This window comes from Urocitellus parryii, chromosome 14 (assembly GCF_045843805.1).
Source record: "Urocitellus parryii isolate mUroPar1 chromosome 14, mUroPar1.hap1, whole genome shotgun sequence".
Lineage (NCBI taxonomy): Eukaryota > Metazoa > Chordata > Mammalia > Rodentia > Sciuridae > Urocitellus > Urocitellus parryii.
Window position 1 is genome coordinate 29022159 of NC_135544.1, and position 144179 is coordinate 29166337.

Genomic DNA, 144179 nt, shown 5'->3' on the forward strand with positions numbered 1-144179 from the left:
GGCTTTGATCTTTTTTTCTGTTTTTTATTTTAATTTTTAAGTAACGGATTATTTTCTCCCAAATGACATCTCACTCAGAAGTTCACTATTTAAAAGAGAAAAAAGTGGATCCTCTTTGTTTGGAAAGGAGCAAAGCCTGAAGCCAAGATCCACAGTTTGAAGTTGAAAAAGTGCGAGACAGGCTATTTAAACTAATATTTACTTTCAAATTACAAAACATTTAGGCAAATCGCGAAATTTTACTTTTACTTATTGGCCAACAAAAAGTCAGTTTTAGAGAACTATCACATAAGGAGTTTCTTCCAGTTAAAAATAATCTGAAATTTTAGAAGCAAAAAAGTGACGGTGCTGGGGTTTTGGCTCAGTGTGCAAGGCCCTGGGTTTGACCCTCAGCACCACATAAAAAAATAAATAAATAAAATAAAGGTATAAAAAAACTTAAAAAAATAAAAAGTGAAATGTATTTGAAATTATAATTTTGGAACAAATGTTGGTTTTGTGGTTATACAATCTCTGAAAATCATCACTGTTCACCCAAAACAGTGTGAAGAAAATAGTGTGTGTCTGAAATTCACAGCTGAATATATCTTCTTTCTTTTAAAGGGAAAGTGTCTTTTCTTTTAAAGGGATATAAAAAGACATTAATTAAATCGATTAACTTGATTTATTTGTAGAGACAGAAATCAGAGATAAAGGAGAAAGAATATTTTGACTTAAGAATTCAAAAATAGAATAAAAAAGACTGAATATAAAAACTGCTCTGTTTCTTGGCAAATTCGTCATATAATGAATGGAGAGAAAGTGAATAAACGTTACAAATTCCTCTAAAAAAGTCAACAAACTATGGAATACTTGCATTTCATTGATGTTGAGGAGACAGCTGGGGAAATTTATAGTGTGATCATTTAAAACCACAGGTGTGTCCTGTTAGAACCCTTCACAATCTTCCCACTCCTTGTAGAACAAAATTCAAACTCTTTGCTCTAACCCCTGCCCACCTGTCCCCCACATTCCATGTCCTCCTTACCCTCACACTCAATTCTGAAGTCACACTTGCTTTCTGTCAGTTCCCAGATTATGCCCATACACTTTTGCTTTTTAGGGAATCCATCCCCACTCTCTTCTCTTGGATATTGCATTGCATACTGGGTACTGGTTATGGGTTAAACTGTATTCCCCTCCCCAAAATTCATATGTTGAAGCCCTAACCTCCAAGACCTTATTGGGGAAACAAAAGGTCAGTGTAGATGTGCTGAGTTAAGATCAGGTCATACGGGAATTGTGTGAGCTCCTAATTCAAGGTGACCATTATAGTACCTGTCCTTAAAAATGGGAGGGGATATTTGGACATGCACAACATATAGGGAGAACACTCTGTGGACATCAAGGCAAGATAGAAAGTGATGGATTTGGAAGCCAGAGAACACCCAAGCAAATCAGCAGAAGCCAGGAGGCACAAAACAGATTCTCCCCTTCAGCTTGCTGGACAACTTGGGCCTCTACTTCTACCCTCTGATAAAGACAGTACATTTCTGCTAATTTAAGCCACTCAGTTTGTGGAACTTTGTGATAGCAGCCTAGGAAACTAATTCCAAACTTCTCTTCCTCAAGTTGTGGCTTAAAACACTTCTTTAGAGGAACCCTCGATTGCCCAGTATCAGAACTCAAATACAAATCTGTAATTATTTTATTGGCTTGCTTGTTATCACCCCCACTAGATAAAAGCTGCAGGAGAATCAGAGGTTCTGTCTTGTTCTTGCCTCTGGTCTCATAGCCGCTCTCAAGGTATCTGCATGCATCATGGTGGGAAAGGATGTGCAAAGAGACATCAAAGATGAATGGCAGCTCTGAGCACAGTGTGTAGATTGTCATGCACATTTGGGATTTAGTTGGAGACACTTTGAGGATGCAAGAGAACTTAAAAATATTCTCAGTCCTTTGTTTTATGCCACATCTGCCTTGCTGATTGGCAAATTTTTAAATATTTGCAAAGAGAATAAAGGTGTACCATTCAAAATGCTACAAAGTTTGGGGAAGAAGAAAACAGCAAAAGCCTCAAGCTTCCTAAGCTGTGGCTGGAAAGCTGACAAATTCTTCAAATATATGGCGACCAGTGGATCCAGTGGGTTTGTTTGAATTTAGGTTTATATATTTGAAATTTGTATCTCTAATAGTTGAAAGTATTTTCTCAAGTCCTATAAGTCCTTACTCAAGAACTTCAAGAGAAAGTGATAGACACTTTCTCCATTTATCTTTAAAGGTAAAAGCAGTACTTTATAGTTTGTTACTACAGAGAAAAGGACTGTTTCATAGCCATTTGGGAAATTACGCCAAAAAACAATTCATGAAGCTTTCCAAGTAGAAAGTCTTCCCTTTGGACCGGAAAAACGATCATATCCCCCCTTCCCTCTGCCCACCACCACAACCACATGCAGACATACCACAGATAAATAATGAAATCTTGGCAATTTTAGAGTGTGTGTTTTTCTTTCCTGGAGGAGAACAGGACAAAATGAATATTTATTACTAAGGATTGGGTAATATATTACTCAATTTTAAAGTCATGATTTTCAGAGAATAATTGCATCAAAATAATCCTCATTTCAAGTTCCTAGTAAAATGGAAGGAACCATTAAATGAAGTAATGGTCAAACATGCTCAAGAATTTCTGCAACTTGATGCCAGTGATGCTTGAACGTTGACTGAAGGCTTTTTCAACTTCACCATTCTACTGCCTCAATTAGAATTTCACTTGGCTCTATTTTTTATTCAAATTTGGATTTCACAATAATGTTCCTTGCAATGCAGGACCATTACCTGTGATTCTCTATTGGTCAACTGCTCTGATACAGTGTGAAAAACACATTTTCCATGATCTTATGGTCCTGAGAAATATAGCACCATGGAGTAGAGCCCAGTGGCCAGGACAGAAGTGGTACCAGTGGTATCACAGGGAAAACTGGAGCAGCAGCTGACTAATGTGGGTCCCTGATTTAATCACAGCTGTAAATACTGGCACTTCAGTATTGTGCCATCATATTACACCTTCTTGACTTTAACGTACAGTTCCAAAGGCTATGATTTTAAGTGGCGGTGATGTCTGGGCCACTCCTGGGATGATGCAATGGAGGTTAACATGTCAATTGACTAGACGGTAAAAAGAACCTCTTGGAAGGCAGCAATTTTTCATGGGCACTCAGCAAATGTTTGCTACTTGAATGATTCTTTTATTCAACTATTATTATTAGAAAAATAACTATTTTAAAGCCCATTTTTAAAGTTCACTGAGTTTATCTTTACATTTCTTCATTTTAAGATCTACTCATGAGAGAGATATCACTACCCTGTTCAAGTGATCATAGTTCTTACCCAACTTCCCTGAAAAGAAATTAGTCTTAACATATCTGGGTAGGTCTCTTAGAATGTTCCATTTCACGGGTGAGATATAACATGCTGTACTCATGAGAGCATTCTAATTTCACTATATAAGACTGCTCAAATGACAGTGTTTATATTATAAAGACTAAGGTCCTTGTTCATACATTTTTGAGGGACAAATGTGCTTCCCCCCCCTACACTTCAGAAGTTTATATTTTGATCTTTTTACCATAGACATTTAGGACTCTGTGCATCTCATCAAAGAGCTAAGAAATAGTTCTTTACTATATATATCAATACCAGTGGATGTTTGGGGTCATATTTACACCTTTGGTTTGCGGAGACATGTCATCAAGGGTATAAGAACAGAATGAAATTCATTCTATTTTTAAGAGTTTAGGGGCCTAGGAAATTGCAAGCAATACCCATACTTCAGGGAGCTCCAGGGGCTTGGGAAGCAAGGAGTCTGTGAAATCTCCCAGTTTCCTGGCTAGTTAGCGAAGTGACAAAAATAAGGTTATGGGGAAAGATGTTAGGAATTTAGTTTTAGACATGTATAATTTTTTGCACCTGAGAAATGTCTAGGCAGTACTGTGTGTCCAGAATTCAGAACTCAGAACTAGATTTTAGCCAGGCAAAGTGGTACATGGCTTGTAATCCCAGGTAGTTGGGAGGCTGAGGCAGGAGGATTTTCAGCTCAAGGCCAGCCTGGACAATTTAGCGAGAACCTCTCTCAAAATAAAAAACGAGAAAAGGACTGGGGATAAAACTTGGTGATACAACACTGCTGGGTTCAATCACTAGTATCGCAAAACAAAAAATCCACCAGATTTTGGAGTCATCTCCAAATACTCCATACTCCATACTCTCCATATTCCTTGACTTATGATGCGGTTATGTCCTGATAAAATTATGGGTTAAAAATACTGTATATTGAAAATGCTTTTGATACACCTAACCTGTGGAAACTTAGTAGCTTAACAATCAGTACACTAAAGGGAATTGATTCTTTCCCTTTGTGATCTTGTGGTTGATTGGGATTTCGGGCTGGCTGAGAGAAGCATATCACATATTGCTAGTCTGGGAAAAGATCAACATTCAGCATTTGAAGCTAGGTTTTCCTGAATATTTATCATTTTCTTGCCATCATATGGTTGAAAAATCATAAGTAGAATGATTTTAAGTTGGGGACAGTTGGTAGTCACATTTGAAGCTTTGGGCGTGTATGAGAGTGCCCAAAGAGAAAGCATGTGGAATGAGAAAATAAGAGGGTTGGGGATAGAATGCTTGGAAACACCATAATTTAGGGGGCTGGCAGCAAAAGAGGAGCCAGCCAAGAAACAGGACAGAAGGATGTCACATAAGCATTGCGGGGAATGGGAAGCACAATCAGCATTATTAAATGATGCTGAGAGACTGAGCAGATGAGAATAGGAAATGGCCCTTTAGAAAAATTACTAGTAGGAAATGTGTACAAATATCAATAGATTTATTCCCAATTGGCGAGATCTTAGATGGCTTATTTTCTTCTTACAACTTCTCTACAATTTTCTGAATTCTGTACAATAAATACCAGTTCCATTTCCATTAAAAAGTTATTAAAATATAAAACAAATTCTCAGATAAAGCCTAAAATATTTAATGAAAACTTGAAGAAAAGAGCAAATAATTATGTACTCTCTAGAAGTTGAGTACCTATGTGCCAGGTCCCAAGCTAAAGACAAAACAAAGAATGGAGAATGGCTCTGCTCTTTCACAAACAGGAAAGCAGCTGGTTTGGCAAGTGAGGGGTTTGCGCAGGGTGCAATGGCAGGGGATGAGACTGTAGAAGTCGTCTGCCACCAGATTACAATGGACTTTATGTGTCTTGTCAAATAATACAGCTTTATTCTGAGAGCTGCTGAGAGGTTTTTTAAGGGGCAAAGAGAGAGCTGGAATTGGGCTTTACCTAAGTTTATCTTCCTTTCTTTCTCCTTCTCTTCCTTCCTTCCTCCTCATTTTTTTTTTTCAACAGTCAAAGAGGTAGGCTTTATTCAAGTGTGAAGAACAGAAACAGAACTCTTGCAGGGGCAAGAGGGTACCCCGATAAGGGTTGCCTACTGAAGTTGACTTTCTACTTAACTTGGGAAACAGAATGGCTGCAGGCCAGGAGGAGTCCAAGGAGAAAGACAGGAGGCATGGTTCCCAGGAACTGCAACAACTCATGGCAGTTCCTCAGGGGCAGGCTGGGCGCAGAAAAGTGGGCATAGCATCAACAGGTCAATAGGATATGACTGATTGGGTGTATATTACGAATACAGCTGATTGGATGTATATTATGGGAAGGAAAACATCAAGAACATCTGGTGTGTGTTGGGGGAGTCTGTGAGCAACTTCTTTATGCTTATCAAAGACCATAAGTAGGGGAGTGCCCTTTATTGAAACAAGGAAAAGATTGTGTTTACAACAGGCACATCTTCCCTTCTTCTCCGCTGCCCTTTTCCTCTGGGGAAAATAGGCAATAATTTTGGTACAGAAGAAAAGAAAGAAAAAGAATGACTAATGACTACTAGTGTTAAGTGTCCTACAGATTACACATAGTTATGGTGATTGATGCATGAACTATGAGAGCAAGTGTTATTATAGAAGGAATAAAGAATAAGTGCCTATGTGAGATCTATTTTTGAGACCATGGCCATAAGATAGACTTTGAAACCTTCAGCTATTTCCTTGCCACACATGCATATTTGGAAACTTTCCTTTTTCCAGTTAGTAGAATTCAGTATTTCTGTGACAAAGAGTGGTGGTGGAGTTATTTTTTTTTAGGAAATGTTTACATAGATGGCTGTGACCTCCCAGGAAAGGGCTTTTATAACTAAATGTAAATCCTTTAAAGTAAGTCACCAAAAAGGGTTCGGTCCCAAGTGAACTGTACTAGTTTCAGCTAACAGGTGACAGCTGCTGCACCTGTCACAGGCAAGTATCTGTATTCTTGCTTTCTCTCTTTTATCTCCAATTGTACAGTATGGAAAGCAGGCCGAAGATGCCCAACTAGTTACGTTTGGGAAGCCAAATCCGAACTTGGATGGAAGTGCTACAGTAGAAAACTTCCCTCCAGACCAAAACCAATAGATCAAGGCATTGATCAAGTAAAAGTAACTCACCCCCCCCCCCCCCCCCCCCGGCCGGACTCATCCAGCACTAATAGAACTTCTGTGGCATAGGGGACCACTCGCCTGCACAGATGTCACTTACTAGTGCAAGGCCTTCAGGATCGTCCTACCTCCCAAACAGAGGTGGTGGCAGAGAGGGCTGGTCCTTAAACCACTTACTCTCTCAATCACTGAAAAAGTTTCCTAAAAGGTAAAGAAAGACACAAGAAACACTCTTTTCAGGGAGGTTCTTCCTTTCATTCCTTTGGGGAGAACAGTGTTTCAAGAAGAGTTTTCATTCACTCCAGAACAGCGGTTCTAAGCAGCAGTTAAGTACTAACAGGATGGTTAGAGACCCTTGGCTTCCCCAGGTGCCCTCCTCCCCTACCTTCAGGTGACTCTTTAGATGGAGAGCCTGGCACCTCCCTTCCTTCTCTAGTGCCACTGGCTTCTGGCCCGAGCCCAAGCCTGCGCCCGCCACCCGGAGCCCTCACTCGCGGGGTAGTGCGCCCCAGTGCGCGAGCCACAGACTCCCGCGCCGCCGCTTGTTGCTCGGGCTGCCGCGCCGTGGGGAAGTGAAAATGAAATTGACTTTTCTGAGAAATGATGAAAGCGGCTCTGCCTGCCAATGAACAGAGGCGGCGAACTTCCGCACCTCGCGGCCAGGCCGCTCGCGCCCTCCCTCTGCCTCCACCTCCCGGTTGCACAAGCTTGAAACAAACACTGGGGAGGAAGGGCGGAGGGAGGAGGGCGGAGGGGGAGGCGAGGCGAGGGAGGGAGCGAGGCAGGGAGGAGGGCGGGGGGTGGGGGGATTTCCAGCCTCAGCTCTTCGCAGTTTCCTCTCCTTGTTTTGCTTTCGATCTGGACTGTTCTCAGGCAAGCCGGGGAGTAACTTTTAGTTTTGCTCCTGCGATTATTCAACTGACGGGCTTTCATTTCCATTTCACACACCCTAGCAACACTTATACCTTGCGGAATTGTATTGGTAGCGTGAAAAAGCACACTGAGAGGTAACATTTTTCAAATAATAGTTGTGACTGTGCGTGTGTTTCTCTCGAGGGCATGTTTATGGGGACTGGAAAGAGCTGTGTGTGTATGCGTGACCTGATGCTTTGACACGATGTTTTGCAGACGGAAAATGCCGAGGTTCATAAATATTAATACCGATTTTTGGAGGAACAGTCGGCGCAATTATGGATCATCTGATTTTAGGGGAAGCAGGTTCTGCTGCTGTTGCTGCTGCTACTGGGGCTGCTGAGGCTGCAAGGAGAAGGAGGAGGAGGAGGAGGTAGAGAGGGAGGAGGAGGAGGAGGAGGAGGTTGGTGGAGGTTTAATTTCACTTTTGGATTTGCAGATGCGGAGAGGTGGCTCCATGGACACAGACCTGCTCTGTGTGATTCTGCGCCCCAGGTGTCATGTGTGTGGGTACATGTCCGCAGGAGTCGGGCCTCATTTAAAACAAAATTGTGTGTGTTTGTGTGTGTTTACAGCCACCGCCGCCACCAGATCCCAAGAAGGAGAGCGGGTCCCTCCCGGTGCCCAGCCGCGGCGCCTCTCTCCAGGCAGTCCCCAGCGTCAATAAGCAGGCACCCGCCGCCGCCTGCTGCCCGCGCCGGGGCCGGGAGGGGCGCCTCCCGCCGCGGCCAAAGGAAACTTAATGGGTCGCCTCGAGGCGGTCCCAGGGCTCCCACGCTCGTGGGGCTCAGGGTAGGGTCGCTGGCGTCCGGTGGCAGCTGCTGGAGCCGGCGGGCGGGCTCCGCGCGGGGCTGGGCGCCGGGCCTGGCCGACGCGCCCGGCTTCCTGGGGGCTGGGCCGCCGCCACTCGGGAGGGACGTCGCGTTCTCCTTCCCGCCGGCCGGCGTCCGGCCTGGCTCTAGGGCTTTGTCATTGCACTTGTCCCGGGGCGCGAGGGGTTCGGGCGGCGCGTCCCGGGAGCGCGCTGCGCCGAGGGGTCATCTGCCCCGGCCGCGGCCTAGCGCCCGGCGCCTGCGGGTCCCCGCAGGCGCCCCCGGGCCGGCCTCGCGCGCTGGGCCTGACCCGCCTCGGCTACGGAGCGGGTGAGGTGGGGGCGGGGAGCCTCCGGGGACCAAGTGGCGCCCTGCGGGCAGGCACGGGGCCAGCGTCCCCTCGGGGTCCTGGGGCGCGGGCGGCTGCGGCGGGGTGGGGACGTGAGTGCCCGCCCCGTGCCCTCCGACCCCCTCTGGGCGCCGGGTGACATTCGCCCGCCGGCCGAACATGGTTGGTCCAAAGCCGCGGCCGCCACTTCCTTTCCGCCTCGCCGGCCGGGCTCGCCCACCGAGCGATGCCGGCCGCGGCCAATCGCGGCGCCTGCCCGCTCCCAGCTGCACGGCCTGGGGGCCGGCACCCGAGAGCCGCTCCGAGAGCCTTTCCAAGTGCGAAGGGTTTGGGTGTAACTCATCCCCTCCCCGGGACGCGGCCGCGTCTCCCGTTGGCCCCAGGTCTTGGTGCGTTTGCCACCCTCACCCTCTCGCCCCTTAGAAGGAGGAAAGGGAAGGAAGGAGGGCTGGCAGCCCGAGCCGGGAGCGAGGACTGTGTGCCGGCACCAGGTGAGACGCCCGGGTCAGCCGGTGGAGGCTGGACCCTTGGTGATCGGCTGTAAATGTGACTCCTGGGACTGGCAGTCGAGGTTGCTATATATTAGCGGGGTGGATTTCACTCCTTTCAAACCCGGTAGTGTTTGAAACTTGGGGACATAGTACCCGCTCCCTCCGCCTTTACCGTCGTTCCAGTGTGGGCACTGGGTAGTGCTCCTTGTCTTTGGTTATGGACTAAGAAAATGCAGCCTCTGTCTAGATGAGGAAAAGTGCTGCTGGCCCTTGGCTTCTGCCAGTGGCCTCCCTGTGGCTGTGACTTGGTCTGCTTTTGATGAATGGCTCGCGAGGGTGGAGGATAGTTACATTTCCTGTTGTGAATTTTCAGGAATCACCAAGGTTGCTGTCAAGCCTGCAGTCATTTATTAGTTTCCAAATCGACTGCAAGTAACATTTGAACGAAGCTGCGGGCGCTTTCTGGTGGTTCAGGACAGGTGCAGACAGGGGTCTGGTAACAGATTGCCTGTGAAAGGTGGATGGTCTTCGTGTTACACAGACGCACATTCCCCTGCCTGGGATTCAAGGGTGACCCTGTTTATTTTTTGGGGAAGGGGGTGTGGGTGTGGGGAGAAAGGGAAAAAAATAAAAACCTAAAATATCCTGGAAAAACTTGTTTTTTTCTAAGACAACTTTTGCAGATGGAATATTTAGGACTTAAACAGGCATCTCTAGGTGTAACCTTGGAACATCTATTGATTGATGTAGCAAAGTCCAGAATTTCACTGTAATCAGTGAATGATTATAATTTATAACTTTGCCTGTTGTGTAAGAAGTTAGATTTTGGCTTCTTACATCCAAGAGTTCCTATCTGTTATGATTTGTAACTGCTTCTTAAAATTAAACATCTACATATTTCATTCTCAATGAGTTTTTTTTGTTAACCTTCAAAAGTTAGAAATTCACATATTTCAGACTTACTTACCTGTAAAAATGTCATCATAATAAAAGTAAGGTTTTGTAGTCAAATCTGAAGCAAACTATGGTCAACTAAGAGTTGTTGTAAAGTCCTGACAGTTCTATGAACTATAGCCCTATTTTTCTCTTGCCTGCCTTCTGAAATACTCTATTAGGCAAATATTTAATATCCCAGAGCTAGTTAAAGTGATTTGAACTTAGTAGTGGAAAATTTGAAACTTTGGATGTTCGACATTTGATATGTATTGATTTTCTTGTGCTATGAAGGACATTGCATTTTTATTCTCAGCATTATCTAGTATAAGTTGTGATGTTTTTAGAGCATTTTCACATAATTGCCTTTTGATAGTGAACAGACCACTAAACTATAAATGTGATATCTGGGTCATGTTCCCTTATCTGCCTTCTACCAAAAAGAGCTTAAAGTAGTCAAGGGATTATTTATACATTTAATAAATATTCATAGAATATTCACTGTGTGCCAGACACAGTACTAGGCTATGCGGATTCAACGGAAAACAAGAAAGCCAGCCACTACGCTCTATAGAGATTTCATTCTAGTTGATGAGCTATCAATCATCAACAGCAACAAAAATAAATACAGTAATTACCTTTTGGAGTTAGTTTTATGAAAGGTAATAATAATACTTAACTATGTATTTATAGGGTGGATTTTATAAGCAGTTGAGCTACTGTGTATAAAACAACAGTGCCTAAAGTTATAGCAATCTACAAGTGTGAAGGCATTAACTTTGAGAATTCTGTCCGATTATTATTAAGGAAAAAAAAAAAAAAGCCAGGAAATTGTGACTAGATCAGATGTTAACTTTCTCATATAGCATTTCCTACAAAAAGGCATTTTACTTCTTCTGAGAGTATGTAAGTAATGGTAAAGAATTAAACACAAGATAAATATTATATGTAAAGTACCAGGAAATTATTATAGTGACAAAATATCAGTGAATTTTTTTCCTGGTAGAAGAAAAGTTAGGCTTTATCCCTGGAGACCAAGTGATACATAAATAACAGTGGTTGGATCCATACATTTTCCCTCTTTATATCAGGTAAAACATCTTCTCAAGCATCATTGTGCTTTAGTTTGAATTTTCTTGACCATGTTTCTGACTCTTGAATTCATTGTCTGTTAACTACAGTTTCTCACTTAGCTGATTTCAGTAGTTTGCTATACCATACTTAAGGTGACTTGATTAACTTGCATTTATTGACTTTTTACTTCTGTGCCCAGTACCATAATATGTGAAAATAACGTGATAACATGTGAAAATAAATATAATAGTGCATTCTTAAAACATGTAATATAAAAACACAAAATAATTATAAAAGTAAAGAGCTGTGAAATATCAATTATTATTAATAATAAAATCCAACTCTTTTCATGTATATTGGACACCCTGTTCCTTCCCACACGGGAGTAGGAGGTCAGGACTTTCCATCTCTCTCTGCCCCATCTCCGCCCTTCTTTTGGCCTGGGTGGATCAATCTTTGGTATAGAATGTCAGCTTAATGCACAGTGACAGTGTTGAGGATTGGCTCTCACATTGGGAGTGGCTGGTGGAAAAGAGGTAAGGAAGTTTGGTTAAACTTTGATTTTTTTTCACAAAGGATGGTGAATTATTGACAGGGTTCAGAGTTAATCTGAAGCCAATATTTTTTATAAAATGCTAAGGGAAATACATAACCCTGACATCCATCCCTTGGACTGCTAATGCTGGGTGGTAGCCTTGTCCAGAGGATTCCTGGCCCTCTCTGGATTCAGGGCAAGCAGCTTTTTACCTTCTCAGGTCCCTTTACATTGATTAACCCCTTATGAATTCCGTCTTTTGACAGACCATCCCTGAAAGAAGTTGTGTTTATGTAGGAAGCCTTCATGTGCCCATTTTTGTGACTCAAGAGACACAAATGACTTCTGGTCAGGACTCCTGTTTTGACTTGAGAAAACTAGTATCACAAGTCTCCTTTATCCCATTCCAGCCAAATGAAAAGAGTTGGCATGTCAGAGAGTCTGGGCAGATCTGTATTGGGTAAATTCTATCCTGTTAGCCTTCCTGAGGTCCTGAAACCAGTGGAGGACCTACCTTCAGAATTTTTGAGTTCTGCTGTGGATCCAGGGACACCAAGGATTATTTTAAATGAATAATTAACTTGCTAAATGTAGTAATTCGAGCAATCATTTTGTTAAATGAACACATCCATCATGCTGTTATTTCATTTATTTATTAAATATTTGTTGACAAACAGCTGAGTACAAGGCTCTGTACTGGAAGATGCATGAACTTAGAAGCCTGGAGTTGACTTTTTAGCTCTTTTATTAACTACCTAGCCACTTCCTCCTTTGGGACCTTCATTTTTACATTTGCAAAATGTGGCCAGAGTCCTGTCATCCTTACAGGATAGTGTCTAATCAAAGTGATTTAGGGGAGGGAGCTTTTAGAAACCACACAGAACCATAGGGATGTGAGACTGAGTAGAGCCCCGTCCACTCCTTAGGGGCCTTACTTGCTCCCACTATGGACCTTTTCTTCCCCAGTTTATGCCAGATCCCTAAGCACAGTCTCCCTCAGGTTTGTGAGCCAGAGCAAGGCTGGAGAACCATGGGATCTCTTCCCAGGGCCAAATCTTTGATCTCTGCATTGATTCAGAGGCCATGCCATGCAGAAAGCATGTTTTCATATTTGAGTTAATGCTTTGAACAGGGGACCTGTGGTCACTTTGTATAGGCTCTGCCTATGTTGACCTTGCTTGTCCTACAAAAAAAAAAACCAGTATTTGTGTTATGGTTGTGATACTTCATATTTTCCATTTTGAAAAGGCAAGGACTTTGTTTTACGGGTTTGTCTCTTTGTCCAGAAGGCCATAGAGAATTATGTTTGTTTTCTGGTTTGTTTTGATTCTGTTCTGGCTTATAGCCCCTTTTAACAGCTTAGTATTCAGCTCCATTAGCAAGAAAGAACTAGAGTTGAGCAAAGAATGTCTTCATAGGAGAAACAGGACTTCTGATGATATGTTCTAAACATTTTTATCTCAAGGACAAGAGCAAATTAGTTCAATGAAAATCTTAATTTAGGATTTTGTGTGATAAAAGCCGGTCCAGTAGTTTTCATTAAACAAACATTTTTGAGAGTTAACTACTTGCTATGTAATTTTCATAAATAATTTCTTTCAAGCATACTTAGCAATCTGTTGCTCTGTGTAACAGCATTTGATACTTGCACACTTAATGTGATCAAAGGAAAATGAGCTTATATTTTAATTTGTCCTTATTGAGCTTATGATTATCAGGTTTTTTTGGAGGATCCAAAGAAGTGCTTTGTAGATAGAAAATGCTGTCCTGGCCCCATCAGCTCAGAAGCCTACTGACTTTTCCATTTCATGAGGTTGACATTTTGAGTGAGACAAAACTGCATACAAATTGCTTTATTTCAAGCGATATCTAACATATTATTTTTGAAAAGAGTATTTTTCTTCTCTTTACCCTAGATTTATTGAAGAAGATGAGAAAAATTACAGCAGGGAAAAGTGAGTGTCTTAACACCCGGAAATGGTGTTAGTGGGGTGATGGAATAGGATGGGGAGGGTATGAGAGTTGGGGGATGGGCAATGAAAAAGAAAAGCAGGTGGAGAGCAGATTAAGTAGTAGCTCTGGCTCCTTGAGTGGAAGAGAAGAGGCCACCAGGCAGGTAGATCAGGTAGACTGGCTGTCTCTTCAGGAATGTCATTGAAAGTTTTGGAGGTGAGGAAAGCCAAATTAGTAGTTAATTAATAATAATTCAGGGACTGGTGGAAATACTGGTGGACCCTCTGCTTTTGATTTTGGGGTTGGATCTTTTTTATCCCAAGGATGGGAAAAAGATGGGAAAACTGGGAGCTGACTTTATACAAGTAAACACACAGTTGTGAGTGGTTGTCACTGGGGCATGATTTAAGTCACCTTAGAGGTACTAGGGGGTGAAGTATTGTTTGGAGATGGAAGAATTGCTACCCATGATGTGAGGCTCCAAACTCCATCTAAAATTGCCCTTGAAGGCAACAATAGGCCCCCAGGGGAAGATCCATGTGAATAAAATTAATCAGAAATATCGTAATAACTCTCTTAGGCCCTCTGCCCTTCCCCTTGTTGCTCTTCCTTAGTGCTGTTTTACTTTTGTCAATGGCAGGAGCTATGTAGGAAATTAGGAAAATAGAATGGACTGATGCTGTGCTTTCCTAATAGATGGCACAGGTTAAGGTTGAACTATGGGTACTGTAATAGGGTACTGCGGGTCACTGTCTGGAAACATGGTATTCTATACTTGAGATTATACATTGAATTTAACTTAGTGTTATGCATTTAAAGTTTTAAAAACATTAAACTCAGTTTCAGTACTTCTGCTTTTAGGACCTTACGTAGTAATTGGAGGTGGGAATAAAAAAATTATACATGAGGATATTTATTGAATGAGGTTTTGTTATATGAAAACTTGGAAACAACCTGAATATCCCAACAGTAGGGACTCATGTAATATGGCCCATCCAGAATATAGGGAGTTTATAAAATTTAAAAAAAAATTCTAAATGTTTTCCAACAGCATTTAAAAGATGAGGAAATATATCTGATCTGTGTTGGTGGATGAGGGAAAAAGGATATTAAATTGTGCCTCTAATTCTGTTTTAAAATCCTATGTGTGTATTGGTGTATACAACATTTTTTAAAATCCTGAAAGAAAACATATCATTTTGATGGTGGGATTGTGGGTGTTTGCCTTTTTTGCGCCTTGTATTTTCCAAATTTAAAACAAACACAGTTAATCTTGTAACCAGAAAAATGTTCTCAAGACAATGCTGAAATATTCTCTCTGACCCCACCTCTGTAAATGTGAAGAGTAGGAAAAGCAGCTTGGGTGTTGCCTTGCCTTGGACTTAGCCCCTTTCCAGTTCTGTCAGCCTGTGTTCAGATCCAGGCTCTAGGATTCCGACTAGCCAGTGCAGAAGGTACTGCTGTCCTGATGCAGCTCTTGCTACTTGAAGGGTTGGGACAAGCCAAGAACTGTGAAGGTTCCGACTTGTTGCCCCATTTCACAGTAATTATGAATGCTTCAGAAATCCAGAACACCTGGGGGCGGGGAGAAATGAATTCCTTACTGATATTTACAACAAGGTCAGCAATCACAGTGACACTGCAGTGTTGATGCCCCACACCTAGATTCTCAGTGCTGTGAGAACTGATAGATCTTTGGTGTCATTTTCACTGCAGAGACTGGGACAAAGCAACTGTCCTTCTCAAGAGGAGAAAGAGATCCTATACTTTAGCTCTTGAGACAGGGTGGAAAGGATCCAGAGTTCTTTCCCTAACCTTTCAGGATGTATGCTTTTAAAACTCTGGAGATGTCTCCTAGCTCTAGCCTTCCTCTCTTTTGAAGTATAAATACCTAGGGAGATTGGGGTATTCCTACACCCTGGGACCTTAACCAAGGGACCTAGTCTAGGTTTTAAGTATTTGATCCTTTTGAGGACATAAGAAATTGTATTATCCTTTTGGATGAAAGCAATTAATTTAGACAAAGGACTACAGATCTAATTCTCCTGGTATGTGAACAGCAAAATATTCCTAGCCAGAGTTCACGGTTTCTGCATCCTCTACCTTCCCTGTTTTATATTGTGTCTGTTCCCATGTTGCAGGAGGCTAGGGCATTCCCCCCGCCCAACACCCACCTTTACAGGTCCTCTTAGGAAGACTTAATCAGATTGTGAACTCTGACTTCCCACAACTGAAGAAGAGTCAAATGCCTCATTGTGATCTGAAAAAAAAAATTAGAACACTTTCACTCCCTTTATGAATATGAGATATTTTTGGATTGTTGTGAAACTAAGGTTGGGTGGAACCGTTATGAGTTCAGAGACTGAACGCAGAAAGCACAGCCAAAAGAAAAGAATTGATCAGGGTAACACTGGCCAATAAGGGTACAACGCAAGCCACACAAATATCTAGAAGAGTGAGAAGGCAGGCAAAATTAATTTTAATAGTAATCCCATTGTATCCAAACATTGTCATTTCAATGTCATTAATGTAAAAATGCAAATGAGATATTTTACATTCTTTTTTCCATAATATGAATCTTTAATATCCAATGTGTCTTTCACCTGCTGCATGTCTTAATTCAGCTTAGCTTCTCTTCAAGTGTTCAGTAGACACATGTGGCCAGTGGCTACCCTAGTGAATGGTGTAGGATTAGCAAATGAAGTAAGATGTGGTGAGAAATCTAGGGGATTCAGTTAGTGGTTGTTCTAGTTATAACTGCATGGGTCTCCTTTGCCCCTCCCTACAAAATCTTACCTGATGTTTTTAGCCTAAAACAATAAAATGCTTGGAATTCCTATAGAAGCAGCACGTTGTATAATCTATTCATGTTTCCTAGCCTCTTGGTCTGTTGTGGAAACCTTTGATTTCTTAGAGATTTCCATTTCTGCCACCTACATGGCCAGTGATTTGAGAGCCTGGAGCTGAGTCATCTTTCTTTGCATCCCACACCAGCGCTTGATACCCAGTAAGAGCTGGATAAATATTTGTTGCTTCGATTTTCAGTTGTAAAGCAAAGGTTCGTTTGGAAGGCAGAATTCCAGCTCAGGAGGGGTGACACAGATCTGCTTTGTGTTAGAAACCTAATGGAATATGTATTAAGCGCATGAACATTGAGATTTGTTGCTTTGCATTAGGATTTGTCATTTTATAAGGGTTCAGCACCCAGAAGGAGAAAAATTGTTTGACTTTTCTCCTGTGTACCCAGGTCTTTAAAATAATTTTACTAGTCCATTCCTCTGACTTTTTAGTCCCAATGGTGATACTGATGCCTCAGGTACAAATAAATATTTGGTGACAGACTGGAAATACATATTTGAGAGCTGCTAATTTCTTCATGGCTTCTTTATTAACAGTGATTTAGTTATTGTTATTAGCAAACACTTTGAGCCCATAATCTATATGCAGTGCAATTCCTTTGAAATCAAACGCCATATTTTACAGTTCCTTTCATTTGTTCTCCTTGACTATAATGGTTGGGTTGAAGCAACAGATTTATCCATAGAGCCAAGGCAATTTATTTTTACTGAAGCCTACCTAAGAACTGCTTAGGTAGCTTTCCTCTGCAAGATTAAATGCGACCTTCACGGAATCATGTTAGCAGGGCCAGCAGCTAGAAAAATAAAGACTAAACCAAACCTGCAGCAACGAAATTCCCAGCTGCTCAGTGGGTCAGAGCTTTCCTGATTGCTTTCTTCCAATAAAAACACAGTAGATTAGTTTTAAGTGAATTTTAGTAGGTTTAGGGATTTGCAACTGACAGAAGAACAGAAAAGTATAATCTCACTTTAAAATAATAATCCTAAAGGCAAGTCCTTGTTGATTCTTTCTTAGGATGCTGGGATTTTGTTCATATGGGAAAATTTTAACTCTCATGGAGTGTTTAGTTTACCTTTAAAGGTAAGGAACTTAATAGGAAGGAGGAACAGGGGTAGAGGAGTCATATGTGAGACTCAGAGGATGTGCTTGGGATGTGGTAGGTTCTGGGACTCCCAGGGACTCGCAATAGTGCTAATGAAGGTGGGAACTTGGCCTGCAAGGGAGGCCCCCCGGAGTGAACGAAGATGAACCTCTCCCTCTGTTTTTGGGCATGGGATCTTACTGCTAATGTGTGAATTCAGGGTAAATTGACAATATCATAGGAGAGGATTTGCTTCTCTTACAGGTGCTTTGAATGCATCATGGCTTTGTCATTCTTGAAGGTCAGGTGACAATTTGGGAGGTGGGTAGAAGAGGGTGCTCCACTGAAAAAGCTATTCTGATCATGCAGCACTTTTTCAGTGGGTCTTTCTTCATTGCTAACTGTATGGAGAGGAAGGTAGACAAGAAGAAAAGTAATCAGTGTGGAGTTGAGTTAGCCCGTGGACGATCTCCATCCCTCACAGTTAAGGACCTACATTATTCAGATAGAGAAAACAGAATCAAGCCACTAGGCAACTAAGAGAGAGCTCAAGCAGGGACCGTTAATATTCTGTGAATCCCCTTCAGAGTCCCTCTCCATGGGCTGCAGCAAGTTGTCTCAGACTGTGGGGGAAGAAGCCACAGTGCAAATGTGACAGGTTTTTGACCTAGGATAATAATATATTTTTGAAAACACAGATTCTTGGTACATTGTAAAATAGGCATAAAACAACATATTTCATTGGTGTTTTCCCACAGTTCTTCCACATTCAGTTTGGTACACAGAACTGCAGAACTGATGTGTCTTTTGTCATTGAGGAAAACTGGTGTGGCTAAGTCTGGATAATTATCTTCATCACCAAGTTCCCTCTCCCATCAGGTAGACACTGTCACTAGCCCTGCTGCTTAATAAATACTTCTGCCCTAAATTCCTCCCTGGAGGAGGGAGCTGGGAAGTCCTGTTTTTTTTGCATGATCAGTGGAGGCTGAGAAGACACCACCATGAAGGGCAAACTGGCCCTTAGTTAGTTTTAAAAACGCATCCTCACTGTGGCAGGTACCTGTGTCTCTGTAGCTATATACTTCAAGTCACCTGAATTAAACAATAGTTATCGTCCATAGAGGACTGAAAGAAGCAGTGACAGCAAGCAGTGAATTCATAAATGCATGTGGGGTCCTTCTTTTTTTTTTATTGTGGTAACATTTACATAACATAAAACTTACATAATAATCATCTTTAAGTGTACAATTCAGTGTGTTAAGTACATTTGCAGTGTTCTGAAACTGTCACCACCATCTGTTTCCAGACCTTTGTCATCATCTTAACCAAAACCTCTCTTCACATTGTATAGTAGCTCAGCTTCATTCAGCCCTTGGCAACCCCCTTTCTATTTCTGGCTGAGTGAATTTGACTATTGTAGGTACCTCACAGAAGTGGATCATACAGCATGTGTCCCTTTGTGTCTGACTTATTTCACTTAGCAGAATGTTTTCCAGGTTCGTCTGTGTCCTAGCATGTGTCACAACTTCATTCCTTTTTAAGACTGAATAATGTCCCTGTATTTGTTCATCTATTCATCCAGGGTTGCTATTACCTTCTGGCTGTTGTGAATAATTTTACTATGAACATTGGTGTGGAATGTTGGAGTCCCTGCTTGCAATTCTTTCAACTCAGTGGAATTGCTGGGTCCTGTGGTAATTCTATGTTTAACATTTTGAAAAACCACCACAAGTGTTTTCCCTAGTGGCTGTACCATTTTACATCCCCACCAGCAATAACATAGATTTCAGTTTCTTCATCTTTACCAAACATTTGTTATTTTCTTTCTTTCTTTTTTTAATTTTTTTTTTTTATAAGAGCAATCCTAATGGCTCTGAAGGGTTTCTCATTATGGTTTGATTGGCATTTCCCTAGTAACTAATGACGTACAGCATCTTTTCATGAGGAGAAATATCTATTTGAGTCCTTCAGCTATTTTTGAATTGTTTGTTTTTCTGGTTGTTGAACTATTGGATCGAGTCATTCTTTTTGTGGTTTCCAAAAGAACATTTTAGCATGGCCTGAAAAACTAACCAAGATTCTCCCTCGTTATAGTATGTGTAGAATGTGTCACAGTTTCATCATTTTCAAAATTTGAATTTTGACATTGTGAGGCTGATAAAACACAGGTTGAGGAATTAAGTTATGCTGGAATGAGGTGAATCAGAGTGCACTGGTAAATGGAAAATCAGATAAGAGCACCCAGCCTTCTCATAGAATGCTAAAATTGAAGTTCCCTTAGCGATTACAGTTTGCCCTGCTGAAATCAAGTAAACTGCCTGGGGTTTTGTGGCCAGATTAAGTTCTTAGTACTGTTGAACTAACTTATTTACTAAGCGTCGTAAATAATTTTTATTTTGAATCCTGATATTTCTGGTAAGAGGAAGAACAGCAGAGCTTTGTATATGGAAGAGAATTAATTATAGCAGCTACTTGTAGGGGAAGCTCTGTGTCTAGGGACTCCTGAGAGAGACCCTCAGGGGCTCCTTGCTTCTGTGGTATCTCAGGGTAAAGGTGAGCAGGGCAGCCTCAGAATAACAATCAGGGGCTTAGGAAGTTCAACACAATCCTCTCAGTCATGGTTCAGTACTACTTGAATGGATGGGAGCCATTTATTACTGTAATAACAGATATGTTAAGTAAAATTATTAAAAGCATTTGTGTATTTATTGTGAATTATCAGCAGAACGGAAACTCTTTATCCTGACAAGAAATACAGTAGATGAAGAAATTGAGGGCAACATAACTTGTATGGTAGGAAATTTATTGTTGGCTTACTTTGATGTGCTGCTCAAAAGTTTTCGTTTCATGCAGTCGTTCTGAAAAGTTGGTCTTTATTGAACAACACAGCCTGGCAAGGTAATATCTGGAATTCGACAATGAGTTGTTAATATTTGGGAAAAAGATACATAATATCTCTATGACATAAGGCAGTGTAGTAAGAGGAGTTGCAAAATTTTTATTCCCTTAACATTTGGGACAGAGGTTTTAAAAAGTCCTTAAAATTGGCTGTAAGTACTGTGAAAACAAATGATATCAAGGAAATTAAATTGAAGACTCTTCTGCAAACAAATACTTTAAATACTCAGATGAATTAATTCCTTCAACAGACGTTTTTGAACAGCTGTGTGTGAAGCACTGGTCTGTGAAGACGTGAAGTTGAAAATTTCCAATCCTCCTTCTCAAAGAGCTCGAAGTTTATTTAGTGAGGCAAGCAGGTAAACAACCAGCTGCAGTAACAAAAATAAGGAAATCCAGGCTTCAGAGAAACACAGCCAGCAAAAGGCTGAGGGAGGGAGGGCAGAGGAGGGCCCATCTCATGGACCAGGGGAAATTGGGGTGCGCTTCACCACTGGCTTCTGGATGGAGGGAGGCAGAGGCAGCTGGTGTGGTATGGGAGAGCAGGCCATTTTTGGTTGAAAGAACAGCAAAAAGCAAAAAGGTCCAAAATTCCTTAAGCTGCTGGTTCCTGGAGCACTCCCTGGTGTAGCTGGAACAAATAGATCAGCGGGGAGTGTCAGGGCCCACCTCGGGTGGCTTCCTGTACCTGATTGAGGGCTTGTGTTCCTGTTTCCCAGGAAGGAAAGGTTTTGTTCTGGGGATAAAGCAAGGTGTATTTGGGGAAGGTTACTGAGCATTTGGAACATTTTCCCCCTTTACATTTCAGAAAATGATAGATAATGACTGTTAGCAGCTGTGTTTGTCACAGCTGTGCACCTGCAGTGTGTAAGAGGATGTGTAAGGGGGTGTGCATTTGGAGTCCATTGACAGGATGGGCATTGCTGAAAGGATCGGATTGTGCTTTTGATAATAACCAGGCCTGGCCTGGCTTGGCTCAGCTTGGCCCCCACCCTGTCCTCCCCTCCCCTCCCTCCCTCCCACTGGGATGGAGCCCAGAGCCTCACACTGCTAGGTAAGCTCTCTACCACTGAGTTCCACCTGGGAAAGTTTCAAACAGTAAGTCATTCCCTGGTACAAAAGCACTTTTTTTGGATTTTCTTTGTTTTGATTTGATTTATAAAGGGGACGAAGTGATTATGGATAGGTTTATAGTAAGTGAAGAGGGGAAAGATCAGTAATTTGGATAAGAAACCCAGGTTAGAGAACCAAGAGAATGTAGCAGGGTGGAGGATTTTAGGATTCTCCAGCAAAGGTGCTCTTTTCGACTTTCAGCCCTATGGAAGGCTGTGGAAGGGCCTGGTGAATATTTTCTTCTCCTCTACTTTTTTAAAGATAACCGCTGGGAAACCCTGTGTCTTTTATTTATTTTGAGGTGCTGACAATCCACCCAGGGCCTGAGGCAGGTGAGATCTACCAATGAGCCATAACCCTGCCCCACCCCCAGCCCACACAGTTTAATTCCAAGCCTAAACCAGAGGGACCTGGAAGACTGGAGGAAGTCCAGGTGTTGGCTGGGCCACGTTGAGGCTTCTTGAGGTCTGCTTCCCCAAGTAAGACCGAGATGGAGGTGGTGCCGCCATGGGTGTGGAGCCCTCCTCACAACCAGGGGTTGACTGGCTGCAATGAGAACCATGTATTAGATGTTTTCTGGACTCTTCACATTCCTTTAGGAATCAGGTGTGAAGGTCTTATTCAAAAGTCCCAGAGAGTTCTGGGGTTTGTTTCAATGTACCACACTCTACACTCCATTGTAAGTAACTGCCTTTTTGAACCAATGATGAGTTTGAGAGTGCAGGGTAGCATTTGGCCCCACAGAGTGACCTCTGTGTGTGCAGTGCTCCATAAATGTTGGTGGCATTCAATTGCAATGGTTGCTTTAGTTCTCCATGTGTTATTTTCCATCCAGAGGCAGACCTGGCTATTAGCATCACAAACATCCTGAGCTGTTTTCTAATGAGGGCTGAGGACCAGACATGCTGTGGGAGGTGGGAGGCATATCAGTCTTGTTTGGATCCACTTGGATGTATTGGGTATCTACCCAGTCAAACAACAGGGACCTTTCCCAAGGTGCAAGGACAGTTGACTCTCTGTTAATTAGCCAGACTCACTCAAGCCTTCCATCTGTTTCTCTACCACATCCCTCCATTTTCCCTGTAGCACAGTTTCTCATTATTAATAATGGTTCAAAGTCTCCTTTAAATCTCCCCCTTTTATTCTTGTTGTTTCTCTTCCTTTTGTTCAGAATGTTGCTCCTGAGGATCCCTCATCCCTCAATTCAGATGCCCCTTCTTCTTTGAAGCCTTCCAGAGACTTTCCTTTCTCTAGGTCTTTTACATAATAGAATAAAACTTCAACAGCCTTCCAAACAGTTCACCTCTCTAAAATGCAGGGTCACATGACTGCGAGGTGAACCAAATGAGGTGAACCAAATGATGGAGGTGAGTCAGATATAGAGATTGAACCAAAGACCAGCTGTGTTAAATGCCCACGTCTTGTCTTTGTGTTGCCGTGCCTGCCTCCATCATTGCAGCGTAAGCTCTTTGAGAGCAGAGATCATGTCTTCATTCTCTGTGTTCTCCACAGAGCTCTTCTTAATGCTTGGCACATGATGCTTTTTATGGTGCTTGGCTCGGCAAGGTTTTTTGAATGAAATATTGAATAAATCTAAGTCAAAAGTTTGTTAACATACTTAGCTTGATTTCCCTGGAAAATGTCTCCAATATAGTAAAATGATTCTCTTTCAGCTTGCATGCTTTTTTCAGTAATTTTGTTTCCCTTATTTATCTCTTGTTCTTAATAAGTTTATCCATTTCAACTTGTAGTTAATGTCCTCTGTCTTTTCCCCCTGTGCCCTGTCCCAAGTGAGATCTCCAAGGAGGGATTCACCCAGTTTGTTATCAATAAATAATGACTACATATTATTATGTGTAAGGTGTTGTGCTTGACAGTCTGGAAGGTTCAAAGATGTGCAAGATGGGATTCTTGCTTTAAGAACTTTATACAGAGGGCTGGGGGTATAGATCAGTTGGTAGAGTGCTTGTCTTACAAGCACAAGGCCCTGGGTTCAATCTGCAGCACCAAAAACAAAAAACAAAAAAACTTTGTATAAGCTAGTTTTCAAGTATGTGAGGTTATGAACTTTGATTGCGTCAGAAGGTGGCAGGAATCAGTGGGAGAAGGGGTTGGAAAGGTGGGATGAAGGTGCATTATGGTGGCCAGGACTCAGATTGTATTTAATGGGCCTTGTGGAGTCATTGAAGGATTTTTGACCAAGTTAATAAGATGTTTGGGAAAATTTATCTGGATACTATTTTGCAGGCTCGGGAATATACTTCTACTCCAGAAAATGGACCATGGATACCCTGTTGCTCTTTGTGGAATATTCTGGCTTTGTCTTCTCTGCTATTAGGCAGAGCCTGGGCCCTACCATATGAAGTTTCTTAGGGGAGACCAATGCAATCTCATCCTGTTCTTGTCCTACTAATATAAACTACCTTCTATTTATTTTTTCTCATAGTAGCTCTGCCAAGTTGCTATTAAGGTCTTTGTTTATAGACCAGGAGACTATGGTTTAGAGAAATTATGGATTGTAAGGGGTAAGATTACCACACCTGAGTTTGAAAATGCCCACCACATATACTTGAACAAGGAGAGGAAAGCAAACCCTTGTGGTTCTGAAAGGGATGGCAGAGAGAAGGAAACAGAGGACAATGGATGCCACATGCGACTTCTGACAACCTTTTGGAAGTTGTTGTGAGGCAGTAGATATCTTTGAAAAATAATTAATGACAATCCTGTATCTTACAGAGGAGAAATGTATCCCTGCTTCAGAGGTAATCCTGTACTTAGAACAAGTTGTAATTTTTTAAAAATATTTTTTAGTTTTGATGGACCTTTATTTTATTTATTTGTATGTGGTGCTAAGAATCGAACCCAGTGCCTCATGTTCATGAGGTTCATGAGAATCGAACCCTTGCATGCTAGGCAAGCACATTACCACTGAGCCACAACCCCAATCCCCCAAGTTGTAATTTTGGCTCTCTTTTCCAGTTGGATTCAGTGGTAATCAAGGTGGTTTATCCCAAGAACAGATAGAACTGTTGGTGAAAACTATAGTGCATCAGCTTGTAGTTTGTATATTGGATCCTAACTTGATTGGAACATTACAAGTTGCATTGTATGGAATAATAATAATAATAATAATAATGTAACTTTTATTGCAAGTTTACTGGAAGAAGGACAACTCAAAGGAAATCCTCATAGTAAAACTGGCAGCAAGAAGGAGATGGTCAGGGACAGACTGTGGATGTGGAGTGAGGGAGGCAATTGTTATCCTTTTTCAGAGCAAGTTGTTTTTTGTTTTTTTTCTCACAGCCAACTCTTTGGGGGAAGGCACTGGTTTTTAAAGTAGTGAGCCAGTGACAGGCTTGAATCAGATGACAGAAAACAATTTTGTCATTTCATGCAAATAGTTTCCTTTGTTAATCTGCTGGCTCACTGAAGAATCCCTGCTATTTGGCTTTTCAAGCTTAAATCCTGAAAGTATTTCCATCTTCCTTCTCCTTGTGTTCCCTCATCTTTTCTGTACTCTTAGTGAGGTAAAACGTCTCTTATAGTCTGTCATACGGGAAGTGGAACATAGCTGGGTACATGTACCACTGGCATGATTCAGGTCCTGCCCATTTCCCAACACGCCCCTCCTCTGGCTCTATCTAAATTATCCACTTTGTGTCTACCCTTTTCCCCACTTGCTCCATCTTATTAAACTTTTCCCACATACAGACTGTTCCTGACTTAGAATGGTTTGACAAGACGATTTTTCAACTTTCTGATGATCTTTTTTGGGGGTTTGAGATCTGCTGCAGGATACTCTGGTGATGCTGAGCAGTGTCAGGAGACACAACTCCTAGTCAGCCATGGACCAGTGTGCTATGTTGCTAGGTCATGAGATGCAGTAGATTAGCTGTATTAAATGCATTTTCTTTCTTTTCCTTTTTTTTTTTTTTCTACCAGAGATTGAACCCAAGGGCGAGCCACATCCCCAGCCCTTTTTTATATTTTATTTAGAGACAGGGTCTCACTCGGTTGCTTAGGGCCTTGCTAAGTTGCTGAGGCAGGCTTTGAACTTGCAATCCTCCTGCCTCAGTCTCTCAAGCCACTGGGATTACAGTCATGGGCCACCGTGCCTGGCCTTAAATACATTTTAAACTTAACATCTTTTCAACTTATTATGGTTTAATCAGGATGTAACTTTGTCACAAATTTAGGAGTACTTTATTGCTATTAACCCAGTGTACATGAGGACAAGGAAGTATCTTGTGGGCTTGTGAAGTTTCTGACTTAGAAGGATGTCTCCCGGACACCAACCTTTCATAAAGAAAAAGGAGGACAATCTTAAACGAACTCTTTCCTTAACCCCCAAAAGGAGAAGCTGTGCCCAGAGGACATGCTGATTAGCGGGGAAATTGGGTTGCTTCTTTTCCTATTTTCCATATGGAAAGAAGGTCTGAAAATTCAGAATGAACTTGAGTTTGGAAATCCTTCTGTGATTCTTGCTTTGCTGAATTGCAGAAGATGGTGCCATCTAGATTGAGGGCCAAACACACCTGATGGCCCTGATGTAATTTTAAATTTTAAATTCCTAAAGGTACCCACCCACCCTTTTAGGTAATGTTTTATATGAATTTTTCTAGAAAATACTCTAAAAAGATGATGGATTAAGAAATACTCCTAGATTTTCATAATTTAGATGTATCTGGAGAATAATCTGTCTGCAACTTTACATAGCTTTCTTATCATTTTTTTTTGCAAAAACAGATTATGTTTGTATCTGTCACAGATCATGGTAGATTTATTTATTCATATTTTAAAGAAAGCATGTTTCACACATGACTAAATGACTTGGGAAACATTTCTGGAAGCACGGCTGAACGCAAGGGTGCCATGTAAAAGTTTTCATACCTATGGCCAAGCTGCTGTCATCCTTCTCTGAGCCCCAGGCATGGATTTGACTTCTTTAACTCTTGTTCTCCATTCATCAGGTAGGATAGGTGTGCCTGGGACAAAATCTGTGCTATTTTCATTCTTTACAAAACTATAATTTGGATTTTTTTTTTTTAAAGGAGAAAACAGTGGACACTTGGAGAGTGAGCCCCTCTGTTCTGTTCTCACCTGCTCCCCCCGCTTTCTTATGCCCCTCGCTTCTGCTGGCTGTACAGAAAGGCAGGAGACAGTGCGAAATATTTTACCCTTAGGACCCGTCTTCCTGTCTCATTCTCCATCACCCAGATGTTGGTGGGACTTGGCTGTGTGCAAGGATGTATGTTGGGGGTCTCGTGGATTCCCTGTGTCACTAAAGAAGGAAAGGCAAATAGAGGTGCCAAGGTTTTCCAGAATGTGCTTAGGTTTAAACCCTGATTGTCTGCTGCTGGATTTGTTGAGATGGACTGCAAAACCAAAAAAGTTTTTAAAAAAATGTGTTTGTTTTTATCAGCATAGCCCTGGGGTCATATAGAGTCAGAAGACTTCCTCTTTTAGGAAAAGTCCCAGGCAGCTCACTTATCTTCTTGTTCCATCTTTCTTTGTGGGTGATTTGTATTTTTAATTGTCCTTCACTCGGAACAAAGATTGAATCAAGCAGAAAGTGTTGGGAAATGGCACAATGAACATTCCGGTTTTGTGTTTTCTTTCTGATGTGTGGGCCCCCGAGGGGGGGGTGAGGGGGGGTGAGGGGGGACTTTAATGTTTCATGTTTCTGATGTGAGGAAACAACTGCCAAAAAAGTGAGGTGTCCAAGCACACCAGTTTTTTAGCCTTTATGTTTGAGGACCCAAAGGGCACATGTAGAAAAAGACTTATCTCCCAGGGGTTTTCTATTACCAAGAAAACCCCTAAAAATTGAAGCTCCATTTTAAATCCTTAGTTCTCATGATAATGGAGCTCAGTGTCCAAGAATCAGCTTTGGCATGTGGACATGTGGACATGTGACATTTGGCAGTGTCCTATTAAAGTGAGGGTAGTAATGATACCCATCTCATAGGTACCAATACAAGACCTTCATAGTGGTTACTGTGAAGTCAAATGAGAAAATGTATATAGTTCAATGCCAAGTGCAACTAGATGCTCAGCAGTCATTGTAGTCATGATCACCACTACCACCATCATCCCATGAGGAATCAGGACTGTTTATTTTGTTCTGTTTTTTTTCTTGGAGGCAAGTTTTGACTTTTGCATGTATATGTTTATAAACAATTCTATTAAGTATCTGTAAATGTAAGAACCGGTTGAGTATTTTGGCCTTTATAGTTAGAAGTTCTCTGGGAACTCCTTCACCTTGACCCTCTTTAGCCTTCGTAATTTTTTTCGTTATATTGTCAGGAGAAAGTGTGTGTTGAGATCTCTCAACTGAATTTCTATCCAAGTGTCATAGAACCTAAGCGGTTCAGTGCATATCATTCTTCTCATGTTGCAATGATGTATTTGTTCTTTCATTCAAAATTCAATGATAAAAGAAATGGAGGAGGTAAACTTTTCAACTTTTTTGTGTAAATTTGCACTTGTACCACTCGACATATTTAGTCTTATTTCCTGCCATGGCTTTCACAGAAGAGTAGAGACATGGCAATGATCAGTAGCTTGTGTCCAAAACTCAACAAATGATGTGGATCTCATTCATAGTATGTATGTAAACAAAAAATAAACCTGATTTAATACTTATAATGGTATTCTTTATAATAAATTTAATTTTTGAAATCAAATATTTAAAATGTCAAAGGAGAAAGAGCAATGACATTAAAAATGTCATTGTAAAGGAAACTTAGGGGAAGGTATGTTAAAAACATGTTAAATCTTATTTAAATCTTTTCTTGTTTTATTAATATGTATTTTATGTATTAGGTTGGTATAGTAGAACACTTAACTCATATTGCTAGGTAGACCTGATTTAAAGGAAATAATAATTTTAAATGGCTACTTAGGATTTCAAATTTTATTAAAAAAAACATTCAAGAAACATATTTTCCCACATTGCATTCAACTTTTCCATTTCAGAACTAAAAAGTGGTATTATTCATTAAATTAAGTGTAGTGTGTGCCAGATTAATTTGTAATGTCACTGCAGTTTAAGGAACAAGATGTTGATTTTCCTGTATGGCATGATAACAATAATATATTCCAAAGATAGAAATAACTTGAAGTCTACAGTGGGACCAAAAGCCTTTATATGCAATCCAAAAAACTCTGAAAACTGAAAGTAATTATCATGACTCATTTGGCCGTATAGTCTGCCCTGAATTGACATGAAGCTGTTCATAGCTTTTATTTATCCCAATCAGTATGCTGTGGAATTATACTGTGTTAGATTAAGAGGTTCTGCCCTAGATACTGCTGGGGCTGTTATATATCATATCTTCTCTCTAAAATCCAAACACTTTTAAATGTTGAAAAATCCTCTGGTCTAAAGATTTCGAATAAAAGATGGTGGGCCTATTACCGGAGTGGTATCTCCTACAACCACAGGTCTCTCACCTCTTGGAGGACAGTTTCTCTTTATATCTGTTTCCAAGATAACTATTATAACAAGGCCCCATTCACACTCATAAGTGTTCCATTTTGGTCAATAAATTATATGGTAGCCATACTAACCAACCTGTGAGTTCTTGATAATAGGCAACAAGGTACTAGTGAGCACTGGTAAGTTTCTCATGAATTCCTAAATATGAAACTTTGGATTAAGTAAGATTCCATATTATATTTTGCAAACCTAAAATAATTTAAAGCATTTTTTATAAGAAATAGTTGAAAAATATATACACCTCTGTCATTCTAGGCAGAATTATCCACAGCAATATTTATTTTATAGCAGTACATCATTTTTTCTCAATACCATTGCATATGTGTGAACCTTTTCTTACTAGGCTGCAAGCTTTCTTTCTGTTCTCCCTTTGCTTCTGATGACGCCTGTTGTGTATACAGTAGTCTCCACTTATCCACAGAGGATACTTTCCAAGACTCCCAGTGGATATTTGAAACTGTGGGTAATTGAATATATGTGGATAGCATACATATATATTTTTATTTTTATTTACTTTTTTCTTATACATACATACCTAAGGTCTAATTAGGCACAATAAGAGATTAACAACAACTATAATAAAATGGGATAATTATAATAATATACTATAGTGAGTTATTTAAACCTTATAAATTGTTTATTTCTGGAACTTCTCATATAATATTTTCAAAACACAGTTGATCTTGGGTAACTGAAACCATGGAAAGCAAAACTATGGCTAGGGAGATTGCTGTAATGTTGTTATTTAAAATATTTATTGAGCACTGGACTCGGCTATACTCTAAGCCCTGGGCTCAAAGTGATGAACAAAGCAGAATTGACTTTGGTCCACATGAAGAGTCTCATGCAGTGTTGCGATCAGATTTGTGGATCTGCCTGGCCAGGCCAGGGGAGACTATGAAGGCTTGATGAGGAAGTAATTTTGAAGCTAGATCTGGAAAAGGAGGGGAGAATCTCCAGTGAAAGGGGACTCACTTGAGGTTGAGGGACAACAGGTGCAGGGCCTTGGGCAGACCTCTGGTGGAGGTTTGGGGAGCAAGGACAGCAGAGCTATAAGAATGGTATCCTGTACATGCGACATCAGTGGGCTTTCAGCCGTCCACTGATCCACTGTTGAGGTCTTATTTGTATTTTTGAAAGAACACGCTGCAGCAGGACCAGTGCTTGATTCAGGCCTGGGGGTGGTGAGGAGCCTTCAGAATGGCTTCTTGGTACAGCCTTTGTAGGAGGAAGCAGTTGTTCTTGGTCCCCTGGTTTCACTTTCCATTTATACAGTGTCTTAGCTGTTCTCTTGGACAATAGTTCTATGTGCTCAGCTTGGTCCTCTGAGGCCAGAGGAGTGACTGCAATGTGCAGCCAGGCTGCAGCAAGTAGAACTGAAGGTTTGTTCAGGCTCCCTCCCATCTTCTGCAAATGGGAAAAGTTGTAAATGAGAAACAAAGAGCAAAACCCTTACTCATGGTGGGCCCTTTTTGAGCCAAGTGCTGAAAGGCCATGGGACTGGGAACTATTGTCATGCTAGAAAGTGAAACTATGCTGAGAATGCCAGTTTTGGGGACTCTGGTGAAAACTTGGAACTGTTCAGAAATGTCCTGCTGGGTATTCAGTGGGGTGGGGGCCTCTGAAGGGCAAATATCTAAAATATGCAGCCAGTGTGTGTGGGGGGCGTGTTTTTCCTCTGTTGCCACTTTAACCTGTGAGGTGGAGCAGTGCTTCTGGGAAACCAGCTTTGTGTTTTAAAATCTAAATAACCTCACTTAAATATTAGTGCAGGGCTGGGACTGTGGCTCAGCCGTAGTGCACTTGCCTGGCACGTGTGAGGCAGTGGGTTCGATTTTCAGCACCACATATAGATAAATAAAATAAAAGATCTATTAACGACTAAGAAAAAAAATTTAAAAAATATTAATTCAGAAGTTTGACTAAAGGTAAATCTTTGATGCCTAAATTTGAGAAACTTCTCAAAAGTATGCAGGCAAGCTGTTTGGTCATCTTATTTTTAGTTTTTTATGTAACCAAACAATTTTAATGAATCATGGACCATCTCTGCCCCTCTTCCCCAGGAAATGAAACTCAGAGGCTCCTTGTTCAGATAATTGTTCCTTGAAGGAGCTGCCCCTTATGGATGGGTGGATAAGTGATTGATGTATGTGTTTAATGGAGTCCCGGTGCTGGGATTAAGAATAAACTGCCAGCAGTTTAACTTAAGCACCACAGAGGGACTTTTCTGGAGTTTGTTGTATTTGCAGAAATGCTATCATTTTCATCCCTGTACTGTAAATCACTTACATACTTTGCTATTGTATTTCTTGCCAAGTCTTTTTCTTTTGAACTAATTTCAGACTTACACTAAGTTGCAAGAATAGTACAGAGATTTTTTTTTTCTTTTCTTTTCTGAACCATTGGAGTGTAACTTGCCAACAGTGACATCCTGTCTCTCCTGAATGCTTGGGTGTGACTTTCCTACAGCAAGGATACTCTCCAACACAACCACAGCATGACCATCAGAATCAGGAAATTAACAATGGTGTGTTGGTACTATTAATCCATAGACCCCATTCAGGTTTGCCAAATGTTTTTTATAATGCCTCTCCTGCCAGATATCAATTTAACTGCTATGTCCTTTTGATATATTCTATCATCCTTTGAGGACTTCCTTGCTCTCTGGCCCAAAATTAGTAAGCAAGCATTCTTTTTTTTAATATTTATTTTTTAGTTTTCGGTGAACACAACATCTTCATTTTATTTTTATGTGGTGCTGAGGATCGAACCCAGCGGCCTGCACATGCCAGGCAAGCGTGCTACCGCTTGAGCCACAAACCCAGCCCCAAGTGAGCATTCTGGTTCTGGTTTGTCTTTTGCTTTCCCTGGCCCAGCTTTGGGATCATCCATTTCTTCTAAGACTTTCAAGTTCGTTTTAGTGGAGATGTGTGTTTAGAAATGAAGATTTGGACACTACATGTTCTTGTTCTATCGTTGTGTTGCTGTTACCAGACCCTCTTAGTGGACAGAGTTAGAGAATCTATTATTATTTCTATTTATACTTAATATTTTTACATCTATATTTACTTCTGTATTTATTGAGATAGATGAAAAACCATGAGTTCACACCTGTTCCTACTATCCAATCCAATACCTTGGATTATTCTAGTTTTCTTTCTTTCTATATTTGTTTCTTCCTTCCCCAACAGAGAGAAGCCTGGCTCCCATTACCCCTACTGTGCACATGTTCAGTGGCATGTCCCCATCACTTCTCCACCACAATGAGGACACCCTCTGCACTTCACTCCTCTTGTTCTTACTTCCCGAGCAGGGCGGCTGCCGCCTGCTTAAAGCCCATCACCCTCCTCTGGGTTGCTGTCTCCTTCCTGCTTCTGTCCTTGCTGCCCCAGGTGGGTCTCCTTACTCTACACACCAAGATGTTGCCTCCTCCTCCCAGCCTGGTGGATGCCGTCTTTATGCCAGTCCCTGGCACTCACTGCTTCTCTGCCTTCTCTCCCACAGTGCCTACTGTATTAGTTTCCTACAGCTTCCATGACAAGTGTCCACAGACTAGGTAGCTGCAAACAACACAGATTTATTTGCTCACAGTTCTGGAGGCCAGAAGACGAAAATCCAGGTGTCAGCAGAGTTGGTTCCTTCCTGGGGCTCTGTGGGAGAATCTGGTGCCCTTCTTCTGGCTTCTGGTGGTTGCTGCATTCCTTGGCACGTAGATGGATCACTCCAAGCTCTATCTCCAGATGTCTTCCTCCTTTCTGTGTGTGTCAGTGTCCAAATTTCTCTCTTTTTTAAAAAAAATATTTATTTTTTAGTTTTAAGTGGACACAGTATCTCTATTTTACTTCTATGTGGTGTTGAGGATCGAACTCACTGCCTCATGCGTGCCAGGTGAGCACTCTACCACTTGAGCCCCAGCCCCAGCCCCCGCAAATTTCCCTCTTAAAAGGATGTAAGTCGTATTGGATTCGGGGCCTGTTGGGGCTAAGGATACACCTTTCAAAATATGAATATAGGAGCTCGAACATGTCACCCTAAAATACACTTCTTTGGTGTATTTAGAGCAGATCATCTTGAGAAACTGCAGACATAGGAATAGCTCTGGAAAGCTGTGGTTTTGTTAAAAAGAAAAATTTTATTTTTTCATCTATAAAGAAAATCTTCATTAGTAAGAGTATTTGTATCTGGAAGAGGTTTGCTGCAGACAGCTTTTATTTCCTGAGAGACTTTATCTGCATTATAAGATAAACTTCTCTCGCCATGCATTTCTCACACTTCCATAACTTCTGTGGCCCCCAGCCCCCAGGAGCACCCAACCCTTGTTCCTTTTGTAGTTCAGGATGCTGTACAAACTTCAGTCACCAGACTCTTGTAGTCTTGCACTCTGTGGGACTCCCAAGCATATATATGTAATTAAATAGGGGTTTTCTCCTGTCGATCTTATTATTGTTATTATTATTATTAATTTGTAGCCCAGCCAAGGAACTCAGGGAAACCATTTTTCCTTTCCCTGTAGCTCCATTTAAATCTGGTCTGACCTCATTTTAACTTGATTATATCTGCAGAGACCCTGTTTCTAAATAAGGTCACATTCCAAGGTTCTGGGTAGACATGAATGTTGATGGGGACACTGCTGGACCCAGAACATCTACTTTGGTCTGCCAAATGAGGTCATAAAGGAAGGGCAGGAGGGAGGCAGGGTAGAAGGAAGCTCTGTCTGTTGTTTTGAAAAGAATGTTCTCTATTGCCATATTGTTCTTATTTTCCCATCTAAAATTAGGGCACTGCTGACTTCCCGACTCTGGACTTAGTGTGAGCTCAGGCTCATGTTCATTGTGAGGACTTTGGACTTTACCCCTTAGGACACCCCCTGATGTAAAGCATTCCAGCCTCAGATCAATAGCTGATAGTTAATAAAAACTCTGACCATTTTGGAAATATCTGCACCTTCTGCACAGATGCTGTTGGGTTAGAGCACACCCTATCCCCATCTCCCTGCTACCAGTTTCCAGGCTAAACAACTGTCTTGGTGCATGTTGGCAGCCAGGTGGGTGCCCTGGTGGATAAATGCCATTCTTCTTGAGCACTTGTGGATGGGTGAACTTTCACCAGCACTGCAGAGGAAACAGCTGTGTCACTGTAGGACTCCACTGTCCATGGGGAAGCCCCCCCCCCCCCCGCCTTGTGTATGGGTCTTTATTATCCTGATTGTTTAAAAACCAATCTTGGCACTTTTATTTTTATTTTTTGCTTTATGTTCTAAGCATTCCCTTATGAATTAAATTTGCTTCTATAATCCTAATATTCTCTTATTTGACTCTACCACATTTTATTTAAATATCATCTTACTGAGTATTTGGGTCAACATCAATTTTCTTTTAAATCTTGTATTTATTTTAATTAGTCATACATGACAGTAGAATGCATTTATGTACTTTGATATATCATACATAGGAAGGATATCATTTCTTATTTTTCTGAATGTACATGTTGCAGAATCATATTGGTCATGCAGTCACATATATAAATAATGCTCTTTAAACATCCTTGACCATGAATTTTGTGTCTGCAGAAACTGATTTTTAACTATCAGCTATTGATCAGATACTGGGCTAACCACCTATACATGATCTTATTTAAATTTTACCATAAACTCTGAGGAAATCACCCTCATTTTGGGTTCTGCTGCCCTCTGCTTTTGGCCGCTGACGCAGTGCCATGGGAAGTGGGTCTGGTTGTTCAGTGAAGCCCCCACAATCCCTGCCAGACCTCAGCTGCTTCTACGTTGTAGAGAGGGTGGAGGAGACAAGGGGATCTCTTAGATCTTTAGGGAAGTGACAGGGTGATTTCTCATTTAATGTCACAAGTCCCCAAACCTCATCTCATATAAAGTACAGTGGTAAAAGATTCAGCACTGGCCACAGGCCCATGCTCTGCCCACTTGGGATGGACACAAGCGCCAAGGAGGTCTTCCATACCACCCTGCCAAGGGTGCTGTGCTGTCTTGCAGGCATGGTGGCTGTCAGACCTGGAATGCCATCCTGCATGGTGGCTACTATCCTACTCCACAGTAAATAAGGACAGTGCTAGACCCCATGGTCATGACATTAAGAAGTTCCACATTGTCAAGTTAGTAAAAGAGCCAGACAAGACTGGTTGCAATTAACATCCAAATATTTCTTGGGACTGTCATATAATTAAGAGTCCTATAAGTAGCAGATGAATCTACATTGGTCAGGGAAAAGTGTTCGTTTATTTATTTATCTATTTATTTATTTATTTGCTGTAGTTGGACACAATATACCCTTATTTATTTGTTTATTTTTATGTGGTGCCGAGGATGGAACCCAGGGCCTCACACCTGCTAGGCAAGTGCTCTACTGTTGAGCCACAATCCCAGCCCCAGGGAAAGCGTTCTTGTAAAGGTAGTATTAAAACTGTTCCTTGAAGTACAGGACAGATAGTGCTGAAAGATTTAAGTAGGTTGGGGTATAATTTTGGGCCATGGGAGTTTGACACTCCTAAGAGGTCCTGATAATAAAACAGATCCCCTTTGGAGTGGGAAGCAAAATGGCGTCATAGCTCCATGTTTGCTCTTCCTACACACTGAAATAGCAGGAGGTGGGACTGGACAAATACTAAAAGTGCTTAGTCCTTCAGTGGTTTTCAGCACCTTAAATAAATGTTAATGTGAAAGCAACATTAAGGTAGTGGAACATTAGCTTTCAAAGGGATTTATTTATGCCCCTGAAATAGTTCTGCAGGTTAATTAGTAACAGCCTGGGCAGGGCGCACTTTCTTCCTCCTCTGCTTCAAAAGACCCCTCAAGGACCTGGTAGCCTGTGTGTTGGGGCAGGTGACTCTGCTTTTTTGGCAGAAGCAGAAACTAAAATGAAACAACTGGAGAATACACTCAAAGTGATGCAAGAGGAAAAAGTCCCTGCCGGTTCTTTCATGTTGCTTTCTTAAAAGGGGGCAGGGAGGTGGAGGGCGGAGAGCAGGAAAATACTTTTATTTGGAGTATGGGTGTGGGGAAATATTGTTTTCCTAGCGCAAGCTACAAAAATAAGACTGTGGTTGGTCAGGATATGCAGTATGTTCTGTTGATTCCCACTTGCCAGGAAGGCACTGAAAGGGGCAGGAAGTGTGGGTGAACAGGGGGGCTGGGTAAAGGGGGTTGGGAAACTGCTTATCAGGCACAGTGCCTGCTGGCCTGTGGCTCTCTGGGCCCTGGCTGGGGGCCCTTCAGCACAGGCCTCGGTGCGGATGCCTGAGAAGACCGAGGCATTGGGCCCTCTGTGCCTCTTAATAGAGAGCCCAGTTTGGCTTGCCCATGCAGGCTTCATCCAGAGGCTAAAAAGAGCCACTGATGCCTGCTCAAATCTGAGCTCTGCCACTTGGTAGCTCTGTGAGCATGGACAGGTTATTTAATCTTAGGTACCGGCTTCTTCATCCATAAAATGGTAGCTTAACCGAACCTACCTTATAGCGTTGTGGTGGGTCAGGTGAGCTATTATTCCTGAGGTGCTTAAAACTCGCCTCACAAGCACCTAATACTTGTTAGCTAAGGTAAACTCATCATGGTGTAGGGTGGGCACTCTCTTTTCCCACCGCCTTCATGTCTGGTAAAGCCACTCCCCAATCCCCACCTCCTCCAGCCACACCCTCCCAGGCAGTCATCCCCAGAGAAGGTCCCCACTTACCAACAGGTTGTGTTCCACAGGTGATTAAGCTTGCAGACTGTGAGTCAGGCCTTTTAAAACTAAGATTTTCTCAATAGAGTACAGTTTTAATGTCAGGTGGTACCTGGCTCTTTGGCAACTCCACAGGAGTGTTCTCTGCTGATATTTTGTTTCTGCCAGACACCAGACTGTTAACTGAGATTTGGAAAGATTAGAACCGACCTTGAAACCGTGTTTCCATTTTTGGTGACAAGGGTTTCCTCATTCATGCCAGCTACATATGAGGTGTTCAGTGGCCATGTGCAGCCAGCATCTCTCTTGTTGGACTGTGCAGGTAAAGACTAAGTTCATTATTGGAGGTGTCTGTACTTCCTGAGGGCCTGCTGGTACACAGTATAAGACTCTCTGGTCTAATGTATTAACATATGTAGCAACATTAACACAGGTTAAAGCACATAAAAATGAAATGGAGACTGGAAGGGGATGTAAGATACATGTTAAATAACTGTTCTAGGTAGCGTGCTTTATGAATTCAAGGGAAAGGGGACTGTACATATCTTGAGTTGGCCAGAATGGGCAATTTTTTTAGTCAGCTGTTTCACTGCTGTGACTAAAAGGACTCAACCAGAACAATTATAGAGAAGGAAAAGTTTTATTTAGGGGCTCACTGTTTCAGAGGTCTTAGTCCATAGAAGGCTGGCTCCATTCCTTGGGGCTCGAGGTGAGGCTTAACATCATGGCAGGGGAGTATGGCTGACAGAAGCAGTTCACATGATGATCAGAAAGCAGAGAGAGACTCTACTTGCCAGATACAAATATATACTCCAAAGCCATGCCCCAATTCCCACCTCCTCCAGCCACACCCTACCACTTCAGTTACCACTCAGTTAATCCCTATCATGGGATTAAACCGCTGATTGTATTAAGACTCCTACAACCCAATCGTTTCTCCTCTATACCTTCTTGCATTGTTTCACATATGAGCTTTTGGGGTATACCACATATAAACCGTAACAGGCATTGTAGAAGAAATGGCCTTTGAACAATCTTCAGAGGGATGGTTAGACATTTCCTGTCTGGATCTTTCTCCTGAGCTCTAGCCTCACATATCTAATTGTTTATCTGGTATCTCTTTTTGGATATCTTGAAGATCTAAAACCTACTAGGTCTGAAAGCAATCAGTGTCTCCCCTGTTAAGCCTTCTGCATTACCTCTTGCAAAGTGACATGACCTCCTACCTAGTCTGAAAAGAGAAGAAAAGAGAAGAAAAGACGTCCAGATAAGTTTGAAGAGGAAGGAGAGTTGGAAATTCAGAACAAGAGCCTCAAGGCTTCTTTCTTTCTTTCTTTCTTTTTTCTTTTTTTGTGAAATTAGAGCCAAGATTATTTGTTGTGATTGATGAAGGTGGAAGTGAGTCACGGAGTGGGGAGATGGAAAGATCCGAAATTGCTTCTGTGGAGAATGGGAATGGGAGCTGAGGAGGGACAAACAAGGAGATCTACAGAGACTTTGAAAACCTCCATGGGGTGGTAGATCATAAATCTGTCATGAGGTTATTTGGCCTATTATGAGCTTTTGCAGCATAATTAATAAAAGAAGAAGGAGATGATGAGACCCATTTGGGTGAAACGCTAGAGCTATGTTGGGAGGCAGTTTGGGCCAGAGAGCAATGTTCTAGGAGAGGGGACAAAGTCAGGTCAAGACACAGAAAGGCAAGTTGGGGAGGTGGCACTTTTTGGGCAGTGATGTAGCATTCTAGGAGCGCAGAGGTAAGCAAAGGGTATGGAAGAGTATAGGTAGGGCCCTGGAAGGCCATGGTAAGGAGCCAGGGCTTTTCCCTAAGACCACCAGATGGAAAACCTTGAAAGGCTTCTAAGCATGTGAGTTAATGGCACAAATTTGTTTCTGAGATTGCCAAGCAGAAGGCAGACATAGACTGCAGGCAGAAGGGTTGAATAAAGGGATGGTGTGGCAAGCAGCACAGGTGAGCAGGGAGGCGCCTGAGACTACTGGGAGGATGGAGAGAGGTTGTGGGCAATCGGGACAGAGGGTGGAAGGCAGGCTGCACTGCTTAGTGACCGAAGAAGCAACAGGTGAGAGGGCCAGGGAAATGGGTGAATATCAAGAAAAGTCCAGAAAGAGGTCTGCTGCTTTCCCATCAGTGTACTTGAACCAGATGTCCTAAATTTGCTTAGAGAACTGCCCTAAGCTTGCTGAGGCCTCTCAGGAATGCATACGTCAGCACGGACATGGCATGTTGCATATATTTTCAAGACTTTCTCTTAACTTCTGTTCTCATTTGGCTGCACCGAGAACTGTTTTCTGGAATGACCACTGGGTCAATCATGTGGTATGGGTCAACCACCATACCAAGAACCAGAGATAGATTGGTGTTTTCTGAGCACACAGTGCCCTAAGTCAGTTTTTCTGCCTGTTTATGGTTGTGATGAAGCAGTGCATGTTCTTACCGGAGGCTAATTCACACCACATTAGGTATGGTCAGAGGCAAGGTAATTTTTGTAAAGTAGTTACGGACTGTCTTCCAAAAGGATGCACACGCAAAAAACTCTCCTAAGAAGAAATTTTTGATAGCATTGGCAAATATGCAAAATTATGATCTGAATGATTCTCAGCATGTGAAATTTGTTTTGAGGTAAAGCCATTTAAGAATTTTAATTTCATATGAATTTATTTTGAAATTCACCACTGGCTTCCCCCATTTCCCATGGCTCAGTGGGAGATGCTTGTTAAACATTGAGATCTGGAAGCCCGCTGTGCCGATGGGCACTGAATGGCAGTGATCCCACACTTAGTGACTTGTCAGAATTATTCTAGCATATTCCTGTTCTTTAACCCTGGAGATTCTTATTAGGGTGGGGCAGGGGATTTTTTTAAAAAGTTCTCCAGGTAATAATATTGCATAGCACTTTTTTTTTATTATCTACACATGACATTACAATGATCTTGGCAATTCATACATTTGTATCATTGGGGTATAATTTCTCATTTTTCTAATTATACAGATTGCAGAATCACACTGGTCATGGAGTCACCTATATACATACATCAATCATAATGTCTGTTCTATTCTGCTGCCTTTCCTAACCCTGTAGGGGTGGATAGGAAGGGCAGCATAGCACTTTTGAGATACTATCATAACTGGGGGTTATAATGTATTTTGGGTAGCCATCTGCAGCAATCCTGTCACATCATTCATCTTAAAAAATCCACCTATTAGAATTCATGATTCAATTGCTTAAAACCTTGGTGGGGGAAAAAAAGACTGGGCTGGAGATTCAAATTCAATGAATCTCTGACATGTATCTTTTAAAAGTTCAATAAAATCCAATAAATGCACAAAATAAGGATTATTTCAGTGACGTAATGAATATGATAGAGCTGATTTCCACTGCTCATTGGCCCTCCTGAAGTTTAACAAAAGTTTAAAAAATCATTTTGTATTGGTGCAGATAATATGTCTACCAAGGGGCATTCCCCTTGCCTCCCTCCCCCTGTGTGGGGAACTCTGTCCAGGTGTTAAAATATCTTTTTGATTTCGTGACTGGCAGTGGTGGTTGACTTCATCCTCTAGGGTTCCACCATAGTATGTATGTAGAGTGTTATATACAAATCAAATTATTAAGTGTAGCCAAATAGGAAGGTTTCGTACCTCCTTCCTAATATAGGGGGTCATATTGTCTTAGCTCTGAACATGATATTCTCACGTCAAGCAAATGCTATAGGTTTCTCTCATACATATTATTTCTACTTCCCAGCAGACAGTATGGTACAAAGGGTGGGTTTGCTTCTCCTTTTCTTCCTGTGTTCTGTTCTGCTTTCCATTTTCTACTGTTACCATCTTCTACCTGCTTCACACGTACACACACACACACACACACACACACACACACCCTGTACACACACATATACCTGTACACTCATCCCTGGGAGGCAGTTCAACCTAGTGTGATGTTTTTAAAACTCTTTTGACCACAGTCTGAGTGTGATATAATATAAAACTGTTTCATAAAACAATGCTTACTCTGTGCTATTCTCATATTTTCTATTCTATATTCCAGTACATTAAACTTAGAAGTGTTGTTTCTAATCCAGTAATGCTTTATCTTAATCCAATAAACTGATTTCATGACACTCTAATGGGTTGTTACCAGAGGTTTGAAAAACACTGGTTTCTGGGCATACCCGTTGGAGGCAGGCAGCCTGGATTTGAGTTTTAGCTTTGCCATTTAATAGAGGTTGAACTTGCTAAGTAGCTTCATTTCCTCATCTGCAAAACGGAGATAAGATACTATAGCTCAAGTAGTTTGTTAGAAGGTAAATGAAATAATGCGTGAGAAGTCCTTGGCTTAGCATCTGGCTCCTTGTAAGCACTGGAGTGAAAGTTGTAGTGGAAAAAAATGATGATGATGAGTTTTAGTATTCATCTCCAGCTTTGTCTTGGTTCATCTATTTTGCAAGGAAATTCTTATTTTTGCTGTGAAGGTACATAATATTCAGTATGAGGAGTGTAGAGTATCACCTAAGAAGAGCTTGTATTTTCGGAAGGATTATTGTGTGTTCTGGAAAACTTACAATGAAAAATTGCTGTTATATTCCTGTAAGTATATTGTTTCGTGTGTTTGTGCACATGTGTGTGATGGGGAAGGAGTCCCCTGAACATTTTCATAGACACCATCCTGAACCAGAACGGTGATTTCTGCCTTATCTCCTCACCTCTCTCACCCTGTATAGAGTGCTGGCTGGTTGATCATGTGGAAACAGTGAAGTCACTCTGAAGTTTTTTGTAGCTTAGGTAGACAAGCTCAGACTTTGACTGGGTATTTGAAATCCTCCAGGAAGACCTGGGTTCAAGTCCTGGCTTTTTATTTAGAGGTTTTAGGTGACTTATACATCATTTTCTTTTCCTTTATTGTTCTTTCTTATTTCTTCTTTTTATTATTCTTTGGGATGGGTTACCCTTTTAGCTATACTTTTCTAGCTCTCTGAAGTGGAAATAATAGTATTTAACCAATGAAGGCTGTAGTGTAGGTTAGAGATGATTAATGTAAAACACCCAGTACTTGCTTCTCACATGCTAAGTGGCTCTTCTGAAGCTCCCCCCAGGTTGGTGCCTGAATCAGTTGGTTTGCGCACATCAGTAAACACGTCTCTCAGCCCTGCTTTGGCCACTGATCCCACCCTTTTACCTTGTTTAGCTTGCCAACAACCTTTTCTCTGTGTAGGCAACTCCTCCCTGTCCAATAGACTCTTCTTCCTTTTGCCATAAAGCTTTCCCTTACAAACTGATTTAATAATGATTTATACATTCCTTATGAACTAGTTAACTTAGTTGGCAATTAATCATGTATTCCTTCTGAACTCTATTGTGTGATTTTATTACCATAATTGTACTATCATTAGTTAGCTTTATGTGATTTATGTCTCCTATCCCCAGCTCACTTCATAGTTCCCTGAGGGTAGTGATCACATCTTAAACATCTTTGAATCCTCCACAGCACGTAGGAACATTGTTCCTGGATGACTGGATCCTGAGACAGCACTTGTCCTAAGACAGGAGTGTCCACTGGAGAATGTTTAAAGGATGAAAATAGATTTGAGTTAGATTTTGTTGGGAGGCAACATTTCTGGAGGTTGATAAGAGGAGTGGGCACACGGCTGTGTAGGAATGAGTGTGAGATGACAAGGACCATGCAGCTACTACAGAACTGCTGCAGAACAGTGCTGGGCTCAGCTTCTGCAATACAGACTCAGACTTAAGCCCTCTATTACTTATTTCCCATCCCTTTTCCTTCTTTGCCCAATTTTCATCCACCTGCTGACTCTTACTATGAACTGATGAACTGCAGCTCTGGAGGCAGATCATTCTCCGCCCTGTAGAAAAACTCGGCTTTTCTCTGAGTGAAAAGGCCTCGAAGGAAATATTCTCTGGACATAAAATGGCCAGTTATTTTCTCTCAATGCTTTAAAGACTCCTTTCCATTGCTTTATATCTTTCATTGTTTCTGTTAAGTAGTCACTGAAAGGCTCATGAATTTGGGGTGTTTTGAGTTTGTTTTGTCTTTGTGTTTTGAAGGTAATGATTTCCAGGATCCCCTTTTCCTGGCTGGGTACTGATCTGTAATTTTTGTCCCCTTGTCACCTGGATATGTTAAAAGCTATGCTCAGCTTCAGGAGTCAGCAGATGGCTCCAGGCCAGAAGAGCCTCCCCAGACATCAGGCTTACCTTTCTGCATTTCTTTTTCTCCTAGATCTTACCCTTCTAATTTCTGTACTACCTTGATAGCTTTCTGATGCTTTTAAGCAGATTTTAAAAAATATATTTAGTTCATGCATCTCAGTTATTCAACGTGGGAGTCAGGGCTGCATCACTTACCTTGCCATTACTAGAAGCAGTGCCCACATCCCCACCAAGGATTTTATTATCTGAAATCCAGCAAGGATGTTCATAATCTCTAGGACAGAGAAATAACATGATTAAAGTGGTACTTCAGGAAGATGAACGTGTCAGAGGTATTCGGGACAGAGAGGGGTTGGGAAAAACTCAGTAGAACAATGAAGAGGCCGTTCGAACAGAGGGCCTCCTAAAGTAAGATTGTATTAGGGTTCTCTAGAGGACGGAATCCATAGGAAGTCCAATTATAAAAAGGGGACTTATTAGGTTGATTCACACGACCAGAAGCTGGATAGTCCACAATGGCGGTCTGCAGGCTGGAGAGCTGCAAGAACCAGTCGCTGCGCAGTCCAAGAGGCTGAAGCCCCAGAACAAGAGGGATAAACGGTGCTAAGTAGTTGGAGACCAAAGGCTTCTAGGTAATCAGTCACTGGCAGAGTCCACTTTGGAAGAGTGGAGAAGCCAGAGTCTGGTATTCTCAGAGGACCACAGCAACAATCAAGAATCCATTCAAGAAGAATTGAGCTTGCATTTGCTGCTGTTTCCTTGTTCTAACAAATTTTATTCCATCCAAGCCATCCTATTGGACGGTATTTCCCAACTGTCTCCATTTCAGTTGGCTATCCCACATACCAATCATTCCTAGACACACCCTAATTGACACACCCATAACCCTCTTAATCTCCTGTATCCTTTTAATCCAATCAGATTGACAATTCAAGTTGACCATTACGAAGATGAAAGCAAAATAGAGGATGAGTCTGGGTTTTTTACATTGGATGGGCCAAAATGAGTCTTGGCTCCCAGACTTACTAGCAGATTACTTTTCAGCACTTCCCCAAGCTATCCCCCTTGTCTGTCCTAAGGATAATCAAGTCCCTATCTCCTGGTATTGAAAAAGTTAACAGAGCTCATATAAAACCTTAGTGTTAGTACCTGGCACATAGATAATGTTCAATAAATAGTAGCCATTGCATTACTATTCCATGATCCAAGACTCAGCTACATAGATGAAAATTCAAAATAGCTGTTAATGACAGTGATCAGGACCATGACATTGTCAACCTCATGGAAGACCATTCATGCTATATGAGTCATAGTGAGTATCTTGCATGCCTTTATGCAGCAGCCCTAGCATCAGTGACATTCATCATAAGTAGGTTTTGCTTCCTGAAGTTCATTTAACCTTGGGTCAACTGTGGTCTGAAAATATTAAAAGGAATATTCCAGAAGTAAGCCATTCATAAGTTTTAAATTGCACATTCTTTGGAATAGGATGATAAAATCTCTTACCTTGATGCTCCATCCTGCATGGGATGTAGACCATTTCTTTGTCCTGTGTATCCCAGTGGTATATCCACTCATTAGTCACTTAATCTCAGATGTCAGATCAGTTGTCATAGTATTGTAGTGCTTATGTTCAAGTGACCCTTATTTTACTTAAAATAGCCCCAGAGGCAAGAATAGTGATGCTCAGGAGAAGCCACCAGTTTCTTTAATTGAAAAGATGAAAGCTCATCATAGACATGTATAAAATGAAAAACCACAACATACACAGGATTTGATATCATTAGTGGTTTCGAGCATCTGGTGGGAGTATTGGAATGTAAATGCCCTGGAAAAGCAGAGCTCTCAGGTACCCACAATGAGCTGAACTGATTTACAGATGGGTGTCATGGTTTTGAATTTGAGCCCGACCCTAGATCTCAAAGGTACAATGATAGCTGATTGCACAAAATGCCTTTTGTCAGGTCCAGTGGTAGATATTTTAACTTTTTTACTTCCTTTGAAGCAGAGGTTACTCACATTTTAGGTTCACAGAATATAAAATCAGCATTTGACTCTTAACCCAGTGTATAAGAATAGAAGTTCAACACAACAACAACAAAGAATCAGATTATGAGGCTTCATATTACAAAAGCATTCATATAATCATAGATAACCTTGGAACTCATGTCTCTGAAGTGTCTCTCTCTTCTGGACGATCAAAGAGTGGACCAGAAAGATGGAGTGACAAGCCCAAGGACACACACCAGCCACAGTAGTCAGGACTAGAACACAAAGTCCTGATATCTGGGTACTTTGATTCTCTTAGGCAAAAAATAGCTCCTTAGTGTCTTCTCCACTTAGCTCCTGTCTTTCCCAACTCAATTCAGGTTTCACGAGGCCTGGGTATTTGTGCCCAGAGAAGACTTACAGAAATAAGAACAGTGGTGTGTCACCCTGCATTTCAGTAATAAAAACTAAAAAAATACATGCCAAGTAGGCATCTTTGCTTTTTAGTACTCAGCCCAGCCTTTTAATCTCTAGAAACAGATTTTGCTTTTAGTGACCACTAAACAATCAAGTTGTGGTAGTAGGCTTAAGGTAGAATTCCCCTTCTACTTTCCTTCTTAGAAAGCCACAAAGTTATATGCTCATCCTCTGATAAATATCCAATGGAAAACTTTCTGTTCTGTTTAATGCAGCAAGACCACTAGTAATTTATTACATGTCCAGTGTGTGGGAGATGGGACTGTGTATACAATTAAGTGAAAAAGAGGATATGTCTTCATGTCAATGGGTTAGCTTTTCATTGTGCATCTCTGGGGATGTCCTAGCTATTTTTTAAAAAAATGAAATAAGTGAAGTTCTTTCAAAGGATTTCCCCTACTTTGATTAAATACTCGCTCTGTTTACTTTTCTTAAAAAAAGTCCACTTAAAGTTAATAGCAGTCATGATTTAAGAGTTTTAAAATTTGGGTCAACCACCAATCCCTCTTGCTAGGCATTGGTCTTGAGCACTCTTTTTGGTGGGGATGGGATTGTCCATTTTTTTTCCTGGGGGACTTAGGACATTGTTTATATTCAGGGGTCACAGTAAAGTGTGCACACTGTGACTTCTTATAAGGTTGACCCTCTGGTAGGGCTGGAGGTGGAGGGGACTTTATTTGGCTCTTTGTGTGTTAACAACCATGACAATGATGATTAACAAAAATGTGATCTTCATATACATTGTGCAATTGGAGAATTTTAACATTTTTCATAGGTGATTTCACAATCACCTATGTTGAAACTGCTGAACAGTTTCATCAGTGTTTCTGTTGTAGCTGTTAGCACATAGGGCATATCTGTCAGGATGTAGGGTTAAATGACTCTTCAAGAAAAAGAGAAGAATAAACCCCAGATACTTTCTCCTTCAAGTCTAGTGTATATTTCAATATACATTTTGGGTAAAATGTGGAACGATATACATAAAAATAAATTTTATTAAAACTATTAATTTCTGGACATGTTTGATTTCCATATGTCTTAGTCCATTTTCTGTGGCTATAACAAAATACTGAGGTTGGGACTTGGTGAAGAAAAGGGGTTTATTTAGCTCACAGTTCTGAAGGTTCAGGGGTATAGCTCCAGCATCTGGTTGACTCTGTTGATGACACCAGGTCTGATGACAGCACAATGGCAGGAGTGTGTTTAGAAGAGGAATTCAGGGGAGCTGCCAGGCTCACTTTAACAACCCATTCCAACAGGAACTAATCTAATCCTATAGGACCCGACCCACTCCCAGAGCATTAATCCATTCATGAGGGTGGAGTCACCTGGCCTAATTCCCTTACAGCAGGTCCTTTCTTAAAGGGTATGCCACCTCAATACCACCACACTGAGGACCAAGCTTCCAGCATATGAGCCTTTGGGGAACAAACCAGAGCTTTGTAGTATTTTGGCTAAGGAAGATATTTATTTTGAGTTTTGGCTGGCTGTTAGAAAGGCATGCCATATAAATAGTGATGGCCCAACATATATATGGTGCAGTAAAATATGACAGACCAATGGAGAAGATCTGTCAGCCAGAATGACGACTTTGTAGGAAGTCACAAAATATTCAAGAAATTCATGTGTAAATATTAAAGAGATTCTAGATCCTCACTTCTTAGAGTGTGGTCCAGGGACCTGGGAGCTTGTTAGAAGTGTAGAATCACAGGTCAACTAGAATACCGAATTGAGATTCCTACCTATATTAAAGTTTATGAAGTGCTGGTCTAGATTTCATAATCAACCACTAACAAGACTGACCATATCTTTCATTTCCTTAAATCCTGAAGTTTCTTCTTCAGTTCTGGGATGTTGAACAAAGTCCTAGGTTTTGTTTTTCCAGGACTTGGAAGGTCAGTCGTGTCTCAAGCATCTGTCCTGTTGCTGGACACCTACCTGAAGGCCTTTGCATTATCTCTGCCTGTGTTGGTGTCTTAGAGACAACAGAAAACTACACTGTCAGAGTTCTGGAGGCTAAAAGTCTAAAATCAAGGTGTCAACAGGGCCTTGTTACCCCTGAAGGCTGGGGGAGGATCCGTCCTTCTTTCTTCAGCTTGTAGAAGATCCAGGTATTCCTTGGCTGGTCATGGAGTCGCTCCAATCTCTGTTTCTTCCTTTACGTAGCTATCTGCCCTCTGTGTCTTCACATGACATTCTTTGTATGTCTGTGTCTTCAATACCCTTTTCTTATAAGGACATCAGAACACTGTTACCCTCTGCTCACAACATTTTCATCAGCCAGTCAGGATATAACCTTGTTTTGTGTATTTTCTGTTTAAACACAACTTAGTTAATGCACCTTGTTGATTGATTAATATTGAATTCACAGCCACTGTATGTAGCACTATAACTCATGCCCAAGTGAAGCTCATCTCATTACATGTATTTTCTCCAGAAAGAACATGACAGCCTTGTTTTGCTTAGGAGCAATATATAGTACTTCAGTACCGCTCTTAGAGGCCATTTTAAATGGTAAAATGACCAACAAAAAACACAAGACTGTGGAAAATGTCACACTAAATAGACCGTGAAAAGGACATTTGTTTCCAGTAGGAGAGCAGAAACAGGAAGGTAAAATGTGTCTTGTTCAAAATCAGCTGGGACTGTGCATACCAGGTGAATTGTGTCCACCCCCGCCCCCTTTGCATGTGTATGCAACAACCACAAAACACCTTAAGTATTGATTTTTGTGGTAACCAATAGATTTTAGTAAGTAGGCAAATTCACATTTACAGGCTTTGGAAATAATGTAGATATCTGTATCTTCCCTCACAGGCTGTAGTTTTAATGACAGAAGCCTTTTTGAAATATCTTAGGTGATCATTTTTTTTTCAACATGAGTTATTTATTTTTTGAAAAAGAGAGAGATGGGAAGAAATATAATATTATTATGACTATGAACTGGAATCAGGGCTATTTGTGCATGCCTCTTGTATTTCCACATTACTGAGGGTAGGCACAATGGCACCACTTATGCATGTTATGTTGGCCCCTCAGAAGAACTGGAGACTTTTGCTGTCTCGTAGGACTACTGTAGCTGCCCCCCACTCCTGCTCTTCCTTCTTCCCCCACTCTGTGTCTTAAGATCTTCTCCTAAGGAAGGATCTGACTGGTTTAGTGTGCACCAATTCATGGGACAGAGCCCTAGATCCACTCAGACCACTGTCCCTTGGTATAATCTTCTACGTATAGCTTTGCCAAACACTCTCAGAGCTCTTCTGTAACTCCTTACCATCTTGTGTGTAAGACTCTTCATGTTGGTAATTCCCTTCTTTCCTATCACCTATTAGACTGAGTTTCAAGATGGCGGGGATAGTCTTATGTTTTCTAGTTCCTGGAACTTCATTCTCAATCCGTGATCTTTGAATGAGTATATGAATGAATGGAATAACTTGGAATCCATGAAGAGCAGCTATACTGGGAACTCCCTGTAGCCATTTCATGTCTTTTATAATGTTTCAAAGGTTCCTGTTACTGTTTCCAAGAATGGAGACTTGGATCCTGCAGATATTGAGGGGATGGGACCCAACCATCAATGGCAGCCCTGACGGGGCTGAACTTCAGAATTGGTCCAGTCCTTATTCTGAACATTTCCTGTGTAGAAGGCAGCATTTAGGCTTTGTAGGGTTATAAAAAGAATATATAAGAAGTGAACTCCTATTCCCAAAGAGTTTACAACTTGCTTAGGTAGAGAGGGTACACACAGCTGAAAAGTTTATAGGTCAGGTAAGAGATAAGATTAAAGACTTGACTTACAACAGCTACCCTAAAGCAATGTTTGATTTTCAAATGAGTGGTGCAAGATCTGTGTGTATTGTGCGAGTTGGAGGAGGAGGAGGATTCCTTTGGGCTGGAGTGGTCTGGGAAGGCCTTGTGGAGAAGCAGAGTGGACTCTGGGTCTGTCTTGGAGTATTGCTGAGGATTGGCAAGGCCAGGGAAAGAGGAGCAGAGCGCTTGGTATGAGCAAGGAGCAGAAGGTGTCTGCAACATGCTTGGATTAGAAATGTGAGAGGGGTACAAGGAAAAGGCAGGTAGCCTCTACTAGTAAAGGTGAGGCCCTTCATGGTGCACGTCATGACGCTTGCACTCTGGCGCTGGTCGGGGTAGGGCAAGCTGGAAAAGAGACATTGATCACCTCATTCCACATTCAACTGGATATAATTTTAAGAACTCATTTTAAGGAGAAATGAGTTCCACAAACAAGAGACAGTTAAGGGTTGAAAAGAGGGCTGGGGTAGAGCTCAGTTGGTAGAGTGCTTGCCTTGCATGCACAAGGCCCTGGGTTCAATCCCCAGCACCAACACCAAAAAAAAAGGGGGGGGTTGAAAAGGGGATTATAATGTCACATTGTTCACAATGTCCTATAGTGTAGAGACTTGAATTAGCATCAACTTTGCTTTCAGATCCTAGATTAAATACAAATTTAGACAAAAATAGGGTGAAGAAGGGTAAACTGTGTGGAAGATGCTTTATTAGTGATTCCACTCAGCTATATTTTGATGGATGAGGGAAAGTTTTCGAAAGGAATTTGGAAGGAGTGGGGAGAGGCATTGTGTGGGCTGATGAGGAAAGATGTTCAGACCAGGGAGTGATTTGCAAAAGGAAAGTTAAGTTGAAGGAAAAGGGGATGCTTTCAGGTCAGAGGAGAGGACTGTACTGAGGACAAATGCTTGAGGAAGCAAGTAAGAGATTACATCAGAATAAGAGCAGAGTTGAAGCCAGGATAAACGCTGGTGATCTCTGAAAACAGAAATGGCTGGTAGTGAAAAACCTTGGGGGTAACCAAATTAATTGATTCCTTTAGAACTCTCAAGTTCCAGTATTTGGGATTCAAGGCATTTCTATAGCCCATATCCCCAAAAGGAACCAATTGGTTGTCATAACTCTTTATAACAAAACTATTTTGTTTTGGCATCCTTGGATTTTGGAAGGATAAATACTCTAAAGTATTGTAAAATACTGGTCCTCAGAATGCCTGGTATGTTGAAGGTTTCTTCTATAAACATAGCCAGAGTAGGAGGGGGTAAAATAACATGAGGCAGTCACTGAGGAGGGTCTGAATCTCCTGGCTAGCTGGGTGTCTGCAAGACCAGGCCTACCATGTCCATAGGTCCCTTCAACTGAAAGCCCACTCAGAGAATGGCAGGAACTGGGCCATTCCACCACCCCCACCAAGACAGGATGAACAGGATAGATAAGTAGGGGCAGGTGGCCAGAAGGCAATACCCCTGAATACACTCACCTAGAGCCCCAACCCTGAGGAAGGGGGGTGGAACAAGCAGGGATGATACAGACAAGACAGTAACAGAAATACCTAATGTTATCTTTCTTTTGCTTTTGCAGAAAGGTACCATGCCAGTGGAAAGGATGCGGATGCGCCCATGGCTGGAAGAACAGATAAATTCAAACACAATACCAGGGCTAAAGTGGCTTAATAAGGTAAGTGTGTGCATATGCTTGAGCATATGAGAGATTGAGATTGAGAGGTCCTGGCTGAGAACATGCTCCCATGGACCACCAAAAGTAAAAATTGTTATTTGTTTTCAAAATCTCAGACTCAATTCATTACAAAAACCAACCACCTAACTATGGTCATAGAACATCAAGTTATCATATCAAAAAAGTTTTTATCATTAGCTCAGAAAGTTACCTCAATCCTGAGTTCTCAGTGGCAGCACACCTTGGGATTCTGGATACCTTTTTGGGAAGCTCTCTGCTATGGTTTTCTTTTTTTTTTTTTTTTTAAAGAGAGAGTGAGAGAGGAGGGAGAGAGAGAATGTTTAATATTTATTTCTTAGTTCTCGGCGGACACAACATCTTTGTTGGTATGTGGTGCTGAGGATCGTACCCGGGCCGCACGCATGCCAGGCGAGCGCGCTACCGCTTGAGCCACATCCCCAGCCCTGCTATGGTTTTCTTTAGTGACTGTTTAGTCAGCTTTTTCCATCACTGTGACCAAAAGTTCTGATAAGAACAATGCAGAGGAGGAAAAGTTTATTTGGGGGCTCATGGTTTCAGAAGTCTCAGTCCATAGATGGCAGACTTCATTGTTTTGGTCTGAGATTGAGGCAGAACATCATGACCGAAGGGCAGAGGAAGGCTGCTTGGGACCTGGAAAACAGGAAGTAGAGTGAGAGAGAGGGACAGAGACCTCTGCTTACCAGGGACATAAGGTAAACCCTAAAGGCATGCCCCCAGTGACCTACCTTCTCCAGCCATCTCTTATTTGCTTCCTCTGAATTGGTCCAATCCTTATACTGAACATTTCCTGTGTAGAAGGCAGCCTACCTGCCTACAACTACCACCAAGTCAATCCATATCAGTGGATTAATTCACTGATGAGGTTAAGGCTCTCATTTCACCTCTGAACTGCTGGGAGCCATCCGTGAACTGTGCATGAACCAAATGGGCACGGAAGCCATTGGGTAGGAAAGTCTGGTATCTGGGAACTCCCAGTGGCACTCCTGCTGGTTTGAGACCACCCAGTACATGTGATATCCTACCTAGCTCTGTCAGAGTCCTAAGTGCACTGGAGCCACATAGCCACACAGCTTCTCAGAGATGAGTGTGGCTTGCCAAAATGCCAGTCAACCTGTTGACTGCAAGACACCGTGAAGCAAGATTCCACCTGCTGAAACCTTATCCCTGACTTTGATGTACTCTCCCTTAAATAAAGGACTGGAGCCATTTTCTAGTTGTTTGGTTCTAACTCCTAATTGGACTAGAGGACCTATCAGGAACTCCTTTTTTTTGAACCTAATTTCTGGCTCTGTCTCTTATTTCTTTACTAAATATTTCAAACTTCCTCTGGTTGGCTCATCACCATCTAAGCAGGAAACTGCCCTGGTAGGGTGCTGGCTGCCCCTTGGTACTGAACTTCCATGCATAGTCTCACACACGAGCTTTTGAGGGAGACTCATATCTAACTCATAACAGTGCCCTTGCCCTTTTCTTTAGTCTCTAGAGTTCTTTCTTGCTTCTCGTATCTTTCTAGGATGAAAGGACATGGAAACGCTGCCATTTTATATTGGGAATGGAGCATACTGATTTTTTCCCCAAATGCTCTCAATGTAAAGAACCTTCTTTTTTGTCTTTTAAAAATACTCATTTTTATCTTTACATGAAACCTTGTTGGTATTCCCACCTGTCTTAAAAAAGAAATTGCTTATCATTTACAACTCCCTCAACGCACACATGTACACACAACTACTCCCTTATTCTGTTAACCTCAGAACTATCAGTCTAATCATAATCAATCTTAGCTATTGGGGGTGCATCAGGAAGAGATAATGCATGCAAAAATAACAAACATCTAAAAATATGTAGTTATAATTTAGAAAAGTGACTCGATGTAATATGTCATGCCTGTTTTAAGGAGGCCCAAGGGAGAAGTTTCTCTCCTGCTACCAGGAACAATTGCAATTCTTCTGAGCAAATGTCTTTTTCCTAGTCACCATCCCCCAACCCTTTTCTTTTTTAATCTTAAGGACATGATGAATAATTTAGCTGGTCAGGCTTTATCTTTGTTCCAGGTGCAAGAGCTTAGAGCCAGATTGCAGATTGTGTCCTGCTTCTAACAAGGGAAGAAGGTGCTGCAGCAATTTTTCTTTTCTTTAATATCACTCCTGGCTTCATTTTATCTTTTTAGATATCTCAAATCTTTTTTTTGTTGTTGTTCTTTTTCCCTTGTCCATTTATTTTGAACTCAATGTTCCTGTATTTGAATACGGCAAGTGAGTCCTTTCTGAAACAAGGTGCTCGTTTTGTGTGTTCTACTGGGGCACCTTGAGGCCTCAGACAATATATTTTTCTATGCTTGTTCTATCTATTGTGTTTTTAGATTTAGATACATAATTTTCCTTTTCCAAAGAAACAAATAAGAAACCAGGTTGTTTCTTCTATAGCTCAATTAGCAGCGGTATATGAAGGTAGAAGGAAAAGGAGTTGGAGACACATAGGGTAACAAATACAAAGAGCAAAAGCTAACATTTGTTAAGTGCCCGATTCCCAGGTACTCTTCTAAGCAGGGCGTATGTGTTAATTCACATGATCCCCACTGTGGAAGGCATGGGGAGGGTAAGTAGGATTCTATTTTGAATAACAAGAAAACATTGTCTGTCTTGATTTACTGTAAGATTGAAGTAGATGTTCCTGAATTTGAAGAAAGTTGTCTGTTTTCTCTTTTTCTTATTCTAAAAAGTGCCTCTGTATGTGGAGAACATGCAATGCCATCAGGCCTCCTGTGTCAAGTAGGCACTTGATAGGCTGTATTTGGTCATGCTCTACAGGAAGTTGAATGATGCCCCCACCCCAGGGTATGTCCCCATTCTAACCTCCGGAACCTGCAGTCTTATTTGGAAAAAGGGTGTTTGCAGATGCAGCAAAGATCATCCTGGATTCTCTGGCTGGGCCCTAAGTCCCTTGACAGTTGTCTTTATAAGACGCACTCATGCACACACACGCATACACACATTCACAGGAGAACCTATGTGAAGACACTGAGACTGGCATGACACAGCCACAAGCCAAAGAACTCCTGGAGCCACCAGAACCTGGAGGAGGCAAAGATTCTTCCCTAGAGTTTTTGAAAGGAATACAGGCCTGCTGACACCTTGATTTCAGATTTCTGGCTTCCCAGAACTGGGATAGAATGTTTCTGTTACTATAAGCTGTCCTGTTATAGTCTTTTGTTATAGCCTTAGGAAATCAAGGCACCCTCCAAGGATCGTCCTCTGCAGGACTGTCCATGGAGGCCTCTCTTTTTCCATCCACTTTGTCCATGTTTTTCTGATCTAGAACCAAAAGGCAAATGGATATCTTTTTGCATAACTGAACACTTAGTCCCTCACAGATGGTCCTTCTCTGCTGGTCTTCATTCATTTGCTCTTGGCGAGAGAGTTCTCTTTCTGAGTAGGAGTGGGGAAGGGGACTTCTTTGCCATCTTGTGGGCTCTTCTGCTAGAGCCGTACATGAGCCCAGCTGGTGGAAGGGCTGCTGACCACTGCTGCCCCTCAGGACAGTGCTGGCACAGTATGGCCTGGTGTTCCCTATCAGGTAGGGGTCCCACTGGGACCTAGCCACAGCAGGCATGTGGCTGTGGTTTGTGCCCACAGGCAGTGCCATCATGGTCACTGCAGACCTTGGATGGGGTCAGGGTATCAGCTCTCCAAAACTACATTCCCATGGGCATTTAAAAAAATTATTTAAAAAATTTGTTCTAATTAAGTATACATGACAGTAGAATGCACTTTGACACATCATACATAAATGGAGTATAATTTCTCTTTCTTCTGGTTGTACGTGATGTAGAATCACACCAGTTGTGTAATCATATATGTACATAGGGTAATAATGTCAAATTCATTCTACTATCCTTCCTACTCTCATACCTCTTCTCTCCCTGCACTTTCCTCTACCCAATCCAAAGTACCTCTGTTCTTCCCAACTTTCCACCCTTATTGTGAATTAGCATCTGCATATCAGAGAAAACATTTGGCCTTTGTTTTTGGGATTGGCTTATTCTGCCTAGCATATTCTCCAACTCCATCCATTTATTGGCAAATGCCATAATTTCATTCTTCTTTAAAGCTGAATAATATTCCATTGTGCAATACACCACATTTTCTTTATCCATTCATCTATTGAAGGGCACTTATGTTGGTTCCATAGTTTAGCTATTGTGAGGTGAGCTGCTATAAACATTAATTCATTAATGTGGCTGCATCACTGTAGTATGCTGATTTTTTCATAGGTTTCTTGTTGATTTAGACTTGTTGGGATTCATCTGTCCACATAAATATTTCATCTAGAGCCTAATATTTCCTTTCCATTCACAAGCATCCCTGCCCAAGAATCCCTGTTTTTAGTTTGAGCAGTTTAATCTCTTTCTCACTAAGACTGCAGGGACTAAGAAAGCAGATGCTGCCTCTGGGTCTTTGATTTACTTATGCCTTAGTTAGTGTTGCAGTCCAATTTGTGTTGCTGTAACAAAATACCTGAGCTTGGGTAACTTATCAAGTTTATTTGGCTTACAGTATTATAGCTAGAATGTCCAATCAGCAGGGTGTCCATGTCCTGGCGAGGGCTTCCTTAACTGCTTTACAACATGGCAGAGAAGTAGAAGGGGCCAAGTGTGTAAACAAGGAAGAAAGACATCTAGAAGGACCCTGACTTGCTCTTACAATTGCCACTCTTAAGGGGGGAACTATTCCACTCTTAACAGATCTGATCCTCTCCTGTGAGACAGCAGTGGTGCATTCAGTAGTCCTCTTTAACTAATTATCCACTATTAGACTCCATCTCTTAAAGGTCCACACTGGGGACCAAGGAAACTTTGGAGGATGCTCTCTAACCACATCCAAATCATAGCCGTTGAATTCAGAATGTGTCCTATTTATGGTGCCATTGTCACAGGATTATCAGAGTTATCAATAGTGGGTTGGCCATTGTCACATCTCTCTCTTCAGTGAAGCCTTTCCAACTCAGTACATTCTTAGTAAAAAACGAACAGGTGATTAATTACTGGCTAAATTTGTTTCCATTTCCTCCTCCTAATAAATTTGAAGGAGGGAAGAAATGGATTAGGTCATTTGAATTCCTTCAAAGGAACAGGAAGTTTATCAAAGCAGTATTATATGTGGCTTATGAATGGGGCTGGGGCTTGAACAACTTCTTTTTATTATGAGTAGGTTTGGATAGTCTAATGATTAGGATGAATAGAATAGCAATTCCCATATGCTCACATCTTAGATCTATTAATTTTTGTTGTATTTTTGTGTGTGCATGCATGTGCATGCGTGTATGTGTGTGTTTGTGTGTGTGTTGTGTGTGTGTGTGTGTTATTATAAACTACTCTCTGACAATGTATGTTTATAAGATTTAAGGACATATCAACAATGCTGTTATCAATTAGATAAAGTTAATAATTTTCAATGTCATCATTATCCCATTCATATTCAAATGGCTTTCGTTTTCCCAGAATATCTTTTTACAGCTGATGCACCTGATTCATTCAATCAGACTCTTAAAGAAAGCTCACAGGTTGTGTTTGGTTTTATGACTTGAAGCCTCTTCTGATCCTGAACAGCATCCTGTGTTCTTTTTATTTTCCTTCTTGCCCTTGACTGTTGAAAGGGTCTAGGGTAGTTCTGGAATTGTCCAATTTTGTGGTGTCTCTGGGTCATTTATTTAGGAAGAAGGAGGCAGACACTGCCAAGCTCATTGTTTCCCTCCTGGTTATTGATGTTCTTAGTGCATGAGGGACATCCCCTGGGATGCAGGCATTGAGGCCACTGCCCAGGCACAGAGACCATTCAGCAGTGCCAGACTTTCCCTTTTCTTTACTTGAAAACAGGCTTGTGTTTGTGTCAACATCAGGCTGTCTCTGCCCCAAGTAAGAAGTCCAAAACAAAACAAAAAAGCAAACTGATCAGAATATCTTAAAAATATTGGAAGAAAGAAGAGAGAGATAACTGGACTAGTTTCTGCAGGAGCCAAAGTGTGTGTTCTGCACTGTGCAAGAGAATCACAGATGCTTTTCAGAGCTCAGGCAGTGCTTGTGTCTTCTGCCCTCTGATGGGCTGGTCACGGAGTCTACAAAGACACATAGCAGCACTGTCATGTCCCTCAGAATACAGGGGTCTATGATTCCAACATTGACTCAGTAGAATCTCTTTTGATTTAAAAATGAATCTCACCTTTTACCTTTCAACATGGTCTTTTTAAAAACGGTATCTGTGATATGCTTATTTTAGTAGTTTCTTCTTTATTTTTTTTGCAATGATTTTTTTAAAAAAACCCATGTAAAGAGTCAAAAGTTACATGGAGTTTTAACTATTTTAAGTGTGCAGTTCAGTGAGAATAAGTACATTCATGCTCTTGTGCAAACCATCCTCATGTAGTTCCAGAACTTTTTTCCTGTCAAAAGGAAACACTGTACCCTGTAAGCCCTCAGAGCCCATTTCTTCCTCTCTTAGCTCAGGGCAACCACTAAGCTACTTTTCTGTCTATAAAACTTTGCCTTCTCTGGATATTTCGTATAAATGGAATCATTCAATATTTGTCCTTTGGATCTAGCTTCTTTTAGCACAACGTTTAAAAGTTCATCCTTAACTGGGCATGGTGGCACAGCCTGTAATCCCAGGGGCACAGGAGGCTGAGGCAGAAGGATCGAGAGTTCAAAGCCAGCCTCAGCAAAAGTGAGGTGCTAAACAACTCAGAGAGACCCTGTCTCTAAATAAAATACATAATAGAGTTGGGGATGTGGCTCAGTGGTGAGTGCCACTGAGTTTAATCCACGGCACACACACACAAAAAAAGTTCATCGTTGTGGTAGCATTTTTAATTCCTTTTTGTGGCTGAATATGCAATATTTTGTGTATACATTCATCAGCTGATGGAAAGGTGAGTTGTTTGCATCTTGAGGCTTTTGTGAGTAGAGCTACCGTGTACATTTATATATCAGGTTTTTGTTTGGACACCTGTTGCAATCTTAGGGTATGTAACCAGGGGTAGAATTACTAGATCAACTGGTAATTGTGTTTTACCTTTTTGAGGAATGGCTAAGCTGTTTTTTCAAAGTGGCTGCACTATTTTATATTCCTTCCAGCAGCATAGAAGAGTTCTAGTTTCTCTGCATCCTCATCAACACTTTTTATTTTCTTTTTTTTTGCTTTTTGTCGTTGTAAATTTTTAAAATTCCAGCCATTCTGGTAGGTGTGAGGTATTTGTTGCTTTGATTTGCAGTTCCTTAATGACTTAATGAGGTTCAGCATCTTTTCATGTGCTGTTTATTTGTTTATTGAGAGAGGTATATTTGGGTCTTTTGCCAATTTCAAGAAGAGCCATTGTGGATTATTTATTTATTTATTTATTTATCTATCTGTCTATCTATCTATTTATTTATTCGCGGTGCTGGGGATTGAACTCAGTGCTGCATGAATGCTAGGCAAGTGCTGTACCACTGAGCCACACCTCCTGCCCCCCCCTTGGTGGATATTGCAGGGTTTGGTAGCTGTTTTTTTTTTTTTAATTTGTTTTATTCTAATTTGTTACCTATGACAGCAGGATGCATTACAATTCATATTACACAGAAAGAACACAATTTTTCATATCTCTGGTTGTATACAAAGTATATTGACACCGTTCATGTCTTCATACATGTACTTTGGATAATGATGGCCATCTCATTCCACCATCATTTCTAACCCCATGCCCCCTCTCTTTCCCTCCTACCCCTTTTATTTGATTTCATGATTTTTACATGGTTTCTGTGAGACTAGATTTGATTTTGTGTGTGTGTGTGTGTGTGTGTGTGTGTGCGCGCGCGCGCCTGTGCACTAATGCTTATAAGGATCTGCCTTACCTTTGTGCCTTGCAAGGTAGACTTTACAGGGTGTCATTCCAGAACTCTCTTGGTCTACCAAAAAAAGTACAACAGCAAACTTTTCAGGATCTGTGTCTTTTAGCAGAAAATTTTAGATTGTGTGTGTGTGTGTGTGCATTTCAGGAAAATTATTTCATTGGAAATCAGTTCTTTTTCATTTATATTCATGTTCATGTGAACATAAACAAAAAAAAAGCTGCATTGAAGGATTTTGTTTTCAGATTTTCATGTACAGTAACAACCAAAAAAAGAACACCACTTTTCTTTGCACTTTGGCCTACCTGAGATGAGACTCTCAATGGCTGCAAATGACACAGAATGAATAATGAAGAGTTTATGAAAAGGTCTCTCACTTTCAGTTCTTCTTTATTAACTGACTTTTAAAAATATGGTAGAATTTTCCCTTGTAACAGTTTTTGGGAAACTCTCCAACATTCTGAAATATTTTCAGCTTAGTGAAGAGGTACTGAGTCCCTGTAGGGACCGCTGGGACGCTTTCTGGATTTCACCATGTAAGACCAAAGTGGTGGAAAATCCCTCCTGATATTCCCTTTCCTTCCCAGTGCGTGCACCCTGAACTTAGCAGTAATCAGGATTGCCTGAGAGCTCTTTAAAAAGTGCAGTTCCTGGGCCCTGCTCTTCAAGAATCCAGGTCTGTCACAGGACAGGGAATCCTCTAACGCCAGGAGATAATATGTAGTGTGAATATGGAATCACTTGACCTTGGTTTAGAACATAGACATTTTTAATCATAAGTTCCTTGATTTAATAATTTGGTTCTGTTTCTCAACTGAAAAATGAAAATTATATACTTAGTTGGGTAGCTAGTAACTGTGAGATATAAAACTGAGCCCCTTGTGGACATGGGTAGACAAATGTACAGTGCTTCGGGGACCTTTGTCTTTCTGGCTGGACCAGGGTGCACCACACGCAGTTTCACTGTGAATATGACTTTGTTTCTGAAGCTTTAGTTTCTAATCATGTGTTTGCCTGGGTTGTTTTATTAAACAGTTTGGGGTTATCTCTGATTGTAAGAAAGAGAGAGAGAATCTGACAGGATTGTACTCAGGAACTTTTTACCAGAAACTTTATGAGTGTCCTCTCATAGTCTCTTACATTTTGTTCGTACTTCTTGCTATTTCATGCAGGGCTATAGACCTCTAGGGATTAGAACAAGAGACAAAATTCTCTATTTTTGTCAAACACACAAGCAGATGGAGATACTTGGTTTCTGTGACAGTGACCTCAGATACACTCAACTTCCCTTTAGCAGCATAAAGGGTGTGTGTTATTTTTAACTTACCTAAGGCAGCTGGAGTTACTGTTTACCAAATGATGAGAAGAAACTGTAAGCATTAGAAGTTTCAGTCGGTGACCAGTTATCTATGGTACTGTTAAAAAAAAAGACAGGCACAAATTGTAGGACTCTTTGGCACATCCACATCTTCCCTTTGACCTTGGAATACATTCCTACTCTTCCAGGCTCCAGGAGATTCTCACTGTCCTCCAGGGTAGACTGTCAAGATTTGGGACCCTTTGGGGAAGTGGATTTGCTTTATGGTTGATTGTACCATAGACACTCAGCAACTCAGTGGTACTTAGTGGGAAATCTTATTAGCTAGAACTTAAGAACCCTTCGTCATGTTTAGCCAAACCCCATGACTGCAGTTCTTTTTTACCTTCATTAACTCCAGGAAAAGAAGATTTTCCAGATCCCCTGGATGCATGCGGCTAGACATGGGTGGGATGTGGAAAAAGACGCACCACTATTTAGAAACTGGGCCATCCACACAGGTAATCAACCCCCTGTATTGTGTAGCATCAGGTGCTATCGTTTGTTTTCATTACACATATAATATATCCTGACTTATGGTCACATCACAGAGAAGTGGTGTTCCACCCATCCTCCAGGACCTCAGTCTTTAAATGGCCCCCAATGTAGTATTCTGATAAATTCCCCAGTGTTACCAGGGCAATAGTCATTCATTTGTTCTGGAGCTATAAACTTGGGTTGAATTTGTTTTCCCTAAAGGTAGTCAGGCATATATTTATTTATTACAAAATTCAAGTAGGGAGCTATTTACAGGGATGAAATTTTTACTCAGTGTTTGAAAATCACAAATTATTTCTGCCTGTTGGGCTTTCACCCTTGCGTAGAGTTCACATTGATTCTCCATTCTACCAGTTGATTTTTTTCTCTCAAGCAGTTTGGTAGAAACCATCCCTGCTTGTCTCAGTTTGCCCCAAAGTGTCTAGGTTTTAAAAATAAAATTCTAACATCCTAAGAACCTTCCCCTTCAGTCCCAGACAAAACAGAATGGCTGGTTACTGTGGGCAAAGGCTCTAATGAAAAGGTCTCTCTGTAGTACCTGGTCAGCAAGACTTTGTTTCCAGAACTTTTTTACTCTGTGTCTAATTTTTCCTTTTTTTCCCCCCTCCTCTGGCTATTTTGTTAGGAAAGCATCAGCCAGGAATAGATAAACCTGATCCCAAAACATGGAAGGCGAATTTTCGATGTGCCATGAATTCTTTGCCTGATATCGAAGAAGTTAAGGATAAAAGTATAAAGAAAGGAAACAATGCCTTCAGAGTATACCGGATGTTGCCCTTATCTGAACGACCTTCTAAGAAAGGTATAGATATTTACTGACTAAAATAACAATCGCTCAATACATACCACGATGCCTTTGTGATTTCTTTTATTTCTACAACCATGGTTGCTACAAGGGCAGAGTACCTGTTAATGCCATAGGTGATAATTCTGCCCTTACCTTACTTGGAAAAATGTCTTTCAAGGCACCAAAGGCATAAAAGATTCATTTGAATTTTTATCATGTGTAGATTAAAGTAACAAGTTCACTGAGAGTTTTAGAATTCAATGTAGGGGAAATGTTTCTCTCTCTGTCCACAAATTAATCCCAAACTATTGTTTGTTGCCACAGGAAAGAAACCAAAGACAGAAAAAGAAGACAGAGTTAAGCACATCAAGGTAATCTTCGGTTGTTCAGAGAGAGAGCCAAAATTGGGCCCACATTAATGATTCATGTTCTGTTTCATACAAACAAATAATATGATCTCTGTGGAGTGTTCAGTCTCTCTCAGGTGCTTTATGTGTCTCCTCTTTGGCATGTACTCACTTGCAGACACAGGTACACATATTCCCCACTTAATCCAATATCACTGAGAAATTTATGAATGAAGTTACAAATTGACACTGTGCTCGACAGTCCAAAGCCTGCATCTGGTCACTACAACTGTTGTCTGCCAGTTAGTTCCAACTGCGCTCTAGTAGCCAGCTTACATCTTATATTATTATGAAATTTATTTTCAGGCTATTAAAGATATTTTAATGTATCTTAAATATCATGTACTTCTATTAAAATGTATTAACTATATTTTACATATATTCCATCATAGGCCATTAGGAGGGGGATGCAGTGCTGAGCTCAAGCACTCTGTTGGTGTAGTTCTCATGGTTGTTTTCTTCTCCACTGTAGAACTATCTCTCATGACTTTCAAGGGTTTTCTGTAGGGTTGTGTGTATGTGCAAGAGCTTTTTAGTAGGCTGTCTGATATGTTTGAGGATCTTCGTGCATGGATCGTATAGCCCTTGTTAAACAGTGAGGAAAGAGCCAAGTGTCCCAAGCACAGCTGGGGAACAGCTTCTGTGGCTAAGAAAGAGCAGATGGTACAGTCACAGACCCATAGGCCACCTGAGAGACCATCAAGTTCACGGGCTTCCATTTGCAGAGGAAGAAACCGAGGTGCAAAAGTTGACTGGCATATGTCCAAGATTGTGTGGTCATAACTATTCTGATTTGTAATCTAGAAGCACTGTTGAAAAAAAGACCCATACTGTCCAGACAGCATGATGTTTAAAAACAAGCCGGTAGATTGAGATCATCAGAAGAAAAGTGCAATATAATTTATTTCAGATATATAATGAAGCTTGTGGGAGGGTCACATCCCTTGTTATCCATGGAGGATTGACTTTAGGATGCCCGCTTAAAACCCATAGATGCTCAAGTGCCTTATATAAAGTAGTATGGTATTTGCATAGAATCAATGTATATCCTCCATTTCACTTTAAATCATCTCTAGATTACTTATGATACCTAACAAAATATAAAGGCTATGTAAGTAGCTGTCTATTGTCCAGGGGGTAGTGACAAAGTAAAAAAGCTTGTGTGTGTTCAGTGCAGACACAATTGCTTTTTCTAGTATGTTCAGTCTGCAGTTGAATCCATAGATGCAGAACATGTTGATACAAAGTTAGATTTTGAAAAACCTGGAAAAACTTTTCAAGTTTTGGAGAGATTTACCTCTGCAATGAAAAATAAATACTGTAGACATAGTACTTTAGCAGGGGTACTTCCAGTTGCATTCTCGATATTTTTAGTTATTGGCTCATTTATAATGTAGCACAATATTAAGAACTAATTTACTTAAGTTTTTATTGTGGAAATATTTTATGCACATAGAAAGGAGACAAATGAGTAAACTTCACTGCAGAGGCGATCACCCTAATATCAACATTAATCAGCTTCTTGCCAATTTTGTTTCATTAGTATTTTCTAATGACTTCTGACTTTCAACATAAAATCATAGATATTCAACTTATTTTGACTTACAAAAACAATTTCTTATGGTTTAGTTCAATATTTGGAAGCAAATTCCAAACACTATGTTATTTCTTCCACAAATATTTCATTTTGTATATTTAAAAGATAAATGCTCTTTAAAATACCATAGTATCAGTATTTTACATGAAAACATTAATAGTAATTAATTGATATCATCAAATATTCAGCCAGTGTTCAGATTTCCAGTTGACTTAAATATTATTATACCTTTTATTCAATTTGTTTACCTGAATTAAGATCCATATAAGACTCGCATGTGATTTTTTTTATGTCTCAAGTTTTTTTTTAATCTATAGGTGTTTCTTACATCACTTTTTAAAAAAATTATTTTTTCTTGCAATTGTAAAAAACTAGTTGTTAGCCATCTTTCACAACAGTGTGGATTTTTTTAAAGTCTTGCAGTTTGATTATTTTATTAAATGTATTTTTTCCATAAATATGTGATTTTGAAAAATTTGATAGAATCTTAAGTGTGAATGTATCATATTTACTCTTTTCACAGCATCTAGCTTACTGCCTGGCATGGAACAAATAATTAATACATTTTTTGACAACTTAATGGATGTATAAACATTTTTGAATAAATAGATGCATAAATAAATATGTGGTGAAGTGAGGGATTTTATATTAGGATGCAGATTTAATTTCACAACTGCAGGTAGGAGAGAAATAAGAATGGAGTAACATGTTTATTTAACACATTTTGTATAAATCTACCCACTATTTTCCATTGAATGTCAGATGCCAGTGATTATAAGATGTATAAGAAATATATTATTTTACGTATTTCTCGTAAAAATCAGCTTCCAATGAAGCAATGACACACAATTGATTATAAGGCGTCTCTGTTTCAGGGGTGTGGAAATGTGAAGAAATGTGCTTCCTAGAATTGATGACATGAGGTGTTCTCATAAGTAAGGGATCCTTGCATTGACATTACCCTTGCAGTGACTTCCACATGTCCATTAAAATGAGCAAGTTGAGGAGAACATGGCTGTGAGTGGGACTTGGCTTTGTTGGCTCAGGAAGAAAGTGAGAGGTTCCCCTTGGGTGCAGCATGTGAGTCAAGTTCCCCCTCAGCAAAGTGCGTATTATGAAATTCTCTGTAATGAAGATATGGTCAGTCCCTGAAATGTGTCCCTTGGGGGACACCATTCCTTCAGCAGAAGGCAGATGATTCATCAGATATAAGTTCATCATAACTTTTGAATTTAAATCTACTTCTACATGTCTTATAACACAGCAGTGGAAAATGGGTAAGGCCAGTGGGCTGCCCACGGTTTGTGGTTCCTGGCTGCCAAAGTCAGTGAGTTGACTTGGGGTATCTGTAGAAGGTTTTTACAGTTAATTCCCCAGGTGGTCTGGAATGGTGCAGGGAGAGGACCTTATCCTTTCTGAGCTATGAATACATGACTTTATTTTTGTATATTAGAACACCTGAGCTCCAAGTTTATATGTTCTGTGCAAACTTATAACAGGATAAACTAGGTAGCTTTCTTCTAGTCAGAAGTTTGTCAGTGTGTGCCTAGTGTCATGAATACGTGCTGTCGAGGCAAGCTCTCCCCAGTTTTCAAATCCAGTTGAGGCTTTAATTAGCAAACAATGTTTAGGACATGCCAGCCAATTACCTGAAGTTTTTCTGGGTCACTCAGATGATTTATGCTGTCACAGCACCCACTTTGGTCCCCCAAGATTCACAGCCGTATGGTTGGTTTGGAAATGATGCCTCAATCTCCTCCGGTATTCTTTTTGTGAATACATTCTATGTACTTAGTGAACCACATTTTACCTGACCTCAGTCCCACCTGTGTGAAGGTGGCCATCTAAGGAAATTTGAAAGGAAAAACCAATAGTGAATTATGTTAGACTGTATGTCATCAGTACATATATGTGTTTCAAAAATATCATGGTGTAGTGTTCTGTGAGAATTCAGACAAGACAGAGAACATAGGATAAAAGTAGATAAAACTGAGGGTAGACAGTTGGCTTTTTTTAACCCCTCTAAATGGCAATTATTATAACCTCATTTGATCTCCCTGTGATAAATAGGTCATCTCCCTTTTACATATTGAGGAAGTAGAGGCACAGAGAGATTGAGTTATTTTGCCAAGGTTGCACTGCCTTATGGAACTCTGGGACTTGGATTCCAGTCAGTCATCTCCAGGACCTGTGCTCTGTTACTTCATCCAGTGCCTCTCTGTCTCTTGGAATCTGCAGTGAGAACTTTGGGTTGGGTAGGATAAAATGGAAGCATTTCTCAAAACTAGAAGCTTCATGAATGAAGCTCTAGAGATGATAGTTGTTGTTGAGTCTTCCTTGGATGAGTCAGGAAACTGGCTTAAGAGCAGGAATTTTTGTGAGGGAACAGTGGAAAATGAAGATGTACAGGTAGAACAGTTATAAATGAATACTTCCTGCCTTAGAGGGTGGTTTGCAGGTGTAATGTGTGCTTTGAAACTGTGAAATGCTTCCAGATCAAAGTATTAGTGTCATGATGGAAATATAATTGAAAGGGACCTAAAGCCACTGGTGAAGAGTAGGACAGGCTTGTGTGAGTTCTCAACACAGACCCATGGGCAGAACTTGCAAAACACAGCAGATTCCAGTCCACAGAACTTTCCAACAGAACTGATGGCTCTAACAGCTACATGAGCCACATGAGCTCTCAGTCATTCCGGGGCAGGCCAGGTGACCACCTGTTTTAGCTGTTGCTACAATAGTCCCTTCACAAGTTGGAAGAGGTCTTTCAGTTTTTAAACTTAATCAGATGAAAACACAAGAAACCCACTTGAAAAGCACACAAAATCCTACCTTGGGTGAAACAGGTATCAATCAGGCTTATCCCGCCTACTCTGATTGCTTCCTTCCTCTATAGGTGGCTTTTAAGGGGACTACTTTGAGCAAGTATGGGTGATTTTTGTGACATCAAGTACAGTTGAAATCCTTAGAGCAGATTTTTGGAGCATGATAGAGTTGGTATTTATGGGTTTTTTTTGTTTGTTTTTTGTTTTTTGTTTTGGTTGTGGGGATTGAACCCAAGGCCTTGTGCATGCAAGGCAGGCACTCTATCACTCTACCAACTGAGCTATATCCCCAGCCCTTTAGAGTTGGTATATAAGGCAGGTTTTTCTTGGGGTGATCAGAAGGGATGGTGGGGAGGAGAGACCATCATAGCAAATGCAGACAAAGATGGCAGCCACGAGAATGGAGCAGAGGATGGAAGGAGGTTCAGAAGATAAAAACAGGAGTAATTAAAGAGGAGGCCCAGAGAAAGGAGGCTGGGAATGGTGCTCATTATGGAAAAGAGGGCAGGTTTAATTTTGAGTGCCAGAGAGCCCTGTAAAGCAAATGTTCTTCAGCAGATTGGGTCACAGGCATAGAACTCTGGTACGTGTTAAGGGATGTAAGTGGATGGTCATTTGCTCCAGAATGACATTAGACAGATGCCTTCTCCAAGACAGCCACTCTGTGAGATGCAGACAGACCCCAGGAAGAAGGGAGAGAGAGGAAGAGAAGTCAAAAGGGAAGCTGCAGTGAAATAAAGGGAGAGAGTGTAGATGACCTCGTTCTAGAAAGGGAACGTATTTCTGGGACTAGGCAAGAGGCTGCAGGCTGTTTTGTACTAGAGCTATTCTTTATGGACTGTGGCTGCTGTGACACGATGTGTGCACCCTTCTAGGTCCAATTCCCTGGCCCACTCTGTGGAGCTCAGCTGCCAGCCTGAAATTTTTGTTACCTGATAGATCTAGAGATACCCTTCTATTTGATGTCCTTAAATTGTTTTAAAGGAGACTAGTTTTGCATGGATGAATTAGGGCATTTTGGGATATGGAACGGTGGAAAGTCACTTATGGCTGTTACTTGAGGGGAAGAGAGGTAACGAAAAGGAACTTTTGACATGGGTGAGACAGAATGGCCTTGGAGCAGAGAGATTCGAACCTTGGCCCAGTAGAGGCCCTCAACTCCTCTAACTTAGGATCACCCCAAGTCCATCCAGCAAGCCTAACTTGAGACCAGCCAAATGTGGATTATTTACAGGTCTAAAGATAGCTGCTCCTACCTTTAAACTCTCTGTTGCTAGTTTGTTTTTGCTTAAAATCTCTTAAACTGTAGACCAAACCTTAGGTTCTGTAATTCTAGAAAATATTCTTAAACCTAAATATTTAGCAGAGTTAATGCATGAACTTTTATGGTTTTCTTTGGAGCAAGGCAAGAGGATCAGAAACCAAGAATGCTATAGGCTACTTGATTTACAGGAGAGTCTTTATCTAATATGAAAAAGAGAACTGAGAGGAATCTGTTCATATGAGCCATGCTAGGTGATGGTGCAGTGTGAGGCCTGGTTGAGTCTGGTCAGGAGTGAGGCATCAGAAAGGACCTGCTAGACCTGCACTATGTCTGGGCACATAGTACATAAAGAACTTTCCGCTTCTTTTCTCAGCTTGAATCCTTGAGTTATTTAATATATTGTAGGTTTAGATGTACTTACTTCTAATCATTTGATCATTTTGACTGAGTTTAGTGAAGACCCTTTTTCCATGGGCCTATTGTTCTGGGTGGAGTCCTTTCCATTTTACTGTACAGCTTACCATCTCGTCCTTCCACAGTGACAGTACTAATGAGATGGTTCCCATTGAAGACTGAAATTGTTAGGATTTTTTTGGGGGGGCGGGGGATGGGAGATGGAGGTGGGAGGAGTAAAACAAAATTCAAAGTAGTTTCTCAGTCTCCATTGGTAAAATGTATTGCTCCATTGCAGAACAGGTAGGGATGGTGGTGTAAAACAAGGTCCAGATAATTCTCTCAGTCTCCATTGGAATGAGTCTAGGATACAGGGGTTTATTAAGACAGAAAGATCCTGGGATTGAACCATTGTGCATGAAAGACTGAATTCAGTTTCTGTATCTCCTCAGATTAAAAGGAGTGTGATCTTGCAGAGTTAATTTAGTCTCTGAGTAATGATTTTCTCAAGTGGAAAGTGAAAAAAGTATCACTTGCCACTAAGTAAACTGTAGATCATATGAAGCACAGAGATCTTTGATTGAGAAGTCCGAATAATTTAGGCTTGTGAATATATGCAAGTCTGACTGCCTTGTTACTTTGGTAAGAAATTTAGAAACAGAATGAGTTTAAAAAAACCCAAAATAACAAAAGAAACTTCTAAAAAAAAAAAAAAGCAGTTATTTGCACAATTCCCTCTGATCCCTACACTGAGTTCCTTTGGAGGCAACTGAGGAGATGGAAGTGGAATAATGAAATGGGAGGGATGATTGGGGAGGGAGAGACTCAAAGGGGACCATAGAGGATGCCATTAAGAAAGGAAAGTCTGGGGTTGTGGCTCAGTGGTAGAGTGCTACCACACGTGAGGCCCTGGGTTTGATCCTCCGCACCACATAAAAATAAATAAATAAAATAAAGGTATTGTGTCCATCTGCAACTAATTTTTTTTTTTTTAAGAAAAAGGAAGGTACTATTGGAATGAAGGGAATGAAACAGTGTCCAGTTTAGTTCAGTCTGTCAAGGGGGTATAGTACAGAGCTCCCTATTAGGTATAAGAGTTGGGGTCTAGGGAAAGAGAAGTGGGAGAGGGCCACTGGGTTTGGGAGAATCAAGATTCATCAGTAACCTTTGATTGTGGTGAGGGATTTACTTAATAGTAAGTACCGCATACTTATTTGTCTCATTTAATCCTCACACCAGCCCTGTGACATGGATCTTGTTTCCATGGATTTCAGTTTACAACTGTCTGAGTGCCCTAAGAAAAGCTTAACGGGGTTAAATAAAGTCCTGCAACCAGTGAAAAACGGAGGAGCCTGTCTTTGGCCCCTGGTTTGTCTGATTCCAAAACCCATGACCTTACCAGCCTCTGGGAGCTGGATTCTGCACATGGGGTGGAAGTGAGACCATAGGTACCTACTGACAGGGAGCGTGGGAGGAGACAGTTAGGAAAGGCAGACATTAATTCAGTGGTTTGGCTTTAGGAAGGAGGGGAAAAAAAAATGGTGACTCAGGTCACAGAAAGTGAAGTATTTTCCCAGGAATGTTAGGCTTCTTATTTGAAACTTATAAAAGAGATGTTGGAGGAAACAGGGAAGGAAAAAAAAAATCTGCCCAGGAGTGCTGTTCTGGGTTCTTCCTTTATTTATGTTTGACCTTTAGTATGTCTGGTAAGCCATGCAGCGTATGATTTATTTTTCTTTCTCTCTTCCTCTCTTCTCTCTCTTTTTTCCTCTTCTTTTCTTTTAATTTTAACCCAGCTGCACAGTGCAATAATTCCTTAACATTGGATCATGGGATCATGAAGAAGGAGACTATCTCCCTTCCTATGTGATTGCTCTAAGATTTTGGGAGGAGGTTAGCATTGATTCCAAGTAGGACATAAGTAGACCATAATGGTAATGATAAGAACACCCAGCATGCCTTAGGCTGTGACTGCTCTTGACCTTCCAAAGCACAGTTCTATCTCTACCTCTGTGGTCCTCTGTGGTCCTCTGTGCCCAGTCTTGTGCTCCTTCCTCTGCTACCCTCTTCTTCCATTTTGGATTCCTCAGGAATCATCCCGTGTGGCTTTTGTCTGATTTTTATTGTTATCATCAAAGCAAATGCAATCTTACCTTGAGGAAATACTCTCATCAAACCACTTACCTCAGGACTGGCTTTCTTGGAGTTGGTCAGTACTCTCAGGGAGTGGAGGGCTTGAATGCACTTGAAGAAAGTTGAAATTCAGAAAGTATGATAAGCAAAAGAATTTGTTCTTATTTCATTAATATGCATGTGTTGGATGGGATACTCAGGCACTCAAAGAACATTTATGTGAAACCATGCGTATGAGGTTGCCTAACTGGACTTGGGCCAAAGAAACAGAGGCTTCTGATGTGACTGTAGCACAAATTGCCAGCCACCACCCAGTATGGGATGCTCACGTAGCTGCAGTCCATCGCTAACCATGTCCAAGGAGAATTCACCCACAGGTTGTGCTGGGTCCCTGTTCTTGCGCCAATTGTTGAGGTAGAGCCTTTCCTAAGAAATTATTATAAAAGTGGTGGGTTGACTCCTCTCTAAAAGAGAAAGCCAAGGATTTGCCTCTTTGAAGCCCACCCTGCCAAGGAGGAGGACTTGGAATCTCTGTCCTGCGGTACTTCACACGGACAGTTCTGCATCTCTACTGAAGCCCAGAGCCATTTGTCCACCGCTGTAAGCATTTCCTAAAGGCAAACCAGATGTGCTGGTACCATTTCCTTGAAGGAAAATGAAAGAAACCAAATACCCAGCAGCATGCCGTGTGCAGAAACAATCTGCTTTAACTCAAGGTTAATTGAAAGAAGTAGGGGATGCATACGGTAGATGAACACAAATGATTCTAGCATTAAAGAACTTAGACAGAGGGTAGAGTTTAAGCTAAAAAAAGGGAGGGGGAAGGAAGTGTTCTCAATTCTTTTTTCTTTTCTTCTTCCTAGCAAGAACCAGTTGAGTCATCTTTGGGGCTTAGTAATGGAGTAAGTGATCTTTCTCCTGAGCTCGCGGTCCTGACTTCAGCTATAAAAAATGAAGTGGATAGTACGGTGAACATCATAGGTAAACCGTTTTGACATCTTATTTTTTATACGCACAAGCAGCCCTCTGAGGTCTAAAATTTGTAAACCAGTGATCTTGAAATAACATCATCAGTAGGAGGAGGTCTTGGAACCATCTCAAAATCCAACTTCCATTCCCCAGATTTCAGGGCTGAAAAGCAAAGGCCTTTAAGGATGAAATAAAGGAACCCAGATGGGTCTGCCTCAGAAAAGAAGGCCCTGAGCGACTTCTAGGAAAATGCTTCTTCTCCCGTGGCTGATGGTGACTGGTTCTTACTCTTTCACTATTTAGTCACATGGATGAGTCTGATTTTTTTTTTTTAATTTGGGAAACAAGGAGGGGGAAGATGGCCCTTGCACCTACTCTCAGCAGCTGCTCCTTGGCTCGCTTGCCTCCAAGGTGGTGCTCATTTTACAGGTGAAGAAACTGAGGCACAGAGACCTGTTGTCAAAGATGCACAGTGTGATTTTGTAGGTACTTCGGAGCACACACCAGACTCCGTACTCTGAGCAGGAAGTGGATGGGGGAACAAGGCAGGTCCAATTCCTGTTTTCATGGAGGGACATAAATAGTAAGCAAATAAACCCACAGGTAGCTACTGCATTCCCATTTGTAGTATATACCTCATAGGAAGAGAACAAAGAGATGGGAGAGGATAGCCTTGAGTCAGATTTAGATTGGGAGGTCCCAGGAGTGATGTTTCCCTGCAGACTGGTGTGAAGAACAGCATGGGACCTGGGGCAGGCACGATGCCCTCAGAGTCTGGGGGCACAGAAAGAAGCAAGTGTGACATAGTGTAGGGAGCACAGTGAGGTCCCCTCAGAGGGCGGCGGGAGGTGTCAAGGGGGCCTTTGCATGCTTCAGGGAAGGAGGTTGGGGTTTATCCCAAATTTGCTGGAGAATGTTTTCTAAAACTTCTTTTTTTTTTTTTCTTTTTTAATTTGAAGTATGACCCAGACCGCGAAGTGCCCAGGTGTTTTATATACTCACATAATGGAAACACCCTCCCTTGGAACTCATCTTAGCAGTGTCTGGGATGCTATGGTGAATGGGTGGTGGGGACCTCATGCAAGAGTAGAGGCCAGCAGTCAATGTAACTTTTTCCTAGAATTCGGAGCTGGGGCTTTGTGGCCCTCCGGTACCTTTTGGTCCATTTAACTTTGTTCCAACAGGGCTCCTGATGTTTAATAAGAACTAGAGAGATCAAACACAGCTTTAAAAGCCAACTTCCTGCCTGGGCACCTTCATTTCTAGATCCTCAGTTTGACAGTGACAGGAGGCCACACAGGGTATAAATAATATCTCCTTGTTCCCCTTGGTTTTGGGGTTTGGGGAGTAGACTTGCATATGCAGAGACTGCCTTAAGCATTGAGGTCTCTGAGAGATGCAGTGTGAGGCAAACAGAACGCCTGGCCTAACGTGGGTGATGGTCAGAGTCTCATTTGGATCTTCTTCCTGCCCAGGAGAATGTAAGCCACCCTAAAACTTAAAGTCTCAAATGACTAGTGAATAACGAAACACAGATATTTAGAAATATATTTATAAGAGTGAAGCCCCTGATAGATCTAGTCTACATGGGTGGGCCCTGGAACTAGACAGCAAAAAGATGGCTCTGGTGGTTTATTTAAGGGGCTACATCAAAGGCAGGGGGTACATCATGGGAGGAGTCTTGCTTCATGATGTCTTACCGTCAGCAGGTTGATTGACATCTTGTCAGGTCAAACCCATCTCAGGTGCTGTGTGGGACATGGCAGAGCTTGAGGGGGAAGTTCACCTGCATCAGACGATCAGTCCCTGTGGGGGTCCAACGGGATGTTCCCAGTGTCAGACTTATACCCTCGCCAGGCTACCAGGTGCAACATAGTCCACACACAGCTCATGACACTGGCCTTTCCCCCAGTGCCAGCACCCAGACTTGACACTGGGATGGAGGCAGTAAGTCCCACTGTAGGGTTTGAGCCCAGAGGGATCCTGGAGACTAAACATATTTCTCACTTCCCAGGGAGGAAGCTCAGGCCTCGTGAGTAAAGCCACTTGCCCACCAGAAGCCCAACTTTCCCCCCTGCTGGACCCCTTCATTTGATGACCCACCCTTTACCTCCCTCTGCCCCTGTGGCTGTGTCTCCCCACCCCCTGGTTCTGCACTGCTGGCCTTTCTCAGCAAGATTCCCTGAAAGGTGCATGCTGCCCCTTGAGCCCTTTAGAAACAGGAAGATGTTTGCCCAACTCCAGGCACATTTTCTTAATATTCAGCTTATTTTGAGTGAAATGGTTGGTGTTTGGGGAAGTTTCCTTTATTTATGAGGTGAGGTCAGCCTCAGATGATATGCCAAAACAAAGCCAGAGTTGTATCAGGGTTTTCTTTACTTTTTTAAAACATTACTATTCCATTTATTTTTAGTTGACAGATAATACTTGCATGTATTTATGGGATACAGGATAATGTTTTGATTTATACATGTATTGTAGAAAGATTCATTAAAGCTAATTAACACTTCAACCACTTATTCTCTCTCTTTTTTTTTTGAGGTTTAAAAATGTTTTCAAAAATCTATTCTTGTAGACATTTTGAAATATACATAACATTATTATTATTTTTTATTTCTTTTTAGATATGCATGACAGCAGAGTGTATTTGGACATATTATACATACATGGAGTATAACTTATTCTAATTAGGATTCCATTCTTGTGGTTGTACAGAACATTATTATTAACTGTGGTCACTATGCAGTACATTTGGACACTAAAGCTTATTCCTCCAGTGCACATGGGACCCTGTATTCTGAGATCAAACATCTTCCCTTTCCTTCTCCTCCCCACCCTAGCCTCCATTCTCCTGTAACCACCTGTCTTCTCTCTGTTCCTATGCGATTGACTTTTTTAGATTCCACATATAAGTGAAATTACGCAGTATTTGTCTGGCTTATTTCTCTTGGCATTAATGTCCTCCAGATCCACTTTTTAAAAATCATTTTGTTTGAGTGTTCAGGGTGTAAGTTCTCTGTGGGTTGTTTTCTCTTTTTCTCTTGTGTGATGGGTGGGCCTGGGGCTGTTGTGAGGGGAAAGGGGCTGTACTCTCTCCTGGTACCAAGATAGTGGCCAGCTCTGGTTAGAGACTCACCTACTGGATTAAGTGACTTCCTGGTGTTAATAACAAGTTCATAATAACGAGCAGCAAAATGAGTTTGAGGATATTTTTCTCATTAATTGATGGCCCTTAGGAAGGTATGTAATTATATGTAAGTTGATTCATGAAGTATTTAAAGAGAAGGGTAATTTGCAGTCGTTGCTCACTGTGGTACCATCTCAGACAATGAGCACTTAACAGTGCTCTTTCCCCACAGCCTCCCATGTGATTATTAATGAGCCATCTTTGGCATCGTGATTTGTTGTGAGAGAGGAGGAACACGGGGATTTGCATCCCAAGGCCACTCTGGCATTTGAGATATTGTTGCTCTGTCTCTCTTTACCTTGCAAAATGCTCTATATAAAAATGACAGTTTCTTGCTTTCAGGTCCTGGGTTTCTGAACCCAGACATCATTTCAGTTTTCTGTTCAGGCCCCTAGGTGAAAGCTATAAGGTGTTTTCATCCTACTTTATTGAATTACATTTATAAGATTAAAATCAGAAGCTGAAATGAGTACTTAATATGATAGTATGTATGTTGTCTCAGAGCTCTTTAGGAAAATGGATTGAAAATCAATAACTGAATCCAGTGGAAGACCAGCCACTAGTACATTCTTCTTTTCTTTTTTTAAATACATATTTTTTAGTTGTTGATGAACCTTTATTTTATTCATTTATTTATATGTGGTGCTGAGGATCAAACCCAGTGTCTCACACATATTAGGTAAGCGCTCTACCACTGAGCCACAACCCCAGCCCGACTAGTACATTCTTATTCTGGACAGACTTGGCTGTTTTCCTTTCTGTGTGAATAACTGTGTAAAATGGGAAAGGTACTGTTGCCCTGACAAATGAACTCTTGCTTCATTGCTGCAATGTTTTGCTTTTATTCTTGCCACAATGCACCACAGAAACACACACCCAGGAATTGTCAGAGGGCTGTATCCTGGTCTTGCCACTCTCTCCATAACAGCTGGATGTATTTTCAGAATTATCCACCTGTGCGTACCAGAGAGGAGTGTGATGTCTCCATACTGAAACTAGTCTCCAAAGGTCCCTTCACTACTGTCTTATTAAGTGCCCAAGCTTAGCACCCAAAAGACCTATCCCCGATTTCCCTTTAAGAGGAGGGAAGAAAAAAAGAAAACTCCTTATTTTTTATTTTTAAATTTCTTTAGCATTGAATTTTGTTGTTTGTGTGTGTTGACTTCTGATTTAGGAAATGGAAGAAGCCAGCAACATGTGGAATTGTTCTGACAGTGCGTGCTGGCCTCTTGCCAAGGTTAGCAGTGCTTTTGCTGAGCTGTATGGAAATGCTCTCCAGGCCAGCCTAAGAAGTTTGCAGGTGCAGAGGACATTCCGTCTGACTTGCCTGGGCAGTACTTTACAGTCCCATTGTGTTGCTTGATAAAAGGCGACCCCACCCTTCCATAAAGCAAAGATCACTGGAAACAAAAGATGCTATTCATCACTCTGAAGTTCATAAAGCAAAACCAGAGTAACTAGACATAACAGCAATTAGGAAGTAATGTATTTTGAATTTTGTCTTAATTTTGGATGCCCAGAGTGCAGCTTTGAGTGCACACTCCTGGCAGTTGCTTTCAATTTGACTAACTTTATCTAAAGCAAAGTTTAAGTAGCTTTTTTAGCCCAACCTAGAAACCCAGCTGTCAATAGAGGGGGGCAGAAGGAGGGGAGAACAGATTCACAATGTCGAGACCCACTTTGGTGTCCCCTATGAAGGCCTCCCAGTTAGAACTCCAGGGTGGCAGCCTCCGGCACCAGAATTATGTGATTTTTGAGGATGACCAAAGGTGCTAATGAGACCCAGCGTCAAGGTGTGATTCCATTTTTTCCATTTCTATTGTCTCCTGTTGTTGTTCCTGGTGCTTAAGGTGTGAAATTGCATCTATAGAATAGGAAGTAGCTTTGGGGTGGTTCTTTAGAAGGAGGACACCCCTTTTAAGAGATCATCCGTGCTTGTTTTCACAGGGTTAGCAGCTGTGCCCTGGGACTTCCCCTGGGAGGGCCGAGCTATTAGGGATAGGGGCCAGAGACAGAGCATCCACTTTTATCAGGACCCATGGAAAACTCTTGGCCATATGAAGCTGCATGTGAAGAGTGAATCAAGACCCCAGTACCCTCCGACACACAGGGGACAGCATATTTCTTCTTCCATGGCAGAATGGGCCTGGGACAGCCTGGCACACGGATAGGACAGTCTCTGTGTGCTAACTGGGAGCCCTGCTGCTGGGGTTTGGCAGCTGTTTTTTCAACCTTATGAAGTTTTAATTTATCAAGGAACCTGTTGTCTTTTCTTGAGGCTTTATTTAAAAAAAAAAAAACTTTTTATTTTTTGGAAATAGTTGGAAACAATACCTTTATTTTATTTATTTATTTTTGTGTGGTGCTGAGGATCGAACTCAAGGCTTCCATGTGCTAGACAAGTGCCTCTACCGCTGAGCCACAATCCCAAGCCGAGGCTTGATGTTTTTTCTCCTTCCCCCTATTCCTTGCTGTCTCCACGTTATTGATAATTCATGAGTCTTTCCTTCTTGTGTTTCTCAAATCCACCTCCTTTCAGTTCTGACGGTTGCTAGTTGTACTGTGGCTCTCACCTGGGCTTCGTTTGCTCTCTCCCTTTCATTCCTTAAACAGAGTGATTTGTTTCAAATGCCAGTAGTACCCTGTCACCACTGCCCCCAAGGCAAAGGCCCAAGATCTCCCCAAGGCTGGCATCACCTGGTCTCTGCCCGTGATTTTTATGCCTATTTTTAAACTTGAATTATTCTAAACAGTGCAACCCACATGTGGCCATTAGGGAAAACGAGGTTGGTGGTGGCTTTCATTAGTGTGGAGCAGCCACTAAGGCTCTGGCAATTCTGTTGCTAAGTGAAGCTGCCACCTGAACATGTCTCATACTCAAATTTTTGCTCCCAAATCATTGACCCCTGAGACACTGATTCACTCTCTGCTGGTTTTTTTTGTTTGTTTGTTTGTTTTGATTTTGGTACCAGGGATTGAATTCAGAGGCACTCGACCACTGAGCCACATCCTCAGCCCTAGTTTGTATTTTAACATAGAGACAGGGTCTCCCGGATTTGCTTAGTGCCTTGCTGTTGCTGAGGCTGGCTTTGAACTTGTGATTCTCCTTCCTCAGCCTCCCGAGCTGCTGGGATTACGGGCATGCACCACCACGCCCAGCTTCTGCTGAGTTTTTTACTGGGAAGCAGTGTTTGGCCCCTATTGTATAGTAGCAAGTGATGTGTTTTCTCACATGGTGAAGCTTCCCGCCCCACCAGTCACAGGAGTCACAGGTGCCTGTGCCTGTCCCTGCCCATTGAGGTGGGGATAGCAGGCAGCCCAGGCAGCCCGGGCAGCAAACCCACACAAGGATTGACCTCTGTGTCTAAAGTTGCTAACCCTCGTCTCTCCCACCATTGCTCTTCAACCAGTAGTGGTTATGTTTTACAAAATATAGATCATGGCTGTATTTTATAAAGACAAGAGCACTAGATTAGAAGTTAAAGGACTTGGTTGCTCGTGCTACTTCTGAGATCTTGGGCAAATGCCCTAACCTCTCTGACACCCAATTTACATATAAATTGATAATAACACACTTGTTATTATTTTTAAAATTGAAATAAAGATATATAAACAGAAATTTAAATATATATTTAAACAGAAATAATAATATTGATCCTGTCTACCTTACAGAGATTTAGTGAGGAAGAAAGGAGACATGGATGAATCATTCTCTGGGTAGAAGGTGGTAAATATGATTATGATATTATCAAAATCAAATTAAAGTGTGTTTGAGTAGGAAAAGTAGCCTCCATAAGCTGGTATTAATGGTTCCAACGCTCACATTCTCGTGTAAGGTCCAGGAGAAATTTCACCCTGTGGTTGATGCTGATGGTCTGATTTCATAAGCTTTGTTGGCCAGTTTAATTCTCGACTCTGTGGCCACCTGGGTGACCTTGGCAATTTACCTGGCCTCCAGTTTCAGCTTTTTCAAATGTAAAACGATAGGACAAACCCACCTCCAAGGGCCTTTCTGTTTTTAATAGTCTCAGTTTTTAAGCCTGGGAGTGAGCTGCTTTCTCAGGTGGAGCCCTACACTAAGTCAACAATTGTTAATAAAGTAAGAATGACCTTTCAAGCTATCAAACCGGTTCATCAGTAACCAGCCATGAATAATGTTGTTGTAATTCTCAGCAACTAGATTGAGATAAAATTACCCTCCTGTGGCTGAATTTGCATGATATGCTGATCTGAGGAAGCTGGAGGGGTTTGGTGGATTTCTAGCTCCTCCAGCCATTAGAGAACTGTTGAAAAGAAATGTCACTGGTGGTTAGGGGCTCAAAGATTCATTAAGGTGAAACTGCAAGTTTTTCCCCTCAGAGGGGCTTAGAAAGCTGGAGAGGAGCTCAGGCTGAACTTCATTAATGCTTTGAGACTGTGTCACAGAGGAATAGAAACTTGGGGGTCAGGTTAAGCTGACCTTGAATCCTGGTTCTGCCACTTCCTGGCTGTCTGACCTCTAATTAGGTATTTAGTTCTCATGCTGTTATTTCATTATGTCTAAAATGAGGATCATGACTGTTCCTTACCTGTAGGACTGAGAGATGGGGAGGGGGGGACAGATAGGCAGGAGAGGCTAAGGCATGAGCTCAGGAAGCTAGGTTTCCTGTTCATATTTCCAGTCAGGTCACTGACCAGTGCCCAGAGGACGGCCACAGAGAGAGACAGATTAGTGATGGCAGTGAAGCGCATCTAGAGAGAATCTCAAATGTTTTGATTTCCCTGCTTGTCCCAGGGGCTTTGTCTCAAGCTGGAAATTTCCTGAAGTGCCCTCAGTGAGGTTGGGATGGAGAGGAGTGCTCATCCCTTACTGAGGCATGCAGCAGTGAATTCCCACGGGGGAAGCGTGGCCTCGGAGATAATGTACTTATAAAAACGGGCTTTCTAGATCTTGGCCCAGAAAACCAAAGCTTACTACTATTCTGTCCTAGTCACCAGCATTCGGGATATTCTTAAAATTTGAGTACAGGCACTGATCTGCTTTTTTCATCTGAGATCATATATGTTAAGTGAAATACAGTGCCCCTGATTCCTTTTGGGGGTACAGTTCTTAATGTTTTGACAGATACACTCAGTTGTGTGACCACCATACTCCAGTCAGAACATTTTTGTCACCCCCAAACATGTTCTCCCCCAGCCCCCCCACAGCAGCATAGCCTGCTAGGTCTTCATTGCTGCATTTAGGTTTAAAAGAGTCCATTGGCTGTGAATCTTGGAACGTTCTAGAAAGCACTGATTGTCACAGTCCACATTTGCAAGTTGTGAATTTCTGCACGATCCCATCTCCAGCCTGTGAGCCTCAACCTTCCATTCATGTGTTTTTGGGGCGGAGATTTGTCGCTCCTCCCTGGTGCCACCTGTAAGCATGTGTCCTGACAGGATGCAAAAGTTCTAATGCTGGTTCTCAGCTCTCAGGAGCCATGATTGGGTTGAAGAGATATGGTATATACAGCTTAAAAGTTAAGTGAAAATTTACAGAATTAACAAGAAATATGAAACAGAAAGTCAAGGAATGCCACAAGGTCCTGTCATGGTGTGGTTTGGGCTGAGTTCCAAGGACGGGGAGTGAGAGGTGTGCAGAGCAGACACAGGTCTGTAGGTGCCGCAGTGATCAAGAAGGCTCCAGAAAATGGGCATTCTGGATAACTCCTGCCACAGTCTGGCTGGGCTCAAATCACGAGCCACTGAAGCAGGAACAAACTTTATTTCTGAACTCCACCAGCACACTCCACACACGCTCCCCAGGAACTCTCCCAAACGCCACCCACACCGCTCCTCCAGGAACTACCAACCGGAAATCCCTCCTCCGGCACTTCCCCAACCAATGTGAACTCTCCAGGAATCCCCGAGAGAACTCCAAAGTAGAGGAGCCAAAGCGAACAGTAAAGGTCTAATATACAATTGAATCAATCCAGCATCATCTCAATGGCTCGCCTCTCAACCAATACTATTGGCAAAATGCCAGGGGCCATTCCGACTGGCTGTGGCCCTCAATAAACTCCCATTGCTCTACCTCCCACTCTCACTGAATTCCTTGAACTGGAAAGAAATACTCCAGCTCCTCAGCTTTCATCTCGTGTTCTCCCTCTTGCCTTCCCCTCCTTCTCCATATTCACTGCCGTAAGCTTTAGCTCACTCGGTGCTGCCCAATCGCCTACTAGACTCTTTAGCAACCCTCTTGTCCCTGGGGCTCTCTTGCCGCCCCTCCTGGTACTGGATAACAGGGACCTTGCAAGCAGGTGCTCCATGAGACCTTTGTTGCCTTGGTGCCTCGACTTTGCATGGTGCCTTCCCTCTTCAAACACACACACACACACACACACACACACACACACACACACACAGTGCTTGCTTGGTTTCTGTCTCCACCCACCAAGTGCCTCTTAGGACTGGATAGGACTTGGTTTTCTTTTCCTGCCACTTTATTGACTAGGGAGAAATGGCAAAGGAAACCTTGGGAGGGGTCCTTGTGGGCACTCAGTCGGAGCCTGATGACCTGCATAATCCATGCCCTCACACTCAGATGGGATAGTCTGAAGGGTGAAAGCAGAATTTGGGAGTCTGCTTGCCATAAATAGCCTGCTTGCCTCTTCTTTAATTATATCCCTGCCAGGAAAACCTAACAGAATCCCATTTCCCTTCCATTCTGTTTGCTGTGGCTTTGTGAACTCCTGTCACATCCTATCACATCCCCAGCCCCGTTCCCAGCCTCTTGGGTGCCTTCTTTTCTTTGTTACAAAACCTAGGAATTCCCACTGTACTCTGAAACCTTCCCTGAGTAGAAATCAGATAAGGTTCTCATCACCCCCAAAGTAATTACAACAGGGACTTAAAACAACTCGTCGCCAATAAGAAACTTTGAGTGACTGAAACAAGAGCCAGTTCCCAATTCCAGGAGACGGCAGTGGGGCTCCTTTCTGCCTAACCCGAATATTGTATAGTTGTAGAAGTGGGAGGAAAAGGACAGGAACAAAGGGCACTGCATAGAATCCAAGCTGTGTGAGTTTGAACAGGACACTCTCCCTCTCTGTGTTGGAGTGTTTTCATCTTTAACAGGATAATGATGGCTTCCCTGTCATTCTCATGGGTTTAAATGTTAAAAGAACTTACACACATTGTTAGTATAACATTGATTATGGTGGCGAATGCTTTTGAGGACCTTGGGAAAATACTGCTGTACCTCCCAATTACTATGCTATTATCTTCTCCTTTATTAATTGGAGCCAATTTTCAGGGACATTTCATCTAATCAACTGCCAACAGGAGTATAAGGTCAATTCTCTGTCAAATTAGGACAGGGCGTTTGGGACATTTAAATTAAAAACACAATGGAGTATCATTACTTACCTATCAGAATGGCTAAAATAAAAAATAATGACAATGCTAAATGCTGGTGAGGACACAGAGATATTAGATGACTCAGTCATTGCTGGTGAGAATATAAATGTGCAGCCGCTCTAGGAAACAGTTTGGCCGTTTCTTGTAAAACTCAACATGCAATTCCCATATGAGCTGGCAGTTGCACCTCTTGGGCATTTATCCCAGAGAAATGGAAACTTATGTTCATGCAGAACTTGAACACCAACGTTCATAGCACCCTTATTTGTAATAGCTAAAGACTGGTATCAACCCAGACATCCTTCAGTGGGTGAATAGTTAAACAGATGAAGTACACCATACCATGGAATACCTCACTCGGCCAATAAAGAAGAACCAACTATTGGCACACACACAGGACCTTGGGTGACTCTCCAGGGAATTATGCTGAGTGAAAAATGCCAATCCCAAAGGATGACTGTATGAGTCCATTTATGTAACATCCTTGAAATAACAAAAATATAGAAATGGAACAGATGAATGGTTGCCAGGGGCTAGAGAGAAGACAGTGGACAGGGAGGTCCTGAAGGAAAGTGGGTATGGTGACATGAGAAATACTTTCACAGAACTTGTTAGTATTTTGACTGTAGTAGTAGGTACTTGAAACTACCTATGTGATAAAGGTTGTATAGAACTAAGTATGCACACTCACATACAGGAGCACAAGTAAAATTTAGGAGATCTCAACAAGATGGTGGACTTTCACCAATGTCAGTATCTGATTGTGATATCAAATTCTAGTTTTTATAAGATGGTATCGTTGGAGGAAATAGACTAAAGGGCACACACGATCTCTCTGTATTTTTTCTTTCTTTCTTTAAACTTAAAAAAAAAATTGTTTTTGTAGATGGACAGCATGCCTTTATTTTATTTATTTTTATGTGGTGCTGAGGATCAAACCCAGTGCCTCACACATGCTAGTCAAGTGCTCTGCCACTGAGCTACAGCTCCTACCCTCTCTGTAATATTTCTTACAACTAATGTTAGTTTTTAATTGTTTCAAAATTTAAAATTTAATAAAAAAAATATTGAGGCAGTTGCAAAGCTAGCGATGGTCAGAATTCATCTTAGCATTCTGTTTTGGAGATGCAGTTAATGTTTGTTAGAATTGGAGAGCCAACTTTTAACATTGTTTTGGTATTTTGGCCAATTGGTCATATTCAGAGAAGGAAGAAGCTGAGAGTATGGATAGAGCCCCCTCCCCCATGACTTAAAATAACACAATGGGGTGGATTTTCATGGTTTTTCTTCTCATTGAGGTTTGATAACGTCTCTCTGGACCAAAGTTCTTAGAAAATAAGTACAGGATATTCCTTGAGCAAAAGCAGAGAGCAGGAACAGGTCAAGTTCAAAGCACAGTTACATCTGGCCTGGGATTAGGTCTGGATCCAGCCTGACTGGATTGAGTTTGAAACTCTTGATGATCTAGGTAGGACACCACCACCTTGTATTGGGAGCCAGGTGACGGTAGGAGGCTTCTCTAGTAAATATTAACCCAGCTCTCCGGTCTGTTCTTCAGCTTCATGGCAGGCGACATGTGGTGACCAGGAATCTGGCTCCTGGCTGCCAAGCTGTCTCTGTGGGGGAAGATTTTCTTTCTTGAGAGTGTGTATGAGAATTGTGAGGGCAGAAGACAGTGGTGCATGATGGTTCTCTTTCCTTTGAAGTTGTAGGACAGTCCCATCTGGACAGCACCATCGAGGATCAAGAGATCGTTACTAATCCGCCAGACATTTGCCAAGTTGTGGAGGTGACCACCGAGAGTGATGAGCAGCCAGTCAGCATGAGTGAGCTGTACCCTCTGCAGATTTCCCCCGTGTCTTCCTACGCAGGTGAGTGGGCAGGAGGGAAAACTGGGGACTGAAGGGGGAAGAGAGCAGAGCCATCCTTCAGTCTAGCTCCACCCCATCTCACCACTCAACAGAGCATCTCCTCTCTGTCCTAGGAATTCTTCTTGTTGGAGTTATTTGATTTTCTTGACCAGCATCATCTTGGACACTTTTTTGTCTTCAGCTAGATAACATGTTCACAGCATTCTCTGCTTGATGGCCCATGACATGTTCATCCAGGACTAACAAATAAGATTTCTTGGGGGAAGGTGGTTCATCAAAGTTGAATTTTTTGACAGGGTGTTTTAATGGAATCTCAAATTGATTAAGCTAGAACGGGACCTTAGAAATCATCTTTCCAATTCCTTTATTTTCAGATGCTAAGGGCCCCACACAGCCATTCAATGTTTGGGCCAGGATTTCAACTCAGCTTTCAGACCTCAAGGTCATTGTTAAAGCCATGTCATTCCACCGGGTTTATCAGTCACTTCCATTGGTTTCTCCCTTTTTTTTCCTATCTATTTCGGCTTCCAACGGGTCCAAACAACGGAACCCATTTATAATTCCCCACAGAACTGGTCCCATAATTTCAGGAATCTGTCCAGACAGAGTCAGAGGATTAGAAACAGTTGCAGGAAAACGATGGCTCCTTTATCAACATGACTTCATCTTGTATTTTCCTAATGATCTCCGTTTAATTTTTTGGAACTCAATTATAATTAGGAAATTTAAATTCTGAGCAGGGCTATTGCTTGCATATATTAAAAATAAAAAGCAGAGGCCCTCTCCTGGGAAACTACAGTTAGCTCTAGGAAATGGTTGGGGATTCTTCCCGGTGTTTGCAGACTGCCAAGGAGAGTGTCTTCCAGCTAGGGTGCCACCCCAGTGACTGGCACAGAAACAGCATGACAATTGAGAGTGGATTCAAATGCCTGGTTGTTTATATATTAACAGACACTAAATTAACCTCATCTTCCATGAGTGCCTACTTTCTTTTTTAACTTATTTTTTAAATTGTGGTAAAATACATATAGCACAAATTTGCTATTTTTCCATGTATAACTCAGTGGCATTAAGTGCATTCATGGTGTTGGGCAACCCTTAACCACCACTGTCTCCAGAATTCTTTTCATCTTGTAGAACTGAAACTCTGTACCCATTAAACACTCCCCCTCCACCCTACCCCTGGCAACCACCAATCTACTTTCTGTCTCTATGAATTCGGCTACTCTAGGTAGCTCTTATGAGTGGAATCATATAGTATTTGACCTTTGGCAATTGGCTTATTTCACTTAGCCTATGTCCTAAATTTTAGCTTTTGTGTTAGGAACATGAAAGCAAGGTGGGAACAAACCTTGGCTAAAGGAATAATCTGTCAAATGTGATTAGCTTGTCATCACTTGTTCATTCATCAAACCTATTTTGAACTCTTCTATGTGCCAGGCTGGATTTGGTCTTAGCCAGTTTCCAATAACTGTATTATTTGTTGCATGTTTATTGTGCCATGGGAATATGCTAGATGCTTGGTGTTGACTGACTTGCTTAATTATCAAGAAAATAACCCTGCTAGCTGGAATACCATCATTATTCTCTCTTTAAAAATGAGGAATCTAGGGCTAGGACGTAGCTCAGTAGCAAAGCATCTGCCTTGCATTAGCAAAGCTCTAGGTTTGAAGAACAAAAGAAAGAACCTTACCATAATAATGATAATAATAATAACAACAACAACAAGATTTTTTTTAAAATGAGGAATCTAAGCCGAAGCGGGTTAAGCAGTCTGTCCAGGGATGAAAAACTGGTGACACAGACAGCATCTGTGTGTAGCTGATGCCAGTGGCCTGGGCTTGACCCCTCACACTTCAGTGCTGCCCTGGACACATCCACTTCCTTGATACTTATAGGAAGCCACCGTAGGAGGTGGAGACGAGTGTTTAGGTCTTAACCATGGAGTAGAGGTACCTGAAATGTGAAGGACTAAGATATTTTGCTCATATTTATATAACTATGGCTAAAAATCCCATGACTTTCTTCTATGTCGTGTTGCTGCTGGCACTGTTACCATGTATGAATGGGGTTTCTTTTGGCAGGCGGAAGGGTATTTGAGCTTGAGAGTTGACTTTCATGTTTACCTGTGGAGCAGGTCTTTTCTGAAGTCTTCCTTGGGGATTCTGGAAAGATCTCTTCTTGCAGGGGTTCCAGCAGTGGCATTTTGCTTTAGCAGGAGAATCCCAAGAACAGCTAGCTGATCCCTGCAGAGAGAAATGAAAATTTCATTACCCTTTTCAGGATATTTGCATAGATTTCAAAACAAGGATTCCAGTACCGGGATGACCGGCAGCGGGAGGTTTTGTTGGAGCCTGGCTTTTCAGACTAGCCTCTGGATCTTTCCATTGTTTTCATTGTCTGAATTCTCCAGAATCTTTTAGAGGGAAGTTTATTAGATGGAGCCAAAATGTTCCATTGCTGCTGCTTTTCTAGAGCTTACAGACATTCATCAGTTACTGACCACGGCTAGTAGAGGTCTTTTAGTCTTATGTTCCTCAGTAGAATGGGCTGTTTGCCTGTTTTTCATGACAGAATTCCTTTGTTCAGGCTATTCAAACCCAATTCAACCTCCTAACCACTTGCATTCATTTACCTGTTAAGGAAATTGCTAGTTGGAGGTCACTTGCTATATTTTCCCCCTACTGGTCATGAAATATAATCCCAGTAGTATTACAAAACCACATTCAGTTTTGCAAATCTGCCTTCTCAGTCTAAAATATCACGGTGAGAAAGAGAAGAGACGGCATGCAGTAACATACTCAGAGAAGTACTTGCATTGGATGTTTTAAGACAACATAAAATTCTAGTTTGATTTGTAATATTTTCATACTGGGAAGGAATGTTCCAAAGCCCAACCTAGGGAAGCTCAGGGATAGTCATCTTATTTGTTTGTTTGTTTGTTTGTGGTACTGGGAATTGAGCCCAGGGCCTCATGCATGCTAGACAAATGCTTTAAGCCACATCTCTTGCCCTCGTTTTTGTTTTGATTTTTTTTTCTTTTTCTTTTAAACTTCATGTCTACCATGAAGTTCCTTTTGCCTGATCTGTGACACGAGGATTAGATTAGGTTATTGATGGTTTTGTAAAAGAGTACCACAGTAGTATTTGGGGGGTGGTGTGTGTGTGTGGTGGGGGCATGGAGAATAGCCTTGAAAAGGAAGCAATATACAAAGAATTAACTGGTTGTAATCCAGAGAATAGAGATTATACTGACCAATAACCATCAGCGAGGACTTTGGGTCCTTAAGGAAACCACATCAGGCTTTCAAGCTGTTGGTGGAGCAGAGATCCATTAGCTTTGACACTCAGGGGATTCTAATTTGAACCATTCAGCTGAGTCTTCTAGTGAAAGTAATTGAGGAAATGATTGATGGAAAGAAATCTTTGTCAGTTTTATTTTGTTGAACAAGAGCCTTCCAGAAAATGTGCTAGATATCATATAGTGCAAAAATGCATTACATAATCATTTTTCTCTCCATAATGTTCCTGAAATGGCTTAGCAATGTATATTCTCAGGGAGGTGTTAAAAACTGGGCTGTGGCTCAGTGGTAGAGCGCTTGCCTAGCATATGTGAGGCACTGGATTCAATCCTCAGCACCACATACAAATAAATAAAGGTAAAAAAAATACAACATTATTAAAAAATATATTTAAAAAAAATGGGCTAAAGGAGAATGTGAACCCAGACAGTACATCCTAGAACTGATGCTCTGGAAGAATCTTTGAAGTCATCTGATCTATACTGCTTCCCGACCTTTTACTTTAGCTTCTTTCAGGGATATAAACCAGAAAGTTAAGTGAATTACTCACATACCTATTAACTATTGTGTCAGCACTTCCTGCTTATTCGGATTATGCTTATAAAGCAACTCCAATTGTTTTTATTCCCTTGTTTTTGAAATTAGTTTTTACAAGATCCAGACTAATCAAAAGGCAAAATGAAGTAATGCGTGTTGGTATTTCAGAGTGACATGAATCTGGAAGCAGCAGCGGCCGCAGTGAACTCATTTATCATGTAAGAAGTCACCGTGGAAACGGCAGTGGCCGAGTAGAACTGAGAGACAGAGGAAGTGAGCGCTTTGAGCAGCCATTTGGGAGTAGCCCTGAGAACCACTGTTGGTCTAGAGAGAAGACTCTGGGGTCCTTAGGTGGGAACCTCAGGTGTCTCCATCAAGGCCACTTTTTTCAAACAATAAAAGCTGGAGACATCAGTGTGGTAGTCAGCCTTTTTTCACTGACAGAATACCTGAGAGAAACAACTGAAGGGCTGGAGGTATAGCTCAGTGGTAGAGCGTGGGAGAAGAGGAGCTGGGCCGTGCCCCCAGCGACCTCACTTCCTTCTGCGAGGCCCCCCTGTCCTACAGGTTCCACTGGCTCCCAATCCTGCCATTGTCTGGGGTCCACGTCTTCAACACGAGATCCTTTAAAGACATTTAAGATCCAAACCACAACACTTAGTTTCTAATTTAGAGTCTTCATAACTGCTTTGGAAGCATTCCGTCTTCATTTAGAAATGAAGGTCTTCCACCAGCTTCTGTGTTCGTTGAAACCAAAAGTCCAGAACATGAGAAATAAACATCAGTATGTTCGTTTTCTCATCCACAGCTTTCCCCCTGAAGTTGAAAACTGGGTATTTAGTGAAAATGGACATTCTGATCATATTCATGGTCCGTGCAAGGAGACCAAAGAGTCATTTTTTTTTTTTTTTTTTGCTACCAGAACATGAACCTAGAGTCACTTTGCCACTAAGCTACATCCTCAGCCCTTTTTTAATTTTTAATTTTTTTTTTGAGACAGGGTCTCATTAAGTTGCATAGGGCCTTACCAAGTTGCTGAAGATGGCCTTGAACTTGCAATCCTCCTGCCTCAGCCTCCCAAGCCTCTGGAATTACAGGGATGTACCCCAGCACCTGGATTACTAAGGACTCTTAACCCAGGATCTGATTTCCAAACTCTCCAGTAACTGCAGCTTGGGCTTGATAGAGTCCCAGAACCTTGGTGTCAATTGCTCATTTTCCTGAGGCTCCAGCCCCCAAAGTATGCCGGGTGGCATTTGTTTACATTTTTATTTGAAGGGAAAGGAACGGAAGATCATGGTATTTATGGAGGGTCGTTAAGAATGAAGGGGGCTTGGCATGCTTGGAAGGAAGGGAAACTTGAACTTCAGAGCACAAACAAAGCTAAGCATAAAAATGGAAAGGGGATCTTGAACTTTTGCCAGAGACAGAGCCAATAGGGAAGCAGAGTTGCTGTGTTTGATGGGTGTCCCTGGAATCAGAAGTGCAGTTTTGTTTTCTGTCCTCTGTGCTGACTCAGTCCGTGACTTTGGCAAGTTTCTCAACATCTCTGTTCCTCTTTTTCCTTCTTGGGAGCAGCAGCCCAGCCTCTATCTCCTCTGGAGACTGGGCTTGTGTGGGGTTATGTTTGGAGGGAGGTTTCCTTTTCTATTGCTCTTCATTTGTTTCTGTCTGGAATATTTCATGTGCTTATTGTTGTCCTTTGGTCTTCGTAGCTGGGATCATTGTCAGCTAAGCCTCGACCCTTCTTTTGGCATCTGATGCTCCAGCTGTGCTTTGGGGAAACATGCTCCGTTCACGCAGTGCAGACGCCTGTCCTTTGGCTGCTCATGTCTCAGCCCTAGCTATGACCCAGGCCTTTGCAGAGCTCCTGGAGAACAATGGCTGAGAAACATGCAGAATGCGCCCTGTGGGATCTCTGGGGTCCACAGGCTTGCTGTTGGGCTAAGGAATGCAACTGTGGCATGAGTTGTCTGTTCTTTAGCCTTTAATGATGTGTAGGGAGTCTGATCTGTAGCTCATGCTCTGGGTGGTGGAAAGGACTCAAGTCTGGGCTGCAGCCATCTTGTCCCACAAGGAAGATGTGAGATTGGAAGCCAGTTCCTCATCAGGGACACAGTAGAAGAGTGTGGAAGGCTCTAGAACACACTAGCATTCCTACATATAGAGGGACGATAGTACCTGCTGTCCAACTCGGAATCCTTATAAGGTCTAAACAAAGCCTACATGCAAAGGCTGTGGCCCCGCCTGGCCCTAGCACTCCACAAATATTCATTATTACAATTTCTCTTCAGGCCTCCACTAAAATATAAATGTCCCAAATGGAAAGATTCCTAAGAGTCTATGGTTTGGAAGTTCCACCTTTGGTGCATTCATTTTGACTCTGTTCAACAGGCCTGTCATGCAAATTCGATGTTGAATAACTCCAGTTCCTTATCTGTGCTGTGCGAGGCCCCATGGTAGGCCTTTCCTTAACACCTTCTCACTCACTCATCACACAGTCCTCCTTGGAAGGTGAAAGTGAAGGACACTCCCCATTTTTTCAGATGAAGAAAATATATGTAGCTCCCAGGAATTAGGAAATTGGCTCCGTGTCTCACAGCTGGCAAGTGGAATCAGGATAGTAACTGCTTAGTTATCTGTTGGTTCATGACAGTGTGACTACAGACTTAATGGCTTAACACAATACACAGTTCTTATCCCACAGTTTCTGTGGATCATGCGTCCAGGTGTGGCTCAGGTGGGTTCTCTGCAGCAGAATCTCACTGACCTGCCGTCAGGGTGTTGGCTGGGGCTGCTGTCTCATCTGAGGTTCAGCTGGGAAGAGGTTCAGTTCCAAGCTCAGGTGGTTTTTAACAGAGTTTAGTTCCTCACCGGTTGTTGAACCAGACTTGGCCCTTGGTCCTTTTCCTTGTGAGCTTCCCCAATGGGACCAGCAAGCAGGAGTCTCCTCAAAAGGACAGGTTCCGTCTTATGTGACATGGTCATGGAGATGTAAAACCTGGATCCTTTGCTGTATTCTGTTGGTTGAAAGCAACTCACAGGTCCCACTCACACTCAAGAGGAGGAGGTTCCAAAAAATTGAATACCAGATGACAATCTGAGGCCACCTGAAAGTCTGTCTACCTGGGGTCACCCAGGTGGAAGAGGCAACTCTTAAGAATCTAAGATAGTGACTAACTGAAAGGAAAGTGACCACAACACTCGGAGTGACCAAAAGATCTTTATTGCAGCAGTGCAACAAAGAGAAAAGAAGGAAGGAAAGAGAGAGAGAGAGAGAGAGAGAGAGAGAGAGAGAAGAGAAGAGATGAACAGGGAGAGAGCAAGAGCAAGAGAGAGAGAGAGAGCAAGAGAGAAAGAGCAAGAGAAAGAGAGCAAGAGAGAGGGGGGCCTGGCAGGAGGGAGTTTTTATAGCCCAAATCTAATGGGGCCTCTGGGTCTGCAAGCTGCCTTGTTGGCCCAAGGGGGGTTGAGTGCTCAGCCTTGAGCGGGACTTGACACAAACAGGTGATAAAGGACCAGATAGAGGGGGGTTTGAGTGCATGGGCTATCTTGCAGCCAACATCTGTTCAGCCTGCCCTGCAGACAACACAGTTCAGCCTGCTCTGCACCCAACACTAACCAGATGTGGGGTAAGGCGGGTCTGAGTAGAATGGGAATGATGTAGGAAGACTTCTTGGAAAATGTTCACTCTGAGTTGGGACTTCCCCATGATGACTGGCATGGACTGGAAGAGGACCAGCATGGGGCATCATGGCCAGAGCTATAGGGAGGAAAGGGCGCCACAGGGACAGCACCCCATGCTGGATGGCTCTTGGGGGCCCAAGTCATTCAAACTCCCTCCAGCTTGTCCACATAGAAGTGTTTGATCTTATAAAGGGGGGGACTTGATGAGTTTGGTTACCCATTTCTCTTTTGGAAAAGAAGTGCTGCTATATCTTTTATCAACACCGCCTGAGCTTCAAAACAGCTTGAGCAACAGGAACAAATAATGGTCCTATGTTTTTCTCTCTTTGAACAGAAAGCGAAACTACCGACAGCGTGCCCAGCGACGAGGAGAGCGCTGAGGTGAGCCTGCTTCCTGCTCCGACCCAAGTGCCTGTGCCTGTGATCCTGTTTTACTTGTGGATGCTTTTGTGTGTCTGTTAAAATATGCATAACCTAAAACTCACCACCCTTCTAGATTTCAAATTATAAAATTGTTGGGCACCAAATGGGAAGAAAAGGGATAAAATGTCATCCTCAGAAAGAGAGGCTATGACAGCAGGAAAAGGAAACTGAAATTGAGGCCAGGAAATGTTGATATTCTTATCACTGTCAACATCCTAATTCACCAGCAGAAATAGAATGTCCTGCCCGGCCAAAAGTAATGACCAGAAATTCAAGCCAGGAAGACCTTAGCAAAGTTACCTCCACACATCCATGGGTTCCCTCCCTCCGTGATCCTGCCCAGAGGCGATCGATGTCCAATCTTGATTCCCAGTCTGACTGCTTCCGACTTCCCTCCTATAGCTGGGCCCACACAATGGCAGGAAATGGCTGTAAATGATGATGGAAAGAGAAAAGGGGGTGAGAGGAAGAAAGCAGAGAGTGAGGGAGAGGAAGAGAGAAGCTAATGGTTTGTCGAATTAATGATTTCACAATTAATGATTTCAATACATTATAATAAAGTGTGGGAATTCTGAGAAGACAGTGGCTACATTCACATATATTCCCAACTTGCTTCTTCAAGGTCAGAAAATTACCTTTTACTCTGAATGAAGCCATCCTCTGTACAGGGCCCCTGTTTGTTGAGCACCTGCATCTCTAAGCTGGACACATTTGAAAACAATCAAGGGCGCTCGCTGTCTATTTGCGAGTTCCTCATTTCCCTTCCTCTGAAAATGCAGGTTGACTCAAAGGTCTAATTGGGCCAGCAGCGAGGACTAAGTTGCCCTGACCGACTGTCCGTCATGGCCGGAAGCATATTGAATGTCTGTGTGGGTGCCTAGAGCCTAGAGGAGTTGAAAAGCAAGCTTCCCCTTTCTTTTCCTGCCTTCATAGAATATCCTTAGCCATATTTCTTGGAGTTAGCAAATGGGAACTGATAAAAAGAGAAGAGAAACCATTGCTTGGGGTATGAAGAACTGGGTATAGATTTCAGTTGAAGGATGTACAGTTGCTAAGCTTTTGTTCATTGCATTAACTTAAAAAAAAATGTGATTCTAACACCCGCACATGAGAACTGGAGATTGAACCCAGGGCCTTGCACATGCTGGGCAAGCACTGTACTGCAGGCCTTTTGTGAATTTTTTTGAGGCAGGGTCTCCCTAAGTTGCCCAGGCTGGCCTGGAATTTGTGATCCTCCTGCTGCAGTCTCCTAAATTACTGGGATTACAGGTTGTGCCCACCCTTGGTGGCACATTTTTTAAAAGGCATTCAGTGGAAGGAAAAGAACACATATGTCTGGATTATTTTCTTTGAAAGGGGAGACCACACTGGCGGAAGAGGAACATTGAAGGTAAACAGTACCTCAGCAACATGGGGACACGGAGCACCTATCTGCTGCCCAGCATGGCGACCTTCGTCACTTCCAACAAGCCGGATCTCCAGGTCACCATCAAGGAGGAGAGCTGTCCGGTGCCTTACAACAGCTCCTGGCCCACGTTTCCTGACCTCCCCCTCACTCCCTCCGTGACCCCTGCGTCCAGCAGCAGTCGGGACCGAGAGACTCGGGCCAGTGTCATCAAGAAGACGTCAGACATCGCCCAGGCCCGTGTCAAGAGCTGCTAAGCCCTTGAGTCTCCCCGGTGGTTGTTGGGATTTCTTGGCTTTGTGTTGTTGTTTGTTTGTGTTTTATTTTTCTTTCTGACACCTATTTTAGACAAATCTAAGGGGAAAAGCCTTGACAATAGAACATTGATTGCTGTGTTCAACTCCAGCCCTGGAGCTTCTTTTTAACTCAGGACTCCAGCCCCTTGGTAGACGCGTGTCTCTAGAGCCTGCTGGATCTCCCAGGGCGACTCCCTCAAGTTCAAGGACCAACAGCCACACGGGCAGTGGAGGTGCTGCGTTGCCTATGGTCAAGGCCAGCGTGGTGGAGTGGATGCTTCAGAATGGACGAGAAAATGTGAACTAGCTGGAATTTTTTAATCTTTGTGAATATGTACATAGGGCAGTACTAGCGACGCTGCAGTCTGCTTCTGCACCTTATCTTAAAGCACTTATGATAGGCCTTCTTATGATCTTGCTCTATTCCACAGCACATTCATCGTCCCCTTCTCTGCCCTTTACCCTCCACCCATCCCTTCCCATCCCCTCCCACACGGTTCCTTTCCTCCTTTTCCTCCCCTCAGAGGCTGTGATCCACATCCTGGAGGAGGAGGAGGAGGAGAAAATGAACCTCTCCACAGATGTCCCATTTTTAAGACTGCTTGGAGGAAAAAAAAAAAATCTTTCTAATCTGCTATGCTTGAATGCCACGCGGTACAAAGGAAAACTATCATGGAAATATTATGCAAATTCCCAGATTTGAAGACGAAAATACTCTAATTCTAACCAGAGCAAGCTTTTTTATTTTTTATACAGGGGAATATTTTATTCAAGGTAAAATTCTAAATAAAATATAATTGTTTTTTATCTTTTCTACAGCAAATTTATAATTTTAAGATTCCTTTTCTTGTTTATCAGCAGTTGTTATTACATCCTTGTGGCACATTTTTTTTTTTTTAATTTTGTAAAGGTGAAAAAAAAAGCTTTTATGAGCTCATGTAGCAATCAGATTATCCTGTGGATTGATAATAAATGAATATGATATATAGTTAAATTTTTAACGGGCATCACTCCTGGCTTTGTCTGTGTCTGCTTAGAGCACAATCCTGGGACAGGGCCAACAAAATGTTTCTTCTTTGGGGCCAAAACTTTTCCCCTTGTTAACCACAAGAGACCCTGGAAGTTCCCACTCTGAAGCTAAAATTGGCTTCCTCTGCTGAATGCCTACCCTGTACTGGGCCCTGTGCTGATTGTTTTACGTGAGTTACCTTCTTGCTCATCCTAGTTGTGCATCCTAGTTGCATGTGGAGGAGATGGGAGACGTGAAATAAAATGCTTTTCCGTCGGTCACCTGGGCAGGAAGGGGTCATGGGCATGGGAGGACCCCAAGTCTGGAACGACTGTGGAGGGAGCCTGTTAATCCACTCCACTGTTCTCTCCTGTGAGCAGATTCTAGCCACCTGGGTTCTTTCCTTTTCTCACCCACAGTGTCATACGTGACCAAAGTTTTGTGTTCATCACACACTGGGTGCACGGGTAGAAAGTTTTCGATAGTGGGGTATCGCCATTGGGTTCTTGCTCCCTGTTAGTCACTCTTCTTTCTAAGACCAGGAAGTTGGATGCAGGCCCTGTCCTCAAAACTTAGGGTTGGTCCTCTGGAGAGAGCAGTGTGACTTCAAGGACACCAGTCCCCATCACCTGTTTGGTATTTCTAGGTGTAGGCCCGACCTTGAGGAAGCCACCACCCTAACCTCTCATGCTTCCTTAGAACTTAACTTGCCTCCCCTACCACCTCTGGGAGATTGTACGGAGATTGCCAGAGTTAATATTTGAAAATTTCCTTCGATTTGTAAAAGGACAAAGGGCTATTTTTATATCTCTCTCTCCATATGTGGCTGCAGATATAATTAGCGGTCGTAAAATTATCCACCCTGAACAGAAATCAACTGAAGTCTGTTGCTGGTTGGTGTGCTGCAGGAAGAGGGCGGCACGTGGGTGGCTGACTGCTTCTGGGAGGAGCACCTTCATGGAAGGTGTTTATGTCAATTTCTTAGTGAAAGGAGGAGTCATAAGTCCTAAGTAAATGAGTTCTGTTCTTTGTATCAAAATCCTGTTGTTTAGTCCTCCGGTTTTTCAGTGAATTTAAAAGAAGGCAGTAACAAAAGCTGTCCCTGCAGAGGATTGAGGGCAGCTCTGGTTCTCTGCCCACTTTCCTCTTCCTGCTCCAGAAAGAGCATCCAGCGCCCATCCTACCTCCGTCAGCAGCTCTGCAGGCCCCAGGCCGTTGCCTTCCTCTTCTGAACCTCACCAGGTGGACAAAAATACAGGATTCAGAGACATGGATTTAAGTGCTAAAGATGAGGCGGGGGAAAAATAGAATCATGCTTAAAATATTTCTGAGAAGCTCTACTGTTTCTGAGTAATACTTAACCAGTGGTATAGGAGAAGAAGCCAGTTACCCAATGCTTAGGTAGACACAGGGATGGAAACCAGGTGAGTTGGGCCATCTTAGGGACTCAAGCCCAGACCTTGTTGTTGTTATTTAGAGGACGTTCAAGAGACAGGCGCTTCATTGGCTGTGCATCTGTGTGAGCTGATACGGTTTTACGATGGGTCTAGCCGTGTATGCGTACGTGTGTGTGCTTAAGTAGCAATTTCAGTGTAACCACCCCTAGAACAGTATTTTCCATTTTCTGCAGCCATTACTTGGGTCCCTCCCTTGATAACAAAGCTCGTTGCCCAGCTATGGACTATAAATCCAGTCACAGGTACTTCCTGCCCAGCCTTAAATTGGGGGAGGCCAGTGCACCAAACACACCTTGGTGAAAAGGCTTCCAGAAGGCTGTGTGAAAGTCTAAATAAATCCATACCCATCTGTAGCATTTTTTCCGTGTTTAAATGAAGCAATCACCAAAGACCGTGTTTAGTCTATTGAAATGAATTTACAGAGAAGAAGAAATATATGTGCATAAGAAATACAAATTCTCTGGACATCAGAACCATAAAATATTCTTTATTCTCCTCAAATACAAAGTGTAGTACACTATTGTGTAACCACCACAGAGACAGAAATTTTAAAAATGAGGAACATCGGTGATTTGGTTTCAGGATTCTGTGTTTCGGAGAAACTGTGTTTTGGCGTGGTATTTTGCATATGAATGAAAAACATGTTAAGTCCCAAGCAGCCTCCTGCCCTGAGTGTGTGAGACAGAACACTAGACCTCCACTTGTTCCTGGTCATTCTTGGAGCATCAAATTCATTCGGCTTTAGGAGTCTCCTGTTATTCTAGCTTTGAACAAACAGACCCAGAGAAAAGGTGAAAATAAGGATCCCACTTCTCTGCCAAATTTCTGTGAAGAAAGACAAAAAGTTAGGAAAACAAAGATGTGTTAGATGTGTTTGTTAGCCAAGATGAGTTCCTGGCATGTAGGGGTCAGATATCAAGACTCAATACTAATTCCAAGTTTGGGCTTGGAAAGAGAATGCAGGCAGAAACTGGCTTAGCTGATGAGGTTTAGCCACAGATCTCATCCTGAAACTCCATCCTATGACAAACCCATGGCCAGGATGATCGGAGCCAGGGACAGGAACCTGAATGCCGGGGGATCTGGAGTAGCTCCTGCTTTCTGTCCAGGCTGCAGTAGACTTCCCCTAAAGGTATGAGGGTGGATGCCTATCTCCCCTGGGACTGTAAGCTGCTTGAGGTAGTGGGTCTCGATCACGTATTCACATCCCAACAAGTGGAACAAGGTCAGGTATCTGGTAGGCAATTGCTCATAGGAGATTCTCTTCCCCTTTGCCCCATCATTCCCAGTGTCAAGACAATAGGGCTGTGATCCTCAGCTGTGCCTCTTAGCAATGAGGCCAGCCATAGACCTGAAGCAGGGAGCTCTGGCTGTGCAAAGCTGCAAGTCAAAAGATACATACAGGAAGAAGGTAGGTGAGATGCTCCCTCCTGAAGCTGCCTGGCCTCTGAGCCCCCGGCCAACTCCACTGAACACTGGTATTATCCCTTGCCTGGACTTGGGCACTGCTGACCCTGCTGAGAGAACAAATGAAGGTTTCGTGGAGGTTTTCTTTTGTAGTTACACTAACAACAGGTGCAGAGGCACTGTTTCTCTGCTTCTGAAAATAGCCCTGGAAGGAAGGAAGTGGTCAGGCCCAATAGTCGGTTTTAACAAAAATGTTAAATCTGTCCAAGAACCTGGGTCAGACTGTGGAAAGATCAAGACGTAGAACATTTATTTCAGAGTTAACAAAGTCTGGCAAGAGCATGTTCTGTAATCCTTTGACCAAGTTTTTTTCAGATGAGAAGCAGTTTGTGTGCTTCGTCCCTCTAAGCAAGCTGCCCTTTGGAGATTTGGTCAGTTTCTCCGTATCTGCTTTATAAACATGTTCAGACAGAGACTGCTAGCTCTGCAGAAAGTATTGTGTTGGGATTGTGCAACTGCTGCTCATTTAACCACTTACTTATTCACTGCTGGAGAAACAGAACTGTCACATGTAACTGCTTGTACCATGAAAATGGTCCATTTAGTTACACAATTGTTTTTGCAGGTGCACAAAAAAAAAAAAAAAAAAAAAAAAAAAAAACAAGGCAATAATAGCATATCTAAGTTTCAGTTTTGGTTCAAATGAACATTTTAAAATCTAAATACCCATCCACATGAGTCACCAGAGAAAGAGAATACCTAAGATGTTACATCTGCCAGAAGCTTGGGTCTTACTGAGAATGCTCTTATTTTCCAAATTCTCTGTAATGCACCAGTTCAGTGTCCTTGACATTTCAAATCCACATGATTACACTGGAACACATTGCCTAAAGTTTTAGGATAACATTAGCAGCTAGATGGGAATGTTTTTTTTTTATGATTAGTGATAAAAAAGTCTTTATTCACTCCTAGAATTAACATTGCTAAATATTCCACAGTACTTCTCCAATGCTATGAACCTTTACAGCATCTTTTCTGTGGGAAAGCTAGGTATGGCTTTTTTAATGTGACTGTGAAATACAGAAGAGATTTCATAGGCTTGGTTGTAAAATACTCAGCATATAGCCAAATGAGAGTTGTAGTGGAAAAAAAAATGCAAAATGCAGCCTAAGCCATTGCTCAAATTTTAAAAAACCTAGTGGTTTCAGGATCATATGCAACTGAACTGATACTGGATGGAAACTTCAGGCTGGTTTAATAGATTCTTGTTTTCAAGCTTTCATTTGCAAGATTGATTTAAGGTAATACAATGCCAAGTGCCTTTCTTTAACAGCTTATGAATTTAATTCGGGTAGCAGATCATCTTGGTTTTTGCAGGGCTGAGAGGTCTTCAAACATTGGACTTTCAGGGCTAAAACATCTCAGGTAAACCGGAAGGAATAGGTCACACTGAATATAATGCTGAGATCTAAGGATGCATGTCATTTGTGGTTTTTTTGAGGCTGTTAAAAATCCAGGTGAAAGCTTTATGAGGAGGCATCATTGTTGATGAATCTATTACTAATACATTCTAAGGAGTGTTGAGTGAAGAAAAGCTGATTTCATTCATTCACCACCATTGAGTTCCCACTATTTGCTGGTACTGTTCTAAGCGTTACAGAGCGGTACAGAAGGGAATAGAGCCTTTCTTCTAATGGAGCTTAAATTTGAGGGGGACATTCAACTAATAAATAAAAATATTCATTGGGAGATAATAAATGCTATGGAGAAAAAATGAAGGCAGATAAGAGAGATGGGGCAGATATTCAAAGCTTTCATCTTGATGTTTACAGGATCAATTGCTGGGTAGGCAGCTGCAAAGGCCAGGAAAATGGCGTGTATCAGCAGAGCTCAGTTGCAGGAAACAAAAACCACAGGAGCTATTTTAAGCAGAAAGGCATTGAATAGAGAGAAGCAGGTGTTTACAGCCTTGCTGGGAAGGCTGGAGGAGCAGCTTCAGGGTTGCTTCCACCTCTGCCACCATTGAGAAGGCGGGCAGTCAGGCTGTTGCAGGGAACAGGGACTCTAAGAACATGTTGCTTTTGCTGAAATCTGCTCATCAGAGAGTCCCTATCACCTCCACCATAACTCTCTCTCAACACTATGACAGAGTGACTGGATATTGAGACACTTCTGCAAAAACTTCCCACATCTCCATAAACTACCTGTACCTGTGGTCACAGCCAAATTGGTGGAAAGGTGGCTTCTGCCTCAATTCTGACTTCCAAATCTCTTGCAAGTGCCTATCATTGGTTGAAACTAATTCCAAGGTAGAAGCCCAACTGCAAGTAAGAGTGGGAAATACGATTCTGGATGTCCAACCTTTGCAGTGGAGAAGGGCGTGTGAGAAGGAGGTGAGAATGGGGGCTGAGTGCTGTTCGGGGCATTTGTCACACCTTGAGAAAACCACTGTGTCAAGAATACCACAGGAAGTAAAAAGAAAACAAAAACCCAAGGTAAGAATATCTGGAAAGTGGCATCATCATCCCAGACACCTCGGTGCATATAAGAAAGCAGCATTGTGTCATGGTAAGAAGATAGTTTACTGAAATCAGATCAGACTGTGTTTGATTCTCAACTTACTTACAGGGACTTTAAGCCAACCCATTTATGTTTGAGAAGAAGTTTATATATATAAAATAGGACTATTAACACCACCAAGATAATGCTATTAAAGTAGGGAATACATTGTAGGTATTCGGTTATATCAACCAATCTGCATGTAAAATAGCTAAAAAGGGCACCATCTCAAGCATGTGAGCCCAGACTCTATGAGCAAATCCTATGTTCCCCTACATCCCTAACTATCCTTCAATGAAAAAAAAAAAAAAGCCTAATTCTGTTATTGACTGGGCTTAAAAGGAACAGAGAATTGATTCTTTTCTAATTGAAACTGAAGTGTTCCAAACCTGCTGATAGTTTTAAACAACATAGATTCAAACAAATTTTTTAAATGCCTTCTAAAACCACCAGGTAGAATTGAATTAACATTTGGTGATTGAAGTGATTAATGTGCTTCCTTCTGGGTCAGCAAATACAGTTTCCATTGTATAATTTCTACCAGATTCACAGAATGCATGATATTTTTATTCAGCCTGCTGAAATAAGGAATATTCCAACATAATTATGAAGCAGAGGACTAAACTTCTAAGCTTTTGTGCATTTTCAATATCTTCCTACCTTATTATAGGACCTTATCCTAGCTCATGGGCAGGATGAGGGGTTTTGTGTGGCAGGTGCATTATCAGAGCCTAAATAAACATATACCAGGTGTAGGGCAAGACTGTTCCTTACTGTAGCCTCTGTTTACATGAATTGATTAACATAAAAACAGGGGAGCCTCTTGGGAAAAGAGCTAGAAGAGTGTGTCCAGGCGGATCCCAGCGAGAGACTCTAGCCTGAGGATGTGAGCAGATGGGGCCAATTAGATCCTGAAGGTGGAAGGAGCTGTTCATGGTACAGTGTTGAAACCATTGCTAACGCCCATAAAAACATCTGCTCCCTTTGAAGGATTTGCTCGCCTTGAGAGAATGGCTGAGGCTATGGGAAACTTCACCTTTTTAGGTGAAGGTGGCTTGGTAGCCTGAGCATGGGTGTCAGATCAAGTAGAATGATGAGACTACCCTGGAGTGGGCAGGGGCAATTGGACAATAAAAGTTTCCAGACATTATATTGTTATGATGTTAGAGTCTGAAAGACTGTATCCCCTGCCCAACCTCCTACCCTAAAATTCTTAGGTTAAAGCCTAATCCCCAGTGAAGCCCTCAGGAATGTGATTAGTGCCCTTCTAAAAGAGGCCCAAGGACGTTTGTTGGCCTCTTACAAACATGTGAGGAAACATAGAAGCTACAGTCTCTAAGAAACAGGCCCTCACCAGACACTGATGGCATCCTAATCTTGGACCTCATAGCTTCCAGAACTGTGAGCAGTAAATTTCTATTGGTTATAAATTACCCAGTCTAAGGTATTGTGCCATAGCAGCCCAAACTGACTGAGGCAGAAAAGCAGGCAGAAGCCTTGGCTAAGGAATGAGAATTTGACTAAAAGCAGCAAATCAGTAGGGCAGGCAGCCAATCCTTCACAGTGCACTGTGGAGGCCAGGGACAGAGTGTATGTAGTGGATTGATATGTAGAGGCAGAGAACCTGAGGTCTGAGAGGTAGGGGGAACCTCACAATGGGTGGCAATGGTGGCAAGGGTAGTGCTATTGAATTCCTGAGGTGGCATAGGTTGGCTTTCAGGTTTAGGGACAGCCCGTTTATGAATTAATACTATCTCATGTGTACCTACAAATGGGAAACTCCTGAGACATTCAAATTCCAACTGGGTAATAAAAACAGGAATTTTTTTCCTTGTAACATGATTACTGAGATCTAAAAAATCAGACCTCTTTAGTTTCTTCAAGAAAGTCTCAAAATTTCTTTTTTTCACTTCCATGTTTCTCTGTACCGCCAATTCTGCAAGGAGCACCAGTCCTTTTCTGTGTGTTAATCAAGATCTAACACACATACAATGAAAATTCCTGAAGAAGAAAAGTAATTAGTGAAACAGAGCTATAATCCTAGAGAACTCTCCAGAAATAAGAGAAATATAACTGTTCATATTGAAAAACCTGTGTGGGGCTGGGGTTGTAGCTCAGTGGTAGAGCACTTGCCTAGCATGCATGAGGTACTTGGTTCAATCCTCAGGACCTCACAAAAATAAATAATAAAAATAAAGATATTGTGTCCATCTACAGCTAAAAAAAATAATAAATTAAAAAAAAACTGTGTGTATCTAGGAAAGCTGACCTAGAAAGAGTAATTTCGAGAACTTTTATAAATCTGAGTTTCCAAATTTAAAACACACACACACACACACACACACACACACACACGCACACACACACACACACTTCAGTCCTATATTAGTTTCCCGGGTCTGCTAGAAAAATTAACCACAAATTTGGTGCTTTAAAAACAGAAATTTATTCAATAGCAGTTCTGGAGGTTAGAGTCATGCTCCCTCTGAAGGCTCTCAGTAGCATTCTTTTTTTTTTTTTTCTTCTTTGCCTCTTCCAGCTTCTGATGATGCCAGTGTTCCTTGGCTTGTGGCTGCATCATTCCGAATCTCTGCCTCTATCTTCTCATGGCTTCTTCCCTTTATCCTGGAGTGACTTCATATTGCTTCTCCTCTACATCGTGGAGTCCTTCTTCTACTCTCTTAAATCTATTTCCCTGAGCCTTTCTCTTATAAGAATATTTGTCATGGAAAGTAGGACCCACCTGAATTATCCAGGATGATGTCATCTCAAGCTCCTCTCCAATAAGGTAACAATTACATGTTCCAGGGACTTGGATGTGGATGTGTCTTTTAGAAGTTATTATTCAACTTACTATAGGATCTCCAGTCACAAATGTCAAATGATTTATCAGGGTAAGAATATGAAATGATGTCAGACTTCTCATGAGCAGCACACAACGCAAGTCAATAAAAAAGCTTTTTTTTTTTTTTTTAATGCTGGGGATCAAACCCAGGGCCTGGCGCATAGTAGGTGAGTGCTGTACCACAGAACCATACCCACAGTCCTAGGTAGAGTTCTTAGGAAACTTAAAGGCAAAAGGTATGAGCCAATGATTTTTTTATCCAGCCAAGCTGTCCTCCAAGTGCTAAGATTAGAGGAAAAAACTTTCAACATGCAATAACTCAGTGAATACTGCACACATGTGCAGTAAGATTCCCCTATAGGCTGAGCTTTCTCTGTCCAAGAGATACTGGGAAAACTTTAGCCAAAGGACTGGTAATGGAAAGGTGTTTTATGATGTAACTTTATTGCATAGTAAAAATTTAATATATTTAATTGTATAGCTCAGACGAATACAAGGATGGGCCCTGGATTTAAGAGTAATGTGTATATGTTGTGTGTTCTGGAAAAATAAGATTACATGACCAAAAGTGGGAGTGGGAGAGAGAAGAAGGAAAATAGATCAGTATAACTGACAATTATTTAGATAATGGATGAGGGAGAAGAGTACAGCTGTACATACCAGACCATAAAATGTTGAGTAAGAAGAAAGGGAAATTATACATACAATAAATGGAAGAAATAAAAAGGTAACTCCTGAAACAAACATACAAATATCCTGAAATGCCAAAATAAATGAATAAAAAAAGAAAATATGCCAATTAAAGAAATTCAGTAAACATGATACATGAAGTAATTTTAAACTAATGTAACACTTGAGACTAAAGATGTGAGTCATATCAATATAATGAATAGACTTTACTGGTTTCTCTTTTTTTCTTGTTAGAGTGACAAATGAGCCAGTTCTCAAATTGGCATTTAATAGACATGACTCCAAAACACACAAAAGAGTTTTTTTTTTTTTTAAGGAGAGAGTGAGTGAGAGAGAGAGAGAGAGAGAGAGAGAGAGAGAGAAAGAAAGAGAGAGAATTCTTAAAAATATTTTATTTATTTTTTTTTTAGTTTTTGGCAGACACAACATCTTTGTTTATATGTGGTACTGAGGATCGAACCCGGGCCGCACACATGCCAGGCGAGCGCGCTACCACTTGGGCCACATCCCCAGCCCCACAAAAGAGTTAAATTAAAGCTAATTTTTAAGCCTATGTATCAGAAAAATAAAAATAATAAGGTGGGATTGTGATTCTTGTAACAGACAAGTGAACTCACCCAAAAATCTTTCAATGAGATGATATGGATACTATGTAATGTTGCAAATCTTGATTTACAGTGAGGCTACAACAATTATGAATATCCATGCACCAAATAACATAATGATCACTAATATGAAGCATAAACTATGAGAAGAGAAGAGAAATAGAAACACAATATTAATAGGACATATTACACTTATTTCATGATAGTTTGAATGGAAAGAAAATAAATATATAGGCAGAAACAATCTAATTAATAATAGATATTATTATACACATTCAACATGACAGCCTAATAATAAAAATATATCTTCTTCTAAAATGTTCATGGATCATTTTGACAAATTGATCATATTTTCATATTTATGCTTGCATTAAATTAACCTGAATGGATTTGGGAGACCTCTGCTTTTATTCTGTCTTCTGTTATGGTCTTGTTGGCAAAACAATTGTTGCTTTAACATGATACTGTCCTCTTTTCTGACTTTTTTCAGACACAATACTATTATCTCCCATTTAAGCATAGTATGTGGGATTATTATAAATGAAATTTGCTTTTTATGCAAGTATCTAGGGATAGGAGTTATCTATCAGGTCCCTGGGCCTGGTTAGAGGTCATTGATACCTCTGTTCGTGCTGGACATCCAATATACCAATTGGTTGTGTTGGTGCTCTGTGCTGTGGCCTGTGGGTTGTGCAGTGTCATCACAGTGCCATTTAGGAGAGTTAGTGGGAAATATGGGGGATGATCAGTTAGTTGCATATAGCATACATGTAAGAAATAAAAGCTACAAATCCTTCCTTTATCTTTTTTGTTTGTTTGTTTGTTTTTGGTACCAAGGATTGAACCAAGAGTGCTTAACCACTGACCCACATCCCCAACCCTCTTTTTAAATATTTTATTTAGAGTCAGGTGCCCACTAAATTGCTTAAGGCCTTGCTAAATTGCTGAGGCTGGCTTTGGACTCGTGATCCTCCTGCCTCAGCCTCCTGAGCTGCTGGAATTACAGGTATGCACCACTGCACTGGGCAAGTCCTTCCTTAGAATACATACAGAGCATAGAATGCTGATGCTACAGTTGGTTTTGTCGTTTATTGTAAAGCTTATATCCACAACTATTTATTTTGTTATTTGGTAATTCTTTTTTTTTCTTCCTTTTACAATAATCAATTTTGGCAACAGCAGGCTGTTTTACAAAAGTTGATTCTCAAGGAGGCTGATAATAAATATGTAGTTTGCATAACACGTTTGCAGACATTTGTGATACCAGAAAGAACTATGATGTTTTTACTGACCACAAGGCAACCTGTGGACAGAATCTGCTAAAGAAGTATCAGCGTCTGTATCAAAGTTAGTAATTAGTTTTAAAAGGTTGTGAGGAATGACTACTGAACACAAGCAGGTGCTGAGGTGAATTTACATATCCCTTTGAAGTAATGATGACGTTTTATTTAGACCAAACGTCTGTTCTTCTAAATGCCTTTTTATTTCCATTTTTCATTTGTAGCTTACTAGTACAGGGCGATCGGTGCTAACAGGATCGGCAGCACATGGAAAAGTCCAGGTCCTCACCTGCCACACAGAGATATTCAGTAATGTTGAAAATAAGCCTTTTCCCTATAAAAGTAACCAACCGTATACAGAAGATATATTTGAAAGCCTGCATGATGTGAACATGGGGGAGAAACATGAAGGACTTCATGGCCAGAAATGAACACCTTTCTAGCTGTCCCCACAGAGCTGTTGTTCTTTACTGTCCAGTGATGAAGTGCAGCTAAGGCAGTACAGCTGGGGTGAGTGTTGAGGAGAAGCCTGGGGTCCCGTTTGCTGTGTCTTGTGATTCCTGTGAATTTGCAGGACTCCAGTTACCAGCTGGAGCAGCTAGACACACTGGGCAGATTGACTCTCACTCCAGGGCAGACTCTTGGTGACAGAAGCACCAAGCTGCCACCAGGGGTTTCTTCCGGAGCTTTGTAAAATTCCTTCCAGAGACACCTGCATATTGGCCTGGTTTGGTGTTGCCCTCCTGTGTAGGATCTTACCACTTGTTTCCACATTGGAGGATCTATTCTTTCTTGTGAAGGAGTAGCTGGGAATTGTTTCAGAGGCTGCAAAGCAAAGCTCTTCCTGGTAAAGCAGGAAGGGAGGGGCTTTTGTGTGGGAGCTTTTAACCACCATGAAAAGGTTGTTTGCTTTACAACTTCATCACAAAGAGGGAACAAAATCCACCAAAAGCAAAAAAATAACCACACACATGAATGTACAAAACTGAAAAATACTTTCATGGGATTAATTCCTAATTCCCTTCTTAGATTCAGGTTGGTGTTTCACAACAGCTATATGTCACCACTAATCCAGATGAGAGTCAAGGTCCTAGAAAAGAGAGTGTGCTTCTCCTAGCACAGCCATGAAAATGTGCCTTTGTCGTGAACCTTCCAGAAATGAAGTCTTAATCTAGAAGAAATTAGCTTAATGGCGGTTTAGATAGGAAGCTTAAAATAAGTTTATTGTCTTCTTTTCTTCCCTTTTAGATTGGTTTTCCCCTCTAAACAGTGATTTGAACTCTTTTATCTCCAGGATCGGAGATGGAGGGGGAGTTGTAAGGACACAAAGAGAAGAGATGGACACAAATTTCTTTTTTGGGGGGAGAGGGGTACTGGAACTCAGGGGCACTCAACCACTGAGCCACATCCCCAGCCCTATTTTGTATTTTATTTAGAGACAAGGTCTCACTGAGTTGCTCAGCATCTCGCTTTTGCTGAGGCTGGCTTGGAACTCACCATCCTCCTGCCTCAGCCTCCGGAGCTGTTGGCATTACCGGCATGCGCCACAGTGCGTGGCTGAGATAGACACACGTTTTGCATCAACAGACACAGCTCCAGCTTTGTAGGCTAAATGGAACTCTCAAGGCTTTGTGATTTTTTAAGACTGTATGTCACCTCCAGTTTAAGTCTCACTTTATTTTTTCACATGTTAACATTTAGGAAATCGGGACTGCATACAGGAGTGAGGTGCCCGTGTGGTTGGCACTGCCTGTGGCTACATAATCTTAGCCACTGCTTAGAAGTATCTGTTCGGTGACATCACATACTGCTAACTTAGATTCATGTCCCTCACTGTCACTGAAAACATCTTCACAAAGTTTATTCTGCTTTACTGTAACAAGGCCACGACTTGTGCCTAAGATCTCCTGCTGCGTCCTGGGCACGATACATTGCTCGGTGGCATCAAGTAAATGATAGTTTCAAGCTAGAAGAAACTGGTGTGACTACTTCGTGTACCATAAAAAGAACTGTTATTCAGGCTCTGAAGACTATCAAAAGCATCTAGTGATTTTCAAAAGAAGCTGCATCATGTTTATCTTGAAAAAAGGGAAAACAAAATTATAAGTCTAACCAAAGAGGAAATGGCAGTAAACTGCCAGGATTCTCCATGATGCCCTGAAATTACCTTGTCAATCTTGAGGGTGCTAAAGAGGCCAAGCTCACGATCTTGGCTGAAAAGTGGAGTGTCTCCAAAGGCGGCGAGTAACCGGGGGTGTCCAAAATGATTTGGAAGATTATTTAGCCTCTGATGAGTGTATAACCCCCAAGTCCATTCCCCGCTCTCTTTGCCTTATTTCTTTTTCTTTTCTTTCCTTCCTTCCTTCCTTCCTTTCCAAGCTTTCTTCCTTCTTTATTCCTTCCACTGAAAAGTTGCTATTAAATTGATAGATTGATAGTACATCTTACAATTGATGGCATCTTAGAATTGGGATTATATAGTATTTGTCAGGCTGCTGGAGTTAGCCATTGAGGGATGAAGGGATGGGGATGATTTGCAATTAAGCAAAACTGCTAAATCTCTTTTTAAAGAAGATGATGATGAAGTGGAATTACCATAAAAGATTCCACAGCAGAGGGCCTGAGGTTGTGGCTCAGCGGTAGAGCGCTTGCCTAGCACGTGTGGGGACCTGGGTTCGATCCTCAGCTCCACATAAAAATAAATAAACAAAATAAAGGTCTTTGTCCATCTACAACTAAAAAAAATTAAATAAAAAAGATTCAACAACAGATAAAAACAGTCCAAGCCTAGGTTCCTCCAACCTACTTGGGATGGATAGAGAAAGAGTAAATCTTGGGCTTGGGAGCAGGGCAAGTGGGTTATATAGGCAGAAAAGCAAGTGGCAGTCTCAAAAGAAGATAAGGCAGTGAAGTTTGAACATCTGGAATCTAAGCTTCAAGCTGGAAGAGATCCAAATGCCTTTATTTAGTAGATGAGGAAAATGGGCTTATATGCAGAAAGATCTGTAGAGCTGGGGCTAGATCCCAGGTGTCCAGCCTGCTATTCCAGTTCTCATTAGGCATATACCTGCTTCAGGGCTTCTGCACCAGCTGTTCTCTTTGCCCAGAGTGTTCTTCCTGTAGATAGCCAAAGGGCTTTCTTCTTTATCTCCTTCATTTTTTTTTTTTTGTTACGTTTCAATTTCTCAGTGAGGTCTTCTCTGATCACTGTGGGATGCTAGGATATGTCACTCCAAAACTTGCTTCCTTGGCATAAAGATTATTTTGAGCTGATTATTGTGAGAAAATGCAAGCACAGGAGAAGCTCTGAAAACAGATGAGAAGTTACCCTTTGGTGGGGGAAGTATCCATAAGGAGAATCTCCATTTGCAAGAGTGTCTGGTCTGCATCTGAGTATCCATATGAGATGGACTTTAAATAACCAGAAATTCGTATCAGTGATGAAAAATGTGCATAACAAAACTCTCCCTTGTTCACCATGATTTTCCTAGTTGACCCTCATGGTTTTCAAAGCTACCCCTCACCCTCCTTCTTTCTTTTTTCAGCTGAAGATGATATTAAACCTGAATTAAAAATCACCTTTTGGGCTGGGGATGTGGCTCAAGCGGTAGCATGCTCACATGGCCTACGTGTGGCCCGGGTTCGATCCTCAGCACCACAAAGAAAGATGTTGTGTCCGCCAAAAACTAAAAAATAAATATTAAAAAAAATTCTCTCTCTTTCTCTTTAAAAAAAATCACCTTTTTGAGATTTATTCAATTTGTCTGGGTACCTCCCATGTATATATGAGATATAGATGTTAATTAATTTCTGTTTTCCTCCTGTGAATCTGTCTTTTGTTACAGGGGTCCTTCCCAAATAAGAGCTCAAAGAGGTAAAAGGAAATTATTTTTTCTCCCCTACTCCACATATTAATAATTTCAAATTCCTACTAGTACATTCCTTGATCCCCACACTTTCTCCCATAGCATTTATTACTGTCCAGGATACCATGTAAATTTACATTTTTTTTTAATGTTTTCTGTACTCGCTAACTCTTCCAATGTTAATACCACTTGGGGAGGCTTTCTTTTTCTTGTTTACTGCTGTTGACTGTTAGGAGAATTAATTGAAAACAAAAATCTTACCTCAACCCAGAAAACCTCTCTACAAATATATAAGAGAAGGTGATTTTGTCATTTAGTAAGCATTGATTCAGGTCATTGGGCTCATCACAGGCAATCTACCATACAGAAGTTCAGATTGTCCCTCTGAAGGTTTGGTAATTGAGTCTGCTCAAATGGACAACAGGCAGATTAATAAGAGAAAAAAACATACAAGTTTATTAATGTGCACATGTGCACAAAAGCTATACAAAATACAAAACTCAAAGAGGAGACAGATAGTTGAGGCTTTAATACACTCTTCAGAGGGGAGAAGGGGCTGGGTGAAAAGACTGTAGGCAAGTTTAGAAGACAAGTAAATGATTTTTAATGGAGCCCAGGACAAACATCCCTCTGGGCTCTAGTTGTGATGTCTTGAGTTTAATCTCTGAGGTTAAAAAATTTTTGTAAGGTTTGAAGACATTTGTGCTCCTCTTTAGCAGATAAGGTCTATAGGCAGATAAGGGAACTGCAGCAAAAGCCCTTTCCTACATTGGCTACCCCCTCTTCCCCTGGGACTCTCATTTATAGTTCAAAGCAAGATATGTTGGGGTATTGTTTTTTTAGGCTCTGGCACCACTGAAGAGATTTCAAGGACAGAAAGAAACCCCATCTTTTTATATAGCCAAGTAAACACACACCATTCATTTCCTGGGTAATTTTTGTAATTTGGAATCAAGTGACAGCTGAAGTTAGCCCTATTTTCTCCCGGGAAACTGGGAGATAGAGCATTACCTTCCTTGGTGATTACATTTCACCGAGATGGCTCTCAGGTCCAAGAGAAACATTCTTGAGTTATGAGACTGGCAAGAGGCTTATTTAGCCATTAAAAAGATTTAAGTACATTTTATAAGGACGGAGAAAGAAATTCTGGAAGAAAGGAGGGGGGAGAGTCTCTTCTCTTATTTTCAACACCGAGAATTAAGCCACTTATTTCCATTATTTATTTGCCTTTAAATGCCCCAGCATCTAGAACAATGCATGTGGTAGAGATGAATGAATAAATGGTGGATCCTTGTGTAACAGAGTGAATGCCGAATCTATGATTTCAAGCCCCATTCACAAACTAAATAGTTCCATAGGATTGAACTCAGGGGCACTTGACCACTGAGCCACATCCCCAGCCCTATTTTGTATTTTATTTTGAGACAGAGTCTCACTGAGTTGCTTTAGCGCCTTGCCATTGCTGAGGCTGGCTTTGAACTCGTGATTCTTCTCTCTCAGCCTCTCGAGCCACTGGGATTACAGGAATGCGCCACCATGCCCGTCCATCTCTGTGTGATTTTTTAAAACTCTTTTTTTTAAATGATTGAGATATAATCTATATACAGTAAAAATAACTTGCTAAACATATTAATTTTATGTTTTTTGTCAAAAGTACAGCCATGTAAAAAATCACCTCAATCATTAATTAGAACATTTCCCTTCTTCCAAAGATTCCCCTTATGTCTCTTTGTCCCTTCCCTTAGTCCCAGACTCTGGCATCCACTTATCAGCTTTCTGTTTTTGTAAGTTTTGCTTAATCCAAGATATCACACAAATGGAATTATATAATATGTAGCCTTTTTGGTCTGGCTTCTTTTCCTTCACCTAATGTGTTGGATATTCATCTGTGTGGGTATCTTCAGGTCATTTTTAAATTACTGTATTATTCCATTATATGGACATGTTCATTCATCCATTGAAGGAAATTCGAGTTGTTTTCAGATTGGTGTGATGATGAATAAACCATTGAAACATTTGCATTCTAGTTTTGTGTAAACATAGCTTTTATTTAACTTGGGTAAATATATAGCGTGAGATTGCTGGGCATATGGTGAATGAATCTTACGGACTCAATATGAGGACACAGCAAGAAGGTGGCCATCTGCCACCCAGGAAGAGAGCCCTCATCGGAAACCACCCTGATCAGAACTCCAGCTTCCAGAATTGTGAGAAATACATGCCTGATATTTAAGCCAGTCCATGCGTGGTACTTTATTATAGCAGCTCCAACTTACTGAGAGGGTGTTTAACTTTATCTAAAAAGACCTGCAAACTATTTCCCAAAGTATGGCACCCTTTCACACTCCACCCAGTGTGCATGGGTTCCCAGCATCCTCATTAACACTTGGTGTTGCCTGTTTATTTTTCTTTTTCAAGTTATCCACTCTAATAGGTATGTTCTATTTTTAATTTGCACTTCCCTAATTACTGGTGATGTTGATCTTTTTATGTTTAATAGAGCTTTAAACCAATCTAAACAGATTTCTTTACCACGGAACTATTCAGAGTCTTTATTAATAACACAGTGTGAATCCCTGAGGGACGGATCCTGGGAACTATTTTCCCATGGTCAAATAAAGATTATAAGACTAGAATTCCAGTGACTTAATTTTGGCAAATGATGACATCCATGATTGAAAGGGTCCAGAATATGCCAACCCCAAATCTGCCACTTTAGCATGAAGATTATTTTGGGCTGAAAGCAATTGAAAATTGGCAGATGCAGGAAGAGTTCTTTGTTCTCTTTTTCTGATTTCTGACAGCAGAGCATAAATGTTCTATCCCCAGTCACTGGACATACAGGGGAGAGGAAAAATTTTTCCTCCCTACATGATGAAAAGCTTAACTCTTCCGGAGAACTTTTCATCTATTCTCAATTAACGCACTCAATATTATTCCTTCCTGTGTTTATTCATAACAGAAACATTTTTGGACAACCTCTAAGCCTTTGCTCATGACATTCCACCTGTGTCGAATACCCTTCCGTTCCCTTTCTTGTCCCTTACCCTACTCAGCCTCTCCAGTCTATCTCATGCCTCTTCTGACCCACAGTGCTCTCATTTCTCTCATCTCCCAATGACTGGGCCACTCATGGATGCTCGTGGTCAGACCCTGCCTAGTTTTTCTTCTGTATTTTTCCAAAGTGGCTTTGCTCTATTTTTCTAATTAGATAGTGGAAGGCCCTACCACCCTGGACTTTTTATAAAATCCCCCAATGCATTGAGCTTTGTGCATAGCTACGGCTTATACACACTTGTTGAATTCATATCAAGTAAATCAACAGGCATTTATATTCAGCTGGCTTAAATGTTAGCTCTCCATTTAGCCAGAAACCAAAAACAAATGTCAAAAAGAGAGCTTTGTTTGTGGTTCTTGGCTAATTGGGAAGAAGACATTTCATTGAAAATATAGAGCCCAAAGCTAGGTCTCCTGGAATTTGTAAGTGAAACTGTAAACTTATGGTCAAGCCTACCATCAAAACCCTCAAACCACTTCTCCTTTGACATGTGGTTCGTGAAATCCATAAGAAATGAGATCATCCAGCCAATGACATTGGATGGCACCTGTGATTGGAAGGAAGTGATGCACTTGGCATTCAGACTTCAGACTTCCCTCCTCTCCCTGGCTCTCTCATCTGCCTCAGCAAACTTCCCATGCTGAGCTCCTTCACCAAAGGGACTAGCTGGGCCGGGCAAATGTTGAGTCAAGAGTGCTCAGGTGCCAGGTGCGGTGTCGCATACCTGTAATCCCAGCAGCTCGGGAGGCTGAGAAAGGAGGATCACAAGTACAAAGCCAGCCTCAGCAACAACAAGACACTAAACAACTCAGTGAGGCCCTGTCTCTAAACAAAATACAAAAAGGGCTGGGGATGTGACTCAGCGGTTGAAAGTCTCTGAGTTCAATCCCCAGTATACCCAACTCCCTGCAAAAAAGACTGTCGAGGGTCCTAACAGCTGCTTTCCACATCTTGGACTTTTTGGAGCACCTCAGCCCTGCAGCAGCATTGGACCAGGTAGAACAAAATAGATGGTAGCTAGAAATCAATCAGTGGGAACATGATGTACACAGTTTCAGTCTCTAAAGCTTCCTGTCATTTATTTGTTCAAAATACAGAAGGAGCATCTACTAGGTGTCGAGCACTAGAGGAATTCCTGGGAAATACAGATAAGAATATAACATAGTTTGGATTCTAGGAACTTATATACTTGATGGGAGGCAGGTATGTAAATAAAACTTGTAGCAGAACTCCAGATATATGCCATGTTTCCTGGGGTATAGCTTGGTGGTGTGAAGGGTAGGTCAAAAAAACAGCTACTCATCATCACAGATTTGTACTGCTTTGACTCCCTCTGCTAGAGCATAAATGTCCCCTAAAAACCCATGTGTTAAGGGCTTGGTTCCCAAGATTGTACTACTGAGAGGTGAGGGAACCTTTAGAATGTGGGCCTTTATGTTATTTGGGGCACCCCCCCAAAAAAAAAAAGATTGTAGGGTCCTGTTTTATTCCACTCTCTCTCTTGCTTTCTGGTCATGAGGTGAGCAGTTTTGCTCTGCTATATGTTACCACCATGATTTTGCCCAAAAGCAGTGGGCTAATCAATCATGGACTATCTCCTTTTAAGGCACATGCCCCAGTGACCTAAGGACTTCTCACTGGGTCCCACCTCTCAAAGGTTCTACCACCCTGGGGACTGAGCCTTTAACACACGGGCCTTTGGGGTATATTCAATATCCAAACTGTAGCACTGACCTACAGAATCTTGGAGCATGATAAAATAGTTGTGCTTCATACCACTAAGTATTAGGACAGTTTATTATGCAAAAATAGATCAATGAAACTGCAATCTCTTTTCAGTTAATCCACTTGAATTCAGTGTTATATTCTGTACTCTTCTATGTGGTGGTGTGTTGGGCTTGGGGTTCCAGGAGGGGAGATTCATTTAATGCCTAGCAGTGATGAGAGAGGTATAGTACCTACAGCCATTCTCTGTCTTCTCTGGCATTTCAGGCGTGCTTACCATGAAGCTACTGATGCTTAAACTACTACAAGTCCTTGACTTGCTTGGGTTTCTTCCAAGACCCTAGGAACATCTTTCAAGTGTGTTCAAATGGTCATAACACGCATAAAATTTGCAAAAGTAAGATATTTAAACACAAGTGAAGACTGCTGTCTTTTTCTGCTCTGACTTCCTCTCTGTTTCTATTTTCCTTTTGTTGGTGTTGGGAGTGGTCCTCTTTTTTTTTATTTGCTTTCATGGAGTATGGATGGAAATAGATTTAGTTTGGGTTAAATGGGATATATTTATGTGGTTTTCAGACAATTTGACGGAGTTATGAATAGCCATCGTAATGAGGAACAACTTCCAGGAATATTCCCTGAGACCACAGAACTGATTTACCCGGTGTCAAGACATAAATGTGCAGGGCCAGAGAACACATGGCAGTTTGCACTGGCCCTGGAAGAAATGGAGAGTGGGGGAGAAATAGTGTTTGAAATGTGTGCAGCCAGAAGCCAGTCTGTGGGAAATTCTTCCCTTCATCAAAGTAAATAGAGAATTTAGTTCTCAACGATGCCTATTGAAAAGTGTAGTTCTTTCCCATTAAGAATAACCTTGGCAATGAGGAATATGCTATTTTAAGCCCATCATGTGTATTTTTTAGCTTTAAATAGAGTTTTTATGAAACAGAATTTGTCAGAATAACTGTTTTTTGGAGACAGTCTGTGACAGTTCTGTGAAGGATGAATGCGTCTATAACAAGCCCTGTATGAAAGAAAGACCATAAAGGTTTTCCCAAACAAGAAAGCAATTTACATATTTAGATGACACTATCCATAATGAACTTGTGAAACTGAAAGAAACTTTCCCAAACTTCTCAATAATAAAAAAAAAATTTTGATCAACTATATAGAGAAAAGTCAGCATTATAATTCTATTACTTCCATTAAAAATTTCATAAAACAGGTAGCTAATAAATGTATGGAAATTCATGAAAAGAAGTGTTTTAAGCAGTTAATGAAAAATCGTTAAGTTTCCGGATTTTATAATGTTTGTGTTACTTGTTGTTTAAAAAAGATATATATTGTCTTATGATCTTTGAAATTCATACCTACTTTAAAAAAATATTTATTTAGTTGTAGATGAACACACAGTATCTTTATTTAATTTTTTAAGCGGTGCTGAGGATTGAACCCAGTGCCTCACACCTGCGAGGTGAGAGCTTGACCACTGAGCTACAGTCCCAGCCCTCATACCTACTTTTATATTTATAATCTTCCATCCTTTTCCTTAGTGGTCCCACAAATCTTAAATCCAGTTCTGTCTCTTTCTCTCTTGAATTTCTTTCTTTCTTTCTTTTTTTCCAAAACCAGGAATTAAACTCAGGAGCACTTAACCACTGAGCCACATCCCCAGCACATTTTATTTTTTTCTTATGAGACAGTGTCTCACTAAGTTGCTTCGGGCCTTGCTAATTTGCTGAGGCTGGCTTTGAACTTGTGATCCTCCTGCCTCAGCCTCCAGAGCTGCTGGGATTACAGGCACGCACCACCACATCTGGCTATCTGGAATTTCGATTAGTTCCTCTTCTATTTCTTCATCCCAAAGATTTGACTTGGTAAGAAAGAGCTTCTTACTTAGGCTCTTTGCAAGCTATTAACCACAGCAGGTTTGTTCCAGGCTTTCTCTGGATTTGGTCTTTTGAAGCTCAGAACATGAATGAGTTTTAATGTAGAGGGAAGCCATGCTGTTGGAAAAGGACTCTTGCCTGTCAGTTCTTTAGTAGAGAAGTGGGCAACACATAGGTCTGGAAAGACTTTAAAGAAGCCAATTAAGACAACTATTTCCTTGTGTTTTGGAACAAGAAGGATAACCATCTTTGTGTCTCATCTTCAAATCATTCCATGCACTCCTGACAAAGAAATTCTGACAATGTGATCTCTTGAGAATAGGGAACACTGAAATTGGCTTTCTTTAACAGAAAGAAATAGGGAATAGGATTATTTGATGAATTTTCCAAGCCTATAATGTCATCAATATCTTTCAGGAGCTGAAGGATGATGTTAAATTATAGCAAGATTTTTTCAAGATCCTGAGAACAGGAAGAACATGCTGGATTACCTCAGCTCCAGCTGCAGTGAAGTTAGGTGAATGAGGAAGAGGTCCACAAGCTCAGAACTTGCAGCTAACATCCATTTTTTGTGATTCTCATTATACCCCATAGCCTGCACTGGTAGGGATCAAATCCTGTGGATATCGTTGGGAAGGAAAAAAGAAATTGAAAAGGGGTAGCATTTCCCACATGAAGTCAATAGCACATAAAATCCCTACTCCTGAATGCTGCCAGAATGGCCCCAATGATTTTAGGGAAGAGGAAGTAATTCCTGTGATCAAATGGCTAGAAGATCTTCCAAGGGAGGACAGATGATTTTATACCTCCAAATTGTTAATGGTGTGAAGGTACTGAATAATAAAAGCAAAAGAATTTTATGATATATGGAAAATTGTCAGCGAATTCTTGAAGCATAAAGAAAGGGAGTTTTGTGATCAGTGGTAGACACAGAGATGGGTAGACTTTGGGCCTGGACACAGTGTGGAATAATAAATGGCTATGGGTGTAAATAAAGAAAGAAATTATAAATAAATTTTTTTTCTCTCTTCTCAAAGATTCCTTAGATGCCTCAGAGGAATAGAAAGTTCAAAGTGATGCTGAAATTTTGCTGCATCTCAGGTGGTAATTGTACATTTGGGCTAGATGTGTTATTCAGAAAAGTGAGAGAGCCTGTCTTAGGATACAGAGAGACCTCAGCCACTGATAACCGGTATGGACTTAACCTTTCTGAATTTCAGGTTCCCAATCTGTACCATAGACATGAGAATTCTTTTCTTCACAAATGGACAAGGTGTTGTCAGGATTAAATAAGATAATACCTGAAGAACCTGACAAGTTGCAAACACTAACGAATTCGTGGCACATCTTAGGAATTTATTTGTGTCTATAAATTATTAAACCCTTGGTTACATATAAAATAACATTTGTAGTTTTGCAGAGGAGCATGTTCATCTGAAGTAAATGAAACATTTTCAGAGAGTTTGTTATTTTGATTTATTTATTGTGTTGGAAAGGCCCTTCATGTAATTCCAACTCTCTGCTTCCTCTGGAAGTGGTTGAAAATCTGAAATAGATGCCATTGAGATCCACTTCGAAGGACTGAGATGCTCTATCATATTTGTAAAATTACTTTTTGCCAACAAATGTCAGCCGTGGAATTTTCCTTATAAAAGCTCATTCCAGGCTTCCTTGGAATTCTTAAATAGCTCAGCAAGTATTTGAGACCTAACATAAGCAAGGAAACCATTGGTTTAGGAAGAGAGAAACCACCTTAAATGCATACACTCACAGAACAGCCGTTGATCGCTCTTGCCACTTTACTATTTTGGAGGTCATCCTTGTTAATCAAATACTACACAAAAAGACCTTTTTCTGAAATCAACCTCCAGGAATGGATTAACACCAATTCTGAGAGATTCCATTTGTTCTGTTTATGGTCCTTGAGCAATGTCAGAACACTGCGTTCCCTTTCTTGTAACTGCGTAACAGCGACACTGCCACGGTTTCAGTACCCCATGCCAGGGTTTCCTTCTGGCTGACATTGTTTGCAAACAACTCTGAGATCTCCAAGTAGGGCTGGTACAGAGACAAGAGCAAATCTGAACACAAGTTTTTCTGCTGTAGTTTGCTCTGTGCTTACTTCATCTGACTCTTTGTTTGTTATTGCTTTGTTCTGTAAAATGGAAATAATAGTATTATGGTCTTTGTAGAATCATTGCATGGATTGAATAAGATCATGTGTGTAAAGCATTCAGCACAATGCCTGGCAATATTAGGTACCACAATAAGTGAGGTCATTATTTTAATAAGAGCAGTAAAGGAATGTGCATTGAACTTTTCTTTGCTATAATCTTCAACACCGAAAATCTCTGTTTGTGCCTAAAGTCTTCAAAGACACACACACAAATGTTTCACTGGAGAATATGCTCCTCTGTGGTGGATTCTTGGCTTTAGAAACTTTCTGAAAATCTGTGGTTTGACAAAAGGACTATTGGAGTGACAAGTTGGTCACTCTCTGAGTCAATGCTGCTTTATAACATCTTTGGAGAAATAAAAGGGATACATCCATTATTGATTTATTTTTTATTTTTTTATTTTTTAAAATATTCATTGTTTAGGTGTAGTTGGACACAATACCTTTATTTAATTTATTTATTTTTATGTGGTGCTGAGGATTGAACCCAAGGCCTCGCACATGCTAAGTGAGCGCTTTACTGCTGAGCTACAACAACAGCCCCACATTATTGATTTATTGACTATGAAGGAGCAGATATGGGAGATGAAGATAAGTGGCTTCTGTATTGATGATGACGTGAACACTTACAAGAATCCAAAACATCATTCGTGTCTTTGCAACTTATCCTAAACATGGCTGAAGAGGAGTAGGAGTAGCATCTGTTCATCTGCAGTTATATATGATGAACACTTACGCTACAACAATGTATTTCTTCAAATTTTCTGCACAAGTTTCATGATGGCAAGAGTACTCTTAGAGGGCTTACTTGGGTAGGTCTTTTTAAGAAGGGATTGATGGGTAGATTGTTGCCTTGTGTTGAGCTGAGGAACTGGTGGTACTCATGTGGCATGGAGAAAGGAGAATACATTTGAGAGTTACACGAGCCTGGACTCAGGTTCTCAGCCCAGACATTCATCATTCACCTTGAACGAGCTTACCAACCTTGCTGAGGTACCTCATTTAAAAATGATAATGTCTACCTTGCAGAGCTGATGTTGCTATTAAAAATTTTTTTTAATTATACTGTACTTCACACAGTGCCTAGTGTAATAGGATAACAATAAATGGTGGTTTATATTACCATTACTTAAAAAATAATCTAAATTTGCATGAAAGGAGGATGACGGTTCCATAGAGCAGGCCAATTCATTGTGTAAATGAACGTCCTCTAAACACACTTGGTTTTCCTCCACATTAAGTACACCCATTATATCATAACTAGATGTCCACAGGGGGAAAAGGACAAGTTGAATTTATTACTAAGTGAAATTATAGCTAGGGCCTAGTCCATAGCAAATCTTCTTGATGCCTGGTGCCAGTGTCCCAGAGCTGCCCGAGGGGTACTGCTAATGTTAATGGGTTCATCTATCATTGAGAACTAAGGAACACAATTCTCTTACATAAAGTCCTCTGGTGTTTGGTGGACCTCTTTGGGTAAATGAGCCCTGGGAACACAAAGGGTCATAATGTTCCTGTACTGAGTGTGAGCCAGGCAGGCATCACCTCATTCATCTTTTCCATGTATGCATGGAAGGCACCATCTCTTAATTCCACAGAACTCCTCCAATCTAACCGTAATACAGAACAAGACAGCTATGCAGGGTCTTGTGGATCTGGTAGGAGTTGGCTTGATTTAATAATTGATGGCATCTATCCCAAAGCTTGGGTGGGCAGAATTCAGTGTAAATGATAAGTGTGGCCACGTGGGTTTATTATTCACCAAAGAACACTGCTCCCTTTCTGTGTTGCTGGAAAGTGGCTGCTCAGCCAGGGATGGCAGTGTCCGGAACCACCACTCCCATCTAATTTGAGCCAGATGGCTTGGTTCTAGCTACTGGAAGGTGGGCAGAAGCGATGTACAACTCTTTTGGGCCTGTCCCATAAAACTTGGCCCTTGTTGACCTGTGATTCTTTGCGTTCACCATCCTGTCCTTTTGCCGGGTGTCAGTGCCATTGGTGGCATTGGGAGTCACACTTTAGGGTGGCATCACCTCTCTCAGCTGGAGTCTTCCCAGGATTTTGTGGGGTGGAGTTTTTCTTCATCTTGTGCTGTTTGGACATGACAAGAATATATTTTTGGATATATTTGGATAGTGTTTTGTCTCTGAAGTTTGAGAATTTATTTGCAATAGCAGTTAATACTACCTTAATACAAGATTATTGTAATGGACATTTTCTAGCATGTCAGCCCAGGTATGATGGAGATCTGGCTATGCAGTGACCAAATAGGTGATTACACTAAGTAAGACCAAGCACCCTCAAACCAAGACCCAGTCCCTGTTTCACATTTCAGGATATAAAGGGAGCTTGATATTTTAAATTTAAGGGTGGGTCTTTGAATGTGTAGTAGATTTTTATTGCAGAATAAATTCTACTCCTCAGAAGGAAAATCTGTCTATTTTTTTGGTACCAGGGATGGAACTCAGGGGCACTTGACCACTGAGCCACATCCCCAGTCCTATTTTGTATTTTATTTAGAGACAGGGTCTCACTGAGTTACTTAGTGCCTCGCTTTTGCTGAAGCAGGCTTTGAACTTGCAATCCTCCCATCTCAGCCTCCCTAGCTGCTGGGATTACAGGCGTGTGCCACTGCACTTGGCAGAAAATCCACTTATTACATATTTTAAAAGTTTTTTTTTCCCTTGGGGGTGCCTTTATCCCAATGAACATTTTTAATGTTAACTGCTCAGTAGTAAATAATAAATACTCAATAAATAATTATTGCTGAATTAATTTAATCAGAAAAGAAACATCAAGGACTCTATTTTGTCATTACAGTTTAGATAAAATTCTTTGGACAGTTTAAGCAAAGGAAAAAATTAGTCCAAAAATAGTGATTAATTGTGTTCCCAAAGGTCTTGTACAGTGACCCAGAGACTACGTCACTGACAGATAATATGACAAAATTGACCTAGCTTTTTTTTTTTTTCATTCTAACCCCTCCCATACAAGGAAATATCCTTGAATGAGGACTTCTCTTCCACACTTGAGCAGCTTTGGTGGGGATTATTTCCCTTTCCTTCATCAGTCTTTCTTATAGATTTGGGAAGTTTGCCAAGTTCCTCACATTTTAGCCACATAAGGCAGAACCCACTGGAAGTGTGCACTTCCATTTTCTTCCCAGCAAGAATTACTGCACCCAGGCACCAGGAAGTCCTGTCTCACTGTCAGCTGTGCAGAGTTGGTGTATGTGTGTGTGTGTGTGTGTGTGTGCGCGCGCGTGCGCACGCGTGTGCTACACTGTGACATAAAAGACAATTGCATAAAACCACAGAGAAGGCTTTTCACAGGGCTGCCCCTCACCTCCTTGATAAGTGTCCCATGGAGGCCACTCTTGCCAGAATTGATGATGGTCTTCCCTGGGCTAGGGGCAGTTCACTCTGGGGGATGTGGCAAGGAGATATGTGCCTTTTCTCAGTGATCTCTAGGCACCAAAATTCTGCTCACTTTTCTCTTGTAGAAACGTGGTTTGTTCCCAGAGAATATTTTTTTCTTGCTGATAGTAAAATAATGCTCTTAGAATTGATTGTGTCATATTTCCTCTCATTTATTACTGTGTCTGAGACTCTGGAGAAGCCACTAATGGTCTTCTAGTCATCCCAGATGCTCATTTATCTGTTAACATAATGGCTGTAGTCATAACTCTGATTTAAAAAAAAAAAAAAACTTCCCAGACAATAAATTCAGTGAAAAATATGTCTGCTGCTTATAAATAGAAATCAGAGGAGGCCATTGTTTGGAGGCTAAGCGCCAGTACTAGACCCCAACAGACCAGGCTAAAAGTCAAAATGGAGTCACACACACTATATTTCATATCACCAACTGAAACTAACCTGTTTATTTGACCTTCCAAGAAATCAAGATTACAGAGATAACTGACAAATTTCCGGAACAGTACAGTTTCAATTGGCATGATAACAGAATTCCCTCTGCCCTAATCCTCACACACAAAAAAGATAACCTAAAGTAACCTGATGTTAACCAACCAGTGGTTTAATTTATTTTTTTCTAATCTCCCATTCCCCACCTTACAAGGGAGTAACTTGGAGTGACAAATCCTAGTCCATAAACGTGTACAATTGTTTTATGTCAATTTAAAAAAATAAAAAAGAGAGAAATGACCCGTCCACTTTTTTGTTTGCTTTTTGTTTTTATTTTCTTCAGCCCTTTTCTCAGTATAAAACCAATCCCCTCTGCTCTGTAGGTTGGAACTCTAACTCTATTTTATGAATGACATTTTGCCAGATTCTACAATAAAAAAAATAAAGCCAATTAAGATGATTAAACCAAACTGTTGTTGTTTTGTACTTTGGTACTGCTCCTACCTGGTGCCTCAGTTACTATTGCTGCATGAGAAGTGACTTCTAAATTTAGAGGCTTAAAGCAACAACCTATTTATGCTCATGGAATTTGTGGGTTTAATAATTGGACAGTAGGAATGATTTGTTTTGTTCCATATTTGTGACCTTGATAGCTGAGAGTAACACAGCAGTTAGGGTATGTTAAAGACTCCTTCCCTCACTTATCTGGTGCCTGACTGGACCATTGGAAGTTGAGAGCTGATGACTGGAGCACCTACCCAGAGCCTCTCCATGTGGTGTGATTTTCTCACAGTATGGCGGCCTCGGGGCACCTGGACTTTTAACATGGAAGCTCAGGAATCCAAGTGCAAGTGCTCCAGCAAACAGACAGAAATTTGATGGCCTTTTATGACCTAGAAGATATGTAACATCGTTTCTAGAATCTTTCAATTATGTTACCTAGTATCACAAAAGGAATATTGCAGATGTGATTGAGTTAAAAATTGGAGATGAGGAGATGAGGAGATGATTTTAGATGACCCAGGTGGTTCTGATGTAACCTAAGGGTCCATTTAAGCAAAAAAGGTAGGAGAGTCCAAATGATGTAATGTAAAAAGACCTGGTCAACTGTGGTTGGATTTGAAAGATAGAAGGGAACCAAGGAACTAAAGCAGTCACTAGAAGTTGGAAAATATAAGGAGGAAAATAACCTGCCTATGCCTTGGTTTTAGTCCAGTAAAAAGGATCGCAGGTTTCTGACATTGGGACTAAGGTAACACATTTGTGTTGTTTTAAGCCACCAACTTTATAGTAATTTGTTACAGCAACATTAGAAAACTAACGCAAAGAGTAAAGTTAAATGATACAAGAAACCAGAAAAAGTGTCAGAGGTCAATATGAGGCAGAAATTGCCAAATACTGGAGTTTCTATTGTCCCTCCATCTGTTCATCCATTCCATCCCCCACACCCTAAGTTTCACTTCTGCAAAATCAAGTATGAAAAATGATTAAGATGAATGGAAAATTAAGACTGAGGAATAGTACTCAAAATTTAAGAAATTTATAACCAGATCACTAACAAAAACAAAAATGCTAATAAAAAAAAATATCAGTACAGTTAACTTTCCACTGGCATTTCATCTATGTCAGTTGGTCCATTCTTTGAAGTTTGATACTCTGGCTCATCCTGTCTCCTTGATAATGGAATGTTCTTTGGGATAATTTTTTTTAATAGTGACCTACTTCATTAAAATTAAAAAATGTAATCCCTAAAGTAGCCTGCTTGGTCATTCATTTCTTTTTATATACCAGGAGATGCATCTTTGCATATTCTTCATTTTCACTAACAACATCTGCAGATGTAGTGGAAAGTCCATCTTCTTGAAGTCATGAAACCAGCTCCTATTTGCATTAATAGATGATACTTTGGCTGGCTGGCCAGACTTTTTTTTTTTTTTAATTTAAAGATTTAAATGCAATGCCAAAGCTTTCAATTTAATTTTGAAAAGTCTAACTTTTCCTTATTTCAAAATATTAGTGTGCTTGGAAAAATTGAGTAAGAGCAAACTATCATTGGTAGAAGTAATGAGAACTGTGTGTTCAAACAAGGGTGAATGTGATCTTGAGTTCAAGAATGAAAAAGAAAAAAAAAAAAAGAATGAATAAAGCCATGGAGGATTACCTTCAAGGTGAGAGAAGAAAACATGGAAGCCCATCCAACATGGTGGACTGTGGTGTTAGGTGGGCTGGTGAGATGTGTTTGGCCTGGAAACCACTGGCTGGTGCCATCATGATGGCCTTCATTTCTGCATAACACACATGCCTGGCTGCTGCTCTCATGGTTTTGGACTCTGGGCATTGAAAACCTTCTCCCCAAAAGGCAGTAATGCCCCTGGGCTCACCCTACAAAAACTGCTGCTTCCTCGCTTAGCCTTCCAGCTGCCTTATCCCTGTGATTTACTCTTTAACGCATCCTCCTGCGTTTTTGTGGCATCGGGACTCCTGGATGAAATAAAAGCAGAAGAGGTAGTTCCAGAGATGCATCCTTCAATGACTTTAATGCTCTGCCTCCCACAAGACACTGAGGTGAAAAAGGCCTGTATTTATTTGATGTATTTATTTTTATGTGGTGCCAAGGATAGAACTTAGTGCCTCACACATACTAGGCAAGTGCTCTACTACTAAGTTACAACACAAGCCTTCAGATTTGCTTTCTTTTTTTTTTTAATATTTATTTTTTAGTTGTAGTTGGACACAATACCTTTATTTTATTCGTTATTTTTATGAGGTGCTTAGGATCGAACCCAGGGCTTCAGATTTACTCTAAAACCACCTCTTGTCCTCATCATTCATCCCCAATTAGATTTTTTCCCTGTCTGCTTCCCTCTCCTTCTCTTCCCCCTGTTTGTTTCTGAGTCTCTTTCTTTCCTCTCCTTTCAAATTTACCCTCTTCATATGAAGGTGACATTCCTGGAGGGAAGGAACTTGTGTGTGCACTCTGTGGCTCCCCAGCTCCCCCCAGCTGTGCACATTGAAGACACTTTGTGCTGTGCTTCTGTTCTTGCCATTTACTGCACCTGTCCTCACACTCTTGCTCCTGGACTCAGGGATGACCTTGGACCCTTGTTGAAGACCTTGGACCCTTGTTCCTGAAGCACCACATAGAAATCACTTTATTTTCAGGTTTTCTCCTGCTGCCTGCTGTTCACTTAGAAATAAACTCTGTGATCAGTTGTGCCTAGGCTAGACCACACCCAGCACTGCATGCCTTGTTGTTGGAAAAAACAAATCCTCCTGAGGGTGAAAGGATAGCCACAGAGACAATCAGGGAAACTGAGGCCCCATAATATGGAAAAAAAGGGTGGGATGCTAGAAGACCTGTAAATGCTGTTTTTCCGCACACAATGGGGAGCCCTTTCATTTCTGCATAATAAGAAAGATATTGACAGTGTGTCAGTGTTCATTGAAATTTCTCCAAGAAGACAGAGCTATGGGAAAGTGGGACTAAAAAGGAAATAAAAGCTGCAGCGTGCTCTATCGCCGTTACAAAAAGATTCAGAAAGAGATTTGGGAATCAGGTAGGCATGTGCAATTTTTTTCCACTCACTCATTTAAGAAATAATCATGAAAAATGAGTTACATGCTATGGATTAGTAAGTGCTGATCAAATTCAATATATAAGTGAATTGGATTTAAATTACTCATTAAGGAGCTCTACCAAGGGCAATTATGAGTTCTTTGAAAGGCTTTACAAAAGAGGAGCAATTAAACTTGGTTTTAATGGGGAGTTTGTTCGAGGCAAGAGGAATAAGGAATCGAAAAGGTAACTTCTCTTTTCTCCCTTAGCTCCAGTTCCATGAAGCAGCTCTGGCAGGTGCAAATATTTACTTGCTAGTTGGTTTCAGCAAATCATTGTGCTGCCACACCCAACCTGCTTCCAAGGTATCAGATTTTATGCTGGGGCGGTGAGAATGATATCCGGCCTTTGTGTTTTAAAGGAGTGGCATGAATTACGGTGGACCTTGACCTTCAATTAACACCATAATCTTCATAATCCACTGAACTCCAGTCATGCCACTGGATTAGCAATCCTATAGGGCAGTGTTTTTCTGTGTGCTTTGTATTTAAGGACAATCCTTTAGAGAAAAACCTGGGAAGCTGACATAATATGATATAACATGGTAGGCAGGCAGTGGAGAGAAAAGAAAAGGACATAGATATGTATTTTTAATTGCTGCCAAAAGATAAGGTTGTTTATGCAACTTTGCAACTTCTAACATGAAGGGAGGGAAGACTGTGAAACCAGAATTACAGTCAGCAAACAAATACCCAGTTCACTGTGGCCAGGGGGTGGGGAGACCAACTAGGAAGGGACTGAGGACATGAGTGTGCATAAAATAACAATGGGGGGGTGCATTGCTTCTCTAAGACTAGATGTATCATTTTATTTTTTTGTATGGAGTGAATATTTATATTCAGAAAAACAGTTTATCCAGCGAAGCACAGGACTACCAATTGAAGTCTTTTAATAGACTTCCCAGCCCCTGGGTGTCCAATGGCTCCACTGCTGGCCTCGCATTGATGTCTGGGTCCCAGGGCCTTGTCTCTGGGTAAAAGGCTTTGGAAACAGTGAGGCCAGTTGCAGAATTATTTAAAAAGTCAGTCATCAGTACAATTTCTGACTACTACCAGGAAATGACCTAAAAAATATAAATAAATATGTGTATCAGATGTTGAAACGAATCTCTTGCTGAAGAGTAGTCTGGAAAAGTTCATTCACTGAAGGTGTCAAAATGAGCTTTCTCTCTGAGAAGGACCTCCTCCCAGCTGCTCTGAGTTCTAAGTGTTACCAGGCCACACCCAGGGACTTCTATCAGGTGAGGCAGCCTCCAGAGAGGGAAGCTGTTGCTTTGATAATTTTGTGGAAGCAGAGACATTGGTGAGAGGTTCTTTTGTAATGCCAGATTCATGGGACCCCAATAGAACTCCAGGAGCCGAATCTGATGCAATCACACAAGAGTCTTTATTGCAAGCTCGAGCCTGGACTCACGACTGTTTCCCACATAGTGGTCCCAAGGAGTGAGTGCCAGTGCTTTGTTCAGTGAGATTTTATAGGTTTTTTTGGGGGGATACTCTATGTGTCACATCACACACAAATAATTTCACACCGCGGGAAAATCAAACAACAACTCATATCATTGATTAGCACATTCATTGGCCAGAACAAGTTGGGTAGGGGTGATGGGCTAGTACAAGAGGGGGATTCCTTTGAACTGATTGGTTTAAGCCATGAGGGGTGTATGTGCTGAACTACATGGTTTCCCAACATGTTATCAACCACCATAAACTACTGGGGGGTCATCTGGAATCCCAGGTATTTTCTCTGTTTCATGCTGATGGGTGGTTGCTAGGGGGTTGCTATGGGTCCTCACCTAGCCTAACTTAGTCAGGGACACTTGGTGCAGCAGATCTCTCCTGTTACTTATAGATAAACAACTCAGCAGGGTGGCTATGTGCTTAGGAAGCTCTGTGGGTTTTTCCCAGGACAAGGGTCACGCCCCCTCCCGCTGGACAGGCCTTGAGGTAGAAGCTGTTTTCTCAAAAATGGAGACACATCAGTTTGTCACTTTGGCCCAGAGAGCAGTTCTTTTACATATAACTCATGTCTAGGAGCAAGCAGCCCTTGAGGAGATCCAAGGGCAATAGCAACCCCACTGGGCTGTACTTTTCTTGCGGAATTTATCTCTAGGTAAATGGACATAGCAGCAACATACAGGACTGGAGGTAATACCGCCGGTTACCAGTTACCTTGAGGAGTCCTGCTTCCTCAAATGTTGAAGTATAACACCAGAGAAGCACACAGAGGCAAGCGGCAAGCATAAAGTAGAAAGTAAGAGGCTTTATTTGAAGGATAGTAGAACAGACTTCTCCCCGGTGGAAGAAAGGCACCCAAAAGGTAGAATCTGGGATGAGGAATTCCCTCTCATCTAAAGTTTTCTTTGCCTTTTACATTCCTCTCCTTTATCTTGTTCATTTCCCCTCATCCTGCATATGTAATGGGGTGAGGGGTTGCCAGTGGGAAGGTCAGGGAGGAGTGATAGAGCAGGAAGGGGGTCCAGGGAGAATTAATTAGTAATTCCCCCTCAGCTCCCTCCAGAGTTGCTTTATTGACAATTCAGGATGGGCAGTGGAGGGCAGGCTTTGGGGACATTAACATTTCAATCTCCCAGGGGCAGTTTCCGATTTCCTCCGACTCAATTGAACTCCATTTTCTCCATCAGAACTGAGTTAGCTAGCTACACTACCTGTCTTTAAATCTGGTTTCAGAGGTGTGAGACTCAAACCCAACCAGAGGCAGCATATAACCCAACCTAAGTTAGCTGCCTCAGGAAGATTCTAGCTCTGATGGTCTGAAGTGTCTGAATATTCACGTAACTGTTAATGACATTGGGTAAAGTGCACCATGAGACACTGGGAGTTCAGATTATTAAGATTTAGATGTTGGCCAAATGTTTATCTGTGAATTTTATTTTTAAGTTATGACTTCCTTTCTGCATACTGCAGAAAATGAACAAGATAGAGGAGGAGTCGGAGTTGGTATTGCTCTCCAGAAGATGTTTCCAAGGTTATTGAGTAAATTCTTCAGTAACAGAAATATGAAATTACAGAGAAGGAAAGAGAGTTCTCAGGCCCAGGGATAGAAGATCATGCACTTGCCACCCATCCCAACCCATTTGGAGTTGAAGACTCCAGAACTGTGGGAAAATCTATTTTCTGCAGTACTGTTTGTTGTTCCATAGTGAAGAGAAGAGCTAACATTGAAGACAGGAAAGCAATATTTTGAAATGTCTATGGAGTTCATTCAGAGTTAGAACCAATCCATTTTTTAAAATATTTAATTGGTTTTATTTTTTAAATACATGACAGTGGAATGCATTACAATTCTTATTACACATATAGAACACAATTTTTCATATATGTATATAAAGTATGTTCACACCAATTCATATCTTCATACATGTACTTTGGATAATAATGAACATCACATTCAACCATCATTAATTACCCCATGCCCCTTCCCTTTCCCTCCCACCCCTCTGAGTTCCTCTATTCCTCCCATGCCCCCCTGCCTACCCCATTATGGGTCAGTCACCTTAGAGAAAACATTTGTGTTTTGGGGATTGGTTTTTAAGAAATCGCCTCTGAGATGCATTATTTCAAGCTTTTGAATGATCTCTATGCACATGTTGTATAATAGATGGATTGCAGATCACCCTTATTGCTTTTCTTTTCACTTGCTAAAAAGTGAATTAATTTTGAAATACCAAAAACCAGCACCAAATTCCTCACCAAGAAGAAATTCCTTGGTTTAAACTGCTTTCTATAATGTTTTTTTTTCCACAAAATGGTATTAAAAACACTTTTCTATAAGTGATATTCACCTGGAATAGCTTTTTCTATGACCTTAGATCCTCTTCTCCCTTTCTTTCTATACCGCCCCCCTTTCTGAGTTCCCTTTGATTTAAATGGGTAATACTTTGACCACTGGGCTCTTTCACAGAAGTAGGTTAGGAGGACAAAATGTGGAGACAGAAGGAATTTTTAGCTAGCAGTTTCCCAATAGTACCCTCCCAGTTTCCCAATAGTTCCCTCCTTCTCCGCCTTCACCTCCACCTCTTCCTCCTTCCTTTACAGAAGAGGAGAAGGAGGAGGAAAGCAAGGTTTGGAGGATAAGGACATAACTCCAAGAGGAAGGCAGAAAATGCTGTCTGATGAAGGCAGAAAATACTGTCTGATGGCACCCCATTTTAAAACTCTGAGATTTTAGAAAATGGCAATATATTTATTGCTTACTTTCATTTGTTCCTTGTCACCGACTTCTTAATGTTTTGTAGTTGCTCAAAATGTAGCTCACATATCCCAAGGGGAGCCCATAAACTTGTCCTCAGCGCTCATATTTTTCCAAAAACACTGGAGATTTGTTTTTAAAAAGGTTAATATGTTTTTTCAGTTGGTCAGGGGCTATTTATAGATCAATCCCTGGGTACACAGTGATGTAGTTGGTCTCTAGGAATACCAGTTAAAGAACAGGCGTGGGTTCTGCCTTACGATACTTATAACCTCTTGGAAAGGAAGGTCTTGTGTGTGATGAAAGGAGCTTTCTCAGAGGAGAGTTAATCCTACAAATTGGAGTGCATGTAGGAAAAATGGGCCCACCTGGGGGAATCAGTAGGAAATTAGGCTGGAACCAAAAATTCAAACTTATACTGCTTTCTTGGGGAAAAAAAAAAATGGAAGTAGCTCAGTCCTCCCTCAACTTCTGAGAGATGTTAGCAGTGAAGTATAAAACAACGGGGACAAGTACATTGTCATCCCAGCCCCAGGGCTCTCCTCCCTGCTTCTATATCCTGTGTCCAAAGGAATTGTCTAACCCTTGTCCTATTACCTGGCATTCCTCCTGATCTTAGTTACTTAACATCTTAATTCCAACAATAGATCAGAAAGAAAGTGACTTTGGCTGAGGATCACAAGTTCAAAGCCAGCCTCAGCAAAACTGAGATACTAAGCAACTCAGTGAGATTCTGTGTCTAAATAAAATACAAAATAGGGCTGGGGGTGTGGCTCAGTGGTCAAGTGCCCTGAGGTCAATCCCTGGTACTGCCCCTGCCCCTGCCAAAAGAATGATAGACAATTTTGAAGAGACACTGGGAGAATCGTTTGAGACATTTAAGGAAGACAAGGAGTTTATGTATCTGTTGCATGAGATGCCCTGTGTAATATATACAGTGCACTTGGTATTTAATTAAGCACTTTCAAGTAGACAGTCAGGAGACAAGATAGAAGTAGGAGACTAGAAATATCCCACCAGTATTTTATGAAGTAGACTGTGAAATACAAGGTTTTTTTTTTTTTTTTTTTTTTTGCCAGAATTTATATATCATGTGCCAAACCCAAAGAGGAAAAGAGTAAAAGGCCAGAAGGAAGAGGGGTTTGATCATCGGATGGTTAAATGTGGTGTGATAGTGTTCTATTAGAAGTTTTGAAACATTCAACCCATGTTCACTTCACTTCAAACAGACCCAAATGGAAAACATCTGGAGATACACACATGCAGCAGTACTATGGGAAACATCTGTGCACAAGTCACACTTTGTGCTGGTGAGTTGCCTGTTGGCTTCCCCAGTATACTCCCACTCTCCCTGCCCTTCTCAGGAAGGGTTGGAAGGCTGCAAACTACATTTCCCATAATTCCCAGATGGCTGTCTACCAATGGCAGAGGCTGGTGAGAGATAGAAAGAAGGTGGAGGGGAGCAACCTATTTTTATTTCTTCATCTGTTGAAGTCTTTGGCCATGGCTGCAGTAGCAGCCACAGCAGCAGCAGTAATGGTGAGTGAATGTGAGTTTCTGCTCAGGTAGGAGAATTTTCATAGCCTGGAGGCTGGGGTGCTCCTGCAGCCTCTATAACACAGCATTCCCTGGCTCTGGGTCTGGCTGCATCAGCATCTGTAACAGACAACTATTGATTCAAGTTCAGCTTTCTGGATTCCTGAAAGTTTCCAACACAGCGGTGGGGCAGTGGGTATCCCAGCAACCTCAGCAATCATGGATTCTGGATAACAGCATTTCTTCTTTGGTTCGGTCAGCCTTAGGATGATAGTAGCTTCCTTCGATTACTAATCTCTCAGTGATCTCCGCTTCCCCCTTTGTTCTCCTTCAGAACTTTTAACACATTTGTAGCCAATTTCCTATGTTAACTTCCCTCTACTGAAATTCCTAGAGCATTTCTGTTTTTCTGATTGGACACTGACCAATGTACACACATAAACTAGACAAAAAAGAAGTGAAGGAAAATCAAATTAGACATTTAGTGTGTTTAGTCTCTTCCCCTATTTAGGGGTAAGCAACTCTTTACCTCACAAGTTCTAGAAAAAAACTCAGTTCCTTGTCATATACTCTGGAGACTCCTTCAAGGAAACGAGGGCAGGTGACCCTGCAAATATTCTAGACAAGAGTCTTTCCCTTTAGATATCCCTGTTCATAATCTTAATCTATAATGACATTTCAAAAAAAGGACCTTTCACCAACTATCTTTTATATGTTAGGCATTTAAAATGTTATTTTATTTAGTCCATAATAATCCTTGAAGTCTTATCACTCTCATTTCATATGCAAGGAAAATAAAGTATTTTGATAGTGGTGTACTTCATTTGGTGGTGTCCAAGAACAAAATTTCAACAACCAATTTCAATTGAATTTTTAAGATCTCTTTGGCTTTTATTAATGATTCTCTAACCCGGCAGCATTCAGTCTATAAAATAGACAGGAACTCTGTGGGGGTGGATAACAGTGAGATTTTGTGAGGTGGTTTGCACAGGAACCAGGAAACAGCGTTGTACAAAAGTAGACTGATTGGTTAACATCAGGTTACTTCAGGTTAATTCCCTTGTATGGGTTGAAGCAGAGGGAACCTCTTTATCATGTCAGCTCAGATTGACTGAGCTCCTTTTGATGGGTTGCTGTGAATTTCCTCTTTTTTTTTTTTTTTTTAAGCTGGGGATTTTCCTGTTTTTAAAGTTTCAGTTTGATTATGTGACACTTAACACAAGCCACTCTGGTTTGGTTTGGTCTGTTGGGGCCTAGAGTAGGAGCTCAAAAGAATGGCTTTCTCTCCCTCTCCCAGCACGCATCCTTTTTGCATTGAGACTTAGCTGTTCCTCCCAGGCGGTGGTGCAGTCTACTCTTTACTTTCTGGAATCTAAGATGACTTACTCTGGTCTGTAAAATGTGCTGGAAAAGATAAAATGGTTTCTACAGGTCAAACTTGCAAGGTCTGGCAGGTTTTGCCTTCTTCCACGTGGAACACTGCTGTAATGTCCCTGAATGCAGTCGATCTAGCCTGTTGGAGGGTGAGAGGCCGTATGGAAAAGACACAAGATGCCTCAGCCAGCCGCCAGTACCAACCTCCAGAGGTTAGAGTGTGGCTATCCTTGAGCTTCTAGTCCAACAGCCTTTCACCGAAAGCAACTGCAGGCCAGGCAAAACTGGAAGAGGAACCACCCAGCTAACCTACAGAATTGTGCAAGATAGGAAATCATTGTCTTAAGCCATTAAGTCCACTGTGCAGCAGTATATAGTTGATAAAGTGGTTGTTTGCTGGGGATATATATATATATTTTTTTGCATTCACATGCATTCTACTTTTGCTTGTCAATAGTTTCCCAAATCCCTTTTATTGTATTTTATTTTATTGTCTTTGCTAATAAGATGCTTATCTTCTCTAGTCAAGGAGAAGGCACAGGACTCAAAGTGGTCCAACTGGATGCTCTGTCTCTGGAATTTGATTTATGACCAGAGGAAGGAGAATTCTAGGTGAGAGTATAGGTTGACTACCCCTTAGCTGAAATACTTGGGCTTTGGGAAGTATTTCAGATGTTAGACTGTTTTCAGATCCTGGAATATTTGAATACATATAATGAGATATCTTGGGGATGGGATCCAAATCTAAATGTGAAATTCATTTATGTTTGATATATACCGTATACACATAGCCTAAAGATAATTTTATATAGTATTTTGAATGAGTTTTCACATGAAAACAAGTTTCATGGTCTGGAATTTTCCACTTGTGATGTCAATGGTCAAAAATATTTCAGAGTTTGGAGCATTTTGGATTTTCAGACTAGGGTGCTCAACCTGCCTTAAGATCTGGTTTTTGCTGTATGGAGATTCCTTAGAAAACTTGGAATGGAACTACCCTTTGACCCAGTTATCCCACTTCGTAGTCTATACCCAAAAGACTTAAAATCAGCATACTACAGTGACACAGCTGCATCCATATTTACAGCAATTCAACTCACATTAGTCAAGCTATGAAAACGACCTGATGTCCTTCAACAGATGAATGGATAAAGAAAATGTGTTATATATACATGATGGAATATTACTCAACTGTAAAGAAGAATGAAATTATAGCACTTGCAAAAGGGAGAGAGGGTTGTGTGCAGCTTCACTTCAGGGACCTGGTAGTGTGAGCATCCTAGAATGTACTTACCCAGACCTGGATGGTGTAGGTCCAGTTGTGCTCCAGTCTTGATACAGATGAGACCTGTGGTAAATGCAAGATGCATAAAGCTGCTGCCAGTGTAATGTGGCCAACCTTTTTTCAGCAAAACTTTTTTTTTGCAGGAGTACCAGGGATTGAACCCAGGGGCCCTTGACCCCTGAGCCTTTTACCCCTATTCTGTATTTTATTTAGAGACAGGGCCTTGCTGAGTTGCTTAGCACCACGCTTTTGCTGAGGCTGGCTTTGAACTTGTGATCCTCCTGCCTCAGCCTCCCAAGTCTCTGGGGTGACAGGTGTGTGCCACAGGGCGGCTGGCTATTCTATATATACATATACTACATGTCGTTGATCACATCATTATTTTTAACAGTGATATAGTATTCCACCTTAATTTTCCAGCCTCCTATGATGGGCAGCTAGGTTGTTTCCAGGTCTTTTGCTGTTACAAATAGTGCTGCAGTTAATTTCCTTATGTCTTTTGTAAATAAACCTGTGAGAAACAAACAAAAAAAAAAGAAAAAAAGAAAAAGAAATTATAGCACTTGCCAGTAAATGAATGGAATTGGAGAATATCATGCAAAGTGAAATAAGCCAATCCTGCCCCCTTCCAAAAGGCTGAATGTTCTCTCTGATTTGTAGATGCTAACCCCCAAAAAGGTTGATTGGGAAAGGGAATAATAGAAATTGGACTAGACAAAGGGAAATGAAGGGAAGGGAGAGCAGAAGAAAATAGGAAAGACAGTAGAATTAATGGTCATAACTTTCCTAGCCTTGTATTTATATATTTGTGTACACGACCAGGTTAACTCCACATCATGTACAACCACAGAGTGGGATCCTAAATAGAATAAAATATACTTTCTGTATGTACATTCTGCCAAAATATGTTCTACTATCATGTTTAACTAAAAATAAAAATAAAAAAAGAACATATGTTGGGAGGGGAAGGGGGAAGACCTGGTTTCTGCTCTGGAGATCCATTGGAGAAGCTGGTTCTCCTTACGTTACAAATCTCATTCTGTGGCACTCCTTTTGGTCCTGTCTCATTTTCTTTTCTATTTTCCCTTTCTATAAATTCCCTTTTGGCTCAAGTTAGCTTGTATGGGTTTCTGGTGCAGCACTACATCTTGAACCCAGCTGCCCCACCCATGTTCTTACCCATCCCTGTTGCTTCCTCAATCATTTCTAATCCAGTTTCTGCATTCATTTTAGCATCTCAGAGATGTCTGACCTTTCTTAACAGGCACTCAGAAAAGTCTATAATCAAGCTGGGAGCTGCAACTTGGTATCAATACTGGGTATGTTAATTAGGTCTTTGTGCTGTGACCCAAAGACCTGAGAAGAACAACTTAAGAGGAGGAAGTTTATTTGGAACTCAAGGTTTCAGTAGTTCAGTCCATGGTGGATGACCCCATGGCTCTGAGCCCCAGGTGAGGCAAAACATCTTGGACAAAACTTGAGACAGAGGAAAGCTACTGAGCTCATGGCCACAGGGAAGTAGAGAGAGGGAGGGGGTGGGGCTCAAGGAGATGAACTCATTCAGGGCATGCCCCTAGTGACCCACCTTCTCCCATCACACCCCATCTGCCTACAGCTCCCACCCAGTCAAAATAGGATGGAATAATTAGGTTATAGCTCATGCAATCTAATCATTTCACCTCTGAATATTCTTGCATCAACACAAGAGCTTTTTGGGGGATACTTCATATTCAAACCAGACCACTGGGTCTCTCATCCAATAATCATGTTGGCAGTAACCAGGGAAGGAAGTTTTCCAACTAAAGAAATGATATATTGAGCAAGAAGTAGTGAAATTTTTTTTAGGTTTATTGGAGTATAATTGATATACAATTGAAAGGTAAAATATTTAAGTGAACATATTTCTTTTTCTTTCTTTCTTTTCTTTTCTTTTTTTTTTTTGTGGTACCAGGGATTGAACTCAGAGGCACTTGCCCACTGAGCCACATCCCCAGACCCAGTTTGTATTTTATGTAGAGACAGGGTCTCACTGAGTTGCTTAACACCTTGCTTTTGCTGAGGCTGGCTTTGAACTCACGATCCTCCTGCCTCAGCCTCCCTAGCTGCTGGGATTACAGGTGTGAGCTACCACGCCTGCTAAGTGAACATATTTCAAAGTTGCGATTTGATAAGTTTTCTCATGTACACCCATGAAAACACTACCACACCTAAGATACTGAGCATCTCTATGAACCCACAGGTTTCTCTCTATCCCATTAGGGTTTGGTTCTTAAATAACCCTGAAGGCTCCTGTGTGGAAGTCTTGATTTCCAGCCTGTGGCACTATTGGGAGGTGGTGGCACCTATCGGAGGTGGGGCCTAATGGAAGAAGTGGGGCCATTGGGGTGTGTCATCAAGGGGGGTATAGGGACCAGGGGCCCATTTCTTTCTCTTTGCTTCCTAGCCACCATGATGAGTTGATCAGGTTTTCTTTGCTGGGTGCTTCCTGTCATGATGCACTGTGCTTCCACAGGCCCAAATCAATGTGGCCGAGCAACCGTGGACTAAAACCCTGCAACCGTGAGTCAAATTCAACCTTTCACCTCCTTTGAAATTTATCTCAGATATTTGTGACACAGACAGTAATCTGACTAAAATGTGACCCTTTGTAATCCCTTCCTCTCTTTTGTCCCGCAGGTAATACCTGCTTATATCAATTTATATTTTTTAAAATTTTATGTAAGTGAAAAACTACATGGAAACCTTTTTTTCTCCAGCCTATTTCACTTAGCATAGTTATTTTGAGATTCATCCATGTGGTTGTATGTATCAATATTTCAATTCTTTCTGTTCCTGAGCAGTACTCCTTGGTATATGTACACTCTGGTTTGTTTATTCATTCACCTGTTAAAGGACATTTAGGTCGTTCTCTGTTCTGGGATATTACAAATAAAGTTATCAGCATTCATGCACAAGCCTTCATATGGATATGTTTCCATTTCTCTTGGCTTATTATCTAGGAGAATGACTAGATCATAAAATAAATATGTATCTAAATGCTTAGGAAATGGCCAAAGAGTTTTTATAAAATAGTTATACTATTTACATTCTTTTTTCTACATTTTTATTGGTACATTATAATTTTACATAATGGTGGAATTCATTGTCATGTATTTGTATAGGCACACAATATAGCTATATAATCATTCCCTGGTATTTCCCTGTTCTCTCTCCTACTCCCTCTCTCTGGTCCCTTTCCTCAACTCTGTAGATCTCCCTTTGATTTTCATGACACCCCACACATTTCTTTTCCCTTTTCCTTTCTAGCTTCACATATGAGATAAAACATACAGCTCTTGATTTTTTGAGTTTGGCTTATTTCACTTAACAGAAGAGTCTCAAGTTCTATCCATTTTCCTGCAACTGACGTACTTTCATTTTTCTTTATGGCTGAAGAAAATTCCATTGTGTATATATGCCACATTTTCTTTATTCATTCTTCTCTTGATGGAAACCTAGGCTGGTTCCCTAGTTTGGCTATTGTGATATTGTGAATTCATACATTTGTGTGTGTGTGCGTGAGTGTATGTGTGTGTATACACACACATATATATGTATATATATATGTATATATATGTATAATAGATATAATAAAGATAAATAAATACAGATAAAGATATATAATCTTTAATTCTATTAAGGGATATATATATATATATATATATATATATATATATATATATATATATATCTTAATTCCTTAGGATAAATATCAAGGAGTGGTATAGCTAGGTCATTCCTAGTTTTTTTGAGAAAACTGCATACTGATTTCCATAGTGGTTGTAGTAATTTACAATCCCACCAATATTGTAAAAGCGTTTCTTTTTCTCCACATGCTTTCCAGCACTTATGTTTTGTACTATTTTTTTTTTTTTTTTTGGTACTGAGGATTGAACTCAGGGCCTTGTGCATGTGAGGCAAGCACTCTACTGACTAAGCTATATCCCCAGTCCCTGTTTTATATTTTTAATGGCTGTAATTCTAAATGGAGTGAAATGAAATTTCAGTGTAGTTTTGATTTACATTTCCCCAATTGCTAACAATGATAAACATTTTTTCATATATGTGTTAACCATTTGTATTTCTTCTTTTGAGAAGTGTCTGTTTAGTTAATTTGCCCATTTATTACCTGAGTTATTTGTTTGTTTGTTTGTTTTTCACTTCTTGATATATTCTGGATATTAGTCTTCTGTCAGAAGAGTAGATAGCCAAGTTTTCTCCCATTCTGTAGGTTTTCTTTATACTTTCAATTGTTTCCTTTACTTTGCAGGAAATTTTAAATTTTGATGCTATTCCGCTTTCTAACTCCTGACATCATTTCCTGAACTTTAGAGGTCCTATTGAGAACGTTGTTGCCTGAGCCTATATGTTGGAATATCGACCCTATGCTTTGTTCTAGGATTTGCATAGTTTCTGGTCTAATTCCTAGATCTTTGATCCATTAAGTTGATTTTTGTGCAGAGTGGGAGATAAGGATCTCATCATGTTCTTCAACATATGTATAACCAGTTTTCCCAGCACCATTGGTTAAAAAGTCTGTCTTTTCTCCAATGTATGTTTTCAGTACCTTTGTCAAGGATCAGATGACTGTATCTGTGTGATTTATCTCGGTGTCTTCTATTCTGTACCATTGCTCTATGTGTCCGTTTTTATGCCAGTAACCTGCAGTTTTTGTTATTATAGCTCTGCAGTATAATTTGAAGTCAGGTATTACAATGCATCCAGCATTGCTATTTTGACTGAAAATTGCTTTGGCTATTCTGGGTCTTTTATTTTTCCAAATGAATTTAGGACTGTTTTTCTGAGTTCTGTAAAGAAAATCATTGGTATTTTGATAGGTATCACATTGAATCTGTATATTGCTTTGGGTAGTTTGGTGTTTTAACAATATTAATTCTACCTTTCCAAGAACATCAGAGGTCTTTTCATTTTCATGTGTCTTCTTCAATATCTTTCTTCAGTCTTCTATAGTTTTCATTGTAGAGATCTTTCACCTCCTTGGTTAGATTTATTCTTAGGATTTCTTCTCTTTCTTTCTTTCCTTTTTTTTTTTTTTTTTTTTTTTGAGGGACTATTGTGAATGGGATTGTTTTCCTGTATTCTTCTTGGCAGATTATTTATTGGTATATAGGACAGCTATTGTTTTTGTATGTTGATTTTGTAACCTGCCATTTTGCTGAATTTGTTTGTTATAGGAGTCTTCTGGTTGAGATTTTTGGGTCTTCTAAGTATAGGACTACATCACCTGCAAATAGTGAAAATTTGAGTTATTGCTTTCCTATTTTTATCTCTTTTATTTCCTTCTCTTGCTTAATTGATCTGGCTAGAATTTCTAGCATTATATTGAATAGGAGTTATGATAGTGGGCATCCTTGTTTTGTTCCAGATTTTAAAGGAAATGCTTTCAGTTTTTTACATTCAATATGATTTTGGCTTTGGGTTTTTTGTATGTGGCCTTTATGATGTTCAGGTAGGTTCTTTGTATCCCTAGTTTCTTCAGGGCTTTTATCATGATTGGGTGCTGAATTTTGTCTAAGGTTTTCCTCTGCATGGTCTACTCTATTAGGGAGACTTTCAACTGAACATTTTGTTTGCTTTATTGTGTCTTTCATTTCTGTTTGGGTATTTTTCAGTATTTCTATCTTTTTTTTTTTCTAAAATTTTTTTAGTTGTTAATGGACCTTTATTTTATTCATTTATCTATATTCAGTGCTGAGAATCAAACCCAGTGCTCACACTTGCAAGGAAATGCTCTACCACTGAGCCATAATACCAGCCCCAGTATTTCTATCTTAATATTAATTTTTTTATTCACATTCTCTTCTGAATTCTTTCATTAATTTAATTATTTTTTCTGTTTTCTCTTGGAATTCATTGGTCATTTTTGTAACCATTCTTTTGAATTCTTTATCTGATATTTTTTTCCACTTCAATATCTTTGGAGTCAGTTATCTGGTGAATTAACTTTAGGAGACATTGTGTTACCTTGATTTTTCATATTTTTTATATTCATGTTTTGGGTTTTATGTGTCTGCTGAGAGGGATTTCTCTTCCACTATTATGTGCTGGCCTTTGTAGGGCACAGACTTCTGTTGCCAAAGTGTCATAGAATGATCTAGATTGAGATCCTTTATAGAAGCATTATGCACGGTCTTTGTTGTAATTCTCTCTTTTTACTATGTAAGAGTGAATGTCCATGAGTACAAACTGAGGGCCCCCCCATGTGTTCCTACTTGGGGCCTGGTCATTAGCTGTCATTAGTTTGGGGCTCTTGTTTCTATATTCTTTGCAATTACATATTACTAAAGTTTGAGTGTGGTTAATTTGTGTGTGGAGCAAATTGTGCTGTCTGTTGCCTGGGTTTAGTTTGGCAGCAGAATCCCTTGCTTGTGAATTTGTTGTGTTCTTGTAGATTTCCCAGCACCTCATACTAAAGGGGGAAATGAATAATAGCAACAAACAAAGCAAATGATATATAGCGTTAGAGTAAATACCAGTGCCTATTATGACATTTACAACACAGATTACCCAAAGAATAGAAATGGAGGGGTCAGTAACTGCCAAAAGTAAAAGCCAATAAATAGCCACGAACTAGATCTGGCATTGAAATAAACAGCAGGTGTCAACTATGCCAGTACTAATAACTGCAACAAGATGAATAATGGGGACAAGGGTTATAGAAATCAAGTAGTTCTAAGGATTGTACAAACACATTTCATAAGATGAATGAAAATGTGCCAGGAAGGTAAAGGAAAGTTTAGAATGTTCAAAATATTGACAAAGAATGCCGAAGAGATGTAGCAAATGATGACTATAAAGAAGGTGTAAGGGACCAGCGAAACGTCGGAGGAAGAGACCACCAAGAGACTGCCTCATGCAACAGCAAAGGGTTTATTTGGGGACCAGCATGCTGGGGCTCAGTGCTCACCTGAATAGAGCAAAGAGAGATAGAGCCCTGAGAACAGCTGAAGCAGAGCTTATATATTTTCCTTGGAGAGGGCAAGGAGAGAAGTTACATTTTGTAGTTTGGTAGTTGGGGACAGCTCATTCTGGGAACAAGATTAACAAACAGTTCACAGTTGGGGACAGCACATTCTGGGAACAAGATTAGCAAACAGTTCTTAAGATTTCAAAGATTTTGTTAGGCATATAGAAAAACGGAGTGACAAGTACCTGTTTTATTAACCTTTCATTCCCCACTTCTTTTTCTGGTTACTTTTAATCATAAAAGTGATTATTGGGGGGTGTCACATTTTATGTCTGCTAGTGGGGTATATTGTTGTCTGATTACCATAAGTTTGACTTGTCTAATTTTGGGATTTGGAGAAAGGAAACTACATGGTTGAGCAAACAGGGTCCTAGAGTTAGCAACAATATAAGAATTATTAAAGGACTGGCCAGGGCTCATAAAAGCGTAGTTAACCAGGGGGACTGTGTGAACCAAGACTCATACCACCCTTTTTGGGTCTCTCTCTCTCGTTGATGCTCTTTAAGGCGTCTTTTTAATTTATTCATAGATTTTTTACAACTCCAGTATGGCCGGCATAAAAACAACATTTTTCCCTCAATGCAGCACAAAGGTCCTCTTCTCTCATGAAGAGGAGGTCCAACCTTCGCCTGTTCTGTAAAACAACTTCAGAGAGAGAGGTCAAAGATTCCTGCAAAGGTGTGATGGAGGTTTCTAATATCTTTAAGTTTTGGTCCATTGCTGTTTCTAATTGGGTCATTTGTTGTGTCCCATGGACCACGGTAGTGGTCCTTGTGCCACCCCTGCAGCAATTCCCATTCCTAATAAGATGGCTAAAGTGAGGGATACAGGTTCCCGGGGGAACTGGGTTGTATGTCCCCTTATTTGATCTTTAAATGAACCTGCGTCATGATAGAGCACTTTGGGAAACATCTGCACCATTATACAATTAATTACATCTGTTGACCATTTTATGAAAATATAAATAATGTTTAAGTATATAGAATTATACTGTTGTAGGGACGGACAAGGCAAGGCACCTAAGATAGCATTGAAGACAGGGAAACAGTCCTATTTGGTTGCAACCGGATTCAGAGGGCATTGCTTCTGTTGTAATCAATTAATCCCCTGAAACCCAAGTTTAGGTAGTTTCAGAATTTTGTACTCAACATGTAAGGGAAGGGGCTCAGAAGTTCACAGTCTGCAGAAGTTTACAAAAAGCAGTTTTTTTTTTTTTTTTTCCCTCTGTTCTGGGCAAGTTAACTTTTTAAGGACACCTGGGAGAGGGAGAATTTTTTTTTTCCCTTGCCAGCTGTTACCATGGAGCCCAGTTGATAACTTTTTTATCTTAGAAATGTAGCCATCTCTGTGAAGCCCCAGCTCAAGGCCAGAGGCCTTGTTCACATATTTTGTGAAAAACTAATAAGGGGGTGTCTAGCTTAGGAGTGCTGATTTTTCCAGCCAGTGGCCAAGTAGAACAGGGCAACATAAAAAGAGGAAGTTTATCTATACTGAACTCTTTTATAGGGACTCTTTTGCTGAGAGTCCTAAAGTCAGCCATGGTGAAGACTTCTGGAGAAGGTCAGTTAAGACTTTTCTGTGGGCCTAGTACAGAGGGGGAGGACGGGGAAGGCGGTGCTGAGAGCAGCTCCGTGGATCTGAGAATGAGGAAGGAGAGATGTAAAAGAATAATGGGAAAGGGGTTTGGGATTTTTTTTAGCAACAAAAACTTGAGTAGTAGAACAGGTAGAGCAGAGGGGAAGACTGGAGTGAGTATCCCAAAAAGCCTGTGAGGGACTTTAAATTCTTAGTAACCTGTTTTCAGTGATGACAAAGCAACTTTAAAGGCCATTTTCATTACATCTTGGATAGGGGTCTGAGGGCTCTCCTCAGCTGGTTTGAGCTTTGGGTTAGCTGGTAAGAGGACCTGGTGGGACCTGGTGTGGGCACTGACAGGAGAAGAGAGGAGTGAATGGGTGGAGAGATACCTCAGTACCTGTTACTTCAGCAAGGGGGCAATGGTCTGAGAACCTGCAGAGGTTTGGGTTCCATCAGGTAGCCCCTGTATGTTCACATCCTTATGACTTACAGAAGAAGTCGGTTTTTCCCCCACACAGCCGTGACTGTCTGTGGCTTTGATAGTCCGCCGGGCAAACATAGTAATCTAGGTTAGCCAACCTTCATCTGGCTCGCGTGTCCCTACATCCATAATGTTTGTTTTTATTATCTATGGTACGGAAGGGATTTAATGGAATTTTAGTGGGATCCTCTTTATCAGGGATACCCAATAGGAAAGACCTATAGCCAACTGACAAATGTCTGGGTGGAGAGACAGAGACGGCCACCAGGTCCCTAAGGGGGCTGTATGTGAGATGGATCATAGTTTTTGTCCAGTAGGATTTGTGATCAGCCATCGCTGCTGAACAGGCTGATGAGGGTTAGGACTGCTGGTGGTCAAGGGGAGAATCCCTAGCCCTATCCACACGGCGAATACGCAATTTGAGAGGTTTAATAGTTTTTTCCAATTTCCAGCCAGAGTCTGGACAGGGCGCAGGCTTGAGATGAGAGGCATGGATCCAGGAAGTGATTCCATCTACCTTTACCGCTGTAGGTGTTATAAGCAGCACCTGGTATGGTCCTTTCCAGCAGGATTCCAGGGATGACACCTGATGTCGTCTTACGTAGATGAAGTTTCCCACTTGATATTGGTGTGGAGTTCCTTCGTCCCCAGGTTGGTAGGCAGTGACCAGCTGTTTCCACAGGTATCTCTGAGTTTTTTTTTAAGAGCTTTAAGTCTGTCAAGCAAGGGGGTGTGAAAGGGATTGTTAGGTCTTAGAGTTGGGGTTAGGTCCCTTACTGGAGGAGGGGCACCATAGAGAATTTCATAGGGGGTGAGGTTACACAAAGAAACAGAGGGAGTATTTCTTGTATGAAACAGTGCATAAGGCAGGAGCATAGTCCAATCTTTTATGCCGGTTTCTAAGCTTAATTTCGTTAAGGTCTCTTTAATGGTTTTATTCATTTTTTTTCTATCTGTCCTGAGCTCTGGGGTCTATCAAACAGTTCTTAAGATTTCAACAGTGTTTTGTTAAGCATATAGAAAAACGGAATGACAAGTACCTGTTTTATTAACCTTTCAAAGGAAGAGAAAAAAAAATAAAATAGAAAATTCAAAGTAAAGGGAAAGGGAAAGAGAGAAGAGAATTTGATTGTTAGGGGAGAAGGAGACAAAAAGAAACAAGAAAAACAAAACAAAAAGTAAACAAACAAACCTGAACCCTGAAGTGATAAGAAAAAATACCTATCATAAAAAATGCTAAAATACCTATCATATGAATGCTTAATGAAAAATAGAAGAATTGTCTCCACTGAGGTCGTCATAACTGTCAGTGAGGATGGATGATCACTGTGCCCAACTGTCCCTCTTTCCTTTTCTCTCTTGGCTAGGTACCAAAAGAAAGAGGAGGGGGAGTGGCGAGAGGGAGACAGAGACAGACAGACACACATAGAGTGAGTTAGTTGGGGGTTGGGTTGCTCACCGCACTGCCAGTTGGAGTGGACTTAAGTGAAGCGGATTGAAATATCTCCCAGCTTCCCTTCTCACCTGTATAAGGTAGGATAGAGTGGGAAGTATATAGAT

General features: G+C 41.3%; 1 protein-coding gene and 1 non-coding gene across 7 annotated transcripts; both read left to right on the forward strand.

The window, feature by feature from the left end:
- Nucleotides 1-7335: 7335 nt before the first annotated feature.
- Irf2 (interferon regulatory factor 2) lies at nucleotides 7336-94059 on the forward strand. 6 transcript variants are annotated; one of them, XM_026400603.2, is made up of 9 exons: nucleotides 7336-7519; nucleotides 50753-50848; nucleotides 60488-60587; nucleotides 61250-61426; nucleotides 61736-61782; nucleotides 70894-71011; nucleotides 83270-83434; nucleotides 91295-91341; nucleotides 92740-94059. In XM_026400603.2, exons 2-9 carry the CDS (start codon nucleotides 50762-50764, stop codon nucleotides 93043-93045), a joined length of 1047 nt encoding a protein of 348 aa, XP_026256388.1. In that variant the 5' UTR covers nucleotides 7336-7519; nucleotides 50753-50761; the 3' UTR covers nucleotides 93046-94059. The 6 variants fall into 6 exon arrangements, with proteins under 6 accessions (XP_026256388.1, XP_026256386.1, XP_026256387.1 ...); XM_026400601.2 differs by lacking the exon at nucleotides 7336-7519 and adding an exon at nucleotides 7867-7930; XM_026400602.2 differs by lacking the exon at nucleotides 7336-7519 and adding an exon at nucleotides 7867-7930 and having other exon boundaries at nucleotides 83276-83434.
- Trnaa-ugc (transfer RNA alanine (anticodon UGC)) lies at nucleotides 49638-49712 on the forward strand. The gene has a single exon. It is a non-coding gene; the product is annotated as a tRNA-Ala (tRNA).
- Nucleotides 94060-144179: the final 50120 nt, after the last annotated feature.

What these genes read in the sequence shown, in the direction of transcription:
- Irf2 (XM_026400601.2), top strand. An exon ending in GGCTAAAGTGGCTTAATAAG is followed by an intron (nt 50,849 to 60,487) that starts GTAAGTGTGTGC and finishes CATTAACTCCAG; the next exon opens with GAAAAGAAGATTTTCCAGAT. An exon ending in TAGTACGGTGAACATCATAG is followed by an intron (nt 71,012 to 83,269) that starts GTAAACCGTTTT and finishes TTTCCTTTGAAG; the next exon opens with TTGTAGGACAGTCCCATCTG.